The sequence below is a fragment of the Scyliorhinus canicula genome, chromosome 25 (genome assembly GCF_902713615.1).
Source record: "Scyliorhinus canicula chromosome 25, sScyCan1.1, whole genome shotgun sequence".
In the NCBI taxonomy this organism is placed as follows: Eukaryota; Metazoa; Chordata; class Chondrichthyes; order Carcharhiniformes; family Scyliorhinidae; genus Scyliorhinus; species Scyliorhinus canicula.
The window spans coordinates 16,435,866-16,557,761 of NC_052170.1; the positions used below are offsets into that span (position 1 = coordinate 16,435,866).

At 51.7% G+C, this 121,896-nt stretch overlaps 1 protein-coding gene across 3 annotated transcripts; it reads right to left on the reverse strand.

Annotated features, from left to right (window-relative positions):
* Nucleotides 1–46,331: 46,331 nt before the first annotated feature.
* LOC119957062 (putative adhesion G protein-coupled receptor E4P) lies at nt 46,332–119,046 on the reverse strand. 3 transcript variants are annotated; one of them, XM_038784689.1, is made up of 16 exons: nt 118,886–119,046; nt 108,120–108,275; nt 103,837–103,953; nt 100,853–100,911; nt 85,686–85,802; nt 79,811–79,985; nt 78,110–78,214; nt 74,350–74,534; nt 69,350–69,514; nt 68,142–68,333; nt 64,237–64,457; nt 59,965–60,031; nt 54,921–55,012; nt 49,168–49,336; nt 47,162–47,266; nt 46,335–46,551 (listed from the first exon to the last, which is right to left on the reverse strand). In XM_038784689.1, exons 1-16 carry the CDS (start codon nt 118,914–118,916, stop codon nt 46,519–46,521), a joined length of 1,989 nt encoding a protein of 662 aa, XP_038640617.1. In that variant the 5' UTR covers nt 118,917–119,046; the 3' UTR covers nt 46,335–46,518. The 3 variants fall into 3 exon arrangements, with proteins under 3 accessions (XP_038640619.1, XP_038640618.1, XP_038640617.1); XM_038784690.1 differs by lacking the exon at nt 103,837–103,953 and having other exon boundaries at nt 46,334–46,551; XM_038784691.1 differs by lacking the exons at nt 103,837–103,953; nt 108,120–108,275 and having other exon boundaries at nt 46,332–46,551; nt 118,886–119,020.
* Nucleotides 119,047–121,896: the final 2,850 nt, after the last annotated feature.

The window sequence follows — 121,896 nt, forward strand, 5'->3', positions numbered from 1 at the left end:
GAAAGATTCCGCCCGGCGTTCCTCCGGCCGGTTTTCCGCTTGGGGCCAGTTTTCCGCTCTGCCTGTTGCCCACAGTTGGACCTGGGGCTTATCCACTCCTCTCGGCCTCTTCCCGTTTATCTATATTCAAGCAGTTTTCGGTAACTCGCCAGCTGTGTGAAGTCAGGAGGCTGCGTAGACCGCTGGCCAGTCGCTCTCCCAATACTTTTCTTTATGGAGCTCGTGTCGATGGGGGTAGTAGTGTAGCCATCTGGGATGGCCACTTTCAGCATATAAAATTACACTCGCAGACCATACAGGGAAAAATGGATAAGGTTCCCCACGGTAGGCTATTGCAGAAAATAAGGAAGTATGGAATTGAAGGTGATTTAGCGGTTTGGATCAGTAATTGGCTAGCTGAAAGAAGACAGAGGGTGGTGGTTGATGGCAAATGTTCATCCTGGAGTTCAGTTACTAGTGGTGTACCGCAAGGATCTGTTTTGGGGCCACTGCTGTTTGTCATTTTTATAAATGACCTGGAAGAGGGTGTAGAAGGATGGGTTAGTAAATTTGCAGATGACACGAAGGTTGGTGGAGTTGTGGATAGTGCTGAAGGATGTTATAGGATACAGAGGGACATAGATAAGCTGCAGAGCTGGGCTGAGAGGTGGCAGATGGAGTTTAATGCGGAAAAGTGTGAGGTGGTTCACTTTGGAAGGAGTAACAGGAATGCAGAGTACTGGGCTAATGGCAAGATTCTTGGTAGTGTAGATGAACAGAGAGATCTCGGCATCCAGGTACATAAATCCCTGAAAGTTGCCACACAGGTTAATAGGGCTGTTAAGAAGGCATATGGTGTGCTAGCCTTTATAAGCAGGGGGATTGAGTTTCGGAACCACAAGGTCATGCTGCAGCTGTACTTAACTCTGGTGCGGCCACACCTGGAGTACTGCGTGCAGTTCTGGTCACCACATTATAGGAAGGATGTGGAAGCTTTGGAAAGGGTTCAGAGGAGATTTACTAGGATGTTGCCTGGTATGGAGGGAAGGTCTTACGAGGAAAGGCTCAGGGAATTGAGGTTGTTTTCGTTAGAGAGGAGAAGGCTGAGAGGTGACTTAATAGAGACATATAAGATAGTCAGAGGGTTAGATAGGGTGGACAGTGAGAGTCTTTTTCCTCGGATGGTGATGACCAACACGAGGGGACATAGCTTTAAATTGAGGGGTGAGAGATATAGGACAGATGTCAGAGGCAGTTTCTTTACTCAGAGAGTAGTAGGGGTGTGGAACGCCCTGCCTGCAATAGTAGTAGACTCGCCAACTTTAAGGGCATTTAAGTGGTCACTGGATAGACATATGGATGAAAATGGAATAGTGTAGGTCAGATAGGCTTCAGATGGTTTCACAGGTTGGCGCAACATCGAGGGCCGAAGGGCCCGTACTGCGCTGTAGTGTTCTATGTTCTATGTAAGCAGGCACAGAGCTTGAATGTGTATTTAAAAGACAGACTGAAGAGAGAACCGAAACTCTTGGCCGATTTGCACATTGATGGCCCATCTCCGATGAACAAAGACTAGTGCTGAGGTCGTCGATACCGTCCCAGACATTCCGGCGCCACTACCCCTTAAGAAGACACAAACAAAGCCAGGCCAACGGCCACTTCGGACACGCCCAGCCATCAGGGCACCCGCCCCTTTATTGGCTCAGATCGACGGCAGTGATCGAGAAGCTGCCCAATTGAGTGGGACCAAGTTTAAGGCCCGCCTAAAAGCACGTGAAGCCCCCCCGCCCCGAGTACAAGAAGGAACCCCCGTCATGTGTTCGCTCTCTTGGATTCGGCTGTCAACTAGAGAGACCCCTCCACCTGCACCACCAGGAGCAAGTTCAAGTTCAACGCTCGCTACCAGACGGACGACCTTAACTACACTCCTGCTACCTTGTCAAACCCAACAGCCTCAAATCCGAACAACGGCCATTGTTCCTCTGACCTAGGTGGGCACCCAAAGTAAAGTATAGGTGTTAGTGATAGATATAGTTTAGCCTGTAGTGTTATTGTGCATGAGTAAACCATACTGTGTATAAATAAATTACCATTGACTTTGAACTGACTAACTGGTATATTGGCTCTTTGATCGATATTCGGTTGTACCTTGTGGCGGTATCGAGAGATACCTGGCGACTCTGAAAGCATATTCATAATTAAGATTAAGAAAGGCGACCTTATTAACCGCCATATTTTTGGCACTAAAATATAGCAACAGTAGACAGACAGATCTGGTTGGGGAAGGCTAAGCGAAGCCTGCATTGGCAGTGCAGGCACCTTGCATCAAACGTGCACCAGTATCGAGTTTCCTTCTCCCGGTGACCAGGGTCTCAGCCACGTTCCTCCCTACTCCTTGTGTCTTTGTGTAAGGTTCAACCCGTGGCGAATCTCTCTCGGTATATTTAAATTGCATCGTCTTGTGTTATCTTGCTTTGTGCAAACATTATTGAGAACGGGAACAATGCGGACACCTGGAGCGGATATTCAGTTTGGAAATGGGTATTTCTGCAGCTCATGGAATATGGACGGGGACAGATTAAACACCGGTGCCGTTATGTGAGTCTGGTAACTTATCTATGCTCACTGTGCTTGATTGTTGAGCCCGGGGAGGAGAGCAGGGGGGTAATCAGAGCAAAGTAAACAGACAACACAAAATCTACCAGAAGCTGAGCAGTGTGGACATTTGGGGCAAGTAGAGATGTTTTAAAACTCTGGTAAATAAATCGCATTTAGAAACTGGTGTGGGCTCTGCGCGGCCCTGAGGTATAAAAAAAAGAGCACATTCTGAGAGACGTGGAGGGTGGCGATTTGGTGCTTTCTCATCTCCGCAAAATGCTGCCTAAATGTAAACGCTGCTCTGGACGTCCTTCCCCCGCCTGCCTGAGAATGTTTCCCTGCAATTTCCTTGATTTTTTTTTTTTTTTTGCACTTTCAGAAACTTTCCCAGGATCGCCGCAGGAATATCCCATGCCCAAGAGCCGAGAGCTTCAGTAAAACTGTTGTCCGTCCTGAGGTTTGCTTCCACAGTCGAACCGAAAGTTACTGCTTCCGTTGGTTTGATGTGACTGTACCTGCTGAGCTCACTGATTGCATGAGATAAAAGGCAGGCAGGAAAGTGATGAATCTTTCCAGACTGCCTGCTTCCTCGATTTATTTATTGTTTTCGTTTCAGGGCGTTGCCGATGGTGAGTTAGATTCGGGGTCCAAATCTGGCCCAGGCCAGATCGGACGTGAGCCAGCGGAAGGGGAATGTGTCCGAGCCAGACTAAAAAAAAAGGGGAGAAAAAAAATCTCACTTGACTGTCGCCTCAGGATTGCCCAAAGCACTCGCCAGCCAATGAAATACTCTGGCCCGTTAGGAATGCAGGGGACACGGCGGGCAATTTACGCAGAGCAAGATCCCCCACAAACAACGACAAAATAAACGGCCCGACGGATTCCCCGGGGGCATCGGCACCGCTGCCAAGGACAACAATTAGCGGCCGCCCCTGACTGACTGACCTCGAGAGTGACTGAGATACTTCGGCCCCTTCAGCGGCCAGCCTCGACTCAGCCCTTTTGGAATGCGGCTGCAGTTATTATCGAGCTCAGCGTGAAAGATTCCGCCCGACATTCCGCCGGCCAACCTTCCGCCTGGGGTCAGTTTTCCGCTGCCTGTTGCCCACCGTCGAGACGGGGCCTCATCCATTCGTCGGGGCGGCGCGGTGGCACATTGGTTAGCACTGCTGCCTCATAGCGCCAGGGCCCCGGGTTCAATTCCGGCTTCGGGTGACTGCCTGTGCGGAGTTTGCACATTCTCCCCGTGTCTGCGTGGGGTTTCCTCTGCGTGCTCCTGTCTCCTCCGATCCAAAATGTGAAGGTTAGGTGCATTGGTCACACATTCCTTTAATGTCCAAATGATGTGCAGGTCAGGTGGGGATAGGGCAGGGGAGTGGGTCTAGCTGAGGAGCTCTTTCTGAGGGTCAGTGCCGACTCAATGGGCCGAATGGGATTCTATGATTGAAGAAACTCAAGGGGTCTCTGGCTTGGAAACTGCACTTCAACATCTTTTTTCAAATAAATTTAGAGTACCCAATTCTTTTTTGTTCCAATTAAGCGGCAGATTAGCGGGGTCAATCCACCTAACCAGCACATCTCTTTAGGTTCTGGGGGTGAAACCCACGCAGACACGGGGAGCGTGTGCAAACTCCACACGGACAGTGATCCACAGCCGGGGTCGAACCCGGGTCCTTGGCGTCGTGAGGCAGCAGTGCTGACCACTGTGCCAACGTGCAGCTCTTCAATTCAGCATCTTAATGTTTTACAGGGATTAACTTTTATCATTTCCCTTTTTTTGAAGGAAAACTTCACTCAAAATCTTAAAATATCATTGTGGGACGAGGATGCTCGTGGTGCCTGGGCTGCAAGTCCAACAACACAACTACTTGCTCCAATCTAGGTGTCTGATTAAAGGCCTGAGGCACTTTGTTACTTTTCAAAAGAATGATCATAGAAGCATAGAATCCCTACAGTGCAGAAGGAGGCCATTCGGTCCATCGAGTCTGCACCGGCCCTCCAAAACCACAATCTATCTCAGGTCACGCCCCCATTCTATACCCAGTAACTAGAAAGCCCCATGTAACCTCTGGACCCAAGATGGGGCAATTTAGCGTGGCCAATCTGCCCAACCCGGACATCTTTGGACTGTGGGAGGAAACCGGAGCACCTGGAGGAAACCCACGCAGACACGGGGTGAATGTGCAAACTCCACACAGACAGTCGCCCGAGGCCAGAATCGAGCCCGGGTCCCTGGCTCTGTGAGGCAGCAGTGCAAACCACTGTGCCACCCTTATAAGACAGAGATGAGGAGAAATGATTTCCCTCAGAGGAACCCGCTCCCTCAGAAAATGTTCCAGGACTGTGCGGGCAGACTGTTTTACCCCCTGCTGTTTTTAATTCCCCAGTGACAGCCTTTCATATTTAAGAAACTAGGGATTTTGCGAAGCACAATTTGCTCAGACGCCAGAATGAATCCTGACCGTGGAGAGGACAATTATCAACTCTATCCTTCTCTCTCTCTCGCCTTCGTTTGAATCCTCCATCATCCCTCACCTCGTCAACCTCTCCGCATTCTCTCGCTTTCTCATCACGCTTAACTTGGTAAACAATGGAGACGATTCGAATGCATATTAAACTGCAAATAATGATGAAGAATGCTTTCAACATTTTATAATGGATACAGATCCCCACTCTGCAGATGCCAGCCAGATTTCGTGAATTGGTAAACCCATAATTTTCTGTCATGTACTGCACTGTGGGGTATCCGAAAAATACCACAACATACTTCCACCTCCCCTCAAGCCTTCACTCCGCCCCCTACAAATTCTCATCCTGATATAACACGGACCCCACAATCTGATACACACACAAGTCTCACTCCCATCTTCACCTCAGCCACACACTAATCTAACACATGCTCCATACTCTGATATTCCCCAGATCCTGAGGTCTGAGCGGCAGCACGGTAACATAGTGATTAGCACAGTTGCTTCACGGCTCCAGGGTCCCAGGTTCGATTCCCCGCTGGGTCACTGTCTGCGGAGTCGGCACATCCTCCCCGTGTCTGCGTGGGTTTCCTCCGGGTGCTCCGGTTTCCTCCCACAGTCCAAAGATGTGTGGGCTAGATGGATTGGCCATGCTAAATTGCCCCTTCGCATCCAAAATGGTTAAGTGGGGTTACTGGGTAACAGGGATAGGGTGGAGGTGTGGGCTTAATTCGGATGTTCTTTCCAAAGGCTGATGCAGACTCGATGGGCTGAATAGCCTCCTTCAGCACTGTAAATTCAAGGAACACCCAAGGCTCTCAATCTAATAACAAACCCTTCACTCAAATTTACCCAACACCGCACACTCAGATAAAGGCTGCAGAACTCACGCTGATATACGGCACACCCCTCAATCTGATTCCCCACACCAACATTATTGGTATAACACAGATTTCTAACCCAGACATATCCCATAAACCGCACATTATAACTCACCCAAGTTAAACCCATAGCCCTCACTGTAACACTCCCTGATGTGCCCCACACCCATCACGGTAACATTCTCTGATATATCCCACACCTCTCACCGTAACACTGATATACCCCACACCCCTCACTGTAACACTCCCTGATGTGCCCCACACCCATCACGGTAACATTCTCTGATATATCCCACGCCTCTCACTGTAACACTGATATACCCCACACCCCTCATGTAACAATCTCTGATATACCCCACACCTCTCACTGTAACACTGATATACCCCACATCCCTCACTGTAACACATCCTGATATGCCCCATACCTCTCACTGTAACACTCTCTGATATACCCCACACCTCTCACTGTAACACTCTCTGACATACCCCACACCCCTCACTGTAACACTGATATACGCCACACTTCTCACTGTAACACTCTCTGATATACCCGACACCCCTCACTGTAACACTCTCTGACATACCCCACACCCCTCACTGTAACACATCCTGATATACCCCACACCCCTCACTGTAACACTCACTGATATATCCCACACCCCTCACTGTAACACTCTCTGATATACCCGACACCCCTCACTGTAACACTGATATACCCTACACCCCTCACTGTAACACACTCTGATATACCCCACACCCCTCACTGTAACACTCTCTGACATACCCCACACCTCTCACTGTAACACTCTCTGATATACCCCACACCCCTCACTGTAACACTCTCTGATATACCCCACACCTCTCACTGTAACACTGATATACCCCACACCCCTCACTGTAACACTCTCTGATATACCCCACACCCCTCACTGTAACACTGATATACCCCACACCGCTCACTGTAACACACTCTGACATACCCCACACCCCTCACTGTAACACTCTCTGATATACCCCACACCCCTCACTGTAACACTGATATACCCCATACCCCTCACTGTAACACTCTCTGATATACTCCACACCCCTCACTGTAACACTGATATACCCCACACCCCTCACTGTAACACTGATATACCCCACACCCCTCACTGTAACACTCTCTGATATACCCCACACCCCTCACTGTAACACTGATATACCCCACACCCCTCACTGTAACACTGATATACCCCACACCCCTCACTGTAACACTGATATACCCCACACCCCTCACTGTAACACTGATATACCCCATGCCCCTCACTGTAACACTGATATATCCCACACCCCTCACTGTAACACTGATATACCCCACACCCCTCACTGTAACACTGATATACCCCACACCCCTCACTGTAACATTGATATACCACACACCCCTCACTGTAACACTGATATACCCCACACCCCTCACTGTAACACTCTCTGATATACCCCACACCCCTCACTGTAACACTGATACACCCCACACCCCTCACTGTAACACTGATATACCCCACACCTCTCACTGTAACACTGATATACCCCACACCTCTCACTGTAACACTGATATACCCCATACCCCTCACTGTAACACTGATATACCCCACACCCCTCACTGTAACACTGATATACCCCACACCCCTCACTGTAACACTGATATACCCCACACCCCTCACTGTAACACTGATACACCCCACACCCCTCACTGTAACACTGATATACCCCACACCCCTCACTGTAACACTCTCTGATATACCCCACACCCCTCACTGTAACACTCTCTGATATACCCCACACCCCTCACTGTAACACTCTCTGATATACCCCACACCCCTCAGTGTAACACTGATATACCCCACACCCCTCACTGTAACACTGATATACCCCACACCCCTCACTGTAACACTGATATACCCCACACCCCTCACTGTAACACTGATATACCCCACACCCCTCACTGTAACACTGATATACCCCACACCCCTCACTGTAACACTAATATACCCCACATCCCTCACTGTAACACTGATATACCCCACACCCCTCACTGTAACACTGATATACCCCACACCCCTCACTGTAACACTAATATACCCCACACCCCTCACTGTAACACTGATATACCCCATGCCCCTCACTGTAACACTGATATATCCCACACCCCTCACTGTAACACTGATATACCCCACACCCCTCACTGTAACACTGATATACCCCACACCCCTCACTGTAACATTGATATACCCCACACCCCTCACTGTAACACTGATATACCCCACACCCCTCACTGTAACACTGATACACCCCACACCCCTCACTGTAACACTCTCTGATGTACTCCACAGCCTGTATGAGAATAATCCCTTTCAGACCTTGCATCATTTCACAATCCAGTTACCAATCAGATTTTCACCTGCAGCCGGCCGATGGAGGGTTGGTTGGAGGTTAATCTGTGCGATACAGAGAAGTGTTATAACATTGAGCTCAGCTTTGGGTAGACAGCCCATTGAGCAAAGGGTTAATCTTTCATTTCTCAGAAAGCAAGCAATTTGTTCAGGTCATCAACAAGTCAGTGCAAGTCATAATGAGACACAACAATTATTCTAAATATATCCCGTTGATTCAGACATACAGCCCTGTTTTTGCTTTTAGTTCCAACTGTTTGATCGGAGTGGGTGAGGCGCATTTTTGTTTGGAGAGAATGAAATATGGTGTCCGGAGCCTAGGAGGTGGGGAGGGGGTTATGGGGATTTAGGTGGGGGGGGGGGGGAGGGGGGAGGGGGGTGCCTTTAATGCTAAAAATATTTTGCCGTGATTGTTTCCCCCCCTCTGCCTCATTTCAAGCTCTGGAATTAGTTTTGACAAACTCTCCCCAAACTTTACATCTACATCCTAGGGATTGCCATTGATCAGAAACTGAACTGGACCCAGACATTTAAACACTGTGGCTGCAAGAGCAGGTCAGAGACTGGGAATCCTGCGGTGAGTAACTCACCTCCTGACTCCCCAAAGCCTGTCCACCATCTACTAGGCACAAGTCAGGAGTGTGAGGGAATACTCTCCACTTGCCTGGATGAGCGCAGCTCCAACAACACTCAAGAAGCTCGACACCGTCCAGGGCAAAGCAGCCCCGCTTGATTGGCACCCCATCCACAAACATTCACTCCCTCCACCACCGACGCACATTCGCAGCTGTGCGTGCCATCTACGAGTTGCTCTGCAGGAACTGACCAAGGATCCTCAGGCAGCACCTTCCAAACCTACCACCACTGCAATCTCGAAGGACAAGAGCAGCAGATAAGGAAGTACCAAGAGGACATTTGGAAAGTCAAAACGCAATCCATCAGAATCAGCACGATTTCATGAAGGGTAAATTGTGCTTGACTAATTTGTTAGAGTTCTTTGAAGACGCAACAAGCAAAGTGGATAATGGGGGTCCTGTAGATGTAGTGTATCTGGACTTCCAGAAGACGTTTGACAAGGTGCCACACAAAAGGTTGATACACAAGGTAAGATCGCAAAGGGTTGGTGGTAATATATATTCGCTTGGATAGAGGATTGGCTGACGGACAGAAAGCAGAGAGTTAGGATGAATGGGTCTATTTCTGGTTGACAAGCTGTAACTAGTGATGTGCCACAGGGTTCGATACTCGGAGCCCTAACTAATCTATATTTGACATGGATTCAGGGATAGAATGTACTGTAGTCAAATTTACAGATGGCACGAAAATAGATGGGAAAACAGGTTGCAGTGAGGAAATTTACAAACGATATGGATAGGTAAGGTGAGTGGGCCAAAATTACGCAAATGGAATTTGACGTAGATAAGTGTAAAGTTATCCATTTTGGGATGAGGAATAAAAAGGCAACTTATTATCTGAACGGAAAGAAACTTCAAAATGCATCGGTGCAGAGGGATCAGAGTGGCCTCGTGCACAAATTGCCGAAAGTTAGTATGCAGGTGCAGCAGGTAATAAATCATAGAATTATAGCTTATCAAAGAATTTACAGTGCAGAAGGAGGCCATTCAGCCCATCGAGTCTGCACTGGCTCTTGGAAAGAGCACCCTACCCAAGGTCAACACCTCCACCTTATCCCCATAACCCAGTAACCCCACCCAACACTAAGGGCAATTTTGGACACTAAGGGCAATTTATCATGGCCAATCCACCTAACCCGCACATCTTTGGACTGTGGGAGGAAACCGGAGCACCCGGAGGAAACCCACGCACACACGGGGAGGATGTGCAGACTCCGCACAGACAGTGACCCAAGCCGGAATCGAACCTGGGACCCTGGAGCTGTGAAGCGATTGTGCTATCCACAATGCTACCGTGCTGCCCTAAAGAAGGCAAAAGGAATTTTGGCGCTCATTGCTAAGGGAATAGAATATAAAAGTAGGGAAGGGCTGTTACAGAGAGGGCATTGGTAAGAACCCATCTGGAGCACTGCAGCACACAGTGTCGGTCCCTTACATGAGGAAGGATGTAAATGCATTAGAAAAGGTTCAGAGAACGGTCACTAGATTGATTCCAGGAGTGAAGGACTTGCCTTATCAAGAGTGATTGAGCAGTTTAGGCCTTTACTCGCTGGAGTTTAGAAGAATGAGAGGCGATCTAATGGAGGTGTATAAGGTGCAAAAGGGGATTGACGGGGTAGATGGAGAATGGATGTTTTCCCCTGTTGGACATTCTAGAACGAGAGCCACAGTTTTAGGATAAGGAATGGCAGATTGAAAACAGAAATGAGGAGGAATTACTTCACTGCAAGGGTTGTGAATCTGTGGAATTCTCTAGCCCAGAGTTCAGTGGCTGCTGAAACACTAAACAAATTTAAGGAGGAGATAGATAGCTTTTCAGAACATAGGACATGCAGTGCAGAAGGCGGCCATTCGGCCCATTGAGTCTACACCGACCCACTTTAAGCCCTCACTTCCACCCCATCCCCTTAACCCAGTAACCCCTCCTAACCTTTGTGGACACAAAGGGGAATTTAGCATGTCCAATCCACCGAACCTGCACGTCTTTGGACTGTGGGAGGAAACCGGAGCACCCGGAGGAAACCCACGCAGACACGGGGAGAACGTGCAGACTCCGCACAGACAGTGACCCAGTGGGGTATCGAACCTGGGACCCTGGCGCTATCAAGCCCTAGTGCTAAGCACTGCACTACCGTGTTTATTAGTTTTGGGATGAAGGATTATGGGGAGTGGACAGGAAGGTGGCCAAGAGGAGATGAACCATGATTGTATTGAATTGAGGAGTGGGCTCGAGGGCGAAATTGCTGACTCCCGCTCCCAGTACCAATGGTATTATGTTCTTATATCTATAGGAACATCAGCGCCTGCAGGCTCATCTCCAAACCACCCACCAGTCTGACTTAGAACATAAGAACATAAGAAATAGGAGCAGGAGTAGGCCATCTGGCCCCTCGAGCCTGCTCCGCCATTCAATGAGATGATAGCTGATCTTTTGTGGACTCAGCTCCACTTTCCAGCCCGAACACCATAACCCTTAATCCCTTTATTCTTCAAAAAACTATCTATCTTTATCTTAAAAACATTTAATGAAGGAACCTCAACTGCTGCACTGGGCAAGGAATTCCATAGATTCACAACCCTTTGGGTGAAGAAGTTCCTCCTAAAATCTGTCCTAAATCTACTTCCCCTTATTTTGAGGCTATGTCCCCTAGTTCTGCTTTCACCCGCCAGTGGAAACAACCGGCCCGCATCTATCCTATCTATTCCCTTCATAATTTTATATGTTTCTATAAGATTCCCCTCTCATCCTTCTAAATTCCAACAAGTACAATCCCAGTCTACTCAACCTCTCCTCGTAATCCATCCCCTTGAGCTCTGGGATTAACCTAGTGAATCTCCTCTGCACACCCTCCAGCGCCAGTACGTCCTTTCTCAGGTAAGGAGACCAAAACTGAACACAATACATCCAGGTGTGGCCTCACTAACACCTCATACAATTGCAGCATAACCTCCCTCGTCTTAAACTCCATCCCTCTAGCAATGAAGGACAAAATTCCATTTGCTTTCTTAATCACCTGTTGGACCTGTAAACCAACTTTTTGCGACTCATGCACTAGCACACCCAGGTCTCTCTGCACAGCAGCATGTTTTAATATTTTGTCATTTAAATAATAATCCCTTTTGCTGTTATTCCTACCAAAATGGATAACCTCACATTTGTCACTTGGAACTATATCGTTGTTCTGTCACTGTCGCTGGGTCAAAATCTTGGAACTCCTTCCCTGACAGCACTGTGGGTGTACCTACACCACATGGACACTAGGGTATCGAGAAGGCGACCCATCACCATCTTCTCTGCGGCGATCATGGATGGGCAATAAAAGCTGGACTCGCCAGCGACTCCCACATCCCATTAATGAATAAGGAGCATATTTTTGTATGGCTTTAACTGAAGCTGGCACGATCGATATAACAGACGGAATGAGAGAGACAGACAAAAAAAGAGGAAAGAGATCTTGGAATGTGAAGGTGTGACTTGTTTCACCTACCACGTATGTTGCTGTGTGGAATAAGGCTTTTGAATTCCTTCGGTACGATTGAATGGGGAGACATGTTGACAAAGCTTCCATCTTGTGTTTATCAGGACAAATGCAAGAGTACCAAATTTCAAAGGATCAGAAAAATGTTCTGACTGTTTGAAGTTTGGCTTTCCTGCACTTGTCCTCATGAGTTGAAGGTGAAAATCCGTAGCGACATATCTCTCTTCGCAATAATCCCTCAAACAACAAAAAGAAAATCAGTGTTGTGTGCAGCAACCAGTTTGCATACAGGAAGCATGGGCCCAGGTAGGGTGCTCTTTCAGAGAATCGGTGCAGACTCGATGGGCCGAATGGCCTCCTGCTACACTGTTGAGATTCTATGACTCCTCCTATGATAAATGGGATATGGCCAGACCGTTTGTGTCGCTGTGACGTTAACTGAGGAAAGGATTTTGGCCGGGACACCAGAGAGAGAGCTCTCCATACCTTTCTTCGCCATCTGGTTTAGCTCACTGAGCTAAATCGCTGGCTTTTAAAGCAGACCAAGGCAGGCCAGCAGCACGGTTCGATTCCCGTACCAGCCTCCCCGGACAGGCGCTGGAATGTGGCGACTAGGGGCTTTTCACAGTAACTTCATTGAAGCCTACTCGTGACAATAATCGAATTTCATTTCTTTTGTTTCCACTTCACGAGGTCAGATGGTGGGTGGCGGGGGGGGGTGGTGGGTTTTGTGTCTCACCCAAAAGAGGGTAGCTCTGCCAACACGTTAGCAGAATGTCAGGCTGGATTAGCTGCTGAGATCCTTTAACTGTCTGAGTCAGAGACAGGAGCGCTACCCAACCAGCCAAGGTTGACAGGAAAAGTAAACTTGTCACAGGACACAAACTTTGTGTTTCTCCTCTTTTTGAAAGAACATTTGGAGCAGATCTAATAACTTGTTTATGAAGGATTTTGTTTGCGCTCTTTGGTATTTTTTTAAACAAGAGCGGGATGAATATTGCCCACAAGTGAATCTGTTGATTGGTATGTGTAGGGAGCCTTCACAAGCACAGAGGGCAAGGGGATCACTGCAGTGTTAGCACAGAGAAACGCTCAGTAAACCAGGTGGATCCAGCAAGGGTTGTGGGTTCAGCTGCATTTTTACATACTTTGTAACCGCACTAGTTTATCAAAGGAGGGGGTCATAGAATTTCAACAGTGTAGAAGGAGGCCATTCGGCCCATCGAGTCTGCACCGATTCTCTGAAGGAGCACCTTACCTGGGCCCAATCCCCTGCCCTAACCCTGTAACCCCACCTAAGCTTTGGACGCGAATGGGCAATCCACCTAACCGGCACATTTTTGGACTGTGGGAGGGAAGCGGAGCACCCGGAGGAAACCCACGCACACACGGGGAGAACGGCCAAATTCCATCCAGTCAGTCTGAAAGCGACGGAATTGAACCCATGGCCGGGATTCTCCCGGACTCGGCGGGGCGGCCATTACCGGTGCCAAAGACTGGCGTGAACAACTCCGGCGTCGGGCAGCCCGGAGGGTGCGGAATCGTCCGCACTTCTGGGGACTAGGCCGGTGCTGGAGGGGTTGGTGCCGTGCCAACCGGCGCCGAAGGGCCTCCGCCAGCCAGCGTGAGTTGGCGCATGTGCAGGACCCCAGCGTGTTCTGGCGCATGCGGAGAAACGCTGGCGTGTTCCCTGCACATGCGCAGGGGGTTTCTTCCAGAGCCGGCCATGGTGGAGCCCGGCAGAGGCCGGCGCGGAGTGAAAGAGTGCCCCCACGGCACAGGTCGCCCGCAGATCGGTGGGCCCCGATCGCGGGCCAGGCCACCGTGGGGGCCCTCCCCCGGGGCCGGATCCCCCCCAGCGCCCCCCCCCCCCGAGTACCCCGCTCATCGCCCTCCAAGCCAGGTCCCGCCGGGATGGACCTTGTCTATTTCACGCTGGCGGGACTGGCCGAAAACGGGCGGCCACTCGGCCCATCGGGGCCTGGAGAATTGCTGGGGAGGGGGGGCCGCTGCCAACGGCCACCGACCGGCGCTGCGTGAGCCCCACCCCCGCCCGAAAACCGGCGCCGGAGAATTCGGCAGCCGGCGTCGGAGCGGCGGGGCGGGATTCACGCCGCCCCCTGGCAATTCTCCGACCCGGCCGGGGGGGGTCGGGGAATCCTGCCCCAGGTGTCTGGCAGTGTGAGGCAGCAGTGCTAACCACTGGGCGACTGCGTCGATGCTAGCCTTGTTGCTGCGGGTGGCACGGTAGCACAGTGGTTAGCACTGTTGCTTCACGGCACCAGGGTCACGGGTTCAATACCCGGCTTGGGTCACTGTCTGTGTGGAGTCTGCACATTCTCTGTGTCTGCGTGGGTTTCCTCCGGGTGCTCCGGTTTCCTCCCACAAGCCCCGAAAGACGTGCTTGTTCGCTGTATTTAGACATTCTAAATTCCCCCTCTTTGTACCTGAACAGGCGCCAGAGTGTGGCTTTTCACAGGAACACCATTGCAGTGTTAATGTGAGCCTACTTGTGACAATAAAGATTCTTATTATTATTGTTGACTTTGCTCGATGGAGTGTAAATGATCACGGGCTAAATCAGGCTCCTGCCTCTTTTGGCCCAACCTCACTTCTGGTTGGATCTGCTTTTGGAAGAATTGCAGAAACACCAATAAACAGGCAGGAGGAGGCCACAGCTCCATTAAACCCGCCCCCAACACCTATGATGTTGGGACTCTCCAGTTTGAACGCTCCCTACCACGTTCTGCGCCCAGGATTCGTTGGATCTCCCCGGTGACGCGAAAACTATACGGCCTGTGCCCGTGCTGCCCTCTGGAGGATACTGCAGCCCACCCGTGCCAACCATGAGGAATAATAATAATAATCACTTATTGTCACGAGTAGGCTTCAATGAAGTTACTGTGAAAAGCCCCTAGTCGCCACATTCCGCCACCTGTTCGGGGAGGCTGGTACTGGAATTGAACCCGTGCTGCTGGCCTTGTTCTGCATTACAAGCCAGCTGTTTAGCCCACTGTGCTAAACCAGCCCCTTATTCCTCACACCTGATGTGTCCACCTATCTTGAACCTTGGCAAGCCTATTACCCATCACCCTACTGGCGGCCACTACCTCGGAGGAGAGTCAGGTTGACGGGGATGCTCGGTCGGGGAGAGGGGGGGGAAGGTGGAGAGGTCCTCTTTCTTCCAATCCAGGTGACCCCAAGATGAGATACTTTGCAATCTGTTTTGGTGACTCTGCACATGTTCCTGGAGGTTTTCTCACCTGCTCCGCCACCTCCATCAACTCAGTCCACAATCTCATCACCACTCCAATATTTTTGGAACAAACATATCATAGAATCCCTACAGTGCAGAAGGAGGCCATTCGGCCCATCGAGTCTAAGGGGCAATTCAACGTGGCCAATCCACCTAACCCGCACGTCTTTGGAACTGTGGGAGGAAACCGGAGCAAACCCACGCAGGCACGGGGGGGGAGGGGGGGGGGGGGGTGGTGGGGAAACGTGCAAACTCCACACAATCGCCCAAGGGGCCGGAATCAAACCTGGGGTCCTTGCGCTGTGAGGCAGCAGCGTTAACCACTGTGCCACCGTGCCGCCCCTTACAATGAAAGCCATGGAGCGTCAGCCGTGGCTCAGCTAGCAGCACTTGTGCATTTCCGTCACAAAATTATCGGTTCAAACCCCGACCCAGGCTTCAACACGGATGTCATAGGTGTGCAGTGCTCGGGGCAGGGGGGGGGCGGTGGGTGGGGGGGGGGGGGGGTTGGGGGGAGGGGGGTGTGACCATTTGTTAAGCTGAGGCCCCCTATGTCTGCGGAAGCGGCTATCAAAGATCCTATGGCATTATTTTGGGAAGGACAGCAGGCGGGTTATCTGTGACGTCCTGACCAACACTCAATCCCTCAGTCTACCTCGCCAAAAACAGATCGTCTGCTGCTTACTGCCACGTTGCTGCTTGTGGGGGATTCAGCTGCGTGCAAACTGACTGCTGCCGCATTTCACCAACAAGGACAACCCTTCTGCCCACGCCTCGACAGTGGCTACACTTCAAGGGTGCATCGTTGAACCGCAGAATCCTGTTACAGGGCGGATGAAGGCCACTCGGCCCACCGAGGCTGTACTGGCTCTCTCAAAATGCATCCTACCTCGTCCCGCTGTAACGTACCACTGCAACCTTGCAGATTCTGTGTTGGTGGAGAGCTTGGGCTTGCCGCGAAAGGGGCTGTCTCTCTTCACTGTGATTCACTCGATCTGCCAGTGTGATAGAAGGTTGAACTGATGAAAAATCCTTGCTCCTTTCAGAATCCAAAGATCGGCTTTAAGATTGCGGAGTTCTGACTCATGCTTAACACACACTTGTGGGCCAGTTCGATGTAAACAGATGACATCTGATCATAAGCCTCTTGTAAATATTGTCTATGATTCAGTGATGAACTGACAGCATTATCGTCAATGTGACAATGCCCATGTCCAAACAGAGAATTTAACAGGCCAGATTGGAGGATACAAAGTGTTAGGACACCCTGGGCAAATGCGTGGTCAATCGCATACCCACTCATCCTGGAGTCACTATTCTTACCCAATAATTCTTGTACGAACACCCCAAATCTTTGGCTTTTGGCTGTCCAATAACAAGTCACCGGGTTTAGAAGTTTATACACAATTGGTGTTTATTTATAATAAGAGCTATAATGAATTACGCAGCAGATTCAGTTGGTCAACTATTAACTAACCTAACTCTCATTTTAACTTGCACCCCCTGCACCCTCGACACACACACACAGACGTACACGGCACACAAACACAGAGAGGTGGAAAGGGGTAAAAAAAATTGTAAGTGTAAGAGGAAACATTTTGCTTCAGATGATTGTTCCTGGCATGCTTTCTTCACAGCAAGCATGTAGATCACAGTCTTTGTTTTGAAGCCTGTACTGGTCTTTCCTGCAGTTTTGAAAAACCGTAGTCACAACTCTCCTGGAGAGGCAGAATCCTTGTTTCGTCAAACCTCGCTTTCATTTCGTGGTTTCTCTGCCAAGCCTCTGGAGTTTAGAAAATGCAGTACTCACAGGCAGCAGGTCTTCTGGAGAGAGATAGTCGGTTCTCTTCAACTTTTCTGGGGAGATTTAGCAGACTCTGGATTTTGCCTGTGCAGCCTGCAATTGTTCCACTGTAGATAGTTTCATCCGTGCTCTCTGCCAGTTCAGAAACCCAGGGTCAGAGAATCGTTGTGAATCGCGCCACGCCTCCCCGAAGCCAGGACACAATTCTCCGCAGAGCGGAGAATCAAAGGCATCGGCGCCGGCGTGGTCGGCACGGCGCCGGGCGGGGTATGCGCCAACTCTCCGCTCCGCCGATTCTCCGGCCCGGATGGGCCAAGTGGTTGTCAAAAAATATCCGAGTCCCGCTGGCTCCGTTCTAGCATTCTCTGAGCTGGCAGGACCCCGGTGTTGAAGGGTTCAGGGGCGGCCTGTGGGGGGGGTGAGGAGGGGGGTCCGACACCGTGGGGTCCTCCGTAGTGGCCTGGCCCACGATCAGGACCCACCGATCGGCAGGCCGGCCTCTCTAGCTGGGGGTCTCCTTTCCCCTGCGCCAGCTCCTGTAGCCCTTCGCTATTTGGCATTGTGGCCGGCGCGGGGAAGAAGGCCACTGCGCATTCGAGCGTTGGCCCAACTGCGTATGCACGAACTCCGCGGCGCCGAGCTCACGCTGGGATCGGCAGCTGGAGCAGCGTGGAATTCTCCAGTGCCGTGCTAGCCCCCTGTGGGCTGGAGAATGGGGTCCCAGAACGGGCACCGATGCTGGAGTAAAACACTCTCGTTTTGCCACGGCATCGACACTCTGCCGTCGGAGCAGAGAATCGCGCCCCCTGTCTTTCTGGAGAAAAATAAAACTGAGTGTAGAGGATAGCAGGACATTCTCCGGAGCTGCCAGGAGTCAAACTGAAACCAAACCAAAAACCTTGTCACTCCGAAAACATTCCCAGTGGAATCGGATCCAATCACCGCCTGTTACCGGGCAGAGCACAGCCTTTCGGGGCCAATTCGTTGGGCATGAACTGAATCAATCAAACTGAGTCTCAGCCCATCTCTGTCATTGGCGTCGGCAAGTCTATAACTGCAGTTGAAACCACCATAGGCTTCTGAATTCTCTCGCTTGAATTAAAGACACATGTCCATTAATCATCCATGGATCCAAAATATAAAGGCAAAAGAAACAAAAGGAAAAGAGGAATAAGGGAACAAACAGACTAATAAACATGAACCCATAAGGACATGAAACTTGATATTTTCCACGAGACATAATGGGCGATAAGAGGAAGTGCAGTCATGGTGTCATGAAGTTGGGCAACGATGAGAAGTTACAGAGGATCTGTTTCACACAGGCAAAAGAATTGCAATTTGGTCACTGGGTGGAGACAATTATTGAGAAATATACCTCGATCTCATAAGATATGAACAGTCACATAAGGACAGAAAATACTGGAGATACTCAATACGTCCGTCGCAACTCTTGCAGAGACGGACACATTTTAAGTCTCAGGTCTCAGGATCTTTGGCAGATCATTTGTGGATCAGATTTCCATTGGTCCAGCAGCCTACCTATTGGCCGTTTGCTGGTGAGAGCTGTCGACTAGGACAACGAGAGGTGGACTTTGTGGACCCTGGGCTGTATGGCTACAAGAGCAAGTCAGGGGTTAGGAATCCTAGTGACAAACTGGAATTGCACAACGTAGTGCAAGACTAGAAGTGGAAGCAGAACCTGGAACAAATGATTTCAGCTCAAGTGCAGAGGACTTGCTGGAAAATTGTTACACGTGCCCAAGAAACACATTGCGGTGGATAGTGAAGGGTCCTTTCATGAATTGACCACGCTTCGGCTGGCAAAGTGGCAAATACATTCACGCCACACAAGTGCCAGACCATATCCAACAAGATGGGCGGCATGGAAGCACAGTGGTTAGCTCACAGCGCCATTGATCTGGGTTCAATTATGGCCCTCGGTAACTGTGCGGAGTCTGCACATTCTCCCCCGTGTCTGCGTGGGTTTCCTCCGGGTGATCCAATTTCCTCCCACAGTCCTCCCAGTGGGCTGAATGGCCTCCTTATGCACTGTAGGGATTCTATGATTCTAAGAGAGAGATCCTGACCATCAACTGTGGGCATTACCATCGCTAAATTGCCCACGATCAACATCCTGGTGATTGCCATTGACGAGAAACTCAACTGGACTAGCCATGCCCCAGAAGGAAAAAAAAAACAGTGCAGGGCGAACAAAGCTGGGAAATAAGAACAAAGGAAAGTACAGCACAGGAACAGGTCCTTCGGGCCTCTACGCCTGTGCCCATCATGATGCCCAGACTAAAAATAAAAGAAACAAAGAACATGGTTTCTAGCTGTTTTTTTCCAATTTGTGGCTACAAGAGCAAGCCAGAGACGAGGAATCATGCAGCGAGTAACTCACCTCCTGACTCCCCAAAGCCTGTCCGCCATCTACAAGGCACAAGTCAGGACAATTACAAGTCAGGAGTGTGATGGAATACTCACCCTACTTGCCTGGGTGAGCACAGCTCCAACAACACTCAAGAAGCTCGGCACCATCGAGGACAAGCCTTGATTGGCAGCACATCGCAAACATTCATTCCCTTCACCATCGACGCACAGTGGCAACCGTGTGCACCATCTACAAGATGCACTTCAGGAACTCACCAAGGCTCCTGAACAGCACCTTCTAAACCCATAACCATTACCACCCTGAAGGACAAGAGCAGCAGGTATTTGGGACTATCACCACCTGGAAGTTCCCCTCCAAGCCACTCACCATCCCAACTTGGAAATACATCCCTTCACTGTCGCTGGGTCAAATCCCTGGAATCCCCTCCCTAACAGCACAGGGGGTGTACCTACACCTCAGGGACTACGACGGCTCAAGACAGGCAATTAGGGATGGACAATAAATGTTGGGCCTAGCCCACGATGTCCACATCCCGTAAAGGAATAGATTGAAATAGGACAGATGTAATCACCTTCTGATCGTATCAGCACACTTGAAACTTCCTGGACCAACCACGGTTTGATGGTGTTTGTAATGTGGAGCTGAAACTAATTACAATATTACAAATCCTCGTTGGCTCAGCTGGACCCCCAACCACACAGAGGAAGAGGGGCTCTTTAGATAGAGCCGTTCATGACCTCTTGACCTCGCAAAGCGCAGCTACAATCCCAACAAGGTCGATCGGCTCGCAGAAAGAGCCCAAAAATGATAAGAAAACAAACGAGGAAAGATTAAACAGGTCGGGTCTGTACTTCTTGGGGTTCAGAGGAATGAGAGGTGATGTGACTGAAAGGTTGACGATACTTAGGGAGTTTGACAGGGTAAATGTTGGGAGGATGTTTCCACTCACGCGAGAGTGGAGGACCAGAGGGAAGAGTCGCAGAGTCAGGGGGAACTCATTTAAGTCGGATTTGAGGAAGAATTTCTTCTCTCAGACAGCGGTGAACCTATGGAATTCTTTCCCCCAGGAAGCTGTGTAGGCCGAGGCTTTGAGCGTTGTCAAGGCCGAGATCAATAGGTTTTTATTCAGTGGGGGAATTATGGGTTACAGAGAGACGGCAGGATAGTGGAATTTGCGAGCGTTAAATCAGCCACGATCTTATTAAATGCCGGAGCAGGCTTGAAGGGCTGAAAGGCCTCCTCCTATCCCCATTTCTCATAGTCTCACGATCTTTAACTGCTAGTTAATCTGATTTTAGCGACATTGGCTGAGGGACCTGTATCGCCGTGTGTTAAATATTGGCCCGGGCACTGTCGGAGAGTTCACCGGTCCTTGTGGGCACGGGGATTTTGTAGCCCGCCTGGGAGGGCAGAGAGGTTCAGCTCACCTGAAGAAGGCCACCTCAAGGAGTACGGCACTCCCTCAGCACTTCACCGCTGTGCCGCAGTAGACCATGTGCACGGGTTCCTGGAGGGAAGCACTCTGAGTCAGATATGGGCGTACTGCCACTCAACAAGGATTGACAAGTAAACAATGCAAACACACAATTTAAACAAATGTTTAAAATTAAACACTGTCTGACTCATCCTGTCTCCCCCTTGTCCTCTGCTCTCTTCACTTTGCCTGGGGTTTATTGATTTAATCGCCACTTAATCCCTGAACAAAATCGTATTTTGGATCTTAATCTTACATTTTCAATGTTGAACTGGGTCTTAGCTGCTTCCTTTCTTTCTCCTTGATTTTATTTCTCATGAAGTCGAACAACATAAATTTTTTTTAAAAACTGAGCTAAAGTGTTTTCCCTCTCCCTCTTTCTCCTGCCTTCAGGCCATTCGTTTGATGTCGAGGATATTTTTCAAGCCATTCCGACCTTCGACTGCCTGAGCAGAGGCTCCAGTGTTCGTGTCACACGTGCTTCGGTTCCTCCAGCCTGGGCATGTGACAGAAATCTAGGCCCAGGCCCCAGTGCTGCACTGAAGGCCTTGACATTGTCATCATGGAATTTGCAACGAGACCTGGGTGTCCCCGTACACCAATCCCTGAAGGTAAGCATGCAGGTAGTAAAGAAGGCAAATGGTATGTTGGCCTTCATTGAGAGGATTCGGGTACAGGAGCAGGGATGTCTTGCTGCAATTATACATGTCCTTGGTGAGGCCACACCTGGAATATTGTGTGTAGTTTTGGTCTCCTTATCTAAGGAAGGATCATAGATCATGGAATTTACAGTGCAGAAGGAGGCCATTCGGCCCATCGAATCTGGAAAGAGCACCCTACCCAAGGTCAACACCTCCACCCTATCCCCATAACCCAGTAACCCCACCCAACACTAAGGGCAATTTTAGACACTAAGGGCAATTTATCATGGCCAATCCACGTGACCTGCACATCTTTGGACTGTGGGAGGAAACCGGAGCACCCGGAGGAAACCCACGCACACACGGGGAGGACGTGCAGACTCCGCACAGACAGTGACCCAAGTCGGAATCGAACCTGGGATCCTGGGGCTGTGAAGCCATTGTGCTACCCACAATGCTACTGTGCTGCCCGTGCTGTTCTTGCTTTAGAAGGAGTGCAGTGAAGGTGTGCCAGACTGGGATGATGGAACGGACGTATGAGAAGAGATTGAATCCGTTCGGATTGTATTCCATGAAATTCAGAAGAATGAGGGGGTATCGCACAGAAACCTATAAAATTGCTGTTTAGCACACTGGGCTAAATCGCTGGCTTTAAAAGCAGACCAAGGCAGGCTGGCAGCACGGTTCAATTCCCGTACCAGCCTCCCCGAACAGGTGCCGGAATGTGGCGACTAGGGGCTTTTCACAGTACCTTCATTGAAGCCTACTTGTGACAATAAGCCATTTTCTTTTCTTTTTCCTTTTTAAAATTCTAACCGGACTGGACAGGATAGATGCAGGAAGGATGTTCCCGATGGCGGGGGAGTCCAGAACCAGGGGGTCACAGTCTGAGGATACGCGGTAGACTATTTAGACCGTGATGAGGAAAAAATTCTTCACCTAGAGAGTGGGCGGCCTGTGGAATCCACTACCACAGGAAGGAGTTGAGGCCAACACATTGCATGTTTTCAAGAAGCATTTAGATACAGCACGTGGGGGGCGAAAGAGATCAAAGGATATCGGGGGGAAAGCGCGATTAGACTATTGAGCTGAATGATCAGCCATGATCATAATGAATGGGGGAGCGGACTTGAAGGGCCGAATGGCCTCCTCCTTATCCTATTTTCTATGTTTCTATGGGATCGCTAGATTGAAGGGAGCTGGAAGCAGTTTTGTTCAGTCCATTATATCATTGCGCCTCAGGCTAAAGTAGGATTCAAAACCTTTGATGACTCATGTGTGCATTTCGCAGATTCTTCACCAACCCCCGCCTCCCCCTCGTCATCTTGAAATTTCATAGGCACAGTTTCTAGTTGCAGAAAGGGGAACGCTAAGCTGACCCTTATCTGGCTTCTGAGGTTTTCTGGCCTCGTCTGAATTGGCGATGCCAGTTTTTCCGCTGCGTCGCTTGGCAGAGCCCCTCCTTGCGGCCGAGGGGCACGGGCAGAGGTAAGAACCTTCCTCAAAGGCCTGTGCAGCAACTCTGGCCGGCTGCCGTGGGGTCTCTGGTAGAAAGTGGTTGCTGCTCGTGTGTCGTCTGCCGGCACGCTGGCTTTGACCTTTCCCACCTTTATGGACACTGACTGGACTCTGAAGTAAACGATGCCCACACCGCTGCCACCATGTATCGTTATCAGGACCAGGCTCGGGGAGCCATTGATAGAAGAGAGCTGGAAGCCATGTTGTTGCAAATTAGAGAACATTGAATCTACACTATTTACGAGGACATACTTTAGGAGGACTCCATTCGAACCTTCCTCCCTCAGGTTTCATTTACATGCGACCTGACATTACTGATGCACTTTAGCTATTAGCATGACCACTATTAACCCTTTAGACTACAGGGTTTTGGACAGGCAGAGGTGCCATCTTTTGAATTGGACATTAAACCAAGGTCCATCGGTTCTCCCAGATGGATGTGGAAGATATTACACCATCCTCTGCGGAAGAGTTTGTCCTCATTAATAGTTATCCTTCGACAAACACCTGAAGTAAATGGTTTGATCATGAACGTGCTTGCATTAACACTGCAATGGAGTTACTGTGAAAAGCCCCTCATCGCCACACTCCAGCGCCTGTTCGGGCACACGGAAGGAGAATTCAGAATGTCCGATTCACCTAACAAGCACGTCTCTCGGGACTTGTAGGAGGAAACTGGAGCACCCGGAGGAAAACCACGCAGGCACGGGGAGAACGTGGGACCCTGGCGCTGTGAAGCAACCATGCTACCCACTGTGCTATCGTGCCGCCCATGAATAATGCAACCAGAAGTGTGTTACTGGCTTTGGAGGATATCCTGAGGTTGTTAGAGGTGTGACAGAGATACAAATATGTCTTGCAAAGATCCACCTCAATCCAACAACAGAAAACACAATGATGATTTTGAACGCCTCATTGAAACAGCTCGCCAGGGTGTGCTTCACACCTGGTGCAGTTACTTGTTATTCTTCACCTATTTTTAGCATTACCGTGGGTGTTTTTCACAACCAGTGCTGCTCCGATGATTATCTGAGATTTGAATCTTATTGTGCCTCTATATTTCAGGAGCAGCATTAGCTCGTTCCGCATCTGAACTGGGGGACAGCCAATCAGCGGTCGAACGATTGGCGGAGGACATCGGTTTACACAAATGAATCAAGTTCTCTTTTTGCTTCATGAGGGACCTGGAATTTTGAATGGGAAATTCCTTGATTTTATCCAATTTTGTGAAGCACTGGCTTTGATAATATGGGCCGAGCATCTGCAATTCCGCAAACCGAAAAATTCCGAAATCGCACTTTTCCGAAAGCCGATGTGACATCTCGAGTGGGAAATCCAACAAGGCTCCTGAGTGTGGCGCAATTCCCACCGCGTGCTGCATATGCGCAGTTCCCAATATGTTCCGCACAAGCGCAGTTCCCAACGCGCATTTCACACGGGCAGTTCCCAATACGCTCTGCACAAGTGCAGTTCCCAATACGCTCTGCACATGCACAGTTCCCAATACGCTCTGCACACGCGCAGTTCCCAATACGCTCTGCACATGCACAGTTCCCAATACGCTCTGCACATGCACAGTTCCCAATACGCTCTGCACACGCGCAGTTCCCAATACGCTCTGCACAAGCGCAGTTCCCAATACACTCTGCACAAGCGCAGTTCCCAATACGCTCTGCACAAGCGCAGTTCCCAATACGCTCTGCCCAAGCGCAGTTCCCAATACACTCTGCCCAAGCGAAGTTCCCAATACGCTCTGCACACACGGTTCCCAATACGCTCTGCACATGCACAGTTCCCAATACGCTCTGCACACACGCAGTTCCCAATACGCTCTGCACAAGCGCAGTTCCCAATACGCTCTGCACACGCGCAGTTCCCAATACGCTCTGCACACACGGTTCCCAATACGCTCTACACATGCGCAGTTCCCAGTACGCTCTGCACAAGCGCAGTTCCCAATACGCTCTGCACAAGTGCAGTTCCCAATACGCTCTACACACGCACAGTTCCCAATACGCTCTACACACGCACAGTTCCCAATACGCTCTGCACACGCACAGTTCCCAATACGCTCTGCACATGCACAGTTCCCAATACGCTCTGCACATGCACAGTTCCCAATACGCTCTGCACATGCACAGTTCCCAATACGCTCTGCACATGCACAGTTCCCAATACGCTCTGCACATGCACAGTTCCCAATACGCTCTGCACACGCGCAGTTCCCAATACGCTCTGCACACACGGTTCCCAATACGCTCTACACATGCGCAGTTCCCAGTACGCTCTGCACAAGCGCAGTTCCCAATACGCTCTGCCCAAGCGCAGTTCCCAATACGCTCTACACATGCGCAGTTCCCAGTACGCTCTGCACAAGCGCAGTTCCCAATACGCTCTGCACAAGCGCAGTTCCCAATACACTCTGCACAAGCGCAGTTCCCAATACGCTCTGCACAAGCGCAGTTCCCAATACGCTCTGCACAAGCGCAGTTCCCAATACACTCTGCACAAGCACAGTTCCCAATACGCTCTGCACAAGCGCAGTTCCCAATACGCTCTACACATGCGCAGTTCCCAGTACGCTCTGCACAAGCGCAGTTCCCAATACGCTCTGCACAAGCGCAGTTCCCAATACGCTCTGCACACGCGCAGTTCCCAATACGCTCTGCACACGCACGGTTCCCAATACGCTCTGCACATGCGCAGTTCCTAATACGCTCTGCACAAGCGCAGTTCCCAATACGCTCTGCACACGCGCAGTTCCCAATATGCTCTGCACATACGGTTCCCAATACGCTCTGCACACGCGCAGTTCCCAATACGCTCTGCACAAGCGCAGTTCCCAATACGCTCTGCACAAGCGCAGTTCCCAATTTGCTCTGCACACGCGCAGTTCCCAATACACTCTGCACACGCGCAGTTCCCAATACGCTCTGCACAAGCGCAGTTCCCAATACACTCTGCACAAGCGCAGTTCCCAATACGCTCTGCACAAGCGCAGTTCCCAATACACTCTGCACAAGCGCAGTTCCCAATACGCTCTGCACAAGCGCAGTTCCCAATACGCTCTGCACATGCGCAGTTCCCAATACGCTCTGCACAAGCGCAGTTCCCAATACGCTCTGCACATGCGCAGTTCCCAATACGCTCTGCACAAGCGCAGTTCCCAATACGCTATACACAAGCGCAGTTCCCAATACGCTCTGCACAAGCGCAGTTCCCAATACGCTCTGCACAAGCGCAGTTCCCAATACACTCTGCACAAGCGCAGTTCCCAATATGCTCTGCACAAGCGCAGTTCCCAATACGCTCTGCACATGCGCAGTTCCCAATACGCTCTGCACAAGCGCAGTTCCTAATACGCTCTGCACAAGCGCAGTTCCCAATAAGCTCTGCACAAGCGCAGTTCCCAATACGCTCTGCACAAGCGCAGTTTCCAATACGCTCTGCACAAGCGCAGTTCCCAATACGCTCTGCACAAGCGCAGTTCCCAATACGCTCTGCACAAGCGCAGTTCCCAATACGCTCTGCACAAGCGCAGTTCCCAATACGCTCTGCACAAGCGCAGTTCCCAATACGCTCTGCACAAGCGCATTTCCCAATACGCTCTGCACACACGGTTCCCAATACGCTCTGCACATGCGCAGTTCCCAATACACTCTGCACACGCGCAGTTCCCAATACGCTCTGCACAAGCGCAGTTCCCAATACGCTCTGCACAAGCGCAGTTCCCAATACGCTCTGCACATGCGCAGTTCCCAATACGCTCTGCACAAGCGCAGTTCCCAATATGCTCTGCACAAGCGCAGTTCCCAATACGCTCTGCACAAGCGCAGTTCCTAATATGCTCTGCACAAGCGCAGTTCCCAATACGCTCTGCACACACGGTTCCCAATACGCTCTGCATAAGCGCAGTTCCCAATACGCTCTGCACAAGCGCAGTTCCTAATACGCTCTGCACAAGCGCAGTTCCCAATACGCTCTGCACAAGCGCAGTTCCCAATACGCTCTGCACAAGCGCAGTTCCCAATACGCTCTGCACAAGCGCAGTTCCCAATACGCTCTGCACAAGCGCAGTTCCCAATACGCTCTGCACACGCGCAGTTCCTAATACAGTCTGCACAAGCACAGTTCCCAATACGCTCTGCACAAGCGCAGTTCCCAATACGCTCTGCACACGCACAGTTCCCAATATGCTCTGCACAAGCGCAGTTCCCAATACACTCTGCACAAGCGCAGTTCCCAATACACTCTGCACAAGCGCAGTTCCCAATATGCTCTGCATATGCGCAGTTCCCAATACACTCTGCACAAGCGCAGTTCCCAATACACTCTGCCCAAGCGCAGTTCCCAATACACTCTGCACAAGCGCAGTTCCCAATACACTCTGCACAAGCGCAGTTCCCAATACACTCTGCCCAAGCGCAGTTCCCAATACGCTCTGCACAAGCGCAGTTCCCAATACGCTCTGCACATGCGCAGTTCCCAATACGCTCTGCACAAGCGCAGTTCCCAATACGCTCTGCACAAGCGCAGTTCCCAATACGCTCTGCACAAGCGCAGTTCCCAATATGCTCTGCACATGCGCAGTTTCTAATACACGCTGCACCTGCGCAGCACATTCCGAAATCCAAAATATTCCGAAATCCGATACAGACGAGGCCCCAACCATTTTGGATAAGAGATTTTCAACCTGTGGTAAAATGTTAGCAGAGAAATAGTGAATAGCAGAAAGACCCAAGCCAGGCATCTCTGACTCAGCCGCTCAATCCACACGCAGTGATATGGTCACTATTTCCTGCTTTCTGTTTCTCACTGACCCTCTGGAAGAAAACCCTACTGAGGCCCACTCCCCGTAACCTCACCGAACCTGCACCTCTTTGGACTGTGGGAGGAAACCGGAGCACCCGGAGGAAACCCACTCAAATATACGGGGGAGAACGAGCAAACTCCACACAGACGGTGACCCAAGGCTGCAATTGGAGCCGGGATCCTGGCACTGGTTTGGCCTGACTGTCCACCCCTCAACCGTGGTTACATTCGCAGCTGGGTGGCCTTGGAGAGAAAGCATGCACCGTCCTCCAGCACACTTCATGCCTTCCCATGCCCATTGGGCACCGTGGGGGCTAGGGGACATCATCACCCCCCGGGAATGACATTTTAATTGAGTTAATTGATTTTAGTTGAATTTTAGTTACAGTGCCTCTCCAGGGAATGTCATTCCCCTCTCCCTTTAGTTGTATTTATTGATGCTTCCGTTCTGATCAAAGGAGTATAAATAGGGGATGGTTGGGGCACTGGGTTGTGTGGGAGGAAGAGAAAAGAAGAAACGAAAGGCTTGAATTCCACAGAGCCTTGCGTGACCACGGAAACATCCCCAAAGCACTTTACAGACAATGACATACCTCTGAAGCATGGACACTGCAATATGGGAAACGGGGCGGCTAACAAGCGCACAGCAAGATCCCATAAGCAGCACTGCAATAATGACCAGGTGAACGCTTGTGTGACATCGATTGAGGGATAAATGTTGGCCCGGTGATCCAGAGGGAGCTCCGCTGCAGAATGGCGCCACGGTATGGAATAAAAAAATGGACAAATGTGGCATTTGGACCATGGGTGTTGTTCTGGGAGGACTTAGGTTTTTGTTTGAGGAACCAATGTTGGGCGAAGGGAGCAGATGACCAACTTGAGCTGGTGTCTTTCGAGGATCGGGACGTCACCAATCAGTGCCATGAAGCCCATCTGCCTGCCATCCAATTGGAAATCATGTCAAATCTTTGACCATGTTGCGGGGGAGAAAGAAAAGATGGTTGGCCACTATTGTTGTCTGCGGGTGCGCGTAGAATCGACCCCAGTGGGAGTTTTTGTTGTTTATGGAAACATTTATTTTTTATTACTGGAAAGGGGCGCGTGCTGGGACTCGGGGGGGCCGTTGCTGTTTAAAAATAACGGCAGTTAAGAGCAGTTGGGGATGTTGAAAGCAGTTCAGTTGGAGAAAGGCAGCCAGAGAGGAAGGCAGCCGACGACCAGAGCAGAAGAAAAAAGCCAACGGCATGCGAAGGCTAGGTGAATAAAGTGCCAGCGGCTATAAAGAACAAGGTCACAAAGAAAGAAATAAAGAACAGGAGGAAGAAAAACCAAGCAGCCCAGAAAATATATCGGAAGACCCAAGACTAAAAGAATAATGATTGGCAAGGAAGACCTGAAGGTCTTAAGATCTGTTATATCCTTTTTAAAGAAAAATAGTTTTCATCTTTTAATTTTGAAAATAAACTTTATTTAAGTTAATAACCTGAAAGAATTGCTGTTAATTCCAATTGTAAAGTTTAAAAAAAATAAATTTAGAGTACCCAATTATTTTTTCCAATTACGGGGCAATTCAGCGTGGCCAATCCTCCTATCCTGGGGGGGCGAAACCCACGCAGACGCGGGGAGAATGTGCAAACTCCACACGGACAGTGACCCAGGGCCGGGATTCGACCCGGGTCCTCAGCGCCATAGGCAACAATGCTAACCACTGTGCCACCGTGCTGTCCCCAGTTGTAAAGTTTACTTATTCTACTTAAAAAACCTGACCCGGTGTAGAGCTATTAAGTGATAGGTAAATGAAATCTTCTGGGAAGATATGGGTTATACCGGTGATTAACTTGAAAAATTAGTTTGACCCAAATAGCACCCACCTAAGTCTGTACGTGAGTCTGTTCACCACATAGAATTTCTGGACCCTTTTTGGTGTAGGGGGAGATTGCTTGGTGGTAATAACTTCAGGTACCATAGTGCCATAGTGGGTGGCATGATAGCACAATGGTTAGCAATGTTGCTTCACAGTTCCAGGGTCCCAGGTTCGATTCCCGGCTTGGGTCACTGTCTGTGTGGAGTCTGCACGTTCTCCCCGTGTCTGAGTGGGTTTCCTCTGGGTGCTCTAGTTTCCTCCCACAAGTCCCAAAAGACGTGCTTGTTAGGTGAATTGGACATTCTGAATTCTTCCTCAGTGTACCCGAACAGGCGCCGGAATGTGGCGACTAGGGGATTTTCACAGTAACTTCATCGCAGTGTTAATGTAAACCTACTGGTGCCAATAAAATTATTAACAAAAAATGAATAAACTCAGAAAGTGAATAAAATTCTTTTATTATTAATCAACAATTGTGTTCAAGACATTGAATAAAAGAACCGCAACATTCACTTGGCCATTGTCGCACGGTCACACTACTGGTGTTTTTTATCTAATCAATTGAAGGATCGAATGGGCACATGAACAAGTTAAAAACAAATCTTAAGATGGCACCATGAGTTGGAATATATTTAGAAGTTGGTGTGATTGCCATGTGTGCAGAACTTGTGGAAGTTCTTTCTTCACTTTGGGAGAATATTACACAAGAGTTGTATACACATCCACCCTCTCTCAACGAGCTTATAGACGCACAACCCATGGCCGGTTTCTCTGTTCCTCTTCCAACTTTGTTCCTCTGCTAGTTTCTTCATTTGCGTCATTTTCCCATTCCCCCACTCTATTCTCATTACATTGAAATGAACGGCCTTTGCACCATGTCCCACTCCAAGTTGACCATTCTAAGAATATATAAGAAACAGGAACAGGAGGAGGCCATTCGGTGAGATGGTGTCTCACCTGGGCTTCAGCGCTGTAGATACATAGTCCCCTCATTTCTTTCTCCATGCCTCAGCCAATCGACCAGCACCCTTTCACCCTGCAGTACCAATTGTGACCGTTTGAAATTTGGAATTCTTGTGTTTGTCCTAATGAGTGTCGGATGGAAAACTTCGGCAACATGTCTCCCTCATTCGCGCTCTGTGGAAATCTTCTCTTCTCTGTGTCCCGACAGCCTAATGGTTTTTCAGAAGCCAAGTTTTTTTTATTTTTGCACTCAATTCCAAGTCCAGATTTTCCCCGCTGTCTTTCCTATGCGTATCGACCTTCCTGCTATTCTGCCTGATGTTCCTCGGTCCTTTGTACCTGCACCGGCCTGACGGGTAATCTTCCCAACTGCAGGCCGTGAACGCTGCACATTCCAGTCTCGCCTGCTCTTCAGCTTTCCGTGGAGAAAATCACTTATATACAGTACTAGTGAGACTCCTAGTGGTCAGTCGGTGAATTACAACACAACCATGATATCACTGCACCAGCATTTTCCGTTTTTAATTTCTGAGTGTCCGGCACCCATGGTGTTTTGCCTCCGACATTACGATATTTACTTGTCTCTCAGTCAACATCATTATCCCAGATCACCCAGTCCTCATCCCCATTGTCCCATTGTGGGATCTTGCAGTCCGCAGTATTAGCCCAGAATTTGTTACCCATCCCGAATTGCCCTTGAACTGAGTGGCTTGCTCAGCCATTCACAGGGCAGTTAGGAGTCAGCCGCATTGCTGTGGGTCATACAGGTTTACAGCACAGAAAAGACCATTCAGCCTATCACATCTGCGCCAGTCAAAAACAACTGCCAAAGTAGCTAACTATTCTAATCTGGAGTCACATGTAGGCCAGACCAGGTAAGGATGGTAGATTTCCCTCTTTAAATGGCATCAGTGAATAAGATAAGTTTTGACAACTCACGACAATGATCATCCTTTGACTTTTTATACTTTTGCCATCTGCCATTGGCTGCCATTGTTACCAACAGTGATGACACTTCAAAAGTACTTCTTTGACTGTAAATTGAAAGGCCCCGAACAAATGTAAGTTCTTCCTTATCATAGAATTCATAGAATTTACAGTGCCGAAGGAGGCCATTCGGCCCATCGAGTCTGCACCGGCTCTTTGAAAGAGCACCCTACCCAAGCCCACACCCCCACCCCATCACCACAACCCAGTCACCCCACCCAACACTAAGTGCAATTTTGGACACTAAGGGCAATTTAGCATGGCCAATCCACCTAACCTGCACATCTTTGGACTGTGGGGGGAAACCGGAGCACCCGGAGGAAACCCACGCACACACGGGGAGAACGTGCAGACTCCACACAGACAGTGACCCAGCCGGGAATCGAACCTGGGACCCTGGAGCTGTGAAGCAACTGTGCTATCCACAATGCTACCGTGGGTTGCTCAGTAGTGCAGCAACATGAGGGAATCTTGGTCCTTTTGGCAAAGGACATTATCCTGCACTATCTCCCCAAGTGCCTCAAACTAAGGGCCTTCATATTCCAAAGCCATCATTGCTTTTCCAGTGCACACCCTGTCTCGGGAAACCATCGCAGAGGAGGCAATCATCTCTCAATGTCCTCCTGATTGTAATTTTGAAGATCCAACAGCTTCAATTCGCGGAGGATTGGAGCCTCTTCTCTCATAGAACATACAGAGCAGAAGGAGGCCATTCGGCCCATCGAGTCTGCACTGACCCACTTAAACCCTCACTTCCACCCTATCCCCGTAACCCAATAACCCCTCCTAACCTTTTTGGTCACTAAGGGCAATTTAGCACCTAACCTGCACGTCTTTGGATGTGGGAGGAAACCCACGCAGACACGGGGAGAACGTGCAGACTCCGCACAGACAGTGACCCAGCGGGGAATAGAACCTGGGACCCTGGCGCTGTGAAACCACAGTGCTGTCCACTTGTGCTACCGTGCTGCCCAAGCGCGGGAAAAAGGAAAGTGCATGGGACCCACTCAACCTCCGGCAGGAAATCCGAAGGGATTCGCCCAACTCCATTGCTCATCCATTGCAGGTTTTTTGAAGTTGCCCACCTCGATTCAATGCGTCCCTGGAGGCGTCATCCCATGACTTGCCACCCCCTCCCCCACTCGCCAGCCATTCGTTGGCCAACTGGTCCATTCTTGTGACGAGCTGCCTTCTTCCACCAACTGGAAAACAAGAACATTCGTTACCCAATTGGATGATGCTTGACTGTTAGATAAACAATCCCCCCCCCCCCCACACACATTTAAAATATTTTTATATCTGAGAAAGAGAAATGTTCACAGAAATAACAAAAAAAAGCCCAGTCTTTTTTAATCATTTACAGTGCAGAAGGAGGCCATTCTGCCCATCGAGTCTGCACTGGCCCTTGGAAAGAGCACTCTACCTAAGCCCAGACCTCCACCCTATCCCCAGACCTCCACCCTATCCCCGTAACCCCCACCTAACCGTTTTTGGACACTAAGGGGCAATTTACCCTGTCCAATCCACCTAACGCGCACACCTTTGGACTGTGGGAGGAAAGCGGAGCACCCGGAGGAAACCCGCTCACACACGGGGGAGAACGTGCAGACTCCGCACAGACAGTGACCCGAGCCGGGAATCGAACCTGGGACCCTGGAGCTGTGAAGCAACTGTGCTAACCACTGTGCTAGTTTTTAAGGCTGTCCTCACAACCAGAGGACAGAAATCTGTCCCGCTGCTGTCTGACGCTACTACCGTGAGCCTTCTCCGTGCACTAACTGCTCTGCGGGGAAAACAACTTCCGAGCTGGGTTCGGTGTCGAACGTGCGGAAGTCTAGAAGGCCCTAGACCACCAGTTCCATAGATCTACGCCCCAGCAATGAGCTGCTGTCTTCAAGAGAGAGAGAAAGACAAACGAAATAAGAAGCAAAACATGTTTCTGAAATTAATAACCAGAGCCACACCCCAAACCACAATCGTGGTGCATCCCAGGCTGATTACCACATGAATCAAGTCTTGTTCTTACCCACATAAGAGATAACAGATAACACCTCTATTTAACCTCCAAGTCACTCTCTCTGCCCTCACCCACCTCACACTCATCACCTCAGACACCCGTGTTCCACACTTGATGCGACCATCAATTCACTCCAGACAAGAGTAGAAGTAAACCGTGGCATCGATCAACTTAGAACAGTGCCTGCCTGCGACTGATCCATGACTGAGAGCCGCCTACAGGTCGACTGCTCTTTCTACCTCCCTTCAAGGGGAGGAGCCATGGGCGGAGCCCATACAGGCCCCAACATGTTCCCCTATGGATAATGCCATACAATGGCCCATAGGAGAAGCCCACAAGGGCAACAGCATAGCACAGATACAAATACACAGGTGGATTATTGGCATAATACATTGACCACAACACTCTTAGGAGATAGGCCAGGCCTGTCTCATTCTCCTGACTCCCCGATCTCAAGTTTCCGCCTCCGCTTCAGAGTCGCCTGGTATCGAGCATCTCCGCATGCGAGGTCGGCGGAGGGGGTGTGAATCATAGCAGAATGAGAAGCCGAAACAATATTGCACCTCCAACGCCTCGCTCCCCGGTGTCAGTGCTCGCAAGCTGAGGGGGCGGCACCTTTATCTCTGAAGCCTGTGTGTGGCAGGTGCCGCCATCCCCAGCGACTCGAACGTGCAATCCAGTTTGACGCTCCTGCGCGAGCGTCAGGAAAGTGCTCACTCACTCTCTGAGGCGCTGGGCCCGAATTAACGGAAATGAAACGGAGGGCAGGGGATGTTTCGGCCGCACCCGTCCTGAGATCGGAAATCCGCCCCCCCCCCCCCCCCCCCCCCCGAGGTCAACGGACCTTTGAATCGTCCCCGTCCCGTCCGTGACCATCACTGTGGCCGGCGCAAAAAATCCCGCTCAGAGTCCCGTGTCGAGCGAGTTGAGCCGTGTGTTTCTGGGCGCCGACAGCGACCCTGCTATCAAACTTGACTCGGATTCATTTCGAGGTCTCGGCAAGGAACGCCCCGATCTCTAGGCCCCCACCGTGGTTTCTGGACCCCCCCCCCCCCCCCCCCCCCCCCCATAAGGGGGTCATCAAGCTCCACACAGCCCGCCTCATGAGGGCAGGCCCGATCCCTGGTGCACGCAAGATGCCACCCAGGCACTGCCTGGGTACCAACATGCCCCAGAGCCACCCAGGGGCCCCCGTTCCCCTGGGAGACAAGGATCTACAGGTGTGTGAGAGAGAGAGAGGGCAAGGGGGCAAGCTTAAATTTGGAAAACCCTGAAGAGTTCCACAGATTCTAACATCACTGGGAATAAATCGGAAAGCCCGTTGCCCAGCACAGAATTCAGTTGCTTCATAATTTGCACTGCGTTAACAATCATCCCTCCCAAACCTCTGGCCCCCGACCAGTAGGAGCACGAGGGCAGCAGGTACACGGGAACACCACCACCTGCAAGTTCCCCTCCGAGCCACCCATCATCCTGACTTGCAAATATATCGCTCTTTTAACGCTGCTGCCTCAAACTCCCGGAACTCCCTCCCTAAGAGCATTGGGGGTGTACCTGCACCACACGGATCCCAGAAGCAGGTTCATCACCACCTTCCCAAAGATACCCGCATTAATTACTTTTATTATTCATGCATGGGAAGCGGGCGTCGCTGGCTGGGGCAACATTTCTTGCCCACCCCTAATTGTTCTTGAACTGAGTGGCTCGTTCAGCCACTTATGAGAGTCAACCACCTTGCTGTGGGTCCCGAGTCACCGTGTAGGCCGAAATCAGGTCAGGAGGGCAGATTTGCTTCCCAAAAGGGCCATCAGCGAACCAGATGGTTTTTCATAGCAACCGACAAGGTGGCACAGTAGTTAGCGCTGCTGCCTCTCAGCGCCAGGAACCCAAGTTCAGTTCTCCCCATTTTCTCCCCATGCATTTCCTCTGGGTGTATTTTGAAGAGGGCGCAGGAACAGCGAGACCTGGGTGCTGATGGACAGAAACCCTTGCTGGCAGCACGGCAAGTAGCAAAGTCAGTGTTTTTTTTGGCAGCACGGTGGCGCAGTGGTTAGCACTGCTGCCTCACGGCGCTGAGGACCCGGGTTTGATCCCGGCCCCGGGTCACGGTCCGTGCGGAGTTTGCACATTCCCCCCGTGTCTGCGTGGGTCTCACCCCCCCCCACAACCCAAAAAGATGTGCAGGGTAGGTGGATTGGCCACGCTAAATTGCCCTCAGTGTCTTTGGGGCAGCAGGGTAGCATGGTGGTTAGCATAAATGCTTCACAGCTCCAGGGTCCCAGGTTCGATTCCCGGCTGGGTCACTGTCTGTGTGGAGTCTGCACGTCCTCCCCCTGTGTGCGTGGGTTTCCTCCGGGTGCTCCGGTTTCCTCCCACAGTCCAAAGATGTGCGGGTTAGGTGGATTGGCCGTGATAAATTGCCCGTAGTGTCCTAATAAAAAGTAGGATTAAGGGGGAGGTTGTTGGGTTACGGGTATAGGGTGGATACGTGGGTTTGAGTAGGGTGATCATGGCTCGGCACAACATTGAGGGCCGAAGGGCCTGTTCTGTGCTGTACTGTTCTATGTTCTATGTCCAAAAGATTAGGTGGGGTTACTGGGTTACGGGGATAGGGTAGAAGTGTAGGCGTAGGTAAGGTGCTCTCACTAAGGGTCAGTGCAGACCTAATGGGCCGAATGGCCTCCTTCTGCACTGTGGGGACTCTATGATTCTATGACATTGGTTTCAGGATCATTATTAAAAGTTTAATGATTAGACCCCAAAACTGAACCCAAAGAATTGTCTGGTAGAAAATATTCTCGACAAATATGATGTAATCGCTTAAAGCAGTGGACAGTCACCTCTCTAATCAATACAAAACTGATATTGGTGGGGAGGAGGAGATGGGACAGCAATGGGAGGTTAATGGCAGCCCTGGAGGACAAGAACGTGTCCAATTGATTCTCTAAGCCAATGGGAGCCTTGGGATTGTGGCTGGACCATGAAAAAGACCGGGGCTTTGCACTGGGCAAAAGTTGTGATCCTGGGCGGCACAGCGGTTAGCACTGCTGCCTCACAGCGCCAGGGACCAGGTTCGATTCCGACCTTGGGTGACGGTCTGTGTGGAGTTTGTCAGTCCCCCACTGTGTGTGCGTGGGTTTCCTCCGGGTGCTCCGGTTTCCTCCCACAGTCCCAAAGATGGGCAGGTTAGCTGGGGCACGGGGATAGAGCGGGGGAGTGGGCCGAGGTGGGAGTGCTCTTTCAGAGGGTCGGTGCAGACCCGATGGGCTGAATGGCCTTCTTCTGCACTGTAGTGATTCTCTGGATTCTACTACCCGCCTGTTACCACCTATCTCAGAACACAGCTGGGAAGATTCAGAAAGGGAAGTAATTAAATTCGATGACAGTAAAAAAGTGCCTGCTCAGCAGGAATAGGAGGCGGTCGAAATGTCAAAGAGGAAGTCTGCACAGTGCATTTAATATATCGCGAGTTGTATTTTTTTTTATTGGAGTCAGAATCAACACCAGGTAGACTGGAGCGGCTCAGAAATATAGCTCGTACCATCTTCCCAACGGCAATTAAATCCAATTCTCACCCCTCACCTAGTGGTGATGAAGTCAGACCTTTCTCTGTTTCCGCAGCTAGTAACTGCCGGAACAGGTTGCTAGCCTGTCGCCAGGGGCTTATCGCGTGAGGGGGCGTCACTCCACATCAAGAGTGACTGACCAGGAGTCTCTCACAGAATCATAGAATTTACAGTGTTGAAAGAGGCCATTCGGCCCATTGAGTCCGCACCGGGCCTTGGAAAGAACACTCTACCCAAGCCCACACTTCCACCCTATCCCCGTAACCCAGCAACCCTACTTAACCTTTCTGAACACTGAGGGCAATTTAGCATGGCCAATCCACCTAACCTGCACATTTTTGAACCGAGAGAGGAAACCGGAGCCCCCGGAGGAAACCCACGCACATGCGGGTACTCTGCACAGACACTGACCCGAGCCGGGAGTCAAACCTGGGACCCTGGAGATGTGAAGCAACTGTGCTAACCACTGTGCTACCGTGCTGCCCCCTCTTACCTCCAGCCATTGGCGTGTTTGGAAATATTTTGCAGGTTGACGCCCTCAACCGCGTTACGAATGCACTTTCCTCGGCTGTCAAGTCCTGGGGTGGGATTCGAACCCGGAGCTGCTGGCTCGGAGGCAGGGGTGCTAACACACTGAGCCACAAGAGTAATTAAGGACACGTGATAAATGCCGGCCTTGTCAGTGGGGTTGACATCAGGAGTGTCGGCTTCGGGCAAAGTGGATTAGAGGATTATTGGATCGAAGGTTTCCGATGTCCCCCATGTCCCAAATAAACGGAGGGGCTGCCACCGCGCCAACCGGTGCCGAAGGGCCGGCGCGAGTTAGCGCATGCTCAGAAACGCCGGCGTGGTTCCGCGCATGCGCAGACCGGCCGGCGTATTCTAGCGCATGCGCAGGGGGGGTGTCTTCTCTACAGAGGCCAACACGGAAGGAAGGAGTGCCCGTACGGTGGGCCCCGATCGCCAATCTACCACCCCCCCTCCCCCCCGATGACGGCACCAGCCGGCCAAACAGCCAGGTCCCGCCGTGTGGGACCTTGTCCAATCCACGTCGGAGGACTGGCCAGAAACCGACGGCCGCTCGGCCCATCAGGGCCCGGAGAATTGCTGGCGGGGCAGCAGCCAACGGCCCCCGTCTGGCGCGGCGTGATCCCCCGCCCAAAAACCGGCATCGGCGAATACGGCAGCCGGTGTCGGAGCAGCGGGGCATGATTCACGCTGCCCCCCCCCCGGAGATTCTCCGGCCCGTCGGGGGGGGGTCGGAGAATAGATTTTTTTCTGCAGTGCAAGGGGAGGAAGGTGGAAAACTGAAGCACCATTGCGCCACCACTGGTGTGGATTGTAACTACAGCGTGACGCGTTTACATTGGCGTTTGCCATTATAACTATGGGCATTAGAATTGAGAATAGAAGAAAGCGACATCATAATGTAAAAAACACAGGAAGTAATCACTTGTAGACAGGATGTATAGGCCCATATTAGAATTTAAGCGCGATATCAGAGAGACTGATAGACAGAGAGAGAATGAGAGAGAAAGAGAGATAGAGAGAGAGATAGACAGAGAGATAGATAGAGAGAAAGAGAGATAGAGAGATGAAAAAATGAAAATCGCTTATCGTCACAGTAGGCTTCAAATGAAGTTACTGTGAAAAGCCCCTAGTCGCCACATCCCGGCACCTGTTCGGGGAGGCTGGTACGGGAATAGATAGATAGATAGATAGATAGATAGATAGGTAGATAGATAGATAGAGAGTGATAGATACCCAGATAGATAGACAGATGATAGATAGAGAGATAGATAGATGGATATAGATGGATAGATAGATGGATAGATAGATAGATAATAGATGATAGACAGGTAGATAGATAGATAGATAGATAGACAGAGTGGGGCGAGACTAGGGGCTTTTCACAGTAACTTCATACTTGTGACATTAAAAAGTTATTATTCTTAGATAGACAGATGATATCTAGAGAGATAGAGAGAGAGAGAGAGTGTGATAGATAGATAGATAGATAGATAGATAGATAGATAGATAGATAGATAGATAGATAGATAGATAGATAGATAGATAGATAGATAGATAGATAGATAGATAGATAATCAGGCAGACATGAAAGGTTTTGTGATAATCCTTTGATCACAGACTGTTCCAACTTTGTCCAGATCTTCTCAGTTTAGCAGGATGATTGATCATTCCCAAATCCAGGAATCGGCCCAATGAGAACGTACCACGGATTCTGATGTGAAGTTACATCCTTGGAAAGCCATGAGCTCTCTGGACTGTGTGACGGGAGAGAACAGTACCCTGATCCATGGGCCAGAGAATCCCTGAAATGGTTCACAAACATCGGAAAATACCAGCAGGTCCTGCTCACAATCCCCTGGGCTCTGCTTCCAGTTTAGGCTTCGCAATAGGACTGAGTGACATACCGCAGTGTGAACAATCCAGGATGTCGTGAGCTCAACAGGCTCCGAAATGTTCAGAACACAAAGGGTTAATGGCATATCATAATTAACCACTAGATGGAGCTAAATGCAGAACTATATAAAGCACTGACTCACAGATGTAATTTCATAGAATTTACAGGGCAGAAGGAGGCCATTCGGCCCATCGAGTCTGCACCGGCTCTTAGAAAGAGCACCCTACCCAAGCCCACACCTCCACCCTATCCCCATAACCCAGTAACCCCACCCAACACTAACGGCAATTTTGGACACTAAGGGCAATTTAGTGTGGCCAATCCACCTAACCTGCACATCTTTGGACTGTGGGAGGAAACCGGAGCTCCCGGAGGAAACCCACACAGGCACGGGGGAAGAATGTGCAGACTCCGCACAGACAGTGACCCAAGCCGGGAATCGAACCTGGGAACGTGGAGCTGTGAAGCAATTGTGCTAACCACTGTGCTGTCTGGGAGAGGGCTGGAGAAGAGCAGTGAGAGAGATCAGAGTACTGTTATAGATAGAGTGCAGAGACTAACGTCAGTAGAGTGAAGATTACTGGATTATTGTTCACTCTAGGAGGAAGCGGCCGAGCTTTAATATGTAGTGTAAATAAAAGTTAGCTTTGTTAGCTTCCGTGGTCTTTGTGAACACAACAACATCCATCCCGATAACAGAATCACAAAGATCACCGCAAAATGGAGCCAATCGGTAAACGACCCACTGTTGCAGACTTTGACTCGACAGATGTTGATCAATCATGTCATCGGTCTCAGAAAACCTACCCTAGACAGAGAGAGAGGGGGAAAGATAGATAGAGAGAGAGAGAGAGATAGACAGAGCGACTGTACTGACTGAATCTCCACTTACCTTGTTAAGGCTCTGAGTGGAGAGAACCCACTGTAATTGGGAGTTTGGATCAAGCTCCTCTGTAATTAGGAGTCTGCATGTTAAGCGGGCCAGCTCCTGTCATTGGGGCCCTGATGGAGAGACTTCCTCCCTCCGTGGGTGGCCTGACTGAGAGAGTCTTTCTCTAAAGTCCTTCCCCTCTGGGGGGGGGGGGGGTGGGGGAGCAGCACAATGAAAGCAACTTCCAGCGGAGACTGGAATCTGAAACAAACACAGAAGACACCAGACAATCTCAGCAGGTCTGACAGCACCGGTGGAGAGCTTTGACAAAGCTCTGACAGAGAGTCATCCAGACTGGAAACGTTAGCCCCCTCTTCTCTCTCTCTCTCTCCACAGATGCTGTCAGGCCTGCTGCGCTTCACTCTCAAGACCAGAGTATGAAGTGGTCGCCTGCGGCCTGCAAAACCTGGGAGCCATCAGCAGCTTCCCTCACGTCACCACATGCAGGGCCGCAAGACGTACCTCCGACTCAACAGCACCACAGACTTTCAACAAAATCAACAGACCTTACAACGCTCAAACTTTGAACAGATTATGCAGCTCAGTATGCACAGGGAAAGTGCTTGCAGTTTATGGTTTGATAAAATACCAGCTTTCCTGGTGGGCTATGGAGACACTAGCTTCCAAACAAGAGCCTTTAGCCTGGGTTGGAGGTCAATCTCCCCCCACACAGGTCTCGGAGTTAAGGTGAGGTGGGTAGGAATTAGAGGGTCGGGAATAATAATTATAATCTTTAATCTTTATTAGTGTCGCAAGCAGGCTTACATTAACACTGCAATGGCGTTACTGAGAAAATCCCCTAGTCGCCGCACTCCCGCGCCTGTTCGGGTACACGGAGGGAGAATTCAGAATGTCCAATTCACCCAACAAGCACGTCTTTCGGGACTTGTGGGAGGAAACCGGAGCGCCCGGAGGAAACCCACGCAGACACGGGGGAGAGCGTGCAGACTCCGCACAGGCAGTGAGCCAAGCTGGGAATCGAACCCGGGTCCCTGGCGCTGTGAAGCAACAGTGCTAACCACTGCGCTACCGTGGATCAGGGCGCGCGAGCGATTTTCCTTTGTTCCCCCGTTGGCAAGGGGGAGCCAGATCGCTGAGGGTGGCGTGGAATGACGCGAACGATATGGGTTCGATCGCTGTCAAGCCTGAGGCAGAGCTTCCTTTTGCCCCACAGAGATGGTGTGTGATGCAGAACAAGGCCAGCAGCGTGGGTTCGATCCCCGTACCGGCTGAGAATTCTGAATTCTCCCTCTGTGTACCCGAGCAGGCGCCGGAATGTGGCGACGAGGGGCTTTTCACAGTGCAGTGTTAATGTAAACCGACTTGTGACAATAAAGATTATTTCTTTATTTCGAGGTCCACTGTGGCGCTAACAATTGCACTCAAAGACGAGAGACATGTACAATCGAGGCTTTATTGCTTTGTGATGCTATTCCTCCGGCTGCAACTGTAGACTAGGGTCTGAGTGACTCACACGCATATTTATACACAAGCTCCCTGTGGGCGGAGCTAGCCGGCAGGGGCTTACCGGAGGAACCTGTATTACAGGTACAGGCATACATCCCCCTACTGCAAGTACGCATAACTACAGTGGTTATCACCACATCCACAAAATTATGAGAGGCGTGGACAGGGTGGATAGTCAGAGGCTTTTTCTAAGGGTGGAGGTGTGAATTACAAGGGGGCACAGATTCAAGGTGAGGGGAGCTATAGTTTTAGGGAGATGTGTGGGGTACGTTTTTCACGCAGAGAGGGGTGGGCCCCTGGAACGCACTGCCAGAGGATGTGGCGTAAGCAGGCACATTAGCAACATTTAAGAGGCATCTGGATGGGTACATGAATAGAGAGGAAATAGAGGGATACAGACCGAGTAAGGGCAGAAGGTTTTTGTTTTAGTTAGGCATCATGATCAGCACGGGCTTGTAGGGCCGAAGGGCCTGTTCCTGTGCTGTAGTTTTCTTTGTTCTTTGTTAACACCCATAAAGGATGATATCAGTGTACTCACTTGACCTTTGGCATTTTCACAACTTGCCCCGTGTTTCAAAGAACCACGGAAAATTTTCTACAGCCTTGCCCTGTCCCATGTGCACACACCCTCACACCTGGGGCTGGTATTGACCGTACACTAGCCTAGGGTGTTGTAACATTGTGTGTGTGTGGGCATGTGTGTGTTTGTTTATGTGTGTGCATGCGCAGGGTGTGTGAGTGGGGTATGTATGTGTATGCATGTGTGTGGAGTGAGTGTATTTGTATGTGTATAAGCGAGTGTGTTTATTTGTGAGCATGCGTGTGGGGGCTGTGAGTGTGCGTGTGTGGGTGCGCATGAGTGGGGGTGTCTGTGTGAATGTGTTGGGGTGTGAGTGTGTTTGTCTGTGGGTTATGTGTGTGTGTGGGTAGGTGTGAGTGGATGTGACTGTGTGGGGGTGTATGTGTGTGAGTGGGGCATGTGTGTGTGTGTGCATGGGGCATGTGTGTGGGTGAGTATGAGTATGTGAGCGGGTGTGTGTGAGGTGTGAGTGGGTGTGAGTGCGTGTGTGTGTGGGTGTGAGTGCATGTGAGTGTGTGTGGATGTGAGTGCGTGTGTGTGGGTGATGCGCGTGAGTGTGTGTGGGCGTGAGTGTGTGAGCAGGTGTGTGCATGAGCTGCGAGCGTGTGAGTGGGGTATGTGTGTGTATGGGCGTGTGTTTGTTTGCGTGTGTGCATGTGGGGGGGGGTGAGTGTATGTGGGGGATGTGTGTGAGTGTGTATGTGTTTGTGTGTGTACGTGTGGGGAGTGTGTGCGTGAACGAGTGTGTTTGTTTGTTTGTGTGTGTGCATGTGGGCGGGGGTGCCTGTGTGAATGTGTGTGAGAGAGTACGTGTGCATCAGTACAATTTTGTGTGTGTCGGTGTGAATGAGTGTGTGTGAGGTATGTGTGAGTTTTGAGTGTGTGCTTTAGTGTGTGTGTCGGGGGGAGGTGTGGGGTGTATCTTTGTGAGTGTGTGTCAGTGTGAGTGGGTGTGTCTGTGTGACAGTGTGTGAGAGAGCATGTGTGCATCGATGGGATTTTGTGCGTGGTTGCGTGCAGACTTTGATGAAGGATAGATTTATCCCATGTTCTCCTTTTAGAATGCAAACATAGAACGGAATAAGGAATCTGACGATTGAAACAGTGAACATCAAATAAATGGTCGGGGGGGGGGGGGGGTGGGGGGGGGCTGGCGGGGGGGGGGGGGGGGGGCTGGAGGAGAGTAAAGATTATAAATCAGGACAGAAACGTAACAAAGTGATGAAATTTTCCCGAGTCACGTTTTACAAACTTCTTGAATGAGAATCCAGCGTTGTGGCGATTGTATCGTACAGTGTTTTATACAGGAAACCGAGTGCGTTGGTTATATATGGTTTGCGATACACGGTAAATAGCAGTTCAAATACTGAGTGATGGAGGTATGAGAGTCGATGCGGGTGCTGGAACATGGGGCGGGGATTTACCGAACACCGGTACTACCGGTCCCGCCGGCCGTGGTCAGCCGGGAACCCCGTGCGCCGAGGTGATTAGCTGGCAAATCTCGTCCATGAACTGAGTCTCCATTCAGGTCCCTTTTGTGACGATGAGGGCCCGGTTGACACAGGGATGAATTATTTGATGTTGTGGTGCTGTAACATGGCCCAGATTCTCCCCTGTCTCAGCCCATCTCATTAGTGAAGTCACCATAGTCCCAGACGACAAGAGGCGGTCCTTTGAGGGGGGGGCGGGGTGAGCTAACTGGTGGTGAGGGTCACCACACCTCAGGCGAGGGGCAAGGTTGGGATGGCGATGCTTTCATGAACAACCTCGGCTGGTACGGGGATTGAACCCGCGCTGCTGGCTCTCCCACTGCGCCTCGAACCGGCCGTCCAGCCAACTGAGCGAAATCGGCCTCTCGTGCCATCATTGGTTCCCCATGGATTCAACTAATCCTGGCCGGCCTCCCACATTCTACCCTCTGTAAAGAGGTCACCCATACCTCTGACGCCACATGCCTCAACTGCTGCCGCGTCCCGCTCCCCTGGGGCCTCTGATCTTCATTGGGGGGTTTCCGAGGGGATCGGAGGCCACCTGCTTCAAGCCCTTTGGGCAGGGTGGCGCCCGGGCCCAGCTGGTGCCCCCTGGATACCCTGGAACTACCAGCCTGCCACCCTGGCGGCACCACCTGGGTGCCAGCCTGGCACTGCCTAGGTGACCAGCTGGCAGGGGCGCCGCCATGGTACCAGGTTGGCATTGCCAAGCTGGGTGGATGGGGAACGGTCGTTCCCTTTCGTTGAAGGGCCAGTCACGAGGGGGACACAAGTTCAAGGGGCAGGAGGTTGAGGGGGGAAGTTGAGGAAAAGGTTTTTACCCAGAGGGTGATGACGGTCTGGAATGCACTGCCTGGGAGGAGGGGGGGAGGGGGGGGGGGGGCAGAGGCAGGTTGCCTCACATCCTTTAATGGAGGCATTCAAGGGCTGGCAAATGGGATGAGGTGGGCAGGTCAGGTGTTTTTCATGCATCAGGGCAGACCCGATGGGCCGAATAGCCTCTTTTGTGCTGTACCATTCAGCGATTCTGTGATTCAGTCATTTCGAGGCCCCCATAAGGTGGCAGAATCACCCCCGGACGTGTCAACCCAACCGAAAATATTGCTGGAGCTGCAGTCCATTGCAATATCCCCTTGCACCTGAACGTTAAAGGGATTCCATCAAGTGCAAAGGGCAAGGAGCCAACTGGGATGAAATGTATTCCTGGAGGTTCCATCACATGACATGACCCCCCCCCCCCCCCCCCCCCCCCCACCCCCCCACCCTCGCCACCCTGCAGCCATCAGCCGGACACTACGTCCATCCACATGACGCAAGGCCTTCCCACCTTAATCGGAAAGCCAAAAAAAAAAACTCACTACCCGATTGGATGACGCTCGGTTGTCAGCCAAACAGGTTCCAATATATCGGACAAAGCCAAACGTTCAAAGAGAATTGCAAAAAAAAAATGGAAAATTAATTGCCCCGACGATATCTTTCTCCAGGGTCGCCCGCAGCAGCGTCCTGAAGATTGACGTTCAATTCCTGGGGACTCCAGGCCAATCCTGGAGGGTTGACATGCTCTACGAGGGAGGCAACGGGGCTGTTTAGCACACTGGGCTAAATCGCTGGCTTTGAAAGCAGACCAAGGCAGGCCAGCAGCACGGTTCAATTCCCGTATCAGCCTCCCCGAACGGGCGCCGGAATGTGGCGACTAGGGGCTTTTCACAGTAACTTCATTGAAGCCTACTTGTGACAATAAGCGATTTTCATTTTCATTTCAACATGTTCCTCTCTTGGCGATTGGTTGTCCGGCTGCCGTGCGCTGCGACTCCACCTTGTGGCAAGGAGGTGAATCGCAGAGAGGCATCGATCAGAAATTCTCACAGACTTGACTCCGATTGTTTCATTGGTGCCTGAAAGGGTTAAATAACAACCAAAAAGAAAAATCAACAAACCGTGAGGTGCAGCGAACATCCCATAACAAATGCAGTCGGGTTGCGCTAAGAATTCGATGTGAGAAGCTGCCTGGGATGCAAGGCAGCAACTCGCCGAGGCTCCTGTGACGGCGACCCCCCCCCCCCCCCCCCCCGAACCCGCGACACCGCCCACCTTGAAGGGCAAGGGCAGCATGGAGGTTCCCCTCCGAGTCACACACCACCCCGACTTGGAAACATACCGGCCGTTCCGTCATTGCCGCTCGGCCAAAACTTCTCCCTAACAGCACTGTGGGTGTACCTACGCCACGCGGACGACAGCGGCTCAAGAAGGCACTTCACCGTCACTGGCACGTGGGCAATTAGGGGTGGGCAACAATTTTGGCTGAGCCCATCAATGAATGAATAAAACAATAAAGGCGCCTATTTCTAATAAACCCTCGGTCAGAATATTCCAGGTTAGAAGGGAGGCAAATGTACGCCAATAGGTTTGATAATAGGAAGCATTTGTTCGTGGATCGTTTCTTTATTCACCCCTTGACAATTAATTTGCTTCATTATCAAACATGCGGACAGTGGAAGCACTTACTTGAGTTGAAGAAGTGGGATGAGAGGAATCGACAAACGTGGTGTATTTTGAGACTCTAATTGCTCTGCCGAATCTGGCAATCCATCGGCGGTATTCCTCACGCACCTGTCATACACAACAGGGAGTAGGCACAGCAAATGAACAGTGCATCTCGTCGGCAGCACGGCAACGCATTAACCTCTGCTTCCCGCTCATACACAGTCAGTGCTGGGACACACAGTCCTGTTACACACACACACACACAGTCAGTGCTGGGACACACAGTCCTGTTACACACACACACACAGTCAGTGCTGGGACACTCAGTCCTGTTACACACACACACACACACACACAGTCAGTGCTGGGACACACAGTCCTGTTACACACACACACACACAGTCAGTGCTGGGACACACAGTCCTGTTACACACACACACACACAGTCAGTGCTGGGACACACAGTCCTGTTACACACACACACACACACACACAGTCAGTGCTGGGACACACAGTCCTGTTACACACACACACACAGTCAGTGCTGGGACACACAGTCCTGTTACACACACACACAGTCAGTGCTGGGACACTCAGTCCTGTTACACACACACACACAGTCAGTGCTGAGACACTCAGTCCTGTTACACACACACACACACACAGTCAGTGCTGAGACACACAGTCCTGTTACACACACACACACACAGTCAGTGCTGAGACACACAGTCCTGTTACACACACACACACACACACACAGTCAGTGCTGGGACACTCAGTCCTGTTACACACACACAGTCAGTGCTGGGACACACAGTCCTGTTACACACACACACACAGTCAGTGCTGAGACACTCAGTCCTGTTACACACACACACACACAGTCAGTGCTGGGACACACAGTCCTGTTACACACACACACACAGTCAGTGCTGGGACACTCAGTCCTGTTACACACACACACACACACACACACAGTCAGTGCTGAGACACACAGTCCTGTTACACACACACACACACACACAGTCAGTGCTCAGACACACAGTCCTGTTACACACACACACAGTCAGTGCTGAGACACACAGTCCTGTTACACACACACACACAGTCAGTGCTGAGACACTCAGTCCTGTTACACACACACACACAGTCAGTGCTGAGACACACAGTCCTGTTACACACACACACACAGTCAGTGCTGAGACACACAGTCCTGTTACACACACACACACACACAGTCAGTGCTGAGACACTCAGTCCTGTTACACACACACACACACAGTCAGTGCTGGGACACACAGTCCTGTTACACACACACACACACACACAGTCAGTGCTGAGACACTCAGTCCTGTTACACACACACACACACACACACAGTCAGTGCTGGGACACAGTCCTGTTACACAAACACACACACAGTCTGTGCTGAGACACACAGTCCTGTTACACACACACACACACACACACACACAGTCAGTGCTGAGACATGCAGTCCTGTTACACACAGACACACACACACACACAGTCCTGTTACACACACACACACAGTCAGTGCTGAGACACACAGTCCTGTTTTACACACACACACACACACACACACACAGTCCTGTTACACACACACACACAGTCAGTGCTGAGACACTCAGTCCTGTTACACACACAGTCTGTGCTGAGACACACAGTCCTGTTACACACACACACACACACACATACAGTCAGTGTTGAGACACTCAGTCCTGTTACACACACACACACACACACACAGTCAGTGCTGGGACACAGTCCTGTTACACAAACACACACACAGTCTGTGCTGAGACACACAGTCCTGTTACACACATACACACACACACACATACAGTCAGTTTTGAGACACTCAGTCCTGTTACACACACACACACACACAGTCAGTGCTGGGACACTCAGTCCTGTTACACACACACACACACACAATCGGTGCTGTTATACAGCGCTTCTATATTGTGTATATTGAAGAGTTACACCCATGGCACATTGACCTTTACCTGCTTGTTATTGACACAGTGAAGGATGAAAATGAACATTCCCTGGAAGCTGTTGATTATGGTGAATATGTAAGCCAGTGCAATGGTCCGTTTCTGAAAATGTAAAACGCCAAATATCCAGGTACAGCCCAGGAGGAACAATTGAGCAAAGGCAGTCACAATGAAAATCCTGTATGAAGCGGACAGAAACGCAAATCAAACACGGGGTGATGAGTAGCACCTGACAAGATGGCAGTATTTGCAAATTGTGCGAACATACCATGGAGAGAATAACAGAACCTTGGAAAGCATAAACTGGGAGAGACGAGCCAGCGGGGAGTCGGATGGGATACAGTGTGTGTGTGAGGGTGGGGAGTTTGATAAGAATATAAGACCATAAGACATAGCTGATATGTTTCTCAACCCCATTCTCCTGCGATCTCCCCATAACTCCTGATCCATTTATTAATCACGAACATGGGCAGCACGGTGCAATGGTTAGCACTGCTGCCTCTTCGTGCCGCGGTCCAGGGTTCGATCCCGACCCGGGTCACTGTCCGTGTCATGTTTGCGCATTATTCCCAGGTCTGTGTAGGTCTCACCCCCACAACCCAAAGATGTGCAGGGTAGGCAGATTGACCACGCTAAATTGCCCCTTAATTAGAAAAAAAAAGAATTGGGTACTTTAAATTTAAATAAAGCAAATTAATCAAGAACCTATCTATCTCTGTCTTAAAGACACTCAGTGATTTGGCCTCCACAGTCTTCTGCGGCAAAGAATTCCACAGATTCACCAGCCTCTGGCTGAAGAAATTCCTCCTCTTCTCAGTTTTAAAGGATCGTCCCTTTAGTCTCAGAGGGTGACCTCTGCTTCTAGTTTTTCCTACTAGAGGAAACATCCTCGCCCCGTCCACTCTATCCAGGCCTCGCAGTATCCTGCAAGTTTCAATAAGATCCCCCTTCTAAACTCCAACAAGTACAGACCCAGAGTCTTCAACCACTCCTCACGTGACAATCTCTCTCTTCTTGTGAACCTCCACTGGACCCTTTCCAAGGCCAGCACACCCTTCCTTAGATACGGGGCCCAAAACTGCTCACAATGCTCCAAATGGGGTCTGACCAGAGCCTTATACAGCCTCAGAAGTACATCCCTGCTCTTGTATTCTAGCCCCCTTGACATGAATGTTAACATTGCATTTGCCTTCCTAACTGCTGACTGAACCTGCACGTTAACCTTAGGAGAAGCTTGAACAAGGACTCCCAAGTCCCTTTGTGCTTCTGATTTCCCCAGCATTTCCCCATTTAGAAAATAGCCTGTCTCCATTTCTCCTTCCAAAGTGCATAACCTCACACTTTTCCACATTGTATTGCATCTGCCACTTCTTTGCCCACCTCTCCTAGCCTGTCCAAGTCCTTCTGCAGTTCCCCTGCTTTCTCAATACTAACTGTCCCTCTGCTTGGGTGGGAATCTCCGACCCCCCGCTGGGTTGGAGAATCGCCCGGGGCCGGCGTCAATCCTGCCCCCGTCGTGTACCGAATTCGCCGCCACCCGAGATTTGGCAGGGGCGGGAATCGCACTGCGCCGGACGGCGGGCCCCCCCACGGCGTTTCTCCGGCCCGCGATGGGCCGAAGTCCCGCCGTTGACAAGTCTCTCCCGCCGGCGTGGATTAAACCACCTACCTGCCCGGCGGGATTGGCGGCGCGGGTGGGCTCCGGGGTTCTGGGGAGGGGGCGCGGGGCGATCTGACCCCGGGGGGGTGCCCCCACGGTGGCCTGGCCCGCGATCGGGGCCCACTGATCGGCGGGCGGGCCTGTGCCGTGGGGGAAGTCTTTTCCTTCCGCCTTCTCTATGGTCTTCACCATGGCGGAAGCGGAAGAGACCCCCTCCCCTGCGCATGCGCGGGGATGATATCAGTAGCCGCTGATGCTCCGGCGCATGCGCAGACTTACGCCGGCCGGCGAAGTCCTTTCAGCCCCGGCTGGCGTGGGGCCAAAGGCCATTCACGCCAGCCAGCGGAGCGGGGACCACTCCGGCGCGGGCTTAGCCCCTCAACGTGACGTCCGCACCTTTGGGGCAGCCCGACGCCGGAGTGGTTCACGCCACTCCAACACACCGGGACCCCCCGCCCTCGCCGGGTAAGGGAGAATCCTGGCCCTTATCTTTGTGATGTGGTACAGTGTGTGTGTTATGTGTGTGAGGGTGGGGAGTTGGACGGGGTACCGTGTGTGTGAGGGTGGGGAGTTGGATGGGGTACAGTGTGTGTGTGAGGGTGAGGAGTTGGATGGGGTACAGTGTGTGTGTGTGAGGGTGGGGAGTTGGTTGGGTACAATGTGTGTGAGGGTGGGGAGTTGGTTGGGTACAATGTGTGTGAGGGTGGGGAGTTGGATGGGGTACAGTGTGTGTGAGGGTGGGGAGTTGGATGGGGTACAGTGTGTGTGTGAGGGTGGGGAGTTGGATGGGGTACAGTGTGTGTGAGGGTGGGGAGTTGGATGGGGTACAGTGTGTGTGAGGGTGGGGAGTTGGATGGGGTACAGTGTGTGTGTGTGAGGGTGGGGAGTTGGATGGGGTACAGTGTGTGTGTGAGGGTGGGGAGTTGGATGGGGTACAGTGTGTGTGTGTGAGGGTGGGGAGTTGGTTGGGTACAGTGTGTGTGTGAGGGTGGGGAGTTGGATGGGGCACAGTGTGTGTGTGAGGGTGGGGAGTTGGATGGGGTACAGTGTGTGTGTGAGGGTGGGGAGTTGGTTGGGTACAATGTGTGTGAGGGTGGGGAGTTGGTTGGGTACAATGTGTGTGAGGGTGGGGAGTTGGATAGGGGTACAGTGTGTGTGAGGGTGGGGAGTTGGATGGGGTACAGTGTGTGTGTGAGGGTGGGGAGTTGGATGGGGTACAGTGTGTGTGAGGGTGGGGAGTTGGATGGGGTACAGTGTGTGTGAGGGTGAGGAGTTGGATGGGGTACAGTGTGTGTGTGTGAGGGTGGGGATTTGGATGGGGTACAGTGTGTGTGTGAGGGTGGGGAGTTGGATGGGGTACAGTGTGTGTGTGTGAGGGTGGGGAGTTGGTTGGGTACAGTGTGTGTGTGAGGGTGGGGAGTTGGATGGGGCACAGTGTGTGTGTGAGGGTGGGGAGTTGGTTGGGTACAATGTGTGTGAGGGTGGGGAGTTGGATGGGGTACAGTGTGTGTGTGAGGGTGGGGAGTTGGATGGGGTACAGTGTGTGTGTGAGGGTGGGGAGTTGGTTGGGTACAGTGTGTGTGTGAGGGTGGGGAGTTGGTTGGGTACAGTGTGTGTGTGAGGGTGGGGAGTTGGATGGGGTACAGTGTGTGTGTGAGGGTGGGGAGTTGGATGGGGCACAGTGTGTGTGTGAGGGTGGGGAGTTGAATGGGGTACAGTGTGTGTGTGAAGGTGGGGAGTTGGATGGGGTACCGTGTGTGTGTGAGGGTGGGGAGTTGGATGGGGTACAGTGTGTGTGTGAGCGTGGGGAGTTGGATGGGGTACAGTGTGTGTGAGGGTGGGGAGTTGGATGGGGTACAGTGTGTGTGAGGGTGGGGAGTTGGATGGGGTACAGTGTGTGTGTGAGGGTGGGGAGTTGGATGGGGTACAGTGTGTGTGTGAGGGTGGGGAGTTGGATGGGGCACAGTGTGTGTAAGGGTGGGGAGTTGAATGGGGTACAGTGTGTGTGTGAGGGTGGGGAGTTGAATGGGGTACAGTGTGTGTGTGAGGGTGGGGAGTTGGATGGGTACAGTGTGTGTGTGAGGGTGGGGAGTTGGATGGGGTACAGTGTGTGTGAGGGTGGGGAGTTGGATGGGGTACAGTGTGTGTGAGGGTGAGGAGTTGGATGGGGTACAGTGTGTGAGGGTGGGGAGTGGGATGGGGTACAGTGTGTGTGTGAGGGTGGGGAGTGGGATGGGGTACAGTGTGTGTGTGAGGGTGGGGAGTGGGATGGGGTACAGTGTGTGTGTGAGGGTGGGGAGTTGGATGGGGTACAGAGTGTGTGTGAGGGTGGGGAGTTGGATGGGGTACAGTGTGTGTGTGAGGGTGGGGAGTTGGATGGGGTACAGTGTGTGTGAGGGTGGGGAGTTGGATGGGGCACAGTGTGTGTGTGAGGGTGGGGAGTTGGATGGGGTACAGTGTGTGTGTGAGGGTGGGGAGTTGAATGGGGTACAGTGTGTGTGTGAGGGTGGGGAGTGGGATGGGGTACAGTGTGTGTGTGAGGGTGGGGAGTTGGATGGGGTACAGTGTGTGTGTGAGGGTGGGGAGTTGGATGGGGTACAGTGTGTGTGAGGGTGGGGAGTTGGATGGGGTACAGTGTGTGTGAGGGTGGGGAGATGGATGGGGTACAATGTGTGTGTGAGGGTGGGGAGTTGGATGGGGTACAGTGTGTGTGTGAGGGTGGGGAGTTGGATGGGGTACAGTGTGTGTGAGGGTGGGGAGTTGGATGGGGCACAGTGTGTGTGTGAGGGTGGGGAGTTGGATGGGGTACAGTGTGTGTGTGAGGGTGGGGAGTTGAATGGGGTACAGTGTGTGTGTGAGGGTGGGGAGTTGAATGGGGTACAGTGTGTGTGAGGGTGGGGAGTTGGATGGGGCACAGTGTGTGTGTGAGGGTGGGGAGTTGAATGGGGTACAGTGTGTGTGAGGGTGGGGAGTGGGATGGGTACAGTGTGTGTGTGAGGGTGGGGAGTGGGATGGGGTACAGTGTGTGTGTGAGGGTGGGGAGTTGAATGGGGTACAGTGTATGTGTGAGGGTGGGGAGATGGATGGGGTACAATGTGTGTGTGAGGGTGGGGAGATGGATGGGGTACAGTGTGTGTGTGAGGGTGGGGAGATGGATGGGGTACAGTGTGTGTGTGAGGGTGGGGAGATGGATGGGGTACAGTGTGTGTGTGAGGGTGGGGAGTTTAATGGGGTACAGTGTGTGTGTGAGGGTGGGGAGTTGGATGGGGTACAGTGTGTGTGTGAGGGTGGGGAGTTGGATGGGGTACAGTGTGTGTGTGAGGGTGGGGAGTTGAATGGGGTACAGTGTGTGTGTGAGGGTGGGGAGTTGGATGGGGTACAATGTGTGTGTGAGGGCGGGGAGTTGGATGGGGTACAGTGTGTGTGTGAGGGTGGGGAGTTGAATGGGGTACAGTGTGTGTGAAACAGGCTCGAGTATATTTGATGGATAATTGATGAAATGTTTGTCTCGTTACTTTGTCAAATATCCAAATCTCATTGTTTTCTTGAGATTAAAACAATCGATTAAAATGGAAGAACCTTGCTGGATTGAAAGGTGATGAAATGTTTCTTCGAGGAGACATGGACAGTAGTTTTCTGTGGAGGTAGCCAGACTTGACTAAACCATCGGACACATCTCAACACCAATTCCTCTACCCAGAATGGTGGAGAACATCAGGAAATCGTTGGGAGGTGGCATTAATCGGGCACAACACGCTCGAAGGAGCGGCTCGGTGCCATGACGGGCACTTCGTAGCTTTTATCTAAATCTAAATAGAGCTTTGTGCCCTCTATCTTCTTTTGCCGTGTGAGATCTTGAGCCATCAAAGTCACTTAATTGTTCTGTGAAGCAACCCCTTCAGCCGCCATCAACACATCCCACAACCCAATCAAAGTTTCAGTGCAAGGTCCCGATATTCACTTATTGAAGTGACCGCTAGAGGCAAACAAGGCGGCCGGAGTCCTTGGAGAATGATATCACCTAAACTCCAAAGTGCTGTATTTCCCCATGATGTCTGCTGTTTGTATCTCCAGAAAGGGCGGGGTTGAATGAACCTTGTACCTGATTTTTTTTAAGTAGGGCAGTTCCGGATTGACGGTGTTGAACTTCTGTACCAGTTTCCATATCGTCAAGATGAGAAAAATCAGGTTCACCTGTAAGTTATGAAGAGGCATTGTTAAAGCTGTGTTTTACGGAGTGTCGCTATCCCAGGGCACAGTCCCATCTGCCATTTCTAAAAGTGCTTTTCACAACCTCGGGCCATCTTAAGACACGCCACAGGCCAGTGAAGTATTTTTTTTTCACATCTTAAAAAATAATTTAGGGTACCTGTGGTAGTATGACTCGGGGTATTACGGTACCTAGGAGTGTGAGCTGCCATTGGTGCAGAGGGTTCGCTGCCCATTGGTCCAGGTATCGTGTTCTCCGTATTCCTATTGGCTAAGAGGAAGGTAGCTCCGCCTACAAGGCGGGCTATAAGAACCCGTGTGCCCCAGCAGCCAGACCATTTCTGTACGTCTGCTGCCAGGCTCACGTCTTGCTGATGAAAGCCTTTCGTTTCGGAATTCACCTACGTTTCGTGTCCATTGATTGTAGATCAGTACCCAATTCTTTTTTTTTCCAATTAAGGGGCAATTTAGTGTGTCCAATCCACCTACCCTGGGTGAGTGGTGCAATGATCTCTATATGTGCATGTACACAAGGGGTTAATGTGTAATCAGTAGCACCACAGGATCACTAGAGGGCCGGACCAACAGGGGTATAAAAGGCAACCACATTGGGTCTCTCTCTCTCTCAATGAGATCAAAGCAACAGCAAACGAGTTTAGATGGCCAGTGGATTTACGTACAGTTACCATAGTTAGATCTTGTTAACCTTATCACTAGTATCAAAGTTAAAGTAAAGAAATCATGTAAATGCTGTTGTAGTTACTCAATAAACCTTCTTTTACTACTGGAAGAATTCGAATCTTCTTCATCAGGATTCAGAAGACCTCATCACTAACCAAGGATTGAGTAGCACATGTTAACCCTCCACACAGGTAACAAAACAAGTGGTGAGACCCACGCAGGCACGGGGAGAATGTGTAAACTCCACATGGGCAGTGACCCGGAGCCGGGATCGAACCGGATCCTTGGCGGCCTGAGGCAGCACTGCTAACCACTGCGCTGTACCTGTGAAGCGTTTCTGAAAGTATTTCATAGACCGAGGATAAGAGGTCGCAATTGTAAAATGGAGTTCAGGAGAATCTACTTCTCCCAAAGGGTTGTGAATCTGTGGAATTCGCTACCCCAGGCCGTGGTGGATGCTGGGAGAGTGAGTAAATTTAAGGAAGAGTTAGACAAATTTTTAATTGGTAATGGGTTGAAAGGTCATGGAGAACGTGTGGATGAGGCCAGTGTGGTGATATGCATCACTGTAGGTACATAAGGGGTTAATGTAAATACACGTAGACCAGCTAGACACTAGAGGGACCACCAGAGACATGACACACAGACACTCAACCAATAGGTCAGTAAGATAGGACACGACCAATGGGCATTCACGATACACACAGAGGTGACACTACCACAGGGGGACATTACACCAACCCATATATAAAGGACACAGCACACATGATCTTCCTCTTTCCAGTGGAGACACTCAGTGAGTACAGACACAGGGTTGATTCAATATCACACCCACCACGTGGATTGTAGCAGACAGGTTCGTCAGTCTGAGTAGCTATAGGACGATTAACAGTAGTGGCGAATCCGAGTAGGAGAATTGTAAATAGTTCAATAAACGTGTTGAAGTTATCTCCACGTCTGAACCTTCCTTTGTCAGAGTGCACATCAAGGAAGCCGCTTATGCTACGTCAAGAGCATAACAAGACAGCCATGATGAGATCAGCCACGATCGAATGACGGAGCAGACATGATGGGCAAAATGGCTTAATTCTGCTCCTATATCTTATGATGTTATGAAAGCGACTCGTTGTTTAACGTGGGGAAAAAAGCAGCCAGTTTGTCCATGGCCCATCCCATAAATGGCGCAGGGCCGTTCGATGAAGGGAAAAATATTGGCCCAGGGCTTTGGGGGATTTTTCCCAGTTGGATCATTTACACCCAGCTGGGAGGGGAGTTGGGGCCCAGGCTGAATATCTCAGCCAACAGCCTGCCCGCTTGACAGTGCATCACTCCCTCAGGACAGCTAAGGCTGGCTTCATAAGTTGCAAATTGTGAAGGGACAGTTTGAACGTGAGACAGAGGAATGAAAAAGTATATAGTTAATGGGTTGGGGGAGTCGCTGGCTGGGCCAGTATTTGCTGCCTATTTGTAACCCCTGAATTGAGTGACTTGTTCAGCTCTTTCCAAGGGGCAGTTCAGGGTCAACCACATTTCTGTGGGCCTGGAGTCAGGTGTAGGCCAGATCAGGATAAGGACAGGAGAGGGGCCTTACTCAGTCAGTTTTTATAACAATCAATGATGGCTGACATTGCTAATACTAGCTTTGAATTCTAGATTTATTCATTGAATTGGAATTCCTCCTCGGTAGGAGTTGAATCCGTGTCCCCAGAGCATTATCACAGAATTTACAGCGCAGAAGGAGGCCATTCGGCCCATCGAGTCTGCACCTACCTGATATGCCATCAATAAACACACGACGAGTGGTGAACGTAACTGAGGCTTTAATACACTAAGCAGCAAGCCTCCTGGCCTCTGGACCCGAACTGGGTTCGGAGGCGGAGACTTGCCATCTTTATACATAAGCCCGAGGGGAGGAGCCACAGACGGAGCCAGCCTGGGCAAGGCCAGGCATATACAACACAATGCCATACAATGCAATACCGACCTAAGCCCACACCTCCACCCTATCCCCGGAACCCATTAACCCCACCTAACCATTTTTTTTTATTAAGGGGCAATTTAGCACAGCCAGTCCACCTAACCTACACATCTTTGGACTGTGGGAGGAAACCGGAGCACCCGGAGGAAACCCACGCAGACACGGGGGAGAACGTACAGACTCCGCACAGACAGTGACCCAAGCCGGGAATCGAACCGGGGACCCTGGAGCTGTGAAGCGACTGTGCCCCCCTCCCCAATTATCCTGGACTCTGGCATTAGTAGTCAAGTGGCATGACCAGTCCACCATCATCTCCCCATCACCCTCTGGGCCTACTCTCTGAGTCAGTGGCTGGCCTGCCCTCCTTTGCTGTTGCGGACGCTCGTATTTGAGTGCAATTCCAGCTTCCTGCCACAAGGTGACCCCAGCGAGCCACTGAACCAGCAAGCTCCCTCTGGTGGCGGGGAGCAGTTACTGCAGCATCTCGCTCGACTTGAGATAGCTCCTCCTTGAGTGGGGAGCATTGTCATTCTGCAATTAGGACAGCATTCTCTAAATATAATTCGGGCCTATGTGTGTGATGGGGCGTGATGAGGCTGTGCTGGAATTTGGGCGGCACAGTGGTTAGCTCTGCTGCCTCACAGCGCCAGGGACCCGGGTTCGATAGCCGGCTTGGGTCACTGTCTGTGCGGAGTCTGCACGCTCTCACCGTGTGTGCGTGGGTTTCCTCCGGGTGCTCTAGTTTCCTCCCACAGTACAAGAATGTGCGGGTTAGGTGGATTGTCCACGTTAAATTGGCCAGTAGCGTGTCCACAAGTGTGGTTACGGTGATAGGGCGGGGGAGTGGACCGAGGGAGGGTGCTCTATTTGAGGTCCAGTGGATGGGATTAAGATCCCGACCTCAGTGAGGGATGGAATGGATTCCAGGGGGCTGATTGGGCTCTTTCTGTTCCTACAGTCCATAGTGACAGCACCCAGGGCCTGACCTCCTAACCACAGTAAAATGGGTCAGGGAGGCTGGTGGCTATCTCAAGGAAGAAAGAAGTCCCAGAATCTGGGGAATAGAGAGACTCCGCAGCATTTCCTCACATAATCCAGGGAAAGGGGAGGGGAGCAGGGGTGGGGCTTGACGTCTCCTGGAGTCATTTCTGGGTCACAGGTCCAAAGGCCTCTGTGGTCGCCTTGGCATTGAATAATGATGGGCCAAGGGGGCCTCATTCTGTGCTGTTATACTCCATGGCGAACGCTGGGCGCTCCCGCTCTGTCCTTGAAACCCTACCAATCTCTGGTCTCTCCACTCCTCCAATTCTAGCGCCCTCATTTCCTTTTCCCCAGCTGGTCGCTGTGCCTTCAGCTGACCGTGTGGCAGGTTCTGCAATCCCCAACCCCCTGCCCCTCTTTTTTTTTTTACAATTTATTTATTCACAGAATCCCTACAGCGCTGGCGGAAGCCACTCGACCCATCAAGTCTGCACCCACCCTCTGGCCCTACTCCTCCGTAACCCAGTAACCCCACCTAACCTTTGAACACTAAGGGGCAATTTAGCACGGCCAATCCACCTAACCTGCACATCTTTGGACTGTGGGAGGAAAGGGGAGCACCCGGAGGGAACCCACGCAGACACGGGGAGGACGTGCAGACTCCGCACAGACAGTGACCCGAGGTCGGAATCGAACCGGGGCCCCTGGAGCTGCGAGGCAGCAGTGCTAACCACTGTGCTGCCGTGCCGCCAATGAATTCATTCCTAGGATGTGAGCGTCACTGGCAAGGCCGGCATTTGTTGCCCATCCCGAATTGCCCTGAGTGTCTCGCTGGGCAATTTCAGAGGGGCAGTTAAGAGTCGACCGCATTGCTGTAGGATCTGGAGTCAGATGTAGGCCAGACCGGGTAAGGACGGCAGATTTCCTTCCCGCAGGTGAACCAGACGGGTTCTATTATCTCACCCTTATGCCACTTTTAACACTCTTCAGTCCTTAATGCTACCATTAACACCACATGTGACTAATATCCATGGCATCTCCGACCGATCCCTGACCTCCATTTTGTCCCAACACCGCCCCCCCCCCCCCAACTACTATCCATTTTCAGTCTATCGAAGGGTCATCGGGACTCAGAACTCTGTTTCTCTATCCACAGAGAGAGCCAGACCGGCTCAGTTTATCCGGCGATTTCTGTTTCATTTTGGATTTCCAACATCTGCAGTATTTTGATTATATTATATATTAGGCGCTATGTCAATGCAAACTGCTGTTGCTGAGGGCGTCCAACGTCACTTACCAGGCAGATGGCGCACAGCGGGCCCACAAAGCTCCAACGAAAGCCCTTCTCCATGGACAGCCAGCAACTGCAAGAGACAAGACAACCTCCGTGAACGGCCATCGGAACAGACACTTCCCCGAACGGCGTCATGGCGGTTAGCGCTGCTGCCTCACAGCTCCAGAGACACGGGTTCAATTCCGGCCTCGGGTCACTGTCTGTGTGGAGTCTGCACGTTCTCCCCCGTGTCTGCGTGGGTTTCCTCCGGGTGCTCCGGTTTCCTCCCACAGTCCAAAGATGTGCAGGTTAGGTGGACAGGCCGTGCTAAATTGCCCCTTAGTGTCCAAAGGTTAGGTGAGGTAACTGGGTTACGGGGCTAGGGTAGAGCTTGGGGTTACTTAAGATGCTCTTTCAAGGGCTGATATAGGTTAGATGGGCCGAATGACCTCCTTCTACACTGTAAACTCTAGGATTCTATGATGCCCCTTTTACTCCCTCCCTTTCTACCTTCCCACAAACCTCTTTCCACCCTCCCAGTGCTCAGGTTGCCAACCATCTAAAGATCAGCCTGGCGCAGTGATGGGCACCCTCGGATAGTGAGTGGACTGCATGAGTGACCCTCCTCTATCTCAGTGGGCTGGAAAATTTAAATCGCGGCTTGTTCACTAACCTTGACCCCATGAATAAGATTAAAGACATTTAATACAGGCCGAATATTTCATGACGAGTTGTAGAAAATGTTCAATTATTTATATATTACTAGAACTGTCATGAAGTGGTAAAAGCAACAGAAATATTTACACTGTGGACGCAGAGCGAGCGCACGGCTCTCTCACGGTCAGCGTTGTGAGCGGTCAGCGCTCACCTCGCTTCTCTTGCTCTACGTGGGAATCGCCAGACCGATAGGAAAAAAAACTACGCGGGCGGAAATCAGCGGAATGTGGCGACTGTGCCCGTGGGCAACGGTCAACAAAATGTCTCATGGGGGGCCACACTCAGAACCCAGATGGGGCCGCATGTGGCCCCCCCTCAACCAGGCCGCAGGTCGTCCACCGCTGGCCTGGCCTCTCCAAGAATTAAGCATTAATCAGAGGAATAATAAATAACAATAATTGATTGTACTTTTTTTTTTACATCAGAAAGGAAAACGGCGCCATCTTCTGTTTGGACACTTCAATCGTTATTTTAAAATATTGGCGATCGGGAAAAAGGCAACTTGATTGGACAGGTAATTCAGACAGGTAAACAAGACTCGGCTCGCTATCCAATCGGCATGCGTCAGGATGGACAGACTTAGTGGCCAATGGCAGGAGGTCAACTGATAATAATAATTAATAGGCTTCAATTAAGTTACTATGAAAAGCCCCTAGTCGCCACATTCCGGCACCTGTTCGGGGAGGCTGGTACGGGAATTGAACCCGCGCTGCTGGCCTTGTTCTGCATTGCAAGCCAGCTGTTTAGCCCACTGTGCTAAACCAGCCCCGTGACCTCCGGGATTGTGTCCGACCAGGGTTGGCCACCCTACCCAGGCCACCTGCGACAGTGGCAGTAACACAGTAGGTGAGGCGAGTGAATGGAACTGTCCACCTGCAGAACGGCCCCCGCTGTGGTTGTGGACATTCAGTTCTGCAACTCCAGGATTTCGACAGCAAACGTTAATGGGCTACGGGGGAATAGAGTGTGTGCGTAAAGTCCTTACTGGTGCTCTGAGGCAGGAAGGTTGTGGGTTCGAGTCCCACGGCAGTGACCTCAGCATAAAATCCAGGCTGCTGCTCCCAGTACAGCACTGGGAGTGCTGGGATGCACCATCCTTCAGGTTAAGGTGTCAAACCCAGGGGTCCGTCCGTCTGTCCTCTCAGCTGGATGTAACAGAACGCGTGGCCCTGGCTTTGAAGATGCACAGGGGAAAGTTCCCTGGTGCTCGGCCAGTATATCTGCCTTGACTCAATAACGAAATGAAAAATGAAATGAAAATTGCTTATTGTCACGAGTAGGCTTCAAATGAAGTTCCTGTAAAAAGCCCCTAGTCGCCACATTCCGGCGCCTGTTCGGGGTGGCTGGTACGGGAATTGAACCGTGCTGATGGCCTGCCTTGGTCTGCTTTAAAAGCCAGCTCTTTAGCCCTGTGATTAAAAAAAGATTAATCTGGAATTGACGCTGTGGTATTATCATACATGTAAGAACTGCAGGGGTGAATGAAATGTCTCGATCAGCCACTAGAGGGAGCTAGAGTTCCAAGTATATAAGTCATTGATGCTAAGTCTTGTGGGGAGAGAAGTGAAGCAGTTAGCTAGAGACAGACTGAAGGAAATACAGTGTGAGTGAGAGCAGATCATAGTTTATAACAGTATAGTGATTAGTTGTAGATGAGTGCCGATTATATGCTCATTATCAACTGTGCATTATTTAGGAGTACGTGTTGAATCCAAATTAGTCGTGTTAATAAACTTATAACTTTGTTCAAGTTAAAGATATTTTGTGGTCTTTATGAACACTACGCCAACCATCCTGAATTTAGCCGACACAAAGAACACCACAGACACAATGCTGTTGTGTCATCGTACTGTGCAAAACAATTGGTTCCAGGTCAGAACGTGGTGCACGGTGCAGACTTCAGTAATACCCCCGGTCCAAATGCCGACTTGCGACTGTTATGTTTTATGTAATCTGTTTTCATAGTATTCCTGCAGTGCAGAAGGAGGCCATTCAGCCCATCGAGTTGGTACCGACTCTCTGAAAGAGCATCACAACTAAGCTCACTCCTCTACCCTACCCCCGTAACCCTGCCTAACCTTTGGACACTAAGGGGCAATTTAGCACAGCCAATCCAACTAACCTGCACATCTTTGGACCGTGGGAGGAAACCGGAGCACCCGGAGGGAACCCAAACAGATGTGCAAACTCCACCACAGACAGTGACCCGAGGCCGGAATTGAACCCGGGGCCCCTGGCGCTGAGATGCAGCGGTGCTAACTTCTCAATGGTTAATGAGTGCATACGTGGGCGCAGAGGTGGTGCAACTATGCAGCTTGTGAGTGCACTGGAGGGGGTGCAGAAGAGATTCACCAGGATGCTGCTTGGGCTGCAGCGTTCCAGCTATAAAGAGAGGTTGGTCAGGCTGGGGTTGTTTTCCTTGGAGCAGAGAAGGCTGAGGGGGCACCTGATCGAGGTGTCCAAAATTATGAAGGGACATGGATAGGGTGGGCAGGAAAGAACGTCTCCCCTTAGTAGAGGGGTCAGTAACCAGGGGGTATAGATTTAAGGTGAGAGGAAGGGGATTTAAAGGGGATTTGAGGAAAATCCTTTTCACCCAGAGGGTTGTGGGAGCAGGGCCGGCCCAAGGCACCGGCAACTCGGGCAGTCGCCCGGGGCGCCATGTGCTAAGGGGCGCCAGAGACTCGGGTCCCGCGCATGCGCAGTTGGGGCGGTGCCAACCAGCGCATGCGCGGTGGCCGCCCTCCCCCAGGGCGGCCCCCTCTGCCCCCCCCCCCTCCGGCCGCCCCCCCCCCTCCGGCCGCCCCCCCCTCCGTCCGCCCCCCCCCCTCGGCCCCACCCCCACCCCTCGGGCCCGCCCCCCCGCCTCGGGCCCGCCCCCCCCCCGCCTCGGGCCCCCCCCCCCCGCCTCGGCCCCCCCCCCCCCGCCTCGGCCCCCCCCGCCTCGGGCCCCCCCGCCTCGGGCCCCCCCCGCCTCGGCCCCCCCGCCTCGGGCTCGCCCCCCCCCCCGCCTCGGCCCCGCCCCCCCCACCTCGGCACCCCCCCCGCCCCCCTCGGCCCTGCCCCCCCTCGGCCCCCCAGCCCCCCCCCCCCCCCCGAAGGGCGGCGAAGTTCAGCTTGCCCGGGGCGCCAGCGACCCTAGGGCCGGCGCAGGGTGGGAGTCTGGAACTCACTGCCTGAAAGGCTGGTGGAGGTGGGAACCCTGAAAGCATTCAAGAAGCATTTAGATCAGCACTTGAAAGGCCAAAGCAGACAAGGCTACGGACCATGTGCTGGGAAATGGGATTGGAATGGATAGATGTTTGATGGCTGGTACGGACACGATGGGCTGAACGGCTGTAAACCTCTATGACTCTTCGACTCTTCCATTTATTTTACTTCAACAATTGGGCCAGCGAACAACATGGATTCTGCAATCCCATAATGCACTGGCTTGCAAAGTACAGCAGGCTAAACGCGACAGAGGCTGGAACGTGAATGATGCCAGGTTCCCAGGACGGGAAGCGCCCATCAGGGTTGGACCCAGGGCAAGGAAGGGCAGGGAGGGGGGTGGCGTAAACTGGTGTCGGGCTCACTCACTATTCCCTGGTGCCGTATCCGGATGGGTTTGAGGCCGCCGAGATAATGACGATGATCGCTGGAATGCCGTACGCGACTGGGTAGGTGTACTTCCCTCTGAGGCTCTGGGACAAGAAGACCTTGACCACCATCAGGTAAAGCTGGATCCCTTCCAGAAGCATCCACATGAAGCACGCCAGGAAGAGGTAATGAAGGATTCCAGCAATGGCGCCACACGCAGCCTGGAGGGAGAAACAGTCCCCAAACATCAATCGCCATGTTAAATTGTCCCAGACATTCCCCAGAGGAAAAGAACAGTAAAACTGGTCTGAACTAGAACAAAGAACAAAGGACAAAGAAAAGTACAGCACAGGAACAGGCCCTTCGGCCCTCCAAGCCCGTGCCGACCATGCTGCCCGACTAAACTACAATCTTCTACACTTCCGGGGTCCGAATCCCTCTATTCCCATCCTAATCATGTATTTGTCAAGATGCCCCTTAAACATCACTATCGTCCCTGCTTCCACCACCTCCTCCGGCAGCGAGTTCCAGGCACCCACTACCCTCTGTGTAAAAAAACCTGCCTCGAACATCTCCTCTAAACCTTGCCCCTCGCACCTTAAACCTATGCCCCCTAGTAATTGACCCCTCTACCCTGGGGAAGAGCCTCTGACTATCCACTCTGTCTATGACCCTCATAACTTTGTAGACCTCGATCAGGTCGCCCCTCAACCTGCTTCATTCCAGTGAGAACAAACCGAGTTTATTCAACCTCTCCTGATAGCTAATGCCCTCCACACCAGGCAACATCCTGGTAAATGTCTTCCGCACCCTCTCTAAAGCCTCCACATCCTTCTGGTAGTGTGGCGACCAGAATTGAACACGATACTCCAAGTGTGGCCTAACTAAGGTTCTATACAGCTGCAACATGACTTGCCAATTCTTATACTCAATGCCCCAACCAATGAAGGCAAGCATGCCGTCTGCCTTCTTGACTACCTTATAGTACTGCTCTTGCATACTTTAAAACGGAACGCCAGGAAAACGGGGAAATGGCAAAACTGATCCGAACTGTTTTGTTTTCCTTCTGGGATGGGCTCCATTTTGTGTCGCCTTGTTTTGGTGTAGGAGCCTCAAGATGGAACCAGCAAACCTATTGAACCCCCGCAGTGTTCCTCAATGGTGTGGGTCCAATCGCTGCAATTTGTCGGAAAAGTCTCATCGGTGGCACGCTGTGGGAAGGCGCCAGCCGGTGTGCTGCGGCAGGTGGGAAGGGTCAGCTTTAGATTCTAGTGCCGGAATGTTCTGGCCCTCCGGGATTGACCGGTGCCACCAAAGTTTTGATTGGCTTTCCGGAAAGTCCTGGCCGCCAATCGCGTCAACATCTCTCCAGTGGGAGGTGAGGGAATGGAAGGATTCGGATCACCATCGGCGTGACCTTTACTGCCAAGAGCAGGCAGTGTCAACTTGAGGACAGGACTGGGGTTGTGCTGTGACGTTGATGGCTCCCGCGGTCAACCATCCTCTATCCGTCCGGAGCTATGAAGCTCGCCGGCCCTCAGGTTAACGTCTCAGAGGTGAGGGGGAGGGGGGGGCGGGGGGGGGGAATGACAGAAGAAGAGCGTGGGAAGTAGGAAGACCTGGCCAGGAGGGCTAGAGGGCTAGTCTTACAGAAGGCTGAAGGGCACTCGATGGCGTCCATCCTACTGCACAATGCATTCCATTTCCTGCTCCTCATTTCCAAGGGTGCGTGGAGGGAGACACACCCAGGGCGGCAGGGCGGCACAGTGGCTAGCACTGCTGCCTCACAGCGCCATGGAGTGGGGTTCAATTCCGGCCTCGGGTGACAGTCCGTGTGGACTTTGCACATCCTCTCCGTGTCTGCGTGGGCTTCCTCCGGGTGCTCCGGTTTCCTCCCACAATCCAAAGATGGGCGGGTTAGCTGGATTGGCCAGGCTACAATTGGCCTTTAGTGTCCAAAAGATGAGGAGAGGTACCAAGACAGGGTGTTTGTTCAGCGGGCCGGTGCAGACTCGATGGGGCGAATGGCACTGTAGAGATTCCATGATACAGCGATCTCCGTAGAGGAGATCGACGGATGAAGTGAGTGGGCCAAATGATTCAACGGGGGATGAGAGAATTTGAAGGCCTGAGAGACAAATTGGAGCATTTTCTAAATGGCAGGACACTAGGGACTGGGGCAGTAGAAAAATGAACATCAATCACAGAAGATTCCTGAACCCACTCGAGAGATAAGTGTCAATAGGCCTGTCGCTCAATAGGAACTGTATTACACAGGGGAGAGAATAATGCTTCATTACCCATCATAACTTGCTCCTGACGGGGTGGTGGTCTTGTGGTAAGGTAGCAATGTAATGTAAACGTGGCAACTAGCAATCCAGACTGATGCTCTGGGACAGCGTGGGTTCAGTTCCCACTGTGGCAATGGTGAAGATTTCAATTCACCGAATAAATCTGGAATTATAAAGCCCGGCCCATCAACGCAAAAGCCCACCCGGTTCACTTTAAGGAAGGAAATTTGCGCCCCCCCCACCTCGTTCACATATGTTCTTCAATACCCGGCATCACCCATCTCAAGACACTCGGTTACCGCTCCCATGTATTTTCACTCGGCGAATCTTTCTTCCCCCCCCCCCCCCTTTCTTCAAATTTCTACTTTATAATATTAATTTATTGCTCTATTTCTGAATTTAGTACCAAACAGTGGGTTATTTTGGCGAAAATAATTGTGCCGGTCCGATGCTCACGAACCAATCCCCCCACTTACGATGTTGTTCCGACGGGGAAAGATCTGTTCCGACCCCGTGACGTTTCGGCTTAAGAGGTGGTCTTCGGGAGCCGATTGCGCGACAGGTACGGGGGGGGGGGGGGGGGGGGTCGCCCTGTCCGTCTGAACAGGGACCGCCCAGAATATTAGTGGGTTATAAACTAGCTTCACGGCCATTTGGACAAGTTGAGCGAGTGGGCAGACACATGGCGGATGCAGTGCGATGCGGCCAAACGTCAAGTTCTCCAGTTTGGTGTGAAAAGCGGGAGGGGAAAGTATTATTTAAATGGCGATGGATATACAAAGGGATTTGGGGGTGTACTCGCCACATTCCGGCGCCTGTTCGGGGAGGCTGGCCTTCTTTGTAAAAGGAATTGAGTTCAGAAGAGGGGATGGCTTACGACAGTTGTACAAGGCAGATACACTCCTGGTAGGCAGCGCCGGCCCTAGGGTTGCTGGCGCCCTGGGCAAGCTGAACTTCGGTACCCTTGGGGGGGGGGGCCGAGGGGGGGGGGGGGGGCGGGGCGGGGGTGCGGGGGGGGGGGACCCGAGGGGGGGGGCGGACCCGAGAGGGGGGGCGGGGGGGACTGAGGGGGGGGGGGGCGGACTGAGGGGGCAGGGCGGACTGAGGGGAGGGGGCGGACCGAGGGGGGGCGAGGGGAGCGGACCGAGCGGGGAGGGGCGGACCGAGGGGGGGGCTGCCCTGGGGGAGGGCGGCCACCGCGCATGCGCTGGTTGGCACCTGCCCAACTGCGCATGCGCGGGGCCCGAGTCTCTGGCGCCCCCTAGCACATGGCGCCCCGGGCGACTGCCCGAGTTGCCGGTGCCTTGAGCCGGCCCTGCTGGTAGGCAAGGGAATTAAACGTTTACGGGGGCGGGGGGGCGATGGGAATGTGGAGCTCAAAGCCATGATCAGCCATGATCTTACTGATTGAGGAGCAGCACTCAAGGGGCCGAACGGCCTACTTTTGACCCTATTCCATATGTTTGTACGTTCGTCTTGAACCCTGATTCAATGGGGAAGCAGAGGTGAATGTCCTCCTCCTTCTCCGACATTCCTCAATCACTTCCCAGCTTTGGCTTTGAGGATAAGAGGTTGTCCTCGGCTCACTCTGGCACGCTCTGCCCCGGCCCTTACCTTGTGTCCAGTTGCTGAGAGGCCAATGAGAAAGAGCAGCTCCGCCACAAACAGACACAGGCACAGGTGGGTGTGGATGGCGGTCCGCGGGTTTTGAATGGCTCGGCACTTGATGAAGGTGAGGATCGCAATGAGGAGACACAGCAGGGAGGTAATGATCCCGATGTAAGTAATGGTGGTCAGGCCTGGGCCCTGCACAGTGAGAGAATGAGCAAACCTTAGCCACAATCATGCTGAGAATTTCACTTCTGTTACGAGTAAGGTGACAGTGCTCTAGTAGCCAGGGGGGTCTCGTGGCGCAGTGGTTAGCACCCCTGACTCCGGGCTGGAAGCTCCGGGTTCGACTCCCAATCCCGGGACTGATAGGCTGAGGCAAAACAGGTTGAGCGCCTACCTTCAAAATCCCTCCAGCGCAAACCAATGGCAGATGATAAGAAAGGGGGAGACTCCTGGTCAACCACACTTGATGTGGAGCGACCCCCCCCCCTCCATCCCGTCTCGAGCTATAAGCCCCCAGCAACAGACGAGTGGCCTGGTCCGGGGGGGGGGGGCAAACCTGGCAATGGGGACAGATGGATGTCTTGCACACTATTAGGTGCATTGAGAGAGATACCAGCTGAACAAGCTATGGGCGGCACGGTAGCACAGTGGTTAGCACTGTTGCTTCACAGCGCCTGGGACTCAGGTTCGATTCCCGGCTTGGGTCACTGTCTGTGCGGAGTCTGCACGTTCTCCCCGGTGCCTGCGTGGGTTTCCTCCGGGTGCTCCGGTTTCCTCCCACAAATCCTGAAAGACGTGCTTGTTGGGCGAATTGGACATTCTGAATTCTCACTCAGTGTACCCGAACAGGCGCCGGAATGTGGCAACTAGGGGCTTTTCACAGTAACTTCATTGCAGTGTTAATGTAGGCCCACTTGTGACGCTAATCAAGGTTGTATCTGTATGTTATGTCTGTCAGACCTGCTGAGATGGTCCACTATTTTCTATTTTTGTTTAGGATTCTAGAAGCCATTGTAATTTGCATTTATTTTCATGATCCCTTGCTGTTTGCTTCCGCTTACTTTGCTAATGAGGCCGTTCATTGCACCTTCACTCACACTCCTGAATCAGATGCATGGAATAAACGAGTCCCACCCTTTGAGCTGCGATATCACACTGTGGCCTCGTCCTGTTTTGTCCAGGCCTTGCCAATTCACACAAGCTCTTACCTCCACTTTGTACAGAGCAACTAGCACAGCAAAGCTACTGAGGTGTGTGGACCGACAGGTGGTGTGGGTGTGATTGGATGACACCTTAGTACACCCACTGGTCGACCATTTAGACGTCTTCTTATCCCAATATGCACAGATCGTGTAGTCATCAACATCATTCTCCTGTGAACAACAGGAGAGAATAAAGCTCAAATTCTCACAGTACTCTCTGATATACCCCACACACCTCACTGTAACACTGATATACCCCACACCCCTCACTGTAACACTGATATACCTCACACCCCTCACTGTAACACTGATATACCCCATACCCCTCACTGTAACACTCTCTGATATACCCCACACCCCTCACTGTAACACTGATATACCCCACACCCCTCACTGTAACACTGATATACCCCACACCCCTCACTGTAACACATCCTGATATACCCCACACCCCTCAATGTAACACTGATATACCCCACACCCCTCACTGTAACACTGATATACCCCACACCCCTCACTGTAACACTGATATACCCCACACCCCTCACTGTAACACTGATATACCATACACCCCTCACTGTAACACTGATATATCCCACACCCCTCACTGTAACACTGATATACCCCACACCCCTCACTGTAACACTGATATACCCCACACCCCTCACTGTAACACTGATATACCCCACACCCCTCACTGTAACACTGATATACCCCACACCCCTCACTGTAACACTGATATACCCCACACCCCTCACTGTAACACTGATATACCCCACACCCCTCACTGTAACACTGATATACTCCACACCCCTCACTGTAACACTGATATACCCCACATCCCTCACTGTAACACTGATATACCCCACACCCCTCACTGTAACACTGATATACCCCACGCCCCTCACTGTAACACTCTCTGATATACCCCACACCCCTCACTGTAACACTGATATACCCCACATCCCTCACTGTAACACTGATATACCCCACACCCCTCACTGTAACACTGATATACCCCACATCCCCTCACTGTAACACTAATATACCCACACCCTCACTGTAACACTGATATACCCACGCCCCTCACTGTAACACTCTGATATACCCCACACGCCTCACTGTAACACTCTCTGATATACCCCACACCCCTCACTGTAACACTCTCTGATATACCCCACACCCCTCACTGTAACACTGATATACCCCACACCCCTCACTGTAACACTGATATACCCCACACCCCTCACTGTAACACTGATATACCCCACACCCCTCACTGTAACACTGATATACCCCACACCCCTCACTGTAACACTGATATACCCCACACCCCTCACTGTAACACTGATATACCCCACACCCCTCACTGTAACACTGGTATACCCCCACATCCCTCACTGTAACACTGATATACCCCACACCCCTCACTGTAACACTGATATACCCCACACCCCTCACTGTAACACTGATATACCCCACACCCCTCACTGTAACACTCTCTGATATACCCCACACCCCTCACGGTAACACTGATATACCCCACACCCCTCACTGTAACACTGATATACCCCACACCCCTCACTGTAACACTGATATGCCCCACATCCCACACTACAACACTGCTATACCCCACACCCCTCACTGTAACACTGATATACCCCACACCCCTCACTGTAACACTGATATACCCCACACCCCTCACTGTAACACTGATATTCCCTACACCCCTCACTGTAACACTCTCTGATATACCACACACCCCTCACTGTAACACTCTCTGATATACCCCACACCCCTCACCGTAACACTCTCTGATATACCCAACACCCCTCACTATAAAACTCTCTGATATACCCCACACCCCTCACTGTAACACTCTCTGATATACCCCACGTCCCTCACTGTAACACTCTCTGATATACCCCACACCCCTTACTGTAACATTCTCTGATATACCCCACACCCCTCACCGTAACACTCTCTGATATACCCTACACCCCTCACTATAAAACTCTCCGATATACCCCACACCCCTCACTGTAACACTCTCTGATGCACCCCACACCCCTCACTGTAACACTGATATACCCCACACCCCTCACTGTAACACTCTCTGATACACCCCACACCCCTCACTGTAACACTCTCTGATATACCCCACACCCCTCACTGCAACACTCTCTGATATACCCCACATCCCTCACTGTAACACTCTCTGATATACCTCAAACCCCTCACTGTAACACTGATATACCCCACACCCCTCACTGTAATACTGATATACCCCACACCCCTCACTGTAACACTGATATACCCCACACCCCTCACTGTAACACTGATATACCCCACACCCTTCACTGTAACACTGATATACCCCGCCCCCCTCACTGTAACACTGATATACCCCACACCCCTCACTGTAACACTCTCTGATATACCCCACTTCCCTCACTGTAGCACTCTCTGATATACCCCACACCCCTCACTGTAACACACTCTGATATACCCCACACCCCTCACTGTAACACTGATATACCCCATACCCCTCACTGTAACACTGATATACCCCACACCCCTCACTGTAACACTAATATACTCCACACCCCTCACTGTAACACTGATATACCCCACATCCCACACTGTAACACTGATATACCCCACACCCCTCACTGTAACACACTCTGATATAGCCCACACCCCTCACTGTAACACTGATATACCCCACACCCCTCACTGTAACACTCTCTGATATACCCCACACCCCTCACTGTAACACTGATATACCCCACACCCCTCACTGTAACACTCTCTGATATACCCCACACCCCTCACTGTAACACTGATATACCCCACACCTCTCACTGTAACACTGATATACCCCATACCCCTCACTGTAACACTGATATACCCCACACCCCTCACTGCAACACACTCTGATATACCCCACATCCCTCACTGTAACACTGATATACCCCACACCCTTCACTGTAACACTGATATACCCCACACCACTCACTGTAACACTGATATACCCCACATCCCTCACTGTAACACTGATATACCCCACACCCCTCACTGTAACACTGATATACCCCCACCCCTCACTGTAACACTGATATACCCCACACCCCTCACAGTAACACTGATATACCCCACACCCCTCACTTGTGACACTGATATACCCCACACCCCTCACTGTAACACTGATATACCCCACACCCCTCACTGTAACACTGATATACCCCATACCCCTCACTGTAACACTGATATACCCCACACCCCTCACTGTAACACTGATATACCCCACACCCCTCACTGTAACACTGATATACCCCACACCCCTCACTGTAACACTGATATACCCTACACCCCTCACTGTAACACTGATATACCCCACACCCCTCACTGTAACACTCTCTGATATACCCCACACCCCTCACTGTAACACTGATATACCCCACACCCCTCACTGTAACACTGATATACCCCACACCCCTCACTGTAACACTGATATACCCCACACCCCTCACTGTAACACTCTCTGATATACCCCATACCCCTCACTGTAACACTCTCTGATATACCCCACACCCCTCACTGTAACACTGATATACCACACACCCCTCACTGTAACACTCTCTGATATACCCCACACCCCTCACTGTAACACTTTCTGATATACCCCACACCCCTCACTGTAACACTGATATACCCCATACCCCTCACTGTAACACTCTCTGATATACTCCACACCCCTCACTGTAACACTGATATACCCCACACCCCTCACTGTAACACTGATATACCCCGCACCCCTCACTGTAACAGTGATATACCCCACACCCCTCACTGTAACAGTGATATACCCCACACCCCTCACTGTAACACTGATATACCCCACACCCCTCACTGTAACACTGATATACCCCACACCCCTCACTGTAACACTGATATACCCCACACCCCTCACTGTAACACTGATATACCCCACACCCCTCACTGTAACACTGATATACCCCACACCCCTCACTGTAACACTGATATACCCCACACCCCTCACTGTAACACTGATATACCCCATACCCCTCACTGTAACACTCTCTGATATACCCCACACCCCTCACTGTAACACTGATATACCCCACACCCCTCACTGTAACATTGATATACCCCACACCCCTCACTGTAACACTGATATACCCCACACCCCTCACTGGAACACTGATATACCCCACACCCTTCACTGTAACACTGATATACCCCACACCCCTCACTGTAACACTGATATACCCCACACCTCTCACTGTAACTCTGATATACCCCACACCCCTCACTGTAACACTGATATACCCCACACCCCTCACTGTAACACTGATATACCCCACACCCCTCACTGTAACACTGATATACCCCATACCCCTCACTGTAACACTCTCTGATATACCCCATACCCCTCACTGTAACACACTCTGATATACCCCACACCCCTCACTGTAACACTCTCTGATATACCCCACGCCCCTCACTGTAACACTGATATACCCCACACCCCTCACTGTAACACTGATATACCCCATACCCCTCACTGAAACACTGATATACCCCACACCCCTCACTGTAACACTGATATACCCCATACCCCTCACTGTAACACTCTCTGATATACCCCACACCCCTCACTGTAACACTGATATACCCCACACCCCTCACTGTAACACTCTCTGATATACCCCACACCCTTCACTGTAACACTCTCTGATATACCCCATACCCCTCACTGTAACACTCTCTGATATACCCCACACCCCTCACTGTAACACTGATATACCCCACACCCCTCACTGCAACACTGATATACCCCACACCCCTCACTGTAACACTCTGATGTATGACATGGACCTTCCTTAGGGATTATTGTAGAAGGCAGCTGTGACAATGAGGCTGTTACGCGCCGAGTTCTTCAACCCTCCCATGATGGTGAAGATTTCCCTAGTTTGACAAACCTCTTTGTTCTTGATGATAAATTTTGTGGTTTGATAGATTTTGTAGCTGACCAGTGTCGCTGTGAGAAGCAGTGAGTGCAGCTCCAAATATTCTGTTCCATACTTCTTATTTTCCATTTCCAAATCGCTGTCTTCCATGATAGATCCCATTTGACTGCAGACGACCAAGGAGGCTGCCGCAAAACCTGTCAGGAGGCAAAGGCCACAACGTTACTCCCAGCCCAGAACGCCCTGTATTAGGAGAGAAGGCAATCTGCTGCTATGGAGCTCCTAAACGTTGGAGCATTTCTTTCAGTGACCCCATGTCCCAGCTGCTTGGTTCCTCTCTGATTCGAAACATTGTGGGTTGAAGTTCCACTCCATTTATTTCACTGGGGGGGGGGGGGGGGGATATAGGGGCGATGTCGTGGTTACGTACCCCAGGCTCATTCTTTGGGGGAGGGGGAGCAACGTGGGATCAAATCTCACCGCGGCAGCTGAACTCCATTCATAGATCTGGGGCGGGATTCTCCAATGATGGGGCTATGTTCCCACGCCCGCGGATAAACGCGCTCGAATCACTCTGGGCTTAGCTGGAGAAAGCCCAGCGATTTGCAAGGGGCTGGCGGGGCCCCGGAGTGCTCCTCGCAGCTCCGGCTACCGATACGGGGCCCTGAACTTCCGGCCGGGGGTCCGCGCCTCAGTCGGCCGCGCTGCGTGACATGGCCGACCCACACCGCGGACCGGCACCGAAAACATAGGCGTCCCCCAGATCGCCGCACTCCCGCAGACCGGTGGCCCCCGATTGGAACCCTGGCCATCCTGGAGGCCCCCCCGCCCCACCACCACTCCGGCGAAGGATCCCGCCGCCCCCCACCAGCTGACGTTCCCGCCGGGTGCGGCCATGAGAGACCAAAGCCGGCGAGAACCCGGCCAGCTGTCAGCGGAGAATCGCCGTGGGGCCTATTTCACTGGCCCCCGATCGGCGCTGCGACGATCGCACGCGCCCGATGGGCGGCGATTCTCCGGGGACCGGGGAATTGCGGGAGCAGCGTCGGACCCATTCTCCGCCCCCTAGCCGAGTGCGATTTGGGAGCGGAGGCTCAGGGAATCCCACCCCTGGATCTGAAAGCTAGCCTCAGTCCATGGTGACCGCAAAGACCTTCATCGATTGCCCCCTCAGGGTCGGAAATGTCCCCTCCTTACCTGGCCTGGCCTATCTATGACCCCAGGCCCACTCTGTGTGGCTGACTCTCGATTGCCCTCTGAACTGGCCTGCCAAGTCATTCAGTTCAAGGGTCATTAGGGGCGAGCAGTAAATGCTGGCCCAGCCAGCGACAGCCACATGGAATCATAGAATTTACAGTGCAGAAGGAGGCCATTCAGCCCATCGGGTCTGCATCGGCCCTTGGAAAGCGCACCCTACTTAAGCCCACAACTCTGCCCTATCCCCGTAACCCAAAAACCCCTTTTGGACACTAAGGGGCAACCTAGCATGGCCAATCCACCTAACCTGCACATCTTTGGACTGTGGGAGGAAACTGGAGCACCCGGAGGAAACCCACGCTGACACAGAGAGAACGTGCAGACTTCACACAGACAGTGACCGGAATTAAACCCGCGTCGATGGCGCTGTGAAGCAGCAGCGCTAACCACTGTGCCACCCTGCTCCCCCCGGAGACTCCATGCCGACCCTGGACGGTTCACAACTCCTCACAGTGCAGGAGACTGATTTGTCACAGAAAGAGACACACTTAGAAGAGGCACTGAGGACATCGAAGGCACTGAATGTATTGGCAACCTAACCTGCCATATCCTGTGTACAGATATCCAGACATGTCCGAGGCAGCCTATTACTGCCACACCAGGCCTACACTCGATCATCAGCGGGGTGACAGAAGCTCTCTCCCACAGTGCGATCAGGCGGCAGACACTCACCAAACAAACCATTCCCCGAGGCTCAGGCCGTCCGGCTGCACATCTGGTGACAGCATTGGCCCAAACATGGACAAAGAGTTGTGTTCCAGAGGTGAGGTGGGCGTGACTGGCCTGGGGGGCTGCATTCGACCAAGTGTGGCATAGAAATGGGAGTTCAGGCTAAACCATGTATTGGAATACATCTCATTGTTTGTGGTATCAGGAGGCAGCGGGCGCGATCTAATAAAACAGAGTCCGTTCTGGGCGGGATGAGAGGGGCCGCTGTGCAGCACTGGCAACGACCCCGTTAATTGTCGGCATTCTGTTCTATTGTTGGGCCTCAGCACAGAAGGCCCACCGAGGCCACATTTGGTCACCTTTCCTGCACTGAGGAGCCCCCTCCCACCCACAGGCCCAGTGCGCAGTACGGGCAAAATGCCAGCTTGGTACCACCAGCTTGGCATCCTGGCTGGGCTTTCACCACACTGGCAATGCCAAGGTGCCACAGCACAATCAGAGCCAGGATGCCAACCTGCAAAGAGCTTAGCCACCCAGGGGTCTCTCTCTCCCAAGTGCAGTTGCACCCAAGGACCAGTGCTAAACAACACTCGCCTGTGATCTCCAGGTTTAAGGCTTGTGTAGATCTGGCCGGTGCATATCAAAGTGAGACTAGCTGCTCGCAATAAACATGCAGATTCACCAATTCCGCCCCAGATCGAGACGTCCCTCAAGACCCTGTTCGATCTCGCGAGCGGCCTCCCGCCAGGTTTACTGGCCGTGTCTTACCCCGGGTCAAGCATGGCGTGACCGGTAGATGGCGCCCAATGAGTGAAAGCCTCCAGGCGATGTTTTATGAAGGATGAGAAGCTGATGGGGTGGGCACTGTTTGGGGACAGGGTGTCACCCATCGCCTGCTTATTTTGGTGATAACCAGATGCCTAAACCTAAAGAACTAATTACACAAAGAAGACAGACCAATACAGCACAGGAACAGGCCCTTCGGCCCTCCAAGCCTGTACAGGTCATGATACCAACCTTTGCTAAAACCCACAGCACTTTCTTGCGCTTTATCGCTCGTTACCCATCCAGGGTTTCAGACCAGAATCGGGGATGCCCACGCGAGCAGACTCTGACGAGATTTGTGAAGCTGGAGGAGTTCACAGAAGTACAGTGGTTAGCACTGTTGCTTCATAGCACCAAGGTTCCAGCTTCGATTCCCGCCTTGGGTCCCTGTGCGGAGTCTGCACGTTCTTCCCGAGTCTTTGTGGGTTTTCTCCGGGCGCTCCTGTTTCCTCCCACAAGTCCCGAAAGACGTACTATTAGGTAATTTGGACGTTCTGAATTCTCCCTCCGTGTACCCGAACAGGCGCCGGAGTGTGGTGACTAGGGGCTTTTCACAGTAACTTCATTGCAGCGTTAATGTAAGCCTACTTCTGACACTAATAAAGGTTATTATGATTAGATAGGGAGGGATGAGGGCATGGAGGAATTTGAAAACGTGGATGAGGATTTTAAAACACAGGTTGACCGAGATCCAATGTTGATAGGTGAGCAGGACAGGGTGTGAGTAAAGACGTTTGGCCTGGATTCTCCGCCCCGCCGCGCCACATTTCTGCCCCGACCCGCCGGCGGGATTCTCCGTTACGCCGGCCGGTCAATGGGGGTTACCCAGTGTGGGCGGGAAAACCCCGGACCCCGGCAAAACGGAGAACCCTGCCGGCGAAGAATGCCGCCCAGGGTCAGTAGAGTTTCCGTTTAGCGTGGCTCGCCCATCACACCAACGGGCGACCCACTGTGGGAAATCCGTCCCTTTGTTTGAGTTAGCTCTTCAGAATTTATTCCTCACGGAGATAACAAACGTTACCATTTGACTTCGATTTGTCTTTTTCCCAGTAGAAGTCCACCTCATTTTCTTTGGCCGATAAGACTGTCGTTCCTTTGGTGCCTTCAAGGGTTTGAATTTGGACATCTGAAATTCAATAAGAAATATTAGTTGATACCTATCTTTATATCCCATTTGTATGGTCCAATAGAGTTTAATGCATAGAAAGAGGCCCTTCCACCCATTATGCTCCGGCTGTCGTGCACATCTCTATTGTAATCCCATTTTCCAACACGTATCTGCAAGGCCCGTAACTTTGTCTGCTTTGATGTTTCGAGGGCTCATCTAAATACTTCTTAAATGTTGTGAGGGTTCGCGGGTCTGCGACCCTTTCGGGCAGCGAGCTTCAAATTCCCAGCACCCTCTGGGTGAAGAAGCGTTTCCTCAATTCCCCTCGAAATCTCCTGCCCCTCACCTTAAATCTACGCCCCTAGGTTCGTGACCCCCTATAGAGCGAGGCTGAAATATTGTTCCTTCAGGGTACGTTGGTGAACGCACCTTTTAAATTAAACCCTTTTTAGGTATGAAAGGCATCATTCACCCGATTTAACAAACAGGCAAAGGAAGAGAAGGAGTGGACCCGGGCCCTTGAGCCTGTTCCACCATTTTAAGAGGGTAGGGCTGATCCAAAGCACAACTTCAGCGATCCGTCAATTTTGAAGGCCTACAGGGTGCTTGACCCACATTCACCCCTCAACCACCATTGACTAAAACAGATTACTTGGTCATTAGCGCATCGAGCGCCAGTGCGATCTTGCTGTGCACAAATTGGTTCCCTGTGTTGCCCGGACGACCACGGGTTGAAGCACTCGATTTGTCGGTAAAAGCTCAGAAAAGGTGCTACATAAATGCAAACTTCTCTTTTCCTTTATTTTAGTACGGGACGTGGGCGTCGCTGGCCAGGCCAAGCATTTGTTGCCCATCTCTAATTGCCCTTGGGAAGGTGGTGGTGAGCCGCCTTCTTGAACCGCTGCAGTCCCTGAGGTGTGGGTGACAGTGCTGTTAGCGAGGGGCTTCCAGGATTCTGACCCCAGCGACAGTAAAGGAACAGCCGATATATTTCCAATTCAGGGTGGCGAGAGACTTGGAGGGGAGCCTCCAGGTGGTGGGGTTCCCAGGATCTGCTGCTCTTATCCTTCTAGATGGCAGTGATCGTGGGTTTGGAAGGTGCTGCCTAAGGAGCCTTGGTGAGCTGCTGCAGTGCGTCTTGTAGACGGTACACGCGGCTGCCACTGTGCGTCGGTGGTTCAGGAATCGAAATGTTTGTGGGAGGGGGAGCAATCAAGCGGGGCTGCTTTGTCCTGGATGGTGTCGAGCTTTTGAGTGTTGTTGGAGCTGCACTCATCCAGGCAAGTGGAGAGTATCCCATCACACTCCTGACTTGTGCCTTGCCGACGGTGGACGGGCTTTGGAGAGTTACTCACCACAGGATTCCTAGTCTTCAGTCAACAAGACATGGTAATCGGGGTGCGGGGCGGGGGGGGGGGGGGGGGGGGGGGGCGGGGGGGGGGGGGGGATAGCCTCTCTGTAAGCCAAGAGGTATGGAAGATAATTGCTGAACTCTCTATACCCCTGCTGTCAGAGTGCAGGGAAGGAATCCAGCCTGGAACCGACTGGTCTGCACACCCGCCATGACGAGCTGCGCCTTCCGCGGATGAGGTGGGTGCTGCGGCGGAATCTTACCCATGTCGGCTGTCGTCACATTGTACTCCGTGGCGTTCATGGTGGTTGCTGCCATCATGACGGTGCTCTCCATCGAATTCAGCAGCAGCGTGATGCCTTTGTGCCTCTCGTCCTTCCTCATTTTCTGCCATTCGGACTTTTGATTCATCATCCTGCCGGCGGCGGCTGTGAAATCCTGGGGGGGGGGGTAAGCAAAAACCTCAAAGGTTAGCTGTTGGTGCAGGTTTGTGGGAGCTGGGGGGGGGGGGGGGGGACGGGACGCTGGGGGTGGGGGGCGTATTTACTGTGTTATGGACCAGGGTTTAGACCAAAGTATATCATGGAGTTCACCTGACCCACAACTTTGAGTAGATTTTGGCTATGGGGAGCACAAGGGCCCAATTTACAGGTGTGGTGCAACAGAGATCTAAAAGTAGTTTTAAACAAAAACACTGGGCGCGATTCTCTGCAAATGCGGAGAGTCGTGAAGGCTGCCGTGAAACTGGCCGTGTTTCACGGCAGCCTCCGCGCCCCCTCCTGGGACCCGATTCTCCCCCCCGGGCGGGGCTAGCAGCGGGGCCCCGTGAATCTCGGCATCGCAGGCTTAGCGAACTTCGCTAAGCCCGCGCGCCAAGGTTAACGGCGGCTGACGTAAACGATGACGTCAGCCGCGCATGCACGGATTGGACGGCTCCAATCCGTGCATGCGCGGATGACGTCATCGCGCATATGCGTGAAACCCGCACATGCGCGGGCCGTCATGCCCCTCAGCCGCCCGCGGACTGATCCAGCGGGGCGGCGGAGGAACAAAGAGTGCGCGGGGTTTGGACCCGCTGCCCGCGATCGGTGCCCACCGATCGCGGGCCCATGCCACCCTTGGCACGGCCATGGTGCGGCCGTGCCAATTGGTGCCATGGTTCCCCAGAACGGCACTTTGCGGCCATTTTCACGAACTGTGAGAGCAGGTGTGTTGGAGTTCGTGAAAACGGCCGTAAAGGCCTGGGAAATCGGCCCATCGGCTAGGGGAGAATCGCTGCTCGCCGTAAAAAACGGCGAGCAGCGATTCGTGTTGTGGGGCGGCCGTGGGGGGAGGGAGAATAGCGGGAGGTCGGGAAAAATGTCGGGAAGGCCCTCTCGCTATTCTCCGACCCGTCGTGGGGGGCGGAGAATCGCGCCCAATGTTTATTCTTTGAATCCAGTTAACATTTTATAAGCACACAATAAACAGTTTATCAACTACCAACACTGATAACCCCCTAAAAATATATAGTACTCTATAGGTAACCCGTAGTAACTTCCCTAACAACATGCATCAGTTAAACCCATTTTAAATAAAGACAGCAGGTTTAAATTCTCTACAGAAACAGGTGGAGGGGCTGGTTTAGCACAGTGAGCTAAACAGCTGGCTTGAAATGCAGAACAATGCCAGCAGGGCGGGTTCAATTCCCGTACCAGCCTCCCGGAACAGGTGCCGGAATGTGGCGACTAGAGGCTTTTCACAGTAACTTCATTTGAAGCCGACTTGTGACAATTAGTGATTATTGCATGGGGCTGGTTTAGCACAGGGCTGAAGAGATGGCTTTTAAAGCAGACCAAGGCAGGCCAGCAGCACGGTTCAATTCCTGTACCAGCCTCCCCCGAACAGGCGCCGGAATGTGGCGACTAGGGGCTTTTCACAGTAACCTCATTTGAAGCCTACTTGTGACGATAAGCGATTTTCATTTCATTTCATTTCGAGTTACTTTGAAATCATTAAGTGATCTTCAGATTTCAGAGAGAAATCATTAAATCTTCTTGCTGAGAATGCAGCTCTCCAACTCTGAAAACGAAACGAAACACACTGTAGCAGCCTGCTTAAAAGCTAAAGTAAAAGCCAGACAGACAGCCTGGACCACCCCCACACTGACATCACTGCAGCAATTTGATAAACACCCATTTCCTAAAGGCACATCCACCTGACAACTGGATGAAACTGAAAGACGTCCCGAGCAAGTGCACGCGTGCCATTGCCGTGAGCTGGGGGACAGGACGTAAGGACTAGGTGACGGTAACAGGATCCTTCACCAGACGGTCATTCCTAACCTTTTGTAAACCGCCCCCCCCCCCCCCCCCCCCCCCCCCCCCCGCCACCTCGCCCAGCGCCAGGTCAGTGTCCTGTGCTCAGGGTTTCGGGCCTTGCCCGATGGCTGAAGCAGCGAGATGTCCGTGGTGATGGCGGAAGGAGCTGGAATCCCGAGGGACGATGGCTGCTCGCAGGTGGAGGGTCCTTAAGGAAGAGGCCTAGCCTTTCCTTGAAGCAGACATGAGGAAGACAACAGGAAGCCAGCTCACCTGTCCCTTCCCCCAGTCCTATTGCTCGTTGAATTAAAAAATGGGAGGCTCTTGCGAGCTCCTGAAGAGGGAGGTGCTGGACAGGGAGGGGTGTAGAAATGAGAAGGGGGTCTGATCATCAGCAGCTACGACAATAAAGGGACTCCTTCTCCCAAAATGACCCGCATTCGGGCGAGGGGCAGTGCGGTGGCACAGCGGGTAGGACTGGTGCCTCACAGCGCCAGGGACCCGGCCTTGGGTGACTCTTGGGTGACTGCCCTTGCTAAACTGCTCCTTAGTGTCCTATGAGGAAAGGTTGGACTAGCTCGGCTCTTACTGGCTAGAGATGAGAAGGATAAGAGACAGCTTGTTTAAAGCCTTTCGGATCCTAAGGGGGCCTTGACAAGGTCTATGTGAAGAGGATGATTATTCTCGTGGGAGAATCTAGAATAGGGGTCACCCATTTCAGACAGAAATGGGGAGAATTCTGTCCTCTCTAAGGACATAGGGCTGGATTCTCTGCACCCCCCCCCCCCCCCCCACCCTCCCCCCGCCGAAATTGCGTTTGACGCAAGGGCGGAGATTCCATTTTTGCGCCGAAAGCGGGCCGGGCACCGGTCCGGCGATTCTCGGGGACCCGTGAATCGGCGTTTCCGCGAATTGCTCCGCGCGCCAGAGGGGCCATTGCCAAAGGCCCGCCCAGTGATCCTCCGCTCCCAGCCGGCCGGGTTCCCGACGGCGCGGTTCTAACCACCTATTGCCGTTCCGGAAGCTCGCGTGGCGGCTGCGGACTCAGCCCGCGGCAGCCCTTTGGGGGGGGGGGGGGTGGGGGGGGGGGGGATTCGGCACCGGGGAGGAGGCCTTCTGGGCGGCCGGGCCACAGATCGGGCCGGTCTGACGTAAGGGTGGGCGGCCGGTCGGGGTCGGCCTACATTGCGGAGCTGCCTTCGCCGTCCGAGTCTGCCGCGAAGTGCGGGAGCTGAAGCTGCGTGAATTACTCCGGGTCCCTGCCAGCCCCCTGAAGGTCAGTGAATCGACTGATATTTTGTTGAGGAAACGCGGGAGTGCAAACAGCATTTTTACGCTGGCGCTCCAGGGTCCCAGGTTCGATTCCCGGCTGGGTCACTGTCTGTGCGGAGTCTGCACGTCCTCCCCGTGTGTGCGTGGGTTTCCTCCGGGTGCTCCGGTTTCCTCCCACAGTCCAAAGATGTGCAGGTTAGGTGGATTGGCCATGCTAAATTGCCCGTAGTGTCCTAATAGTAAGGTTAAGGGGAGTTGTTGGGTTACGGGTATAGGGTGGATACGTGGGTTTGAGTAGGGTGATCATGGCTCGGCTCAACATCGAGGGCCGAAGGGCCTGTTCTGTGCTGTACTGTTCTATGTTCTATGTCTCTCTCATCCTGAAAAGGCCGTGGGAGCAGAATTTTGGGATAGTTTTAAGGGGAGAGCGAGACAGATACTTGATAAGCAAGGGGGTGAAAAGTTATTGGGGGTGAGCGAATGGTTACAGTCAGAACAGTCATGATCTCATTGAATGGCGGAGCAGGTTCGAGGGGCCGAGTGGCCCTGATCCTAGTTCATGTGCCCGGATAGGCTGGCAAAGGGTGGGGATAGTCAATCCAGGATGGACCGTCTTGACATTTGGCCAGGTTTACCAAATCAATCTCAAGATTTAGGAATTGTTATGGGCCAGGGTTTAGAGAACCCCAAAGTGTATCATTGGGTTCACCTGACCCACACCTTTACTAGATTGTGGTATGGGGAGCACACGGCCCACTCTACAGGTGTGGTACAGGAGAAATGGAAAAGTAATTTTTAAAGCAAAACAATATTTATTTTATGAACTCAAGTTAACCTTTTCAAAACATACAGTGAACATCTCAGCTACCAGTAATTCAAATACAACCCCCAAAGAATACAACACTAAGTAATCCTTAATAACTTCCCAAACAACATCCAGAAGACAAAAGAAACACGTTTTAGCAGAAGCACATCAGGTTTACATTCACTACTGAGAACATTTATAATTCTGAATTAACCGAATGATCAAGAGATAGTCTTTTGATGGCAGTGAGATCAACAGTACATCTGCTCTGTCTGGCTTCAGCTCCAACACTGAAACGAAACTAAAAAAATACAGATACACCCAAGCTTTTCTCATAGTGAAACTAAAAAGCAGAGCCAGAGCTCAGCTCCACCCACACTCTGACATCACTGCAGTAACATGAGCAGACAGACATTTCTTAAAGCGACATTCTCATGACAGAATGCAAAGTCCAAGGATGCACACAGCTCATGGCCTGTATCTAGGGTCTGGACTAGACACTGAATAGACTACTCCTTTTCCTCTGAGCTGACTGAGCTGCTCTTGGCTTTGACAGGGAGGCGAAGTACCTCGAGATATCCCCGACATTCAATCGGGGAGGGCAGGCTTTCGGCCTGGTCCATCCCCCCCGCCCCTCCCTCAGTTTGTGAAGCACACAGCAGCCCTTTGACCTCGGAGGTACAAAGCTGGGGTTAGGCCACATCCAGAGTACGAGTCGCTCTGGGCAACAAACTCCTTCAGGAAGAATACATTGACCTTTGAGGGAATGTAGGGTAGATTGGCCATGCACGCCAAGGGTTGAGTTACAACGGGAGATTGCACGAACTACAGTGTCATTGTCTGCAATTTGGAAGGTTGAAAGGGTGACGCGGCCAAAGTTTTCAAGGCATAAAGGGAGACCAATTGGCCCATCAAGTCTGCACCGACCCTCTGAAAGAGCTCCCAACTCCAATACTCTATCCCCGCAAACCCACCGAGCCTAAATGATAGGGTAAATAGGGGGAAGCTGCTGATGGAGCCAAGGAATAGTGGACTTACGCCTAAATATTGGAGTCAGGGCAGTCAGGCAGGAAACCCTTTGCAAGTGCAATGTAAAAAGACATTTGAAACTTGCTTCAGCCAATTGGCAATTGGCGATAAATCAGTCGTTCATCTGAAACCTGAGGTTGATAGATTTTTGGTGTTGAGGAATACGGGGTTAGTCAGATCCACGAAGGGCCGGCACAAGGTCGCAGTGGTTAGCACTGCTGCCTCACAGCGCCAGGGACCCGGGTTCGATTCCAGCCTCGGGTGACTGTCTGTGCGGAGTTTGCACGTCCTCTCCATGTCTGTGTGGGTTTCCTCCGGGCGCTCCGGTTTCCTCCCACAGTCCAAAGATGTGGAGGTGAGGCGGATTAGCCGCGTTAAATTTCCCCTAAATGTCCAAAGGATAGGTGAGATTACGTGGTTAGGGCAGGGAATTGGGCGGAGGGCCTAGGCAGGGCGGTCTTTCGAAGGGTCGGTACACACTCGATGGGCTGAATGGCACTGCGGGGATTCCATAAATTAAGTCACAGAGCAGCAGTGATGAATGACAGAACAGGCTCGGGGGGCTGAATGGCCCCTCTACTCGCCTCCATGCTCCGAAGAAGTGTTTGTCTCCCTGACTCTGCAGTACCCCTAGTACAGAGCCATTGTGATATCGTTTACCCAGGTGCCCTGAAGGTTCTGGGCACCATTCAATGACAGACCTCCCTTAAAGGAGAGATGGAAATGACTCACCTTCAGTGAAAAGTCAGATATATCGCTGTCATTTTGCTTATAATCTTGACATTGCTTGTCGATGGCAGAGGACAAATCGGCGAGTGTACAAAAGAAATCATCTCCTTTCGAAGGTTTCTAAATATAGAGGAGAAGCCAATTAAACGGCAATATAAGCAGCCTGAGCTGAGGTTACAAGTCAACAGGAACTCTTGCGTTAACATGGGTCAGGTACCGCACAACAGTGACAAGAGCACATTTGATTAAGTCCCCCATTCCTTTATGAGAAACTCCTGTCAAGGAAAGATTAAGAGTGGTTCAAATGGAGCTTAAACGTCGACAAGGAAAACGTTTTCAGAAGAGCTCAGTGGACTAGTGGTATTGTCGCTTCACCTGGGTTCGAATCCAGCCACGGCAGACGATGACTTTTTAATTCATTAAAATATCTGGAATTAAAAGTCTAACGATGACCATGAAACCATTGCTGATTGTCGTAAAAACCCATCTGGTTCGCTGATGTCCTTCAGGGAAGGAAATATGCCGTCCTTACCCGGTCTGGCCTACATGTGACTCCAGGCCCACGCAGTGACGTGGTTGACCTTTAACTGCCCCCCCCCCCCCACTGAAATGGACGGGCAATTAGGGTGGAGCAACAAATCCCGGCCCATCCAGCAACGCTCACATCCCACGAACGGAGGACAAAAAAAAAAAAACCCCCGACCAATCATCATTAATGCTCACTTGAGTAAAGCTGTTGCTTTGAGGGTTTTTTTTATTCATTTGTGGGATGTGGGGCGTCGCTGGCTGGGCCCAGCATTTGTTGCCCATCCCTAATTGCCCTTGAACTGAATGATCTGCTGGGCCATTTTCATGGGGGGCCGTTAAGAGCCAAGCACAACGCTGTGTGGGTCCGGGGTCATCATGCAGGCCAGGTCGGGTAAAGACGGCAGATTTCCTTCCCTAAAGGAGTATCGGTGAACCAGGTGGGTTTTTGCAACAATCGGCCATGGTTCCATGGTCATCGTGAGACGTTTGATTTCTGACGATTTTTACTGAATTAGTCTGCTGTCGTGGGATTTGAACCCAGATCCCTGATGCATAACCTGCGTCTCTGGATTGCTAGTCCAGTAACAATCATGGCACCAGCTTCTCCATAGTAATGTGTGTTAACACTTGGCACATTTGTGATGCGTAGTTCTGAACCCCCTCACAAATGGAGAGACCTTCCAGACCTATAGCTCAGTGGGCTGGACAGCTGGTTTGTAATGCAGATCCAGGCCAGCAGCGCGGGTTCGATTCCCACACCAGCTTACCCGAACAGGTACCGGAATGTGGCGACTAAGGGGCTTTGCACGGTAGCTTCATGCTTGTGACAATAAAAGATTATTTATTTCTTTAGTTTTGTCGATTATCCCTCATAATTTTAAAGATCAATGTGAGATCATTGTGGTAATGTGGCCCCTTTAAGGGGCGGACCTGGCAGCCCGCGTGATCGGTTCTGGGCCAATCGCCCGGGAGCACACAAAGCCGGGCCAATAGCGAATTAGCGCAGGGCCCTGGGAGCAGGGGCCTGGGTAGGGTGAACCCCAGAGGCGTTAGGCAAGACCCATCCTATTGTGTGCCGTGCCTGCATATTTATCAGCCTTTGCTTTTCGTTAATAAACCCCTTTCTTACAACTGGAAGGCTCCAGAGGGCAGCGCCGGCCCTAGGGTTGCTGGCGCCCCGGGCAAGCTGAACTTCGGCACCCTTGATGGGGGGGGGGGGGGGGGGGGCCGAGAGGGGGGCGGGGCCGAGAGGGGGGCGGGGCCGAGGGGGGCGAGCCGAGGGGGGGGCGGGGCCGAGGGGGGGCGGACCCGGGGGGGGACCCGAGGGGAGGGCGGGGGGAGCGGACCCGAGGGGGGGCGGGGCGGGGCGGGCGGACCCGAGGCGGGGGGGGGGAGCGGACCGAGCGGGGGGGGGAGCGGACCGAGGGGGGGAGCGGACCGAGGGGACGGACCGGGGGGGGGGCCGCCCTGGGGGAGTACGGCCACACTGGGGGAGTGCGGCCACCGCGCATGCGCTGGTTGGCGCCGGCCCAACTGCGCATGCGCGGGACCCGAGTCTGGCGCCCCCTAGTACATGGCGCCCCGGAAGACTGCCCGAGTTGCCGGTGCCTTGAGCCGGCCCTGCCAGAGGGTTGTCTCCAGCCACCAGATTGGCGACAAGGTGAAAGGTTCGATCACAGCCTCCAGTACTTTGTGATTCGAATGTGGAAGGAAGGTGCAATTGGGAAAGGAAAGGAGGACCAACGAGAGTCGAGGATCATGGGTGAAAATGCCTAATATCGATAAAGCAGACCCATTTTTCCCAGGAGCTGTAGATTGGAGCCAGTATATCTGAAAAGACACCCTGGGCTAGTGCCCCATCAATTCCAGCCCACAGGCCCAGAACTCCTAGAAGGGCTTGAGGTTCATAAGGAGGAGGTGTTAGCGATTCTGGAACGTGTGAAAATAGATACTCCCCTCAGCCGGATAGGATTTATCCTAGGATCCCCTGGGAAGCGAGAGAGGAGATTGCTGAGCCTTTGGCTTTGATCTTTAAGTCATCTTTGTCTACAGGAATAGTGCCAGAGGACTGGAGGATAGCAAATGTTGTCCCCTTGTTCAAGAAGGGGAGTAGAGACAACCCCGGTAACTATACACCAGTGAGCCTTACTTCTGTTGAGGCCTTGGAAAGGTTTACAAGAGATAGGATGTATAATCATCTGGAAAGGAATAATTTGATTAGAGATAGTCAACACAGTTTTATGAAGGGTCGGTCGTGCCTCACAAACCTCATTGAGTTGTTCGAGAATGTGACCAAACAGGTGGATGAGGGTAAAGCGGTTGATGTGGTGTATATGGATTTCAGTAAAGCGTTTAATAAGGTTCCCCATGGTAGGCTATTGCAGAAAATACAGAGGCATGGGATTCAGGGTGATTTAGCAGTTTGGATCGGCTAGCTGATAGAAGACAAAGAGTGGTGGTTGACGGGAAATGTTCTGACTGGTGTCCAGTTACTGGTGGTGTACCACAAGGATCTGTTTTGGGGCCGCTGCTGTTTGTCATTTTCATAAATGACCTGGAGGATGGCGTAGAAGGATGGGTGAGTAAATTTGCAGATGACACTAAAGTCGGTGGAGTTGTGGAGAGTGCAGAAGGATGTTACAAACTACAGAGGGACACAGATAAGCTGCAGAGCAGGGCTGACAGGTGGCAAATGGAGTTTAATGCAGAAAAGTGTGAGGTGATTCATTTTGGAAGGAATAACAGGAAGACAGAGTACTGGGCTAATGGTAAGATTCTTGGTAGTGTGGACGAGCAGAGAGATCTCGGTGTCCATGTCCATAGATCCCTGAAAGTTGCCACCCAGGTTGAGAGGGTTGTTAAGAAGGCGTACGGTGTGTTAGCTTTTATTGGTAGAGGGATTGAGTTTCGGAGCCATGAGGTCATGTTGCAGCTGTACAAAACTCTGGTGCGGCCGCATTTGGAGTATTGCGTGCAGTTCTGGTCGCTACATTATAGGAAGGATGTGGAAGCATTGGAAAGGGTACAGAGGAGATTTACAAGGATGTTGCCTGGTATGGAGGGAAGATCATATGAGGGAAGGCTGAGGGACTTAAGGCTGTTTTCGTTCGAGAGAAGAATGTTAAGAGGTGACTTAATTGAGGCATACAAGATGATCAGAGGATTAGATAGGGTGGACATTGAGAGCCTTTTCCTCGGATGGTGATGTCCAGCATGAGGGGACATAGCTTTAAATTGAGTGGATATAGATACAGGACAGATGTCAGAGGTAGGTTCTTTACTCAGAGAATAGTAGGGGCGTGGAATGCCCTGCCTGCAACAGTAGTGGACTCGCCAACACTAAACGCATTCAAATGGTCATTGGATAGACATATGGACGATAAGGGAATAGTGTAGAGGGACTTTAGAGGGGTTTCACAGGTCGCTGCAACATCGAGGGCCGAAGGGCCTGTACTGCGCTGTAATGTTCTATATTCTATCCCACCACAAATAAATTAACCAATTATTTAGACAACGTTTCTGAAATCTTTGACTGCTCCAATCATTATCATAGAATTTACAGTGCAGAAGGAGGACATTTAGCCCATCGAGTCTGCACCGGCTCTTGGAAAGAGCACCCTACCCAAGGTCAACACCTCCACCCTATCCCCATAACTCAGTAACCCCACCCAACACTAAGGGCAATTTTGGACACTAAGGGCAATTTTATCATGGCCAATCCACCTAAACTGCACATCTTTGTGACTTTGAAACCGGAGCACCCGGAGGAAACCCACGCACACACGGGGGAGGATGTGTAGGCTCCGCACAGACAGTGACCCAAGCCGGGAATCGAACCTGGGACCCTGGAGCTGTGAAGCGATTGTGCTATCCACAATGCTACCGTGCTGCCCATAAATGATTTACAGGCACCAGATTTGAAAGTTAAACACAGCAACTGTTTATTTATAACAAAAATAGAGATAAGGTATGGAGCACTTATAGTAGAATAATGGTCCATTAAACGACCACTCCCCCGGCCGAAAGCGAGTTAGTGCGAAGCCCTGGGGCGGGGGCGTGGATCCTCGAGCCGTTAGATAAGTTATTCCTGAAGCTCCTGCCTTCTCAACCTTGCCCCAGGAATAAAGCCAGACCAGGTAAGCAGGGCAGATTTCCTTCCCTCAAGGGCATTAATGAACCAGATGGTTTTTTTTTTACGACAATTGACAATGGCTTCATGGCCATCATTAGGCTTTTAATTCCAGATTTTTATTGAATTCAAATTTCACCATTTGCAGCGGTGGGATTTGAACCTGGGTCCCTTGGATCAAGAGTGAGTTTGTATCATGTCGAGGGAGAGAGGTATATAATACAGGCTTTATTCCTTTACTCCCAGGTCCACACTCAACGGGCCCCTGTTCCCGAGGCCCTGCACTTTCCTCCCATGGGCCAAGGGTTCGTACGCTCCCACGTTATTGGCTCCGGGTGGGTCACATGGTCCATGAATGATTGATCCTTAAAGGGGCCACGCTCCCACATCCCTGCCTCCTCAAGTCCCTCAATATGATGCACATCATAAGATAATAACGGGTAACTATTTGCAACGAGGGCAGAAGCATGAAAGAGGGTCTGGTAAGGTACAGGTCAGTCCATCAGGCAACGTCCGAGGTCAGGTGGAACTGATACTGTCGTGGACAGACGCATCCGCGGCTGGCAGGTCGGTGAGGATGAGGTGGAACTGCTCAGTTCCCTGAAAGGTTTCTCCACCATCGAGGTAGTGATGCTGTTAGTAGCAGATGGTTGTTCAAAGGTCTCAGAAGGCCGGATGGTGCAGGGACCCCCTCCGTTCCCCGCTGGAAGTAGCAAGTGGGGCCTTTTCTGAAACAGGCCATTCCCTCAGTCCCGGCTCTGATGAATAAACATTAGTTGTCACTACTCGATCCTCTTGCCTTCTTACCGAGCTGCAGCCGCTCTCCTTCTTAAGTGGTCCACACGCTTTTGCACCTCCCTCCCTTGTGGGTCCACCAAATAAGATACAGGCCCAGACCTTTGCTACGATTCGCCAAGGTAACCATGTTGGTCCAAGTCCGAACACTAGGTAGTCCGCTCTGAGAGATCGGCCACCTCTGGTCGAGTCAGGGTGTTTCTTTTGCAGAGCCTGCCTTGCCTCCGCCCTCCTCGTCAAATTGAGGGACACCAAGCCTAGCATTGATCGGAGATGACGACGTTTCCAATGGTGTTACCCCGGTAACAATGTGGGGGGGCGGGGTGTCGTAATGAAGGAGGAAATTGGCTCTCTCGAGTCGCGATACCCCGTCTGGCAAACCTCCGCTCTGTCAGAGATAGATAGGTTCTTGATTAATAGGGGAATCAGGGGCTATGGGGAGAAGGCAGGAGAATGGGGCTGAGAAAATATCAGCCATGGTTGAATGGCGGAGCAGACTCGATGGGCCGAGTGGCCGAATTCTACTCCTATGTCTCATGGTCTTCTGGCTGCTTTTTCATGAAAATCTGTCTCAACGTTTGAACTGTGGCTGCCAACCTCATTGTAGACATTCCTTGGACATCTAACCACTTGGAGTGGGCGTCCACAAGTACCAGGATCATTTTCCGTGGGAAGGGATCGGTAAAATCTCCGTGCAATCCTGTCCAAGGGAAGCAGTTGTGCCAGGGTCTGCTGGGACTGGGGGCAGTCACAAAGGTGGACCAAAGTTTTGATGTCGATGTCGCTACCTGGCCACCAGATGGAGCCACGAGCCAACACCTTCATTTTGGTTGTGTCGTGGGTTCGCACTGAGCAGTTCTTGCAGTGGCGGCTCTCTTGCTGGAGGTGGCAGCACCACCCGGGGCCCTCAAAGGAATACCCCGTCTCCGCAACTGACTCTGCCTGTGCTCGGTTGGCAGGGCCTGAGCTGCTCTGATTTACCACCCATGGGCAGCACGGTAGCATGGTGGATAGCACAATCGCTCCACAGCTCCAGGGTCCCAGGTTCGATTCCCGGCTTGGGTCACTGTCTGTGCGGAGTCTGCACATCCTCCCCGCGTGTGCGTGGGTTTCCTCCGGGTGCTCCGGTTTCCCCCCACAGTCCAAAGATGTGCAGGTTAGGTGGATCGGCCGTGATAAATTGCCCTTAGTGTCTAAAATTGCCCTTAGTGTTGGGTGGGGTTACTGAGTTATGGGGATAGGGTGGAGGTGTTGACCTTGGGTAGGGGGTAGGGTGCTCTTTCCAAGAGTCGGTGCAGACCTGATGGGCCGAATGGCCTCCTTCTGCACCGTAAATTCTATGTAAATCCCAAACCACCTGCTTCACTTCAGTCAGCACCGTATCCCTCTGGATCCAATTCTTAATGTGACTCGATGATACGGGTAAGGTGTCCAGGAGGTGAAAAGCTGTGGCACCGAGGGCGGAGCCGCTCTCTGAGGGAGCGGGACTCAAACTCAGAGCGTCGGCATCGGGGATCTGAGTCTCGGGCCGATGTTGGAAGACGTAACCATAGGCAACCCAAAGCAGAGCCCACTGCTGCACCCTGGCCGGAGTAATGGGCGGAATCGGCCTATCCTCGCCGAGTAAACCCGATAACGGTTTGCGGTTAGTTATGATGGTAAAACGGCGACCAGAAGCATATTGATGACGTTTTCGCAGCCTGTACACGACTGACAGGCCCTCTTTTTTAATGTGCGACTATCTTCGTTCTGCATCGGCAAGCAAAGGCGATGGTTCGGTTGGCAACATCATCCACCTTGTGCGATAGGACGGCTCCGATCATGGTGGCGGCACAGTGGTTAGCGCCGCTGCTTCACAGCTCCAGGGGTCCCGGGTTCGATTCCCGGCTGGGGTCACTGTCTGTGTGGAGTCTGCACGTTCTCCCCCGTGTCTGCGTGGGCTTCCTCCGGGTGCTCCGGTTTCCTCCCACAGTCCAAAGATGTGAAGGGTAGGTGGATTGGACGCGCTAAATTGCCCCTCGTTTCCCAAAGGTTAGATGGGGTTATGGGGAGAGGGCCTAGGTAGGGTTCTCTTTTAGAGGGTCGGTGCAGGCTCGATGGGCGAATGGCCTCCTTCTGCACTGTAGAGATTCTATGATTCTATCCCATAGTGTGAAACATCGCATGTTAAGATGATCTGTTTGTCGGGTCAAAGTGCACCAGTAAGTTGGACGATTGTAAAGCCGGCTTGACCTGTTCGAAGGCCGTTTTTTTACTGTTTTTTCCAGTGTCAGCACTGATTTTTTTTTAGGAAGTTGTGCTAATGCTGTTGCTTCGTTCAGGGTTAATTGGCCGTAGTAATGGACCATTCCCAGAAACAATTTTAATTCCGTGACGCATTTCTGCGCAGGAACCTCTCTGATGGCTTTCACCTGATCTTCTAAGGGGTTAGAACATAGAACATAGAACAGTACAGCACAGAACAGGCCCTTCGGCCCTCGATGTTGTGCCGAGCCATGATCACCCTACTCAAACCCACATATCCACCCTATACCAGTAACCCAACAACCCCCCCCTTAACCTTACTTTTTAGGACACTACGGGCAATTTAGCATGGCCAATCCACCTAACCTGCACATCTTTGGACTGTGGGAGGAAACCGGAGCACCCGGAGGAAGCCCACGCACACATGGGGGAGAACGTGCAGACTCCGCACAGACAGTGACCCAGCCGGGAATCGAACCTGGGACCCTGGAGCTGTGAAGGCATTTGGTGTAGGCATTTGGCTTCAACTTTACAAATAAGTAACTTCATTCACCTGAAAGATGCATTTTTCCTTTTTCAGTCTTATGCTTGCATTGCTAAACCTCTTAAAGACTTCCTCCAGGCTGGCCTGTGAAGTCCCTGTCACCAAGATGTTGACTAAGTACACCACAGCGTTTGGAATTCCTCGTAGCAAGTCCTCCATCGTCCGTTGGAAAATTGCGAACGCAGCCAAAATGCCGAAAGGCAATCTTGTATACTGGAAAATCCCTTACGTGCGTTCATCATTGCATATTTCCTGGAGTCTTCGTCTAGTTCAAGTTGTCGGTCAGCATGCCTCAAGTTAAGCTCTGCTTAACGACCTTCTATCTTAGGGATCGGATACTTGTCGAGTTGGGCCGCTTGGTTTATGGTGAGTTTGCAATCCCGCAGATCCTGTGGGCAGGTTTCAGAACAGGAACAACAGGGGCTGCCCAGTCGGAGAACTGCGGCGGTTTAATGATCCCGAGTTCCTCCAACCTTGTCAATTCGCCATCGACTTTCTGATGTAGAGTGTATGGGACGGGACGGGCTCTGATGCAGTTGTGGTGTCTCATGGGTTTCCCCTTTTATGTTGTTAATTTAGCAGCCATGCTGCTTAGCCGAAGAGGTTTTTAGATACTTTTAGGTTTGTTCACCCACTACTGTGGCCAAAGCTCCTGTGTTGACCTCCACACTCGATGGTTGCCCATTAACCATTAGTTCTATCTCAATGGGAGCCACCTTGCTCACTTTGACCATGTTCAACTTATAAATTACGCATTCTTCCTCAGAAAATCTTCTCTACTTTATGTGCTGGAGTCAAAGTGTGTGTGCTTTTTTAAAAAAAAACTGGGTGCATCCAGTCTGGCCCAGCAACGTGCTTGAATGTGACCCTCCCAGTTACAATCGAAGCAAGCAAAATCTTTGAAATGGCTCGTCCCTTGAGGGTGACCTCCGCCACATCTGTAACACCCAACACAATTCCTGGCCTGCCAGCCCGTTTTCCTTCCTTCCTCCTGGCATCTTGGTCCGGCTTCCTTTGCGCCCGCCGCTCGGGGTCCCCCCGTATAGCAGCCGTTCCCCTCCCGAGTTGAATTGCCTCGCCTTCCTGCACGCACTGTCGCTCAGAGGCTTCCCTATTTGGCAGGTTAGTTGGCTTGAGCTTACCTCTATCCAGGGATACTTTTGTCTCGGTTAATAATTTCCTTTGGACATTGAGGTTGTTAATTCCGCAAACCAGGCGATCACGGAGCGTGTCACTTAATGAAGAGACGAATTTGCAGCGTCGACGAAGTCTGACTACAAATGCGGAAATTATCTCCCCTGCGTCCCTGGTGGCTAAATTAAATTTGCACCGTTGCAAAATGATGGACAGTCTGGGGTTGTGAGGCTCTTTCACTAACATCATTAAATGACGTGGTATCTGGGGCCTCTGGGGACGTTAAATTTCGAATGAGCACCGGGTCCATGTACGTTCAGCAAGATGACCTTTTGCCTGTCTTCCCCAGTAATGTAATTAGCAGTAAAAAAGTACCAGACTCTCTCAATGTATTGGCCCCAGACTTCAGCCCCCTGGTCAAAAGAACCATTAGTGGCATTATTTCTCACTCAGTGTTACTGCAGAGACCACTTCTCTTCCCTTCGTGGAAGATTTTTGATGCAACCCTGTACCCCTCGGATTTTCCGAAGGGCTCGCCTGTTGTCCGATTTGCTCGCGTCGTCAAGGTATCACATCGCGAGGGATGGTCGCGGAGGCTGCTTGAGTCACCAAGTGATTTATTGGAACCGTAATGAGGTTAAACTATGTGCAGGCACAGAGATATATAACACAGGCCTTGACTCCGTGAATCCCGGGTCCACACTCACCATGCCCCCTTTCTTCCCATTGGCCAGGGTTCGCACGCTGCCACCATGATTGGCCCCGGGCAGGTCAGGTGACCCACGAACGCTCACCCCCCTCCCCCGCCCCACTCCTTAAAGCGACCCTCGACCTTATTTCCAAATCAGATGGCGAGTGGCTTGGAGGGGAATTTCCAGGTGCTGGTGTCCCCAGGTATCTGCTGCCCTTGTCCTTCTCGATGGCAGTGGTTGTGGGTTTGGAAGGTGTCCAAGGAGACTCGGTGAGATCCTGGGGTGCCTCTTGTCTGCTGGAAGCAGCAGAATAGTTTCCATTGGATTCCTGGAACTTGGGACCGGTTGAACTGTCCCTGATGGCATTTTGAGACCAAGCTCAATTGAATTCCTCCTGCCCTTGCGTGGGAGGGCAACTAGATTAGGATATGGAAAGATGCCCAGTTGGCACATCTCCAAATCAAGGGCAGGCAGGTCAGTATGCAGTGACCCTCTCAACACTGCATATCATACACAAGCCTGACCCATTGACTAAACCCAGGACAGTCTTAAGACTCTGACACACATTCCTTGACCAATTGAGAGCTCTCAAGTGACGCTGACTGCACAGCAAGTCTGGCTTGTACATTAATCTGCTTAAAACCGAAACAGATTGTGGAAGATATCCAACGCGACATATTTCTGAGGGCTTCAGTTGTTTTGTTTTGCTTACCAAGCTTGCCAGTCCTCTTTATGTGGGTTCCCTGCGCATCTGTTCCCCCCCCCCACCCCGCCCCGCCTTAACTGTGGTTGCCGTGTCAACTTGGCTTCCGTTCTTCCATCCTGGACAAGCTGGGGGGTTTTTGTTGCAAGTTCTTCTCATCGTGCACTGTGATATTTGTTAACTCTTTAACGGTTGATTCCTCACTCATGGCCCAGGCCTCAGGTGAAGGGAGGTCTTGCCTCTGGTTCTTGTCCCATTCAGGAGGCCTAACCGCGTAGTTCACATCGATATACCTCGTGCAGTGCAGAGCGTGTGCTGCACTGTTGGTGGTGCTGTTTGTCCAATGAGATTTAAAAGCAAGGACCCCTCGATCTCACGGCACTATTTCAAAGACGGCTTACCCTTGGTGTCTGAGCCAATAGTTATCCCTTAGCCAGCACTTAGAATCATAGAATCCCTGCGGTGCAGAAGGAGGCCATTCGGCCCATCGAATCTGCAACGACCCTCCAAAGGAGCACCCTACATAGGCTCCCCCGGCCACTCCCCCACCCCCCCCCCTATCCCTGTCACCTCACCTAATGTTTTTGGACACCAAGGGGCAATTTAGCATGGCCAATCCACCGAACCTGCGCATCTTTGGACTGTGGGAGGAAACCGGAGCACCCGGAGGAAACCCACGCAGACACGGGGAGGACTTGCAGACTCCACACGGTCGCCCGAGGCCGGAATCGAACCCGGGTCCCTGGCGCTGTGAGACAGTCGTGCTGACCACTGTCTGTGGCCACGATCAATTGCTCCTTAGTGTCCAGGGATGTGGACGTTAGGTGGGGTTACAGGGAAAGGACGGGGAGTGAGCCTCCACTTGTGTTGCGAACTTGATGGACCAAATGGCCTCCTCCGGCATTATAGGGATTCAATGGTTATGAACGAACATTCGTTGACCATCGCGTCCTGGGGTGGGACTAGCCGACTGCACCCCGAGGCCTCCCCGAGGATTTGAAGGGCACTGTTTGAATGCAAGTTCACTGTTCTCCTTTGTAGGCCCTTTATCTTCACACTGAAGGTTGTGGGGGGCGGGAGATTGGTTTGACACAACGACACAAAGGACTTATCTCAGGAACATCATCAAACCCAATCGGATGTCAAACTGCAGGAGGAGGTAACAGGACATCAATAGCCTAGAAAGTGGGAGGACGGTGGGAGAGGGGAGTAGGTGCAGAGATGAGAGGGTCACTGACAGAATGACGGAGCTTCGGGCCTAAGGAGCTGGAGGTTTAAGGCAAGGGGCCGAACTGAAAGGGAGATCCGTCCTTATGAGCTGCCGTACAAAAGAATAAGCTGTGTGGTCTCGCACTGTGCTCCCAGGGGTCACCACTGAGAGTACTGAGATAGCGGGAGAGATTTACCGATCATCCCACCGCATGTTTTTCGGCAGAGGAGGCGCCCCGCCAGTGGGATCTACCGGGCCCGCCGTTGTCAAGGGGATTTTGAGCTGACCGCACGCCACGTCGCCCAGTTGGCCGGACGACTGGTTCACGATGCGGAGCGAGGCCAGCAGCGTGGGTTCAATTCCCCGCACCGGCTGAGGTTATTCATGAAGGCCCCGCCTTCTCAACCCTGCCCTTCGCCTGAGGTGCGGTGATCCTCGGGTTCAATCACAGCTGCCCCCCCCCCCCCCCCAAAAGGAGAAAACAGCCTATGTTCCTTGGGGACTATGGAGACTTTCACAAGAGTATGACATCGAGCCATGTGACGCGATATTCGGCTAGAAGGCCGAGGCAGTAGATTTTACGATAGTGGCTTAATGGAGGGGAGAGTGTTGGGAGGGAATTCCGGAGCTTGCGATTATATCTGCAGGTGTGCGCAAGGCCAGAATTAGAGGGCCGCGGGTAACTCAGAGGCCTGAGGGGCAGGAGGAGATCACAGAGTCAGGGACGGCAGAGGACCTGGAGGGATTTGCAAAGAAGGATGAGAATTTTAGACATTGCCCAGTGGAGGGCAGTGAACACATGGGGGTGATAGAGAAGCGGGACTTGTTGTGAGTCAAGACATGGGAACGAGGGGTTTTGGATTGTTTACAGAGGGAAAAGTGCAGCGTGTCATAATATACATCCAGGTATACGATGGTGCACAGATTGACACACAGGATGACCAGTGAACACACAGAACACAGCAGCCAATCACCAGACAGGACACGCCCACTATAAATCCAGAGGGCACCAGTTTTCCCGCTCTCTTGGGATCCAGCCTCTGAGACAGACAGAGCTCGTGAGCAGCAACTAGAACATCCACCATGTGGTAGTAAGATAGTCTGGTCAGGTTAGCTTCAGGTCTCCAGTCAAGTCAGCATAGTGTCAACCCACAGTTAAAGTATGTATGATAGTTAAGAGTTCAATAAAATCGAGTTGCATTTCTTCAAGTGTTGGAAGCCTGTCTCTCTCTCGCTGCTGCAGTAAACGCAGTCCTCGCAGACCCAGCTTACCCAACACATCACGGGGGGACCAGCCAGGAGTACATTGGAATGGGCAAAATTAGAGATCCAGCACGGCAAGACAGTGGTTAGCACTGTTGCTTCGCAGCGCCAGGGTCCCAGATTCGATTCCCGGCTTGAGACACTGTCTTTGCGGAGTCTGCACAATTTCCCCGTGTCTGCGTGGGTTTCCTCCGGGTGCTCCGGTTTCCTCCCACAAGTCCCGAAAGACGTGCTTTTTAGGTGAATTGGACATTTGGAATTCTCCCTCAGTGTAACCGAACAGGCGCCGGAGTTTGGCGACTAGGGGCTTTTCACAGTAACTTCATAGAACAAAGAACCAAAAAAAATACAGCACAGGAACAGGCCCTTCGACCCTCCCAGCCTGTGCCGATCCAGATCCTTTATCGAAACCTGTGTCCTATTTTCCAAGGTCTACTTCCCTCTGTTTCACGCCCGTTCATATACCTGTCTAGATGCATCTTAAAAGATGCTATTGTGCCCGCCTCTACCACCTCCGCTGGCAAAGCGTTCCAGGCACCCACCACCCTCTGCGTAAAAAACTTTCCACGCACATCTCCCTTAAACTTTCCCCCTCTCACCTTGAAATCGTGACCCCTTGTAATTGACACCCCCAATCTTGGAAAAAGCTTGTTGCTATCCACCCTGTCCATACCTCTCATAATTTTGTTGACCTCAATCAGGTCCCCCCTCAACCTCCGTCTTTCCAACGAAAACAATCCTAATCTACTCAACCTTTCTTCATAGCTAGCACCCTCCATACCAGGCAACATCCTGGTGAACCTCCTCTCCACCCTCTCCAAAGCATCCACATCCTTCTGGTAATGTGGCGACCAGAACTGCACGCAGAATTCCAAATGTGGCCGAACCAAAGTCCTATACAACTGTAACATGACCTGCCAACTCTTGTACTCAATACCCCGTCCGATGAAGGCAAGCATGCTGTATGCCTTCTTGACCACTCTATCAACCTGCTTTGCCACCTTCAGGGTACAATGGACCTGAACTCCCAGATCTCTCTGTACATCAATTTTCCCCAGGACTCTTCCATTGACCATATAGTCCGCTCTTGAATTTGATCTTCCAAAATGCATCACCTTGCATTTGCCTGGATTGAACTCCATCTGCCATTTCTCTGCCCAACTCTCCAATCTATCTATATATCTATATTTTGCTGTGTTTCATTGCAATGTTTTTTTTATAAATTCAGAGTACCCAATTATCTTTTCCAATTAAGGGATAATTTAGCGTGGCCAATCCACCTAACCAGCACATCTTTGGGTTGTGGGGGTAAAATCCACGCAGACACGGGGAGAATGTGCAAACTCCACACGGACAGTGGCCCAGGGCCAGGATTCGAACCCGGGTCCCCAGCGCCGCAGGCAGCAATGCTAACCACTGTGCCACCGTGCTGCCCAACTTCATTGCAGCGTTAATGTAAGCCTACTTGTGACAATAATAAACATTGTTATTATTTTTATTATGGGATGTAGAAGCAGAGAGACAGGTTCAGATTGTACTGCCAATGTTCGCTGACTCCTGTGTTCTGCGTGTGGATGTAGCAGGAGGTAAGTGGGTCAGAGTAATCTTGGAGTCTCGGGAAGAAGGAGACTGGCAAGAGCCTGTAAAGGACACATACGATGTGCCAAAAGGTTGTGTGTTCAAGTCCCACTTCAGAGGCTTGACTACATCCCAACTGGAATTTCCTGTGCAGTTCTGAGAGAGTGCTGCACTGTCGGGGGTGCAGTCAAATAACCAGAATCCACCATTGGCACGAGGAATAAATAGTTAGTCAAGTGTTGGCCATGATACTGAATCAGGGATAAATCAGCACCTTCAGCAAAATGGCTGGATGAAACCGCAAAATATATCAAGACACAGAATCGAACATTGACACATCAGTGACATACCGGATGTGACTTGCACCTTTCAGAGTCAATATCCTCCTCGAATGAATGGCAGTCTACTTCTGAAAAAGGAAACAGAATCCAACAGTAAATCAGCTGAGCTTCACTCCGTAGATTTTGACAAGCAATGAACACAATTGAGATTGCCGCTTCCCAAAGCGAATCCCCTTCACGGGAGATGCCAATCCATTTTTTGAGACACAAAACCTGTGGCAATATCCTCACCATCCGCTGCTTGGCCGGGTTGGTTTGAGAACCAGGGGACATGGTGGGAGTTGGCAAGAGGACTGGCGAGGGGTGAGGTGGGTCTCTTTCGCTACACAGCCAGTTGGGGTGGGGGAAGTCGGCCAGACAGCACATTTCAGAAGGGGATTGGACACGTTGCCGTCGGAAGACGGAAACCTCGAGGCTATGTTGAAAGGGAAAGGGAATGAGACTGATAGGATAGTTCCTTCAAAGAAGAACCAGCACTGACCTGATGGACTGAATGGCCTCTTTCCATCTGTACTGACCAATTGACACCAGTTATCTCATCGGAGCGACTATTTCCTTTGTGTGCACCTTGGTGGTGCATATCGGTAGCCTAGTTATATGGGACTTGAATAATCTGTTTCTCTCTCCACAGATGCTGCCAGATCTGTTGAGATCTTACAACAGACCTGACAAAACTAAATATCACAACTTTCAAAGACACCGGTCAAAGGCAGGTATCAAGGCATTTAACATTTTAAAAAACCTTTAAATAAAAGCCTGTTAAATCTTTGGAAAAAAGGTATCTGATGTGTCAAGAAAAATGATTACTTGCTATTTCACTCTGTCTAATGACATTAGTCCCTGGGTTCCATTATTAAATGAGTGTTGCATCGCTGATTTTACAACCATCCATTATCATAGCGGGGGTGCCTGACATTTCACAGTTTTATTGACAGCTACAATTGGCCATAGACTATTTGAAGTTAGGCTATGAATTCCAATGCCTGTTATAAGGGATTATGTACTTGGGAAGTGTTTGTTGTTGTAAAGTTTTATTGATTGCAGAAATATTAATGCGATTAATGTTATTTTATCGGTGATAATTTCTTTTTCAATATACTGAAGTCAGAAAACAGCCTAAAATGAAAGTAAAAAGCTGACAGACAGCCCAGGTCCACCCACTCTCTGACATCACTGATAAACACCCATTTCTTAAAGATACATTTCTTAAACACTTATTTCTTAAAGGTACTCTCACATGATACTGTTCAAAGCGACAATACAGTAAAGTAGCTTCAGAGGTTTAAGATAGGTGATTCCGGAATGAGTTGTTCAAACAGGCACATATTTCTTAAAGATTATTGCTGTCACTAATGGTACCCCCCTTTCTGGCTGTGATTGGGTTAAAGTTATTACGGAGTTAATTCAATTCGATCAACATCTGTCCGTTAAATTTGAACATGGAATGCGTCTTTCTGATTAATCCTATCCGTTGTCCTGTAAACAGTTTCTGGGAATGTTGGCCAAATGTGTCCTTGGTCTGTCTAGCCTCCTCATTTTTACTCTCTTGGTTGCTTTTAGCAATCCATTTCAAGAAGCCATTTTAAATCTTGAGTCATTTATTCCTTTAACTTGTTCTATACTAAAAGGTAGATTCTATACTAAAAAGGCAGATTCTATCAGTCTCCCTGTAAGGTTACCAGATCACTCTGAGGCCTCATGGAAGCTGCTGCTCTGATATCCTGTTTATCTGACACAAACTGTTAGTCAGCCGGTGAAGCTGACAACAAATAAGAAATTGAACAGGCCTGACGCGCATCTTCCGTGTGAAGACCCAGGTCAACACAAGTTAAAGCGACTCCCTAGAGGGGATCCCACAGCCTGAGAGTACTGCATGAAGGTTCCAGCCAGAAGTTCCAAATGATGGTTTCAGCACTCACAGCCCTGGGAAGCTAGGTGGCTACAACGACATCGATAGCAGCAACAAGGACACTTCTCTGTCTTTCTTCCATTTCAATCACCATCATTTTTTTTACCCTTTTCCTTTCTGCTGTGTGTGTCTGATTTGTGTGCCTTTTGATCAGAGGATGGAGCAGGAAAAAGGGAAGGGAGGAAGTATTAGATCAGTGGGCCAATAGTCCACTATAATCATTGCATGCCTGATCTCCATTGATGTTACAAATAAGCAGTTTTTTTGTGCTCCACTTACAAACCTGGATGCCTGTAAGTCGCTGGAGCAGTCAACGGCCAAAGACCTCGGAACCTTTCTATGAATTATTGGTTAATTCACTTATGTTGGGTCTCCGGGGCCTGTGGGGTTAGGATTGACCGCACATTCATGGAAGCTGCTGGCAGCAAATACGAAGGGTGCCGTAACACTCCTCAATCTTTCTAGTCATGTGCCCCCGCCTCCTATTCTAACCCACCTCTTCCTCCACCCTGTCCAGGGGCAGCATGGTAGCATGGCGGTTAGCATAAATGCTTCACAGCTCCAGGGTCCCAGTTTCGGTTCCCGGCTGGGTCACTGTCTGTGCGGAGTCTGCACGTCCTCACCGTGTGTGCGTGGGTTTCCTCCGGGTGCTCCGGTTTCCTTCCACAGTCCAAAGATGTGCGGGTTAGGTGGATTGGCCATGCTAAATTGCCCGTAGTGTCCTAAAAAGTATGGTTAGGGGAGGGGGGGTGTTGGGTTGTGGGTATAGGGTGGATATGTGGGTTTGGGTGGGGTGATCATTGCTCGGCACAACATCGAGGGCCGAAGGGCCTGTTCTGTGCTGTACTGTTCTATGTTCTATGTTCTATGATGGAAAATCAGACTTTGGGGCAGCCATTTTGAAAGGTGGGGTTTGTGGAACTGGGGGTCCTCCCTCCTCTGTGCACTTACTCCAGGTGCAAATATCGAGCTGATGGCATTCCCCCCCCCCCCCCCACTTAAACATTAACACCTTTCACCTTCTGATCTGAAAAGTAAATCCATTTAATCCAGTGTTGATCAACAAGAATAAAATAACCATTACTTATGCAGGGTTTGCTGCCGTTCTCCTTTCCATCGATGCAGATGCAGTCGTAGTCATTTACTTTTGAATAACATATCCCATTGTCACCACAAGCGTTACTTTCCAATTTACAAAAATCTGCAATTGCAGAAAACAGGAGGAGCTGTCAATCATGGCAAGGGTGTTTATAAACATTGTGGTTAGGATCAAAGCAGGGTACTTGAGATGCATTCAAGCGTGAAGGGAAAGATGAATAAACAGTTGACCATTAAACTGTTGTCACAGGCTAGTGAAAGGTATTGCTCTTTGGAGTTTGCATTTCAAAGGGCTTCAGCCTTTTCAAGTGTTTGTGGGCGATGGAGGAAGCCTCTGACAGTTGTACCAGCTGCTGTTTTGAAGGATTCTGTCTGAGGGAGGAGATGTTGGGAAAGGCAACATATTTCTGCATTGATTCGTTACTGGACTGTTCTTCAGCTGTCAAGCAGAGCAGTTCTAGGTGAGGAAGCCACATCAGAGTTTATAAAACTCAGACTCGGAGGATGCTAGGAGCGGAGTGCTGCCTGAGATCACCACGTCGAGGGTGATCTTCAGGTTGCCCAGGGCTGGAAGAGGCACACCAGTCAGGGGGCCCCTCACCCCGACAGAGGGGGCGGGGGATTCTGGGGTCAACCCCTCATTCCCAGCCTAACCCCACCCAATCCTCAGGAAATATGGGGGAGCCCATCCCCCCTCTGCAGTGTGGCAGAGGGGCACATTATCAGTGCCCTAATCCCCTTGACCACCCCCCCCCCCCCGACCACCCCCGCCCTCAGGGGTCCACCATGCCAGGTGTGCGGTTCACTGCCAGGGTGTAGGTGGCGGTGCGCCATTGGCTATGCCAAGGTGTGAGGGCTGAATGGGGGTTGGCTGATTGGGGTCTGGTCACCCTCATGCGATCGTGGTGTGGGGGGGGGGGGTTGGGGGCAAGGGGTCCTGCAATTCCCAGGGTGGCAGGGATAATGCCCATCCATCAGTGGGGCCTGGTGGGTGGGGGGGGGGGGGAAGGGGGGATGGTGAGGGGGGGTGGTAAGGGTTTGCATTGCAAGCGGGAGGGGGGTCCGCCTGGTGGACTTTGTGATTTGGTTGCCTGCTCACAATTGTGGCCCAATTCCAGGATTCCGATAGAATCCAGCGAGTTCTCCACCATGCGTACGCTTGTGTGAGCATAGAATCATAGAATTTAAAGTGCATTAGGAGGCCATTCAGCCCATCGCGTCTGCACCAGCCCTTGGAAAGAGTACCCCACTTAAGCCCACACTCACACCCCATCCCCTTAACCCAGTAACCCCACCTACCCTTTTTCCTTTGGACACTAAGGGGCAATTTAGCGTGGCCTATCCACCTAACCTGCGCATCTTTGGACTTGTGGGGAGGAAACCGGAGCACCCGGAGGAAACCCACGCAGACATGGGGAGAACGTGCAGACTCCGCGCACACGGTGCCCCAAGCCGGGAATCATACCTGGGACCCTGGAGCTGTGAAGCAACTGTGCCAACCACTGTGCTACCGTGCTGACATAATGGAGTGAGACTCGTACCTAGGCACCACTCCCAGCCGTATGATTCTCCAATGGAGAGAGCACATCGACTCCCGAGCGGAGAACTCCGGCCATGGTGGGAATGTCGACATATCTTTTAGAGTACCCAATTATTTTTTTGTCCCCAAATAAGGGGCAATTTAGCGTGGCCAATCCACCTACCCTGCACAAGTATTTGGGTGTTGAGGATGAGACCCACGCAGACAACGGGGAGAATGTGCAAACCCCACACGGACAGTCACCCGGGGCCGGGATTGAACCTGGGTCCTCTGTGCCGTGAGGCAGCAGTGCTAGCCACTGCCCCACCGTGCCGCCCACGGGAACGTCGATACCGGATGATACAAGGGCTGAAATTCTTTAACAAACCTGAGGCGAAAAAAAGGCCTTTGAAGTGCAGCGAGGAGCTTGTGCAACGTGCTTGCGCAACACGCAGGAAATGACTGAGAAACAGCCGCGAGCAACCTTCAAACCCGCGCACCAAATTTGGATGAAATCAGTGGGGCAACTTTAATGCTTGTTGCTTTAATACTTGGAAGAGCTAATCATCGACGGAATGCAGAACCTGCCTGATATTCATCATGTCGGAAGCAACAACGCTCGGGCTAAATTATGAAAGGGAAGACTGTACGACGGTTTGCAAAATTACAACATGTCCCGTAGGACTGGGTGGCGGGGAACTCTTTCGGGATCAGAAAAAGGGGGCGAGAACCGGCGGACGCAACTTTCAGGCGATTGGGTAGGAGAGAGAGGAGCAACGTTTTTACAGGGTGAGATGCGAGGGTCGAGGAGGCGTTACCTCAGACGGAGGTGGCACCGGATTCAATAACAACAAAAGGAATTGGACGTAAACTAGCTGGGGAGAGTGGGAGGGATTGGATGGTTCTCCAGAAGATCGAGCAAGGCCGTGATGAGTCACATGGCCTCATTTTACGAGGATTCCATGGCCTGTTCACAGCGGCTGTGGATGGCGACGGGGGCGCAAGCGATCGCGAGAGGCCCAAAACGTGATTTATCTCCACTTCATAGAATCATAGGATTTACAGTGCAGACGGAGGCCATGCGGCCCATCGAGTCTGCACCGGCCCTTGCTGCTTTTTTGACTCTCAGCTGAGAAGCCAGGCGGGAAAAAGCCGCCATTGGAGCCAGTGGCTTCCACGCCGGCTTTCCGGCTGAAAAATGGGAAAATTCCGCCCTCTGGCTCCTTGGCAATAGGTTTTATTGAATTTACAGCGCAGAAGGAGGCCATTCGGCCCATCGAGTCTGCACCGGCTCCTGGAAAGAGCGCCCTACCCAAGGTTAGCACCTCCACCCTATCCCCATAACCCAGTAACCCCACCCAACACTAAGGGCAATTTTGGACACTAAGGGCAATTTATCATGTCCAATCCACCTAACCTGCACATCTTTGGACTGTGGGAGGAAACCGGAGCACCCGGAGGAAACCCACGCAGACATGGGGAGGATGTGCAGACTCCGCACAGACAGTGACCCAAGCCGGAATCGAACCTGGGACCCTGGAGCTGTGAAGCGATTGTGCTATCCACAATGCTACCGTGCTGCCCGCAAGACCAAGTTAGGGTCTTGTTGACAGGAAAAGTGTGCAAACGTCATGTTTTCAACGCACTGTCGGCTATAAATCCGGGGCTGGTTTGTGTGTGGTTCGAAATGACAGCAACACCTCAAGCTCAGCTCCCGTTCTGCGTCCTGTCTCTGTAAACCCCCCCCCCCCTTCCCCAAATTACCCCTCACCCACCCGCCCTCCCTCACCCCCATCCCCCAGAGTAGGAGGCAATGGGGCAAACCACCTCTGGCGAAAAATTGCCAAGAAGACCACTCAGGATGAAAGATCAGGGAACTGACCCAAGGACCATTTGGGCAGAGCACCCCACGGATGGCACGGCAGCACAGTGGCTAGCAATGTTGCTTCACAGTTCCAGGGTCCCAGGTTCGATTCCCCGCTGGGTCACTGTCTGTGTGGAGGCTGCATGTTCTCCCCCGTGTCTGCGTGGGTTTCCTCCGGGCGCTCCGGTTTCCTCCCACAGTCCAAAGATGTGCGGGTTAGGTGGATTGACCACGCCAAATTGCCCTTAGTGTCCAAAAAGGTTTGGAGGGATTACGGGGATAGGGTGGAGGTGTTGGCTTTGTGCTCTTTCCAAGTGCTGGTGCAGACTCAATGGGCCGAATGGCCTCCTTCTGCATTGTAAACCCATGATTCTATGAAGTGGAGATAAATGCGGAATCAGGAGATGCTTAACGCCGAGGTGCAAGTTGAGGATTGAAGATCGTAGTAACTAAGGTAAACATGTATCCTCTTACGCATGGTCTTGCAACAAACTGAAAAATATAGGCCTGAAGGAAAGGCGTCACACACAACTGTTCAGAATGAGAACTTTCTATCACTGTGTATAACATGGAAACAATTATTTTTTTGGTTTAGAAATTTAGAGTGCCCAATTCATTTTTTCTCCAATTAAGGGGCAATTTAGCGTGGCCAATCCACCTACCCTGCACATCTTTGGGTTGTGGGGGTCAAACCCACGCAGACACGGGGAGAATGTGCAAACTCCACACGGACTGTGACCCAGGGCCGGGATCGAACCTGGGACCTCGGCGCCGTGAGGCAGCAGTGCTAACCCACTGTGCTGCCCTATATCATGGAAACACAACATTAAAGCAAGAAGACCACGTTCCACATTTTTAAATCAATTGTTTATTGTTTGTTACTTACCTTGCTTATTCTCTTTCTCTTTCTTTTTCTCTTTCTCTTTCCCTTTCTCTTTTTCTTTCCCTTTCTCTTTCTCTTTCCCTTTCTCTTTATCTTTCTCATGGTTTTTATTCTCTTTAGGAGGATGAAGGTGGCTCCAATTTATACAAACGCTGAGGACTGGCAGTGGATGAGGGGGCGGAGGAAAGACAGAATTTAACATTAGACACGTTCAGTTTAATCATTAGTTTTGCACATCTGAAAGAAAATCTGTTATCGTGTTTCTTGGACGCAATGCGAAAACTAATCTAATGACGGGGCAGAGCGTTGGGTGGGAAGGGGGGGACGGGGGGCGGTGGGGGGGGGGGGGGGGTGGAGAGTGAACAAGGGGCTAAAGCTGCCCCCTCACAGAAACTATCTTGTTGAACCGCAAGAGATTCATAGAATTTCATAGAATTTACAGTGCAGAAGGAGGCCATTCGGCCCATTGAGTCTGCACCGGCTCTTGGAAAGAGCACCCTACCCAAGATCCACACCTCCACCCTATCCCCATAACCCAGTAACCCCACCCAACACTAAGGGCAATTTTGGACGAAAAGGGCAATTTATCATGGCCAATCCACCTAACCTGCACATCTTTGTGACTGTGGGAGGAAATCGGAGCACCCGGAGGAAACCCACGCACACACGGGGAGGGTGTGCAGACTCCGCACGGACAGTTACCCAAGCCGGGAATCAAACCTCGGACCCTGGAGCTGTGAAGCGATTGTGCTATCCCCAATGTTACCGTGCTGCCCCATTCACTTATTTTCTTTTGCCTCGTGTTTTTTTTCGTCACCCTGCCTGAAGTGATTAACTCTGGCTGACCCATGGGAGACAACCTGCCAGAGGAGGTGGTGGCGTCGTGATATGGTCGTTGGACTAGTAATCCAGAGACCCAGGGTAATGCTCTCGGGACCCGGGTTCGATTCCCGCCACGGCGGGTGGTGGAGCGTGAATTCGATTAAAAAAAAATAGCAATACGGAATTAAAAGCCTAAAGTCGTAAAAACCCATCTGGAAAATGAAAAAATGAAATGAAAATCGCTTATTGTCACAAGTAGGCTTCAAATGGATATGAATAGCCCCTCGTTGCCTGGCCATTCTGGCGCCTGTTCGGGGAGGCTGGTACGGGAATTGAACTGGCCTGCCTTGGTCTGCTTTCAAAGCCATCTGGTTCACTAATGCCCTTTAGGGGAGGAAATCGGTGGTCTTTATCTGGCCGACATGTGACTCTTAAATGCCCTCGGGGGATCGACAATAAATGCTGACCCAGTCAGCCAGCCAGTCCACACCCAAGGGGGCTGATGAGGTACCAGACATAGAACATAGAACAGTACAGCACAGAACAGGCCCTTCGGCCCTCGATGTTGTGCCGAGCAATGATCACCCTACCCAAACCCACATATCCACCCTATACCCGTAACCCAACAACCCCCCCTTAACCCTACTTTTTTTAGGACACTACGGGCAATTTAGCATGGCCAATCCACCTAACCTGCACATCTTTGGACTGTGGGAGGAAACCGGAGCACCCGGAGGAAACCCACGCACACACGGGGAGGACGTGCAGACTCCGCACAGACAGTGACCCAGCCGGGAATCGAACCTGGGACCCTGGAGCTGTGAAGCATTTATGCTAACCACCATGCTACCGTGCTGCCCTTGATCAACCTATTTGGCCTGGAGTGACGATTGAAGCTTGTTTCTCCCTGGTCTCCCTGGCGTTTGGTTGCTATTGGTAACCGCAGCCTACCCGACCACAAAGTGGACCAGCCGGAGATCAAAAGGTAACTCATCGCCAAACCCACCCTAAAGACAATGTCCTTCCACACGCTGCCATCTCCCATCATATCCCTCATACCCCTTTCGCAACAGCAACGCATTTCATTTGCCTTGAACCCATCCGTTCGAAGACCCAACGTTTAAGTTCCTTTCCCTTCTCGCCAAAAAGATTCTGGTCACAATTTGACCTTCCTCATTTCAAAATGGCATCACCCAAGTCAGGGATTTGCCTGCACCGTTTTGCTGAAATCTTGTCGGGATCTAAACACATCCAATTAACAAACCCTAAAGTCAACAGTCCCCAGGCACTAGCTCAAATTTATTAAGCCTCGTAGCATCTAGGGGCTGATTTAGCTCACTGGGCTAAATCGCTGGCTTTTAAAGCAGACCAAGCAGGCCAGCAGCACGGTTCGATTCCCGTATCAGCCTCCCCGGACAGGCGCCGGAATGTGGCGACTAGGGGCTTTTCACAGTAACTTCATTGCAGCCTACTCGTGACAATAAGCGATTTTCATTTCATTTCATCTTCGCTGCTCATCTTTCTGTACGACTGTCGCCATCGATACAACCTCTGGAGCTGGCTGTGCAGTGCAGAGCAATTTGTTGTTCGTGAGGAGGGTGTTGATAGTTTCATAGAATTTATAGTGCAGAAGGAGGCCATTCGGCCCATCGAGTCTGTACCAGCTCTTAGAAAGAGCACCCTACCCAAGGTCAGCACCTCCACCCTATTCCCATAACGCAGTAACCCCACCCAACATTAAGGGCAATTTTGGACACTAAGGGCAATTTAGCATGGCCAATCCACCTAACCTGCACATCTTTGGACTGTGGGAGGAAACCGGAGCACCCGGAGGAAACCCACGCAGACACGGGGAGAACGTGCAGACTCCACAAAGACAGTGACCCAAGCCGGGAATCGAACCTGGGACCCTGGAGCTGTGAAGCAATTGTGCTAGCCACTATGCTACCATCAGACCAAGAGTGATACACTGGGCAAAATCAAATTACTGCGGATGCTGGAATCTGAAGCCAAAGAGAAAATGCTGTAAAATCTCAGCAAGTCTGGCAGCATCTGTAGGGGGAGAAAAGAGCTAACGGTTCGAGTCCGATGACACTTTGTCAAAGCTAAAAGACAGAGGGCGCGATTCTCCGCCCCCCACGACGGGTCGGAGAATAGCGGGAGTGCCTTCCCGACATTTTTCCCGACCTCCCGCTATTCTCTCCCCCCCGCCTCCACGGCCGCCCCCGACACGAATCGCTGCTCTCCGTTTTTTTACGGCGAGCAGCATTTCACCCCTAGCCGATGGGCCGATTTCCCAGGCTTTTACGGCCGTTTTCACGAACACCAACACACCTGCTCTCACCGTTCGTGAAAATGGCTGCAAAGTGCCGTTCTGGGGAACCATGGCACCGATTGGCACGGCCGTGGTGCCAATGGGCCCGCGATCGGTGGTCACCGATCGCGGGCAGGGGGTCCGAAACCCGCGCACTCTTTGTTCCTCCGCCGCCCCGCTGGATCAGTCCGCGGGGTGGCTGAGGGGCATAACGACCAGCGCATGCGTGGCTTTCACGCATATGCGTGATGACGTCATCCGCGCATGCACGGGTTGGAGCCGTCCAATCCGCACATGCGAAGTTCGCTAAGCTTGCGATGCCGAGGTTCACGCGGCCCCGCTGCTAGCCCCGACCGGGGAGCAGAATCGGGTCCCGGGAGAGGGCGCGGAGGCTGCCGTGAAACACGGCCAGTTTCACGGCAGCCTTCACGACTCTCCGCATTTGCGGAGAATCGTGCCCAGAGAAAGTGGGGAATATTTATACAGTGGAGTGAGAATGAAAGATGAGTCATAGCCACAGAAACCCAGGGAAACCGGGTGCTAATGGCCACAGAAACCCAGGGAAACCGGGTGCTAATGGCCACAGAAACCCAGGGAAGCCGGGTGCTAATGGCCACAGAAACCCAGGGGAAAGAGTGTTAATGGCAGTCCCCAGGGAGAACAAAAGGTGTGAAAGGCAAAACAGCAGAGAAACTAACAACAGAGGGTAAACTGTGACAGATGTAGATGTAGGTGGAGGGGAAGGGGGAAGGACAGGGGAGGAAGGGTAAGGAAAGGTGGGCCAGAGGCTGGTTTAGCACAGTGGGCTAAGCCAGCTGGCTTGTAATGCAGAACAAGACCAGCACCGCGGGTTCAATTCCCGTACCGGCCTCCCCGAACAGGTGCCGGAATGTGGCGACCAGGGGCTTTTCACAGTAACTTCATTGAAGCCTACGTGTGATAATAAGCAATTATTATTGTTATTATTAAGATGGGGAGGGGGAGTAAATATATATAAAGAAAGACAAGGTGCGGGTAACAGACAGTTAAAATGAAATGGGATGAAAACAAATGGGTTGAGGTGTGGTGGTACAGTGGGTGTTGTGAATGCCGTAGCTTTTTTGTCAGGAGCCTTTTAATTCATGTAGCTTGTTCTTCCAACTCTGCCGCCAACCTCCTTACTCTGATGCTGGAGCTAATGGCAGGAATCCCATTCAATAACAGGATTTGATCCATTCCGTTGTTAAGACTAGATATCGCTTTCTGTCCCTTCGCCCATCTTGGTGATATGTTGCCGAATGCGATCCCTCAGCTTTGGATCGTGTACCCGACAGAAGAACATTCTTCGATCCAAATTCCGTCCCTGAGAGATCTTAGCCACCAACAGTCTCTCAGCGTTCTTCCCACCAGAGTAAGATCCCACAGTAGTCAATGTTCCCCAGTAACTCAACGCTCCTCACTGCGCTGTGATCCAGCTCCTCACTCTCTCCAACAACTCGACATCTTCCCATCGATGTGGTGACTAAAAGTGAACAACAGCTCAGATGTAGTCTTCTCTCTAACTGCCACCCTCCCCCCCCCTCCCCCTTCGCCCTGCACAGGATTAGAGCGTTGATTTCCCTCCAAACCCAAAGGGAGAGGGGAGAGCAGAGGGAGCGGGAGAGACTGATAGGGGAGATGGTGCGGGTGGATAGGAGATATGCGGAGGCTCCAGAGGAGGGATTGCTGGGGGAGAGGCGTAGCCTTCAGGCCAGGTTCGACCTATTGACTACCAGAAAGGCAGAAGCTTAGTGGAGGAAAGCACAGGGGGCGGTGTATGAATACGGGGAGAAGGCGAGCAGGATGCTGGCACACCAGCTCCGAAAGCGAGACGCGGCCAGGGAGATTGGGGGAGTGACGGATAGAGTTGGGAAGGTGGTGCGGAGGGGGGTAGACGTTAATGGGGTCTTTAGGGACTTTTATGGGGAATTGTACCAGTCCGAACCCCCGGTGGAGGGGGGGGGGGGGGGGGGGGGGGAATGACGCGCTTCTTGGACAAGCTGCGATTCCCGAGGGTGGAGGAGGGGCAGGTGGAAGGACTAGGGACGCCGATTGAGCTGGAGGAGCTGGTTAAAGGGATAGGGAGCATGCAGTCGGGGAAGGCGCCGGGGCCGGATGGGTTTCCGGCCGAATTTTATGAAAGGTATGCGGACCTGTTGGGCCCCCTGTTGGTCCGGACCTTTAACGAGGCAAGGGAGGGGGGGGATTTGCCCCCAACTCTGTCACGGGCGCTGATTTCCTTGATCCTGAAGCGGGACAAGTACCCTCTGCAGTGGGGGTCATATAGGCCGATTTCGCTGCTAAATGTAGACGCCAAGCTGCTGGCAAAGATCCTGGCCACAAGAATAGAGGATTGTGTGCTGGGGGTCATTCACGAGGACCAGACGGGGTTTGTGAAGGGAAGACAGTTGAATGCGAACGTGCAAAGGCTCCTCAACGTTATTATGGTGCCGGCTGTGGAAGGGGAGGCGGAGATAGTGGTGGCATTAGATACGGAGAAGGCCTTTAATAGGGTTGAGTGGGAGTATTTGTGGGAGGTGTTGGAGAGGTTTGGGTTTGGGGAGGGGTTTACCCGGTGGGTGAGGCTGCTCTACGAGGCCACGATGGCGAGTGTAGCCACGAATAGGAGGAGGTCGGAGTACTTTTGGCTGTACCGGGGGACGAGACAGGGCTGTCCCCTGTCCCCCTTGCTCTTTGCGTTAGCAATTGAGCCCCTAGCCATGGTGTTGAGGGAGTCAGGGAACTGGAAGGGCCTGGTGCGGGGTGGGGGGGAGCATCGAGTGTCGCTGTATGCGGACGACCTGCTGCTGTATGTGGCGGACCCAGTGGGGGGGATGTCGGAGGTGATGAGGATTCTCAGCAAATTTGGGGGCTTCTCTGGGTATAAGCTGAACCTGGGCAAGAGCGAGTTGTTCGTGGTGCACCCGGGGGATCAGGAGGAGGTGATTGGTAGGCTCCCACTGAAGCAGGCAGGGAAGAACTTCAGGTACCTAGGGGTCCAGGTGGCGGGGAGCTGGGGGGGGGGGGTGGGGGGCGCCCTGCACAAGCTCAACCTCACAAGGTTGGTGGAGCAGATGGAGGAGGAGTTTAAAAGGTGGCATATGTTACCGCTGTCACTGGCGGGGAGGGTGCAGTCCGCTAAAATGACGGTGCTCCCGAGGTTTTTGTTCCTGTTGCAGTGCCTTCCAATCCTTATCCAGAAGGCCTTTTTTTAGGAGAGTTAACAGGAGTATTACGGGATTTGTGTGGGTGCATGGGACTCCGAGGGTGAGAAGGGTGTTCTTGGAACGGGGCAGGGATAGGGGGGGGCTGGCGTTGCCCAACCTCTGTGGGTACTATTGGGCTGCCAACGCAGCGATGGTGCGTAAGTGGGTAATGGACGGGGAAGGGGCAGCATGGAAGAGGATGGTGGCGTCCTGTGTGTGCACGAGGCTGGAGGCGCTGGTAACGGCGCCGTTGCCGCTCCCTCCAACGAGATATACCACGAGCCCGGTGGTGGCAGCTACCCTCAAAATATGGGGGCACTGGAGACGGCATAGGGGAGAAGTGGGGGGCTCGATGGAGACCCCGATACGGGGGAACCATCGGTTTGTTCCAGGGAGCATTGATGGCGGATTTCTGGGCTGGCACAGGGCAGGGGTTAGGAGGTTGAGGGACCTGTTTGTGGAGGGGAGGTTTGCGAGCTTGCGGGAGTTAGAGGGGATGTTTGGGCTCCCCCCGGGGAACATGTTTCGGTACATGCAGGTTAGGGCGTTTGCCAGGCGGCAGGTGGAGGAGTTCCCCTTGTTGCCCCCACATGGGGTACGGGACAGGGTGCTCTCGGGGGTGTGGGTTGGAGGAGGGAGGATTTCGGACATATACCGGGTAATGCAGGAGGTAGACGAGGCCTCGGTGGAGGAACTGAAGGGTAAATGGGAAGAGGAGCTGTGTGAGGAGATTGAGGAGGGGACGTGGGCGGATGCCCTGGAGAGAGTGAATTCCCCCTCTTCCTGTGCGAGGCTTAGCCTCAGACAGTTCAAAGTGCTGCATAGGGCCCACATGACTGGGACGAGGATGAGTAGGTTTTTCGGGGCCGAAGACAGGTGTGCTAGGTGCTCGGGGAGCCCAGCGAAGCACGGCCATATGTTTTGGGCTTGCCCAGGGCTGGGGGAGTTTTGGAAGGGGGTAGCAAGGACGGTGTTGAGGGTGGTGGGATCCAGGGTCAAACCAAGCTGGGGACACGCAATTTTTGGGGTTGCAGTGGAGCCGGGAGTGCAGGAGGCCGGTGTTCTGGCCTTTGCGTCCCTAGTAACCCGGCGGAGGATCTTGCTCCAATGGAAGGATGCGAGGCCCCCAAGCGTGGAGGCCTGGATCAATGATATGGCGGGGTTCATTAAATTGGAGAAGGTGAAATTTGCCCTGAGGGGATCAGTACAGGGGTTCTTTAGGCGGTGGCAGCCTTTACTGGACTTCCTGGCGGAACGGTAGGGAAATAGGCCGTCAGCAGCAGCAACCCGGGGGCGGGGGGAGGAGGGGGGGTGGTTTGGTTCTGTGGGAGGGAGAATTGTGTACATGGGTTTGTTGGATGTGGCGGGTGTGATCTCTTTCCTTTTTGCTGTTTGCTTTTCTTTTGTTTTTGTAGTTGCCTTTGTAGGTGGGTGGGTGTTGTTCTTGGGTTTTTACCATGGTTGTTTTGTTAATATTGTTCTGTTGTTTATATTTTGTGAAAATCTTAATAAAAATTATTTTTTTTTAAAAAATGCTGCCACCTAACAAGTCCATGTTCAGCTGACCCACAACTCTATTAACGGGATTTGACCTTTGACCACGCTCTATCCAAATGTTCCCGTCCCACTCATAATAATAATTGCTTATTGTCACGTGTCGGCTTCAATGAAGTTACTGTGAAAAGCCCCTAGTTGCCACATTTTGGCGCCTGTTTGGGGAGGCCGGTATGGGAATTGAACCCGCGCTGCTGGCATTGTTCTGCATTACAAGCCAGCTGTTCAGCCCACTGTGCTAAACCAGCCCTTCATGACAATGCAGTGCCACAGCATGGAAATGGTCTGAACCAAAGTCATGCTATGTTACATGCTGTGTCCTTGTAACCATTTTAAATTGTCCCATCTCACCCTTCCTGATCAATCTGCAGTGTCCATCATACTGTCCTCCTCCAATGCTTCCCCCCTCTGCTCCAGCCGAGGGGGGCTGCCCTCGCACGGCTCCATTCTTGCCTATCCCTCTGCAGGTTCCCAGCATCACAGATGTCAGTCGTCAGCCAACGTGATATTAATAAATGGCTGGAAGCACTGGATATTCCAAAGGCTATGGGTCCTGACAATATTCCGGCAATAGTACTGAAGGCTTGTCCTCCAGAACCTGCCGTACCCCTAGCCAAGCTGTTCCAGTACAGCTACAGCACTGACTTCTACCCGGCAATGTGGTAAATTGCCCAGGTGTGTCCTGTACACAAGAAACAGGTCAAATCCAACCCAGCCAATTAGCATCTACTCTCCATCATCAGCAAAGTGATGGAAAGAGTCATCAACAGTGTTATCAAACGACACTTACTCAGCAATAGACTGCTTATGGACAGGGTTTGGGTTCCGCCAGGATCAATCAGCTCCTGACCTCATTACAGCCTTGGTTCAAACATGGACAAAAGAGCTGAATGTCAGAGGTGAGGTGAGAGTGACGTCAAGGCAGGATTTGACCGAGTGCGGCATCAAAGAACCCTAGCTGAACTGGAGTCAATGGAATGGGGGGAAAACTCTCCGCTGGTTGGAGTCATACCCGGCACAAAGGAAGATGGCTGTGGGGGTTGGAGGTCAATCATCTCAGCTCCAGGGCATCACTGCAGGAGTTCCTCAGGGTAGGGTCCTCGGCCCAACCATCTTCAGCTGCTTCATCAATGATCTTCCTTCCATCATAAGGTCAGAAGTGGGAATGTTTGCGGATGACTGCACAATGATCAGCACCATTCGCGACTCCTCAGATAATGAAGCAGCCCATGTCTAAATGCAGCAAGACCTGGACAATATCCAAGCGTGGGCTGACAAGTGGCAAGTTACATTCATGACATACAAGTGCCTGGCAATGGCCATCTCCTACAAGAGGGGATCTAACCACCGCCTCTTGACATTCAATGGCATTACCATCACTGAATCCCCCACATTCTGGACGTTATCATTGGTCAGAAACTGAACTGAACTACCCTTTTCTTTCCATGGCTCCTTCCCTGATCTCTTTCCTGGTTATTAGCACTGTTAGATGTGTCTGCGGCCACAGATTAAACTATGAACTGCCCGATAAACACACGGCTGAGTGAACTGGTGAATCCAGCCTCTTATCTCTGTCAGCTCCACCAAATCCGATTCTGGCCCCATTCGTCTCCCCCAGCGATTGCCAAAGATTGCCAAGACCGCAGGAAATTACAAAAACTTGTGAATGTTCCCCAGACCATCACGCAAACCGGCCTCCCATCCATTGACTCTATAATTCCCGCTGCCTCAGGAAGGCAGCCAGCATAATGAAGGACCCCACACACCCCGGACATATTCTCTTCCACCTTCTTCCTTCAGGAAAAAGATGCCAAAGTTTGAGGTTACGTACCAGCCGACTCAAGAACAGCTTCTTCCCTGCTGCCATCAGAATTTTGAATGGACCTACCTCGTATGAAGTTGATCTTTTCTCTACACCTTGCTATAACTGTAACATTATATTCTGCAGTCTCTCCTTCCTTCCCTATGTACGGTATGCATTGTTTGTACAGCATGCAAGAAACAATACTTTTCACTGTACACTAATACATGTGACCATAGAACAGTACAGCACAGAACAGGCCCTTCGGCCCTCAATGTTGTGCCAAGCCATGATCACCCTACTCAAACCCACGTATCTACCCTATACCTGTAACCCAACAACCCCCCCCTTAACCTTACTTTTATTAGGACACTACGGGCAATTTATCATGGCCAATCCACCTAACCCGCACATCTTTGGACTGTGGGAGGAAACCGGAGCACCAGGAGGAAACCCACGCACACGTGGGGAGGACGTGCAGACAGACAGTGACCCAGCCGGGAATCGAACCTGGGATCCTGGAGCTGTGAAGCATTTATGCTAACCACCATGCTACCCTGCTGCCCTAATAAACTATAATAAACCAAATCAAATCAAATTAAATCTGAAGTTGCCTCCGTAAATGTCTCCAGCTCTCCGCAGCTCTTTCTCAAGGCTCTGCCCAAGATCAACCTCTTCGACAAAATTCTTGGTTTCAAGTTTCCTCTTCAGTCTGAATGTGCTCCCCTTTTCAATCACCTGTTTTGCTAAATTAAATGCGCTCTTTGCCCCTCTGCCCCTCAGGTTCCTATGACCCATTGTTCTGATCTCCCAGACCCGACCACCTTTTTTTTTCCCCCAATTTAACGTTTAATTTAACCTATCCTTCCTGTTGATTTCTTCCTCTTTTCTTTGAACCCTAAGTGACTTGGCGTCACTGGCACTTGCTTCCTCCCAGTATCGTTCCAAATGGTACAGAGAACCCAGATAACCCACCTACTCCCTCCCCAGCTCCAGCTAACAGCGGAGAGGCGCTTCAACTTGCTTAGAACTCTTCAGACCAGTGGGGACTTACTCAGCAAGCACAGCAGATGAGCCGTCTTCATCTTGATGACCTCAGGATCAGTCGGAGCTCAATCAGGTCTGCGCATCAACTTCGCCTCGTCTGTGGCCACCGATCCTGTCTCCTCGAGCTGTTTGGTAAACTGATGTTATCGCGGCACAGGAAGGAAACTCAGCTGAATGTGTCACCAGCTCCCTCACCACAGGATGTTCTTTACTATCTGATACATGTCAGGACTGGAGAATATTGCACCTGGTACCCATTGCTTGGTTGTTCTATGAAATTGTAGCAACAACCGGAATTCACAATTCAGATATTTTCGGTTGTTTCAATCCCCCTTTTCATAGAAATATAGGGAATCGTAGAATTTACAGTGCAGAAGGAGGCCCATCGAGTCTGCACCGGCCCTTGGAAAGAGCACCCCACTTAAGCCCACACCTCCACCCTATCCCCGTAACTCAGTAACTCCACGGTAGCAGCAGGGTAGCATGGTGGTTAGCATAAATGCTTCACAGCTCCAGGGTCCCAGGTTCGATTCCTGGCTGGGTCACTGTCTGTGTGGAGTCTGTACGTTCTCCCCATGTGTGCGTGGGTTTCCTCCGGGTGCTCCGGTTTCCTCCCACAGCCCTGAAAGACGTGCTTGTTAGGTGAATCGGACATCCTGAATTCTCCCTCTGTGTACCCAAACGGGCGCCGGAGTGTGGCAACTGGGGGCTTTTCACAGTAACTTCATTGCAGTGTTAATAGAAGCCTACTTGTGACAATAAAGATTATTATTATAAAGATGTACAGGTTAGGTGGGGCTACGGGGATAGGGCGGGGGAGTGAGCCAAGTGCTCTTTCAGAGGATTGGTGCAGACTCGATGGGCCGAATGGCCTCCTTCTGCGCTGTAGAGATTGTATAGTAATGTCACTGGATTAGTAATCCAAAGGCCCAGATTATGTTTTGGGGACATGGCTTAAAATCTCACCATGGCAGCGAGTGGAATTTAAGTTCAGTTAAAATGAATGCAAGGCAGCCACTGACACTCTCCTTGAGCATGTGCAGGGTCTTGTACCATCACGTGCAGGGGACGCAATGCCGAGGGGCACAGTGCCAGGGGCACAATGACGGCGGACACGATGCCAGGGGACACACAGTGCCATTCCTCCAGTTTGTGAGCCCCCTGGAAAATGGGTAGCTGGTTGGGGTGCAGATTCCCCTCAGCCGTGGGTCCCGATTCCGGGAATCAGGACGAGGGAGGCTTCTGATCCACCCAGCCACGGCCGCAGCTCTGGGGCCCTTTACCCCCAGCACCGCACAATCTCAGCACCAACAGGGCAGGCAGTTGATGGAATGCAGGCGAGCCGTGACACACCACTGAGATGGGCCGATATGACGGGATGCTTTCTTGAAAGAAAGGTACCCTCCTCCAAAAGTGGGGGGAAAGAAGGCAAAAAAGATGTGAAGATAATTCTCATGTGAGAGTACCTTTAAGAAAGATTGGGAAGAAACCCAATCGATTGCAAGTTTATAGAGGGTCCGCCCAGATGGGTGCGAAACCCAAAACAGTATAAGAAAGAGACCCCCGACCCCAGCTCTCTCTCTTAGCCGGCCCTCCCAGCAGAACACCTTTGCAGCAGCTCTCCAGGAACTTAGACGTGAGAAGGGGAGGCCTGGCCAATTGCTACACCGACAGGTAAGTGTCATACAACGCCCGCTACGAGAATAGACACTCCTGACCCCTTTAGTCCACACCAACTGGAAGCCTGCGGATCCAGGACAAAGCAAGAGGCCATTGTTCCCTGATCCGGCAGTTCCCTTATTCCAGATAAGTATTGGCCTAGTAGTGGTAGGAACAGTTTAGTCTTAGTATTATATGCATGAGTAGTAAATAACTGTGTAATAATAAACGTGTCTTGTTTGAACTTACTAACTGGTGTATTGAGTCATTGATCTGAACTTGAACTTTAACCTCGTGGTGGTATCATAAAGATACCTGGCGACTCTAGAGCAAAGGAATAAAACAGAGCCAATTGAGTGTAAAGCACACTCACCCAGAACGAGCAACAGGATTCCATGGATTCTGTATCGCGTTTTGCGGTGGCCCTTCCATTGGCCGGTGGTAGCTGTCACTGGGACCGGAAGGCCTTGTTGACGGGGACGGACGCAAATTTGCGACCAATGGGATTTTGAATGAGGGGATGGGGTGGGACTTGGACCGTGGTGAGGTCAGTCATGGGGTGGGGGGGGGGGGGGGGGGGGGTGGAGGACAGGAGAGATTGCGCGACAGGAGAGTGAGTCCTCCGGGGCCAAAGAGAATGACGGCAGGGCAAGAGAAGACACAATAGGATGAGCTGAGAGCAGGGATGGGAAAGCAACAAAAAAAAGAGGAAAACGAAAACGTGGATAAGGAAATATTGGAAAAGGTGGCCAAAAGCTTGTTTTTTTTTGAGTAATGTCTTAAATATTTGCCTTTTACTCGTTCATGAGATGCCGATGGTTAGGCCAACATTAATTGTCTGTCTTTGAACTGTGTGGCTCGTTCAGCCATGAGAGTTTCAATGATGAGGCGTCACTGGGCTGGGAGTGGTCGGGGTGAACAGGACTTCCTCCGACCTCACATTCTTGGTTAAGTTTCCGAACTGTTCAAAACAACTTGCATTTCCTTCCTCTTTTCTTCTTAGCAGTGCTGACCACAGCGCCGGGGGGCCGGGGCTTGATTCTGGCTTCAGGTCACTGTCCGAGTGGAGTTTGCACGCCCTCCCCGTGTCCGCGTGGGTTTCCTCCGGGTGCTCCGGTTTCCTCCCACAGTCCAAAGACGTGCAGGTTCGGTGGGGTTATGGGGTTGCAGGGAGAGGGCGAGCAAGTGGGTCTCGCTAGGGTGCTCTTTCAGAGGGTCGGTGCAGACTCGATGGGCCGAATGGCCTCCTTCTGCACTGTGGGTATTCTATACTATGGTTCCTCCGCTGTCTGTGCGGAATGGAAAAGATGGTGCCCAACTTTAACCAGTAGGAACAGGGCAGTTTAGGGTCACAATCCT

Bases quoted from the DNA above. Each gene is read 5' to 3' on its own strand.
- LOC119957062 (XM_038784689.1), bottom strand. From the start codon at position 118,916: ATGAAGACGGCTCATCTGCTGTGCTTGCTGA. The intron at 85,803-100,852 runs GTATGTCACTGA...CTCTATATTTAG, and splicing joins AAAGGTGCAAGTCACATCCG to AAACCTTCGAAAGGAGATGA. The intron at 79,986-85,685 runs GTGAGTCATTTC...CCCCCCCCCCAG, and splicing joins TATCTGACTTTTCACTGAAG to GATTTCACAGCCGCCGCCGG.